Below are 144,179 nucleotides of genomic sequence, written 5' to 3'. Positions count from 1 at the left end.
AAAAAGATATTTAAGCAAAGCAAACTAAATGAATACAAATATTCATAGCAGTACTATTCACAATAGTCAAAAGAAACAATAAGTAGATCAACAAATAAATAGATACAAATGTGATATATAAATAAATGAAATATTGTTTATCCATAAAAAGAAATAAAGTAGTGACATATGCTGCAACATATAGGAACTTCAAAAATATTATGTTAAGTAAAAAAAATCCAGACACAAAGGTCACATATTGTATGATTATATTTCTGTAAAAATATCTAGAATGACTAAATTCAAAGACAAAAAGCACATTGATGATTGTCCAGGCTTTGGGGAGAAGGGTGTTTAGTGGGGTTGTCCTTTGAGATGATGAAAATGTTTGCCAACTTGGTCTTGGTTGGTGTGGCTTAGTGGATTGAGTGCTGGTCTGTGAACCAAAATGGTGCTGGTTTGATTTCTGGTCAAGGCACGTGGGTTGCAGGCCACGTCCCCTGCTGAGGTCATGAGAGAGGCAGCAGTAAAACTCACACATTGATGTTTCTCTCCCTCTTTTTCTCCCTTTCTTCCCCTCTCTTTAAAAATAAATAAATAGATACTAAAAAAAGTTTCACAACTTGATATAAGTGATGGTTTCACAATATTGTGAGTGCACTGTAAATGCCACAGAACTGTGCATTTTAAATGGTTAATTTTATGTGAATTTCACCTCTATTTTTATAAAATTAAAAAATAAATGAGAACTAATTTAAGACTATCCCACAATTGTTATTTGTCACAATCACTTGAATTTTGGTAAAAGTTTTTGACCTGAGAGAGAATTGATAGCTAGATGTTTTGGGTTGCTTAAGGGAAAGTGTCACCCAGGAGTCTGTCATTTGTTTTATATGTTAAGAAGGACAAAATCCATTCATGACTGAAAACCTTAAAACAGTCTTCTATTTTCAATATCCTAGATACTGACAAAACATGATGATGGTCTTTTCCCTGTGATAAGGATTAATGATCATTAATATAAGATTTGCTTACATAATTAGGAAGTTCCTCAATCCAAAAAGCTGTAATAAAATTGCAATATTATTAAAATCCCCATGTGATTATATAAAAATACCAATCTATCATTATATAGTCTGAAAAAATAATTTAATACTCAATCTTTAAAGTTTTGTCTCTTAAATGCTGTATTTTCTCTCAACAATATTTAACATCCTTACACATAAAATGGACATAAATTAGTCATTCTAGGAAACTAAATTAGATATGAATAAAGATTATTTCCCTCTTTCTTTAAAAATATATATTTAAATATACATTATTGATTATGCTATTACAGTTGTCCCGTTTCCCCCCTTTTATTCTCCTCTGCCTTGTACACCCCCTCCTACCCACATTCCCCCTTTTTAGTCAATGTCCATGGGTTGTACATATAAGCTTTTTGGCTTCTACATTTTCTATACTATTCTTAACATCCCCTTGTCTATTTTCCACCTACCATTTATACTATTTATTCTCTGTACCTTTTCTTCCCTGCCCCCAGGATAACCCTCCATGTGATCTCCACTCCCCCACTGATCACCTTCTATGTGATCTTCATTTCTGTGATTCTATCTATTCCTGTTCTAGTTTGCTTAGGTTGTTTTTTTTTAGGTTCAGTTGTTAATAGCTGTGAGTTTGTTGTTATTTTACTGTTTATAGTTGTGATTTTTTCTTAGATAAGTCTCTTTAACATTTTATATAATAATGGCTGGGTGATGATGAACTCCTTTAACTTTACCTTATCTGGGAAGCACTTTTTCTGCCCTTCCATTCTAAATGATAGCTTTGCTGGATAGAGTAATCTTGGATGTAGGTCCTTGCCTTTCATGACTTCAAATACTTCTTTCCAGGCCATTTTTGCTTGCAAATTTTCTTTTGGGAAATCAGCTGGTAGTCGTATGAGAACTCCTTTGTAGGGAACCATCTCATTTTCTCTTGCTGCTTTTAAGATTCTCTCCTTATCTTTAATCTTGGCTAATGTAATTGTGAAGTGCTTTGGTGTGTTCCTCTTTGGGTCCAACTTCTTTGGGATTCTCTGAGCTTCCTGGACTTCCTGGAAGTCTATTTCCTTTGCCAGATTGGGGAAGTTCTCCTTCCTTATTTGTCCAAATAAGTTTTCAATTTCTTGCTTTTCCTCTTCTCCTTCTGGAACCCCTATAATTTAGATGCTGGAACGTTTAAAGGTATCCTGGAGGTTTCTAAGCAGCTGCTCATTTTTTGAATTCTTGTTTCTTCAGTGTGTTTTGGTTGAATTTCTTTCTTCCTTCTCCTCCAACCCATTGATTTGAGCACTGCTTTCCTTCCCATCACTCTTGGCTCCCTATAGATTTTTCTTTATTTCACATAATGCAACCTTCATTGCTGCCTGGGTCTTTTTTATGCTTTTGAGGTACCCAGTGAGTTCCTGGAGCATGTTGATAACCAGTCGTTTGAACTTTGCATCTGATAGGTTAGCTATCTCTTCATTACTTAATTGTATTTTTTTCTGGAGATTTTAACTATTCTTTCATTGGGGCCTTTCTTTTCTTTTCTTCTTCTTCTTTTTTTTTTTTTTTTGGTCTTGGCATGCCTGCTAAGTAGTAAGGAAAAGAGTCTTAGGTGTTCACCAGGGTGGGGCAACCCAGGTGGCTGCACTGTGACTCTGTATGTGGGGGAGCAGTCTAAGAGGGAACAGTGCCACTTACTCCACTCTCTGCTTTTCAGTCACTTCTCTAGCTACCCACAATCAAATTGGGTTCTCCTGGTGCTGATTCCTCAGTGGGTGGGTTTGTGTACATTCTAGTACCCTGTAAATTTCTCCAACAAACTCTCCTGTGAGGCAGGGAGTTTTTCCTGCTGCTGCTTCAACCCCCATCAGAAGTTTTCAGTTAGAGGTTTTGAGGCTTTATTTCCCAGATACTGGAACCCTGGGTTGCATGGTCTATCTCACACCCCAGTTGTTCCTCCTGGTTCATATGAACACCAATGCAGGGCTGCCCAGTTCACAAGCTGCCACCTTACCTGGCCCACAAGTTGCTGCCTTGCCTTGAGTCCTCTCCACCCGTTGTCCATTTCTGCCCTTCCTACCAGTCTGGATGAATATTTGTTCTTTAACTCCTTGGTTGTCAGACTTCCATACAATTTTATTTTCTGTCCGTTCTGGTTGTTTTTTGTTTTTAAATTTGTTGTTGTCCTTCTTTTGTTTGTGTGCAGAGGCACAGTGTGTCTACCTGCACCTCCATCTTGGCCAGAAGTCCTGTTGAAATATATTTTAAATGGCATATCTAGTATATGGCCATGAAAGGATGATGAAAACAGAGAGCACCTGAATACATTTGGTTGCACTCTGTGTGCGGCTGTTGGGTGTCTGTAAGTGAACTGCAAGATTGCTGCCTTATTTTGCATGAGCACTGCAAATATCTAAAGTGCAATCTTCCTGGATGATGGCACTTTAGGGGAAATTATAATGCATATGAAGAAGTCAAGGACTTCCGCCAAGATGGAGGCATAGGTGAAGACACTGTACTTTTTCACACAACCAAGTTTAGAGATAACAAAATGTTAGCAACAGAAAACACAGCCAGAACACAGAAAATTGAACTTTTAGGAAGTCTGATAACAACAAATGCTTCAGCCTGACTGATAAGAGGGGTGAAACCAGCAGCTGGTGGAGCAGGGTTGCACAGGAAAACTCAGTCGGACAGACTCAGGTGCTCAGATCCCAGGTGTGGGGTTGCAAAGGGTGGACCCAGTGAGCGACCCAGTGAGCGACCCGCGAATCCGACAAGGGCATAGGGCGTCGGGTTGACTGTGGTGGCGCATTCCTGCACAGATAGACCAGCGAGGGAGTGGGCAGTGAGACCGGACCCAGCAGGCCCCAGTTGCAGTAGCCAGCAGAGGGAGGCTGCTATTTCCCCGCTCTGACCCCGCCCCAACCCCGCCCCCACATACAGCATCACAGCCCAACCTCGCCCTGGAGGCCCCGCCCTGCCCCTAAGGCTGCACTCCTCATGCTTAAGGGGCTCAAACAGATCAAAAATGGCTCAAGAAGATCTGAAAGCCCCAGAGCTCATAACTCTAAGTGACCAAAAAATAGCCAAACTTTCAGATGCACAGTTCAAAACACTGGTGATCAGGATGCTCACAGAACTGGTTGATTTTGGTCACAAATTAGAGGAACATATGAAGGCTAAACTAATTGAAATGAAGGGAAATGCACAGGAAAACAATAGTGATGAAAAGGAAACTGGGACTCAAATCAAGAGAGTGAACCAGAAGGAAGAAAAAAATGACCAAACAGGAAAATATGAAGAAACAAGAATTCAAAAAAATGAGGAGAGATTTAGGAACCTCCAGGACATCTTTAAATGCTCCAACATCCAAATTATAGGGACACCAGAAGGGAAAGAGGAACAGCCACGAGTGGAAAACTTATTTGAACAAATAATAAAGGAGAATTTTCCCAATCTGGCAAAGGAAATAGACTTCTAGGAAATCCAGGAAGCTCAGAGAGTCCCAAAGAAGTTGTACCCAAGAAGAAACACACCAAGGCACATCATAATTCCATTAGCCAAGATTAAAATGAAGGAGAGAATCCTAGAAGCAGCAAGAGGTAAGGGGACAGTCACCTACAAAAGAGTTCCCATCAGACTGTCAGCGGATTTCTCAAAAGACACCTTACAGTCAAGAAGGGGCTGGGAAGAGGTATTCCAACTCATGAAATCCAAAGACCTACAACCGAGATTACTCTATCCAGAAAAACTTTAATTTAGAATGGAAGGGCAGATAGAGTGCTTCTCAGATAAGATCAAATTCATCATCACCAAGCTCTTATTATATGAAATGTTAAAGAGACTTATCTAAGAAAAAGAAGATAAAAAAGATGAACAGTGAAAGGACAGCAAACTCACAGTTATTAACAACCACATCTAAAACAAAAGCAAACTAAAAGGACAGCTATATCAGGAGTGGAAACAGAAATGAAGATCTCAAGGAGGGTTAGCAACAGGGAAGTGGGAGGAGAATGGGGGAGAAGGTACAGAAAATAGCATAGACGGTATGTAGAAAATAGATAGGGGGAGGGCAAGAATAGTAGGGGAAATATAGAATCTAAAGAGCTTGAGGCACATGGTCATAAACTAAAGGGGGGAATGGTAGGGGTGGGGAGTTGCAGGGTGGAGGGGAATGAAGGGGGGAATAGAACAACTGTAATGGCATAATCAATAAAATAAAAAATTTAAAAAAGAATTCATAGACACCTGCCATCTACAATTTAACCAAACAATTTGTCAGTCTTGACTTTTAAAGTGGCAATTTTAACACCTTTATAAATCAACAACATAAGACAGTGCAGTCTAACGTCTATTCAAAAAAAGACAGCCAGTTCTTCTAATAGAAGCACAGAAAGAAGCATTGATTTTGTGAGTTAATATGATGAAGAGCTACACAAGAATCCCCAAACATTATGACAATTACTATATTTTGCCATGTATAAAGCACTTCTGTGTATAATGTTCACCCACGTTTTGGTGCACATTATACATGGGATTATTAAACTCATTAATATACCAATGGTAATTATTATACTGATGAATAATGTTCATCCTTGTCTTTCCCTTAAAAATTTCGACAAAGAACCCACTGGATTCCTTAGTCAAGAAAGAAATAAAAATTATTCAGTTTATATAGGTTTGCTTACTTGCAGTATCATAGGAAGACATTCTTTTTTCTCCCTCTATTTTTCTTCCAAATTTGAAAGTCCCATACTGAGTTATGATTTCAAAATAACAGAGGACACAGGTCAAGCCTTTAATGCCAATTCAGAGGAAAAAAGTATAGACGAGAGAAAGGTCTTTACTAACAAAGTTACATAGTCTCCTACAAGCTGTTTCACATAGATTCAAATTTCCACATACTACTGGCTTTAGGTCTCAGATGAAGTTAACAAAATAAATGTAAGAGGATGGTTTGATTAAATAAAACATTTATTTCTAGAATAGAATAAAAAACTATTTTGTATGAAAAATAATATATTTAAAAGAGAATTTACAGGTAAGAGTAATATGTTCTCAGAAGTTGAGGTAAGCAGAAGTACTTATTGTTGCCTAAAATGAAAGTCAGCTAACATAATTTTTATCCCTTTGATATGAGAATATTTTTGAAAACCGCATTTCTTTTATTAATATTATTAAATTTTTCAATTACAGTTGCCATACAATATTATATTGCCATGTTTTTCTAAGTATAATGTGCATCCATATTTTTGTCCCAAACTTTCAGGAAAAAATCTTTCATTTTAATTTTTTAATTTGATTATTTATTTATATTTAGAAACAAAATGCATTATCATAGTCCAAGATATTACTTTGCATACAGATATCATTATTGCTTTCTAGAGTTACATTTTAATGCATAAGCATAAATAAAAGAATTAAAATCATTTATATAGATATGGAATTAGTACTACCCATGTATAGTGTGCACCCTTATTTTTGCCTCGAAAATTTGGGAAGAATGTGTGCATTTTACATGGCAAATGGTACTTTTAGATGTATAACATAGTGATTAGACATTTATATAATTTAGGAAGTGATCACTCTGATAATTCTATTATCTATCTGACACCATACATAGTTATTAAAATATTATTGACCATTTTGCCTATGTTGTTCTTTACATAGCTATGAATATTTTGTAATTACCAATTGGTACCAAACTGCTTCACCTTTTTCATCATTATTCACAATAGCCAAGACATGAAAACAACCTACATCACCATTAATAGATGAATAGATAAAGAATAAGTGGTGCTTATATACAAAGGAATATGACTCAGCCATAAAATATAAAAATTCTTACCATTTTCAACAATGTGGTTGAACCTAGATAGTATTTTGCTAAGTGAAATATATTAGACAAAGACAAATACCATATTATTCCACTAATATGTGGAATTAAAGAAACCAAAATAAATGAACAAACAAAACAAAAATCCTCATAGAGACAGAGAATGTTTTGATGCTTGCCAGATGAGAGGGGAGTTGAAGGATGAGAGAAATCAAATTTCTATATATTAATGAATAAAATCTGAGGTAGCTGGAACCCCGCTGAGAAGTTATCCCCACACAGTTGGAACCCTGTAGAGACCCAGAAGGAAAAACAATACCAGAAGTTTATCATGCTTTCTGTGGACTCATCTAAAATGAAAATTTCCAGGTGGATTTAAGGACCATCTAGATGTCCCCTGTTTGTTAGCTGTGTTGAAGTAAGTGTGTAGACTCAGAGGGAGAGAGATAGGAGAGGCAGTTCTCAATTCTGAGTGGGTACCATGGTCCCCACCACTCTATCATATCTCCAAAATGTTTAAAATAGGGTCAGTTACAGGAGTGATGTTTTCCCCTCAGTACAGTGTAGATTTTAATAGTTCTCTCTGTTAATTTAGAGAAGTCCATAAAATTCCAGACTGCCTAGGAAAGTATCAGGAGAGTGACAGCACTGTTTGTCTTCAGAAGACTTTCACTGGGGGGACACTCCAGACAGTTTTAGGGCAGTGTCCAAAGCCACTACCTGAAATGCCAAAAGAGGGTTGGAGAAATCTCTTCTGAATTCAAGGGTCTGTTATAGTTTCTTCTCTAATGCATTTCTCTGCTACTAGGCCTATAACTCCAAAGGTGTATAAACTCAATGTTGAAGCCTAATAGAATATCACCTGCCAGTGAGTAGGGACAGAAAAGTGAATTTGGACTGGGTAAAAATTATACAAGGTGAATTGGGCAGGGGTCATTCAGCAATATAGAAGTCTAGATAGGAAAAATTTAACTCCATGATTAGGTGGCATGGGTGGTATAAGAGATGAGAAAATGAAAAGGGGTTGTAGCACCACAGTGCAACCAGTAAGTAGAGGCCCAGGCAGGGCATGGTGGCAGGTCCAGAGCTTAGTGGGGACCAGGGAGGCCATGGTCTCTGAGACAGCTCTGGTGCATCCACGAGGCTGAGTTCAGTCCCTTCCTATACATGCAAGGCAACTCTGTGTTCTGTGGGGAGGATGGGATCCGGCTCACAAATTCTAAGACGATTATCACCATGAACATGCAGAAGTGGCCAAGATGAGGCAGGTGCATAAGAACCTAATTTTCCAGGACTTCCTGAATCTGGATCCACGTATCCATGTGGGTTTCCCTGTGATCCTCTATGAGGTGTAAGCTTGGGAGTGGTTAGCATAAAAACCCCCTGCCTCAGCATAAAAACCCCAGGCTCAAGTTGTGGTTTCCACTGAGAAACCTAAGCTGAAGCCACAACCTGTGTAAAGTCCCCTGGTCCAGAACCTCCAGCTGGGATCAGGGAAGCCCTGCAAGTTTGGTATGGTGCTGATTTGTCTGTAGACAAGATTGCTGGTGGATGGTGAGGGCTAATAGCAGAGTTAGCAGCTCACCTTATCAAATCCCTATAAGGAGCATGGCAAGGCATATGCTGATGGGGAATACATGGTTCCTTTGCCCTTGCCTGGCCTGTCTTCCAAGATTGCCTATGCCCAGCCCTGATAGTGGCAAAGCTGCTTTACAAATAACGTGGGTTTCCTCCAGCTCCTGGGCTGTGCGAGCTATACATAAGTGGGAACTTCCTTTCTCTCACTTCCTTTACCCCTTCTTGGAGCATTTCAGCCACTACCTTGAATACTCATCTGTTGGACAGAAGCTGGGGGGCAATGCAAACATGATTCTTCATACCTACTTATCCATGTGTTCTTACCCCTAGATGGATGGACAGTTTGCTGACTGTTAATAAGAGTATTGACTCTTGTGGGAGGATTGTCCCTCTACCCAGGACTGGGCTGATTCCTCCTTACTGCAACTAGTTGTTGCCCCTTGTTGTCATCCTGCCCCCCCCACTCCCCAGTTGAGAGGGCGTAGGAGGATATCAGGATGGGCTATGGCTGCTTGTTCCCATAGGGATCTACCCCAACCTACCTACTCTACCCAATCTCCCTTGCCTTTGCACCAACACCCCTTCCCCACCTACTGGGAGGAAACCATCTGCCACCCTGTGGTGAGGGAAAGCACCCTAGGGTTGGTACCAGTAGCTCTGAGCTCACCACCCCTTCACCTACAGTATGCCCATCCTTTAGGATAAGTCAGGGGAAAGGACTAGAGCCCCTAGTTGAGGACATCAAAGAAATACTTAAATGAAAGTATTTCTTTTAATAGTCTAGCCCATGATGTTGTTTGGGCAGAGTCTGATTTCTATGTACAAATGATTTTTTTTGTAATTCCTTACTATGCAAAGTCTATGCTTTAAGATCCTGGGAAATAATGTGGGGAAGGGGCTGCTATGTTATTTATTCAGCTTCAATAAAATTATTTATAGACTCTGCAAAAAAGGGGGGGGAGTTGTAAGCAAACAGGAGGTTTGTTCCTCCTAGGGCCAAAGGAAAAGAGAGAGGCAGTGATACTAGTGGATCCAGGACCATGGACCAGCCACCAGAAGCATGAACTAGAGCAGGCCATCCTGGTGGGAAGTGAGTCTACAGAGAGGGAGCTGCTTCAGGGGAGCACAGATTTACCAAGTGGACTTGGTCACTGCAGAGGGGTAAAAGTTCCCTGGCCTCTTCTGCTTGTCCTCCAATCTTGGGCACATACTTTTTATTGGCTAAATGTACCAGCAATCCAAATGGCGAGGGGACCTGGGAAATACACTCTCTGGGATATATGCTGGAAGGTCCTCAGTGCATTCACCTAAAGGATCATGATAATTTAGTGAATTAGATGTTTTTAGCAGTGCCAGCAAATTCTGGTGTGTCTGTGCACAGGGTTCAGGCTTTTGCTTCTCTGACTCTAGTCAAAAAGCTTTGTATCAGACTCAGTCATCCACATCCCTCTTGACAGCCACCTGTGTCCCTAACTCTTAGAGTTACCATTACTTCTGGTAATAACTCACCCCCTTTTTCTCACTCTCAAGTCCAATATTGACCTGTTTCTTTTTAGTTAAATGCTTTTGGGTTTTTTTTAAAGCATAGCCCTTTGCTGTCTGGGTTCTAGGTTATATCTTCTTGGCATTCAGATAAAGGATTCCCCTTATAACCACCTAGCTCTTGAATGAGAAGAATTGACTATTAAGAACCTGCAGATAAGCACCCTCACTATCACTGTCAATGTTCTGAGCATAAAACATGCCACTTGGGCCCCCTTCACTTGGGTCACCAATCATTGTGGGGGCAACTTTTCCTGCAAGTCCCCCTGTCTGCCATGGACAAAAGTAACACAACCAAGACATGATCTGCTTGGGGAGGAGAGGTGGCCAGTCTCTCAGATGAGAAGGGCCAAAAGCCCCTTCCTCAATGGCTTTTATTGGGTTGTAATAAACAGGAATATAGGTGGCAAGAATCAAACAGTAGATAATATTTCAAAGAAACCTGAGGGCTTAGTCTGAGTCAGTGTCTGTCAGAAAAGGGGGTTGCAAAAACTTTGGGAGACATAGTAATTTCCTGCTCAGACCATTATCATATGAATGAAAGCACTCTCTTAGCAAAGCAGGCTTCACAGGACTTTTAGAAACTCTTTCTTATGCCTGATCACCCTGGATCCCACTCTAGCTGGCTGCACTCCCTCCTTATCATAGGTTTTCAGGCTTAAGCACTTTCAGGCTTAAGCATTAGAGCCAGGAAGTGCTTCTCCCAGATGGAAATGGGGACTCAGGCTATGTCAGAATAGCCAGGGGTCCAGGGGCAATCACTCCCTCTTTGTTGCAGCTCCCCGAATCCTTCCATGATGGCTTCCCAAGTGATTGTGTCTGGCTTAGGTTGCCCCCCCCTGAGGGATCTTACCAATCATGGACTAACCAACCAAGTGTTGCGGGCAGGGGATGAAGCTGAAGCAGCAGCATCATTGTTGCCAGAGATAAGCTTTGTCTCCTTAGTGGCTCGTATTGTGGAGGTCACTCACTCAGCCTTAGCCATGGGCGGGGGGGGGGGGGGGGGGGCGGACATTATAACTCCTGAAACCAGGCAGAGTGGTTACCAGGAAATCATAATCAGCCTTTTCTAATTTCTCACTTAGGACTTTCTTCTCCTCCTCTCCCTTCCCTTCTCCTTCCTTTTTTCTCCATTTCCCTTTCCTTTCGTTTTCTGAAACCACAGTTCTAAAAGAGGTAACTTCTCAACTCTTAGATACAAACCCACAAATGGAATATCCAATCCAGGATGACCAGCAATCAACAAGTCCTATTCTTCCCTGCCCCTCAACATTTTCCTTCCTGCCCACTCCAGGCACACATGGCCTTGGAGAAACATCAGCAGATAAGCCTGCAACAGATGCCCATGTGCTTCTCCCTTATATCTTTTATCTAGTTTAAATTCTACATTTGCATTTTCTCCCATAAGCCTCAGCAACTGAGGGTTCTTTTAATCAACACCGACTTTGAGGTCTATTTTTATGTTTGAGTCTTTGTCACAGTGAGTCCCTAGAATTCTTATCTGAGCACTGATTTATTTGGGAAGCCTGCAACTCAACTGATTGTAAAATATCACAGAGCAATACTGAATTTTCCACTTGATATTCCTTTGAATAATCAACAGAAATCTCTGAATATTTTTCTACATTTACTTTTTTTCACTTTACTTTTATTGTTTACAGTATTATAGATGTCCACATTTTCCCCTCCTTTGCTCACCTTGCCCTCACCTCCACCCTCACACTCCCTTCCCTCTGGCCATCACCACACTGTTGCCTGTGTCTATGGGCCATGAATATATGTTCTTTAGCTAATCACTTTCACCTTATTTTATATAGTGTCCCTCCCCTCTCTCCTCTGACAACTGTCAGTCTGTTCTATGTATCTATGCCTCTGTTTCTCTTTTGTTCATCAGTTTATTTTGTTTGTTAGATTCCACCTAAAAGTTAGATCATATGGTATTTGTCTTTCACTAACTGGCTTATTTCACTTAGCATAATCATCTCCAAGTCCATTCCTGTTGTCTCAAAAGATAAGGGTTCCCTCTTTTTTTCTTTTTACAGCCGTATAGTAGATTTATTTTTAACTGGTAGTTTAAACTCACCATCTTCATAATTTCTGAAAGCAGTGAGTTGGTCTGATTAGGGTACTTTCTCAAATGTAATCTTGAGATAACTAATGCCCCTCAGAATCCTTGCATATGTGCAAATGCTCTCCTCATTCATGGCATCATGAGTTGACAGTCAAGAAGTGTGAACCCACTGTGTTTTGACTTGCTGTCAGGCACATGGGAAGCTTGATGTCACCGAAGGTCATTTTCCTTATAAATAACTTTTTTCGGGGCCAGGTCTTGGTTTTGTAAAATTTACTTTTTTATTCTTTGAATTCAGGATTTCCTAAAGAAATTCTTTCTGCCTGGGACTTGATAAGCCCTTTTCCAATGCAAACCTTAACTTTCCCTTTCTCTCTGAAACACTCAAGCTTCTCAGTCCAGATCTTCTGGGCAGGTCCTTCAAGTAACTTATCCCTTTGATTATAATTTCAATGTCTTCATATTTTCTTATCTATGTGTTGATGTTTTTCTTTTGTTTGATTATTTAGACAATTCATTTGGTTTTCAAGAATTACAATTCTTTCTGGGATTTTGTCAAGTAAGTTACTTAAGTTACAAATTAACTGTCAGTTCTAGAAAATACTCTTTGGACCTAAGTGAATCTCCTGAATTTCTCTTACTTCTTTTTTGTTATTATTAAAGTGCTGATTCTTTTAACTCAAATTTGAGTGGAAGCCCTTACTCTAAGTGTTTGGTTCTGTCTTCACCCCTCTGATAGTCAAGACTGCATAAGTGAGGCTATTTTTGGTTTTATGTTTTGTTTTCCTTTTGCCTTCATTTGGCTCAGAGAGTTCTGTGTATCAGGGACCAATTTCACCTTCCTTGTGCCCTCTTCTACTTCTTTCTAATTCTCACTTTGCTGGGGGCACTATTTATTTCCTGAAAACACAAAATTTACCATCCTGTTTTCAAGTAGGAGTGACACAGTCCTGGCTAATGAGATTTAAATGGAAGCCACTGAATGGGCAGAATCAGCTGGCATGTGCTTTCTGTCCTGCTCTTTCTTCCAGCCTGGAATGGGCACTTGATACTGGAGGTTCAAAAGCCATCCTGTAACCAAAAAGGGACAAAATGTGCCATCTAGGTACAGCAGAAGGACAAAAAGAGCCTGAGTGTCTGATGACATCATGAATTTGCTATACCAACATTGGAATGTTCCCTGGACTTCTCATTACAGGTGAAAAATATAACGATGACCCCTAATTTGTTTAAGGAATCCTAGATCAGCTTTTTGTTATTCACAGATGGATACAATCCCCAATTAATAGAGTCTCAAATGTTACTGTCTCCTGAAAAACTGGCCATTGTTGAGTGTAATTTTCACTCCTCAGAGCCAGCAGTTGACAAACCAGCCACAGGCAAGCTGTTGTCCAAGGTTATGGGCCTGAAGGGAACTAAGTTGGTGCCCAGTTCTCTTGAGATGGAAGTCCCAAAGGACTAATAGGGTATTAGTCATCTTGGGCTTCCATACAAAATACCATGGGCTAGATGGCTTAAACAAATAAAATCATGTTAGAGGGGTTAGGGCTTTAACATATTAAATTGGGGACTGAACTCAATCTGATCCATAGAGGACGGTAACTTGATCTTTTAAAGCTGCTTACCTCAAGGGCTCTGGCCCCCAAATCAGGCAAATGTTGCCAGGGCTACACACAGGCAGTCCAAACACCTTCACCATTCTTCCAGGCTCCTTGTAGAGAAGCACTGTCATGGGATTGAGGTTCCTCAGCTGTCACTCCAAACCTCTCATCCTGTTGCACAAGAGATAGAAGAGATCTCACCTTTGTGCCCTTGTCCTGGGGCCCCCAGCTGAGGTACTAGTCCTGTGGATCTGACATGCTCCCTCAGGTGACCACAGTCTTGGTCTAAAGGTATAGTTGAGGAGGTGTGAAGATGGAATGGACATCAGGAATAAACACTCAGGCCTCCATGTACACCTAGAACAATGATTCTCTGATCTAGTGACCTTAATTGTTTTCCAGTTTTGCTGTTTAGGGTCATAACACAGCTGCTAACTGAATCTTATTCTGAAAAATTCTGTTTACTTTAAAGTCTGAACTATGTAAAACATTTCTGCCTTGCATTACAGTTAAACTGGTTCTTTTAGAGAAGCAATGAAACAAGCTACTCTTGGTCTTTCTAATGTTCTATCAAGCTTAAATTATTCTCTCATCCCATCTCTAACATTTGAGTCAAAAATACTTGGGAAAGATAAAATACAAACAGACAAATCCTCATATCCCAAAGCATCCACCAAAATACTTGGACAAAGGTTATGGAAAAAGGATTCATTTGTAGGAGCCCTGGTTTGAAGAATTCATGCAATTTTTTTTTCCTTTTCACTTCTGTTTTCTGAAGGATTATTACAGTACAGTGGAAAGTCCTGAAATTTAGTATGTTTCTCTGGTTTACATTCTCTCTACCTGCCTGTACTTCTAGGGGAGTACAGAAGTGAAGACTGTACTTGTCAGGGAGGGACATAGTGAAGGCTGACTTTCTCCTGAAGCCTTCCTTCCTGCCTCTCCACCATGTATGTAGCTGAGTGCAGGTGCAGGTGCAGGTGCTCAGCAGAGTTCTTATGACTTATCCTCCACTAGTTACTGTGTTGCAATGCCACTCTCCCACTACATTCATCTTTAAAACACTGTCTAAACCTGAGTGTCCCTTCCTCTACAAAGCCTTTTCAGTCCCATTTCAAGCAGCCTTTATCCTCAGGATGCTTGGTACACTGGTAGAAAACTATTTCAGAGAGCAGGGCTGTGCTCATTCCTCTAGTGTTTGTCTTCCTATGCCATCTGTGGGAAACTTGAGAGTACAGATCACATGGCAGGTCCAGTGCTAGGCAGAGGGAACAATTGAGGGGGGACTCCACCCACAGGGACCCCCGGCCACCACAGATGAGAATAAGGCTACCAAGACATGATCTGCTCATGGAGGAAAGGTGGCCAATCTCTCAAAGGAGAAGGGCTCAGACTCTTTTCCTCAGTAGGCTTTCATTGGCTTCATTTTGCACAGGAATACAGGTAAAGCTCATTAATCATTGTCAGGCAGTAAGGATCAAACAGTGGATAACATACAAAGAACTATGAGGGCTTGTTCTGAGTCAGGATCTGTTAGCTAAGAGGCTACAAAACTTTGAGAAACAAACTCATTTTCTGCTCTGACCATTATTATTTAATTGAGAGCATTCTTAGCAAAGCATGTTTCACAAGAGTTTATGTATTCTTTCTTAGGCCTGATCACTCAGAGAACCCATTCTTTCCAGCACAGGGCTGCACTGCCCTCTGTCATTGTTTCAGGCTTAAGTCAGGCAGGGGAAGTAAGGCAGCCAAGAGATTTGGAGACTTCTTGCAGACAGAATGAGGACTCAGGCTTTGTCAAAGCTGAGGGGTAAGGGCCAACCATCCCCTTTTGCTATAGCCCTCCAAGTTCTTACCTTGGGGTCCCCCATGATTGTGCCTGTCTTAAGTCATCCCTCTCTTGAGGAATCTTATCTGTCATTGGCTAACCAATCAAGCACTGGGGGCCAAGCAGGGTAAAGTAAGAGGGGCAGAGGCAGCTCCCCTACCAGGGAGATAAGCTTTGTCTCCTTAGTGGCTTATGGTCCCAAAGTTGCTCATTCAGCCTTAGCCATGAGGAGTTACAACTTCTGAAACCAGGCAGGGCAGTTTCCAACAAACAATTCTGAATTAATGGTTTCAGTTCATTATGATTATGTGAAATAAGCACACAACCCTCTTCAATCCTCTATGCTTTGGTTTTTGTTGCTTCATATTCACACAATGCCTTTCCTTTGTTTACCTCTTCAGTTGTTCAGACACTAACCATTTACTAAAAGCAAGGTGAGTTTTCACCTCCTCTGTGAACCCTATGTTGATTCTTTTCTCCTTTAAAATCCTAGAGCAGTCTTTATGCCAACCACAGTTTGAGTCTTAGGAGAAAATTCTTTGCTTTGCCTACTTGTGTGTTTGTTATTTCTCTCCCACTGTATTATAAAGTCCTTTAACAGAAATAAATATTCCTGAGTGACTGAATATGCTTTTGATGAGTAAGAGGTTTATTATTTCCCATTGATTATTTCAATATCACTAGGGCTAACACTGCTCAAACCCTAGCACCCAACCTACTGTCCCTGCTGCCCTACTTGGTTCCCAACCATATAGCTAGTATACACCAAGACTTAACCCCAGTCCTTCTAGCTTCTCCTGTCTTCCTGGCTGAGAATGTCTATATTCTCTAGTTAGGGGTGCAAACAACAGTTAGTGGAGAAAATTTATCTCACATTTATAGTTCTAGTACTAGGTATCACACTTTCCAGGGCAAGATTGACAAAGTCAGTGAATGACACTAAAATTAGGAAGTCAAGTAGCAAGAAAGGACATGCATGTAATTAGAACAAACCACTATTATTTTGTAGATGACAGAATTGAGATCCTTTCAAAGGAATTAGATCTGAGAAAACTTTCTTAACCTGAGGTCTATGAATGCACAAGGATAGGGGGCAGAATTCAAAGATATATGAACTTGGATGGTGTCTTAATTTTTTATTGCTGTTGTTTCAAAATACTACAAACTTTTTAGCTTAAAACAACATAAATTTATGATCTTACAGCTCGGGCAGTCAGAATTCCAAAGTCAAGGTGTTGGTAGGGCTGTGTTTCTCCTGGAGAAGTCACTTTCTTGCCTTTTTCCAGCTTTTGGATACAGCTCATGGCTGTATTAATCCAACCACTGCTTCTGTCTTCACATCCCCTTCTCTGATTCTGACATTCTTGTGCCCCTCTTACATAAACCCTTTTATTACATTGGCTGCAGAATAATTTCCCCATCTCAAAACCTTCAACTTAGTCAAATTGACCAAACTTTCTTTTGCTATTTAAGATAACATATACACAGGTTTTTGGAATTAGGATGTGGACATCTTTGGGAGAGTGCTGTTAGTCTGCCTACCTCAGGTGGAAAAAATTACATTTTAAGTTTCACAAGTGATAACTGAAGTTTCATATTCCCTTTGATTATAACTCTAGGCAATAAGGCTCCATGCTATCAGCAACAACATTGCACAGTTGTTGCAAATCTTTTAAAATATCATTTGTGAGGATAGTATCCAGCCATGTACTATGAAAAATACAGCCATTTATTGAAGAAGATAAAAGATAAAAAAACATTGTACGCAGGACAAAGATGCCTTAGTCCCCTTCAAAGTAGGCACCTTGGGACCTCACACAGTTCTCCCAATAACCATCAGCCACCCAGTCATATTTTCCTGAATCTTGCTGATGGTCTGAAAATGCTTCCCTTTCAAAGGTGATTTTAGTTTTGGGAAAAGCCAGAAGTCACAGGGCATAAAATCTGTGCTGTCAGGGGGATGAGTCACTTGGGTGATTAAATGTTTCACCAAAAATTCTGCATGAGACATGATGAATGAGCAAGTACCTTGTTGTGATGAATCTGCTAATTACCAGTCATCCATAGCTGCAGCCTTCTGAATCTTCTGAATAGTTTCTGTGGATGAATGTTTAAGCTTAATGCAAAATTTGATGCAGATTCATTGCTCTACTCACTCAATCATTTTTAATGTGAGGGCCACACAGGACACATGCTCACTCAATGGTGTCTACCACTTCCAGTGACTTGTACATTGACATCATTATTGTTCGAGCATGTGCATTCCAGTCCACTCTCCTTGGCTGCCAGGTTACATGGATGTCACCCAAACTGTTATCATTATGTTAATAAATGGCTGGAGAGACTTCCGCCAAGATTGAGGTATAGGTGGATGTGCCGTGCCTTCTCACACAACCAAGTATAGGGACAATTAAATATGAGCATCAGAAAACACAACCAGAACACGGAAAATTGAACTTTTCGGAAGTCCATTAACAACAAATTCTTCAGCCCGACCGGTAAGGGGGGAAACCGGTGTCTCGTGAGGGGTTGCACAGGAGGACTGAGTCGGACCCGGGCACAGAATCCAGACGCGCGAATCCAGACGCACGGCTTCCAAACGCAGGATTGGACCTAGTGAGCGACCGAGCAACCCACCGGGTGAGCGACTGCAGAGGAGACAGTGGGGAGGCGGTGCTGCGTGTTGACTGCGGTTGCCTATTTGCAGGCAATCGGACAGGCGAGGGAGTGGGCGGTTGGACCAGGGCCCAGCGTCCCCATGGCAAGCGGCAGTAGAGGGCGCCGCCATTTCCCCGCTCTGACCACGCCCCCACATACAGCGTCACAACCCAGCGACCTGGGAGTCCAAGGTGCAGCTTCTCACATTTAAAGGGCCAGAACAGACCAAAAATGTCGCAGGAAGACCTTAAAGCCCCAGAGATAAATCTAAGTGATGAAGAAATAGCAAAACTCTCAGACGCACAGTTTAAAACACTGGTCATCAGGATCCTCACAGATCTGGTTGATTATAGCCACAAATTAGAGAAACATATGAAGGCTAAACTAATGGAAATGAATGGAATTCCACAGGAAACCCATAGCGTTGAAAAGGAAACTGGGACTCAAATCAATGGAGTGGACCAGAAGAAAGCAAATAATGGCCAAACAGAAAAGAGTCAAGGAGCAAGAATTCAAAGAAATGAGGAGAGACTTAGGAACCTCCAGGACATCTTTAAACGCTCCAATATCCGAATTATAGGGGTACCAGAAGGGGGAAAGACACAACCACCAGTGGAAATCTTATTTGAACAAATAATAAAAGAAAATTTCCCCAATCTGGCAAAGGAAATAGACTTCCAAGAAATCCAAGAAGCTCAGAGAGTACCAAAAAAGTTGGACTCAAGAAGAAACACACCAAGGCATATCATAATTACATTAGCCAAAATTAAAATGAAGGAGAGAATCCTAGAAGCAGCAAGAGCTAAGGGGACAATCACCTACAAAGGAGTCCCCATCAGACTGTCAGCAGATTTCTCAAAAGAGACCTTACAGGCAAGAAGGGGCTGGAAAGAAATATTCCAAGTCATGAAATCTAAAGACCTACAACCAAGATTGCTCTATCCAGCAAAACTTTCATTCAGAATGGAAGGACAGATAAGGTGCTTCTCAGATAAGGTCAAATTCAAGGAGTTCATCATCACCAAGCCCTTATTATATGAAATGTTAAAGGGACTTATCTAAGAAAAAGAAGTTAAAGAAACATGAACAGTGAAAGAACAACAAGCTCACAGTTATTAACAACCACACCTAAAATGAAAGCAAACTAAAAGAACAGCTAGATCAGGAGTGGAAACATAGAAATGAAGATCTCAAGGAGGGTTAGCAACAGGGGAGTGGGAGGAGGAGATGGGGGGGAGAAGGTACAGAAAATAAGTAGCATAGACAGTAGATAGAAAATAGATGGGGGGGCAAGAATAGCATGGGAAATATAGAACCTAAGGACTTGAGACACATGGACATAAACTAAAGGGGGGTAATGGTGGGGATGGGGGGGCAGGGTGGAGGGGAATGAAGGGGGGAATAGAACAACTGTAACAGCATAATCAATTTAAAAAAATAAAAAATAATAAAAAAATAAAAAGGCAAAAAAATAAATGGCTGAAGTTTTTTCAGACAGACCTTATATTTGAGCGTTTAGTTAGAGTTTATTTTATTTATTTAGTTTTAGAGAGTGGAAGGGAAGAGGAAAGAGAGGGAGAGAAACATCAGTGTGGGAAAGAAACATTAATAAGTTGCCTTCTTGCACATGCCCCAACCAAGAACTGAACCTACTGAGCCACACTGGTCAGGACAGTTAGTGGTTTTAATGTAGGGAAATAATGGCTTACATAAACTTTTGGAAAAACGACATGAGGAAAGTTTAGGTAAGCTCCCACCAGTGACCCCTGCCTGACACACCCAAGTGTGGTTCTTTCTTTTTTAATCCTCACCCAAGGACATTTTTCCATTGACTTTTTTTTTAAGAGAAGGAGATATATCAATGTGAAAGAGAAACATCAAATGCCAACTTGGACATGTGCCCTGCCTGACTTGGAATCTAACACACATCCTTTGGTCCATGGGATGGCACTCTAACCAATTGAGCCACAAAACCAGGGTAGAGTGTGGTTCTTAATAGCTCTCCAAGAAGCCACTTTCATTCTCAGGAACTTCTGGGAAGCTTCTTCCATCCATCACCACTGAGGCAGTGAAGAAGATAGATCTTAAGAGCTTACTGGGAAGCCCCTATGAAGCACACATTGCTTACAGCTTTGCCCATGATTACCTTCAGAAGCCAAGGACCCACCACTCTCTTTCACTTTTGATATCTCCTCTTGGTTCCCCTGATTGACAGAGTATATTCAGAACCACACAGGGAAAGGATTTAGAAAAATGGAGTGCAACTTCTCTTCCATGTTGTAGAGAAGCCTTGGAATATGATGTTGGTGATAGTATATCCATGCAAATACTCCTGTGAAAGAATTCCTCCTTGCTTTTCTCATGAAAGCATAACCTTAAATTCAAATTTGGACAAATTTGTGGGAAAATAAAAACATAGTGATTTGGACAAGGAGCTGTAGAAGAACAATTGAAGACTCATAATTAAGGGTAGTAAGTTATTTTATAGCCACAAGTTTTTCTTATTCCAAATGCATATTCCTTTGCAAATGTCACTTTGCCACTCTTCCAATCAAGAGATAGAGCCAATATTTCCACCTTCCCATTCGTTTATTCATTCATTTATTTTAAGACTAAATGCATCTTTCTTTCTTTCATTTACAGTTGACATTCAATATTACTTTATATTAGTATAGGAAGTCATCATATCGGTTATAAATTTATATAATTTACAAAGTGATTGTCTAATAAGTCTAGTATCTACCCAGCACCATACATAGGTATTACAGTATTATAGACTATAATTCCTATGCTGAACTTTACATTCCTGAGACTAGAATCAAACCTTGGGTCTCTGAACATTTCCCATCTCAAACAATTCTGTTCTTAAACAGCCTTCTGGAACTGAATGTCCACTGTATTTTGTAACCATCAATTTGTACTTAATCCCTTCACCTTTTTCACACAGCTCCCAACTGTCTTCCCATCTGGCAACCATCATTTTGTTCTTCATGCCTGTGAGTCTGTTTCCATTTTGTTTGTTCATTTATTTTTGTTTTAGATTCCTCATAAAAGTAAAATTATATTTATTTTTCTTCATCAGATTTATTTTACTTAGCAGAATACCATATATGTTAGTCTATACTAACCCAAATGATAAGATTTCAGTATTTTTTATGGATGAGTAACATTTTATTTTATATTTGTACCACATATTCTTTTTTTTAAAGAAATTATTGTTGTTCGAGTACAGTTGTCTCTTTTCCCACCACAACTTTTTCCTGCCCCACCCATCTCCACCTTCCACCCTCCATCCTTCCCCCCTTTAGCTTTGTCCATGGGTCCTTTATATATGTTCCTTGACAACCCTTTTCCTTCTTTTTTCTGTTATGCCCTTTCCCCTTCCTTTTTGGTTACTGTCAGTTTATTCTTTATTTCAACAGATCTGGTCTTATATTTTGCTTGCTTTTTTGTTTTGTTAATTAGGTTCCACTTATAGGTGAGACGATAATAGAATTCCATCGTGTAAATGTACCCTAATTTTTTGATCCACTCATTTACTGATGGTCACTTAAGTTGCTGCCAGCATTTGGCTGTTGTAAATTGTGTACCACATCTTCTTTATTTAGTTGTCTATAGATGGGTACTTAGGCTGCTTCCATACCTTGGCTGTTATAAATAATACTGCAGTGAATAAATGGGTGCACATATTGTTTTAAATTAGTGTTTTGGGTTTCTTCAGATAAATACCCAGAGGTGGAATTGCCAAGTCATAAGTTAGTTCTATTTTTAATTTTTTTAAGAATCTCCCTACTGTTTTCCATGGTGGTTGCATTAATTTGCAATCCCACCAACAATGCATGAGGGTTCCCTTTTCTCCACATCAGTGCCAATACTTGTTTGTTGATTTACTGATGATACCAATTTTGACACATATGAGGTAATATCTCATTGTGGTTTTAATTTGCTGTGAGCATATGAATGATTCATGGTAGCTTCCAAGGAAGCTCCTGAGATCTACCTGATTCACTACTTCAATGGAGAAGTCTCTGATAATTAGTGATGTTGAACATCTTTCCATAACTCTATTGGTCATCAGTATGTCTTTGGAGAAATTTCTGTTCAGGTCCTTGGTCCCCTTTTATATCAATATTTCAATTTTTTATTTTTAGAGAGAAGGGAAGAGAGGGAGAGAAACATCAATGTGTGGTTGCCTCTTGCACACCCCCTACTGGGGGCCTGGCCCATAAGTCAGGCATGTACCCTGACTGGAAATGGAACTGGTGACCCCTTGGTTCATATGCAATCCACTGAGCCACACCAGCCAGGGATCAGCCAATTTTTAATTGTATTTTTTTGGTGAGTGTTAAGTTGTATGAGTTTTTTATTCTGATTATTAAATACTTATTAAATATATTATTGGCAAATATAGTCTCCTGATGGTAAATTGTCTTTGTGTTTTGTTGATAGTTTTCTTTGACATGCAAAATCCTTTTAGTTTGATTTGTTTATTTTTTCTTTGCCTAAGGAGATACATCAGGGAAAAAAAAATATGTTACTAAGAGCTTTGCCAGCCAGTTTGTTTTCTTCTAGAAGTTTCTCAGTTTCAGGTCTTGTACTTAAGCCTTTAATCCACTTTGAGATTGTTGTTTTATGTACATGGTATAAGAAAGTGGTCTTGTTTCATTTTTGCATGTATCTGTCCAATTTTTCAAATGCCATTTATTGAATAAACTGTCTTTACCCTATTCCATGTTATTACTTCCATTGTCAAATAATAATTGACATAAAGTGTAAGTTTATATCTGGGATCTCTAATCTGTCCCATTGGCTTATGTGTCTCTTTTTTTTATGCCAGTATAATGCTATTTTGATTACTACATCCCTGTAGTATAGTTTGATATTTGGTAGCATGCTAACTCCAAATTTGTCGGATTAATTCCTTTAACATTATGTAACGTCCTTCTTTGTCTCTTATAAAGTCTATTTTGTCATATAAGTATTACTACTCCATCTTTAAAAAATTATTTTCCATAAAACATCTTTATTCATATTTTTACATCATATCTGTGTGTCTTTCCATTTTTATTGGGTTTCTTGTACAAGCATATAGATGGATCTTATTTTCTTATTGGTTGTCTCTCTGTGTTTGCATATGTGTTATCACATTTTTTATTATTGCTCAATTACAGTTGTCTGCATTCCACCCCTTACTCTCCAACACCTCAGCCACATCCACCTTCCTCCCTTGTTCCCATCCTCCCCCTTGTTTTTGTTCATGTGTCCTTTATAGTAATTTCTGAAAACCATTTTCCCCATCATCTCCTCCCACTCCCCCTCTGGTTACTGTCAGATACTTCTTAATTTCAATGTCTCTGGTTATATTTTGGTTCCCTTTTCTTTTGTCAATTATCTTCCAGTTAAAGGTGACATCATATGGTATTTGTCCCTCATGGCCTGGTTTATTTCACTTAATGCTCTCCAGTTCCATCCATGCTGTTGAAAGGATAGGAGCTCCTTTCTGTTGCTTAGAATTTCATTGTGTAAATGTGCCATCAGTTTCTCATACACTCATTTACTGATGGGCACTTAGGTTCTTCCAACATTTGGCTATTATAAATTGTGTTGCTATGAATATTGGGGTGCATAGGTTCTTTTGGATTTGTGTTTCAGGGTTCTTGGGATACGTTCCCAGCAATGAAAGTGCTAGGTCAAAAGGCAGTTCCAGTTTTGGTTATCTGAGGAAATTTCATACAGTTATCCACTGTGGCTACACCAGTCTGGATTCCCACCAACAGTACACTAGGGTTCCCTTTTCTCCATTCTCTCCAACATTTGTTTGTTGATTTGTTTATGATGGCCATTCTCACTGGGGTGAAGTGGCATTTCATTGTGGTTTTACTTTGCATATGTTTAATGGCTAGTGATGCTGAGCATCTTTTTGTATATCCCTGGGCCCTCTGTATGTCCTTCTTGGAGAAGTGTCTATTCAAGTAATTTGTCCATTTTTTAATTCTTTTTATCTTTTTTATCTATCTTTTTATCATGTGAGTTTTTCTATATTTGGGGGATCAAACCCTTGTCTCAGGTATCACTGGCAAATATGTTTTCCCATATAGTGAGGTCTCTTCATTTTAATGCTGTTTTCTTTAGCCATGCAGTAAGTTTGTTTTTTTTTTAAATTTGAAGAGGTCCCATTTGTTTATTCTTTCTTTTATGCCCCTTGTTTTAGGGGACATATCGGTGAATATGTTCCTGTGTGAAATATCTAAGTTTTCCTGCTGAGGACTTTTATGGTGTCATGACTTATATGTAAGTGTTTTATCCACCTTGAACTTATTTTTGTGTATGGTGTAAATTAGTGATGGAGTTTCATTTTTTGCATGTAGCTGTCCAGATCTCCCAACACCATTTTTTGAAGAGGCTGTTTTTACTCCATTTTATGCTTCTTCCCCCTTTGTCAAATATTAATTGACCATAGAGACTTTGGTTTATTTCTGTTCTGTTCCATTGATCTATGTGTGTGTTCTTATGCCAGTACCAGAGTATTTTGATTCCAGTGGCCTTATAATACAGTTTGATATCAGGTATTGTGGTCCCTCCTACTTTGTTCTTCTTTCTCAAAATTGCTGCAGGTATTTAGGATTGTTCATAGTTCTATATAAATTTCTAAAATGTTTGTCCTATATCTGTGAAATATGTCATCATTACTTTAATAGGGATTGCATTGAATCTATAAATTGCTTTGGGTAGTATGGATATTCTGATGATGTTAACTTTTCTAATCCATGAGTATAGTACATACTTCAATTTGTTTGGGTCTTCTTTAATTTCTTTCTTCATTGTTGTGTAGTTTTCTGCATACAGGTCTTTCACATCCTTGGTTAGGTTTATTCCTAAATACTTTATTTTCTTGTTGCTATATCAAATGATATTTTTTCAGATTTCTGTTTCTGTTATTTCATTGTTGGTGTACAAAAAGGCCTTTGACTTCTGAATATTAACTTTGTATCCCAACTGGGAAATTAAGTTATTAGATTGAGTACTTTCTTTTGGTGGAGTCTATAGGATTCTATATACATTATTACATCATCTGCAAACAACTGCAGTTTTGCCTCTTTCCAATTTAGATACCTTTTATTTATTTTTCTTGTCTGATTTTTGTGGCTAGGACATCCTGTACTATGTTGAATAGAAGAGGTTAAAGTGGGCATCCTTGTCTAGTTCCTAATCTTAGTGAGAAAGCTCTAAGTTTTTGCCCATTGAGTATGATATTGGCTGTATATCTCTCGTATATGGCCTTTATTATTTTAAGAAACACTCCCTCTATTCCCATGTCGCTAAGAGTTTTTATCATAAATAAGTGCTATACCTTATTAAATATTTACCTCATCTGTTGATATGATCATGTGATTATATTTTTCTAGAAATTTGTCCATTTCACCTAGGTTTTCAAATTTCTCAGCATATAGTTGTTCATAGTAATTTCTTACAGTTCTTTGTATTTCTGTAGTTTCAGTTGTAATCTCAGCTCTTTCAATTTTGATAGTGTTTATTTGGACCCTGTCTTTTTTTCTTGAGAGTCTGCTTAAATGCTCATCAACATTGTTTGTTTTCAAAGAAGCAGCTCCTGGATTTATCAATCCTTATAATTGTGCTTTTAGTCTCTATGTTGTTTAATTCTGCTCTGATCTTGGTTATTTCCTTCTTTCTACCAGACCTGGGCTCTCAATGCTGTTCCTCCATTTCTTGTAGGCATAAAGTTAGGTTGTTTATTTGAAATATTTCTATCTTTTTTAGGTAGGCCTGTATCGCTATGAACTTCACTCTCAGGACTGCCTTTGCTGTGTCCCATAAGTTTTGGCATGCTGTGAGTTCATTTTCATTAGTTTCTAAAAATTCTTTGATTTCTTCCTTAGTCTCATTCTTGACTCTTTCATTGTTTAATAGTATGCTGTTCAATCTCCACAAGTTTGAGTGTTTTGGGTTTTCTTTTTTCCTCTTGGGGTTGGTTTCTAGTTTCAGTCCCTTGTGATAGGAGAAAAATGCTAGATATATTAATTTTCTTGAATTCGTTGAGGCTTGTTTTGTGTCCTATCATGTAGTCTATCTTTGAAAATATTCCATGTGAATTTGAATAGAATGTGTATTTTGCCTTTTGGGGATGAAAGGCTCTATATATATCAGTTAAGTTTATTTCTTCTAGGGCATTTTTCAATGGTGCAATATCTTTGCTGATATTTTGTTTGGAAGATCTGCCATTTTTGACAGTGGGGTGTTAAAATTCCTTACTGTAATTGTGCTGTTGTCAACATCTTTCTTGAAGTCCTCCAAGATTTTCTTTATGCATTTGGGTTGCTCTTATATTGGATGCATATATATTTACAGTGTTTATGTCTTCGTGATGGATTCTTCCCTTGAGTATTATGAAGTTACCTTCTGGGTTTCTTTTATAGCTTTTTCTTTTTGAAGTCAATTCTGTCTGATATCAGTACTGCTATTATGGCCTTTTTTCCTGTCTATTTGCTTGGTATATTTGTTTCTAGCCCTTCACTTTCAGTGTGTGTAAGTCTTTTGTTCTGAGTTGGATCTCTTGTAAGCAACATATGTGTGGGTCATGATTTTTTATCCATTTAGCTATTCTATGTCTTTTGATTGGGGCACTTAATACATTTACATTTAAGGTTGTTACTGATAGGAGCTTATTCATTGCCATTTTTCATACCTGTGTTCCTCTCTCTTTCTCACTTTTTCTTTTTGTTCTTAAAGCAAACCCTTTATCATCATTTAGAGCTGGTTTGGAGAAGGTATATTCTTTGAGGCTTCTTTTGTCTGGCTTCTTTTCCATTTAATTGAGAGCCATGCTGGATAGAGTAGTCTCAGTTGCAGTCCCTTTATTTTCATTACATGGAAAATTTCTTGCCTTTCCCTTCTGACTTGGAGTGTTTCCATTAAGAAGTCAGCTGCTCATCTTATTGGGGCTTCCTTGTACATTACTTTCTGTTTTTCCTTTGCTGCTTTTAAGATTCTCTCTTTGTCTTGAAAATTTTCCACTTTAATTATGGTGTGTCTTGAAGTGTTATTCTTTGAGTTCCTCTTGATTTGGACTGTCTGTGTTTCCTGGATTTGCATGATTTTTTTTCTTACCAAATTAAGAAATTTTTCCATAATTACTTTTTTAAACAGTGTTTTCATTTCTTTCTCCTCCTCTTCTCCTCCTCCTCCTTCTTCTTTCTTCTTGTACATCTATTATACGGATATTACTATGTTTCATGTTGTTCTGCATTTTCCTTAACCCCTCTTCATTCTTTCTAAGCCTCTTTTCTTTTTCTTGCTCTTTCTGGGTGTTTTTTTTTCTACCTAGTCCTCCAGCTCACTGATTTGATCCTCTGCTTTATATAGCCTGCTTTTGATTCCTTCTACTGTGTTTTTTAGTTCAGATATTGCATTCTTTATTTCCTCTTGGCCCTTGTTGATAGTTTTCACTTCCTTTTTCATGTTGATATAGTTTTCAGTGAGTTCATTGTTATTTTCCTGTACTTTTTGGTAGTTCTCTGTGAGCTTGTTGAGCTTCCTGATAACCATTGCTTTGAACTCAGTATCCGATAGTTGACTTGCCTCTATTTCATTTAGCATTTTTTTCTGAGGATTCCTTTTTTTCTTTCATTTTTGGTGTGTTTGTTTGTCTTCTCACTGTTTGTGAGACTCTTCTTCTTAGCCTGTACTTCTTAAATTGATCTGTAATGACTCCCTAGGTTTATGGTGTGAACTTCTATGGTAGAAGACCTTTGAGATTCAGTGGTGCAGTGTCTTATGTCTCCTTACGTCACCACCACTTATGAGCTCTCTGGTGTTGATCTGTCATTTATGTTGGCTCTCTGTATGTCTTTGAGTTTTGATTGTTGGGTCTTTTTTTGGTGGGTCCTTCTCTCCAGATGTTTAATTGAGGGTCACTCTATTCACCACATTTTGTATTTTGTTGTGGAGGTGTAGACAGGTTGTGGGAAGGTGATTCTTCTGTCTGTATGAGGTTTCGAGGCTTCTCTCTCACTCTTGTTCAGCTTGTTCTGTGTAATTTCTCCACTATTTGGTTGTATTTTCAGATCAGTCTTGGTTTAAGGTTAGTGTGGCTTCTACTCCCTCCTTCACCTTCTTCTGTTGTTATCTGTTGGTTGTTCTTTGTTGGTGGGTTTCCTCTTCCAGCAGGTATACTGGTGTTCACAGCTTCCACTTACTCTTTTTTTCTGATCAGTTGGAGGGGGAAGGCAAAACAATTTAAGACAGTGGGAGTGTATTCTATGGTAATTAAAGTACTAACCTGTAGAGAAAAGATAGGAGGTTTTTTTGATATGCATAGTGTTAACTGTGATATTTCACCCAACTAGCCACTTTTTAGGAAGGGTGGAAAAAAGGTAACACTCTTGTTAGGGACAGGGAAGAATTGTGAGTTGGATCTAGAAAGCAGTGAGCTTGTGCAAGTTCAGATTATGAGGTAAAATGAGAGTAACAGATAGAAAATAGGTATAGTATATGATAGAATAGATCTAACCACAACAGTAATAATGTTCAGTAAATAGTGAAGTGAGATAAGATCCAGGAGGCGTCCTGTGTAGTATCTACAAGTTTATGGAACAGCAGTTATTTACAATTGTAATGGAGCAACAATCATATAACAGAATATATGTGGTCTACATAACAAGAATCAGAAGTACAGGAGCTAGAGTAGTGTACTATTGGAACACAAGTGAAGTGAAAGTTGGAAAATTAAAAATACACTCTGAAAGAGAAAACAAGGAAAACGAGCCAAATAATGCAATTTAAGAAACCAAGTGAAGAGTAATAAAGAAGAGAAATTAAAAAATAGTAATAAAATAAAAAATATAAGAATAATGAGAAATAATTATAATGCAAATATACAATAACTTTCAAGTACTCTGGAGTGGCAAAGTAAAATTTTTCTCAGTGTTTCCTTTTTTTGTGTCTAACTCTGTTTTTTTCACAGCTCCTTGTTTTATTGTCTAATTTGTGGGAATTAAAAAAAAAAAGGAAGGGAAGATAGCGGTGGAGTAGGACAAAGAGGATTCCGCTTCCCCTCAAGCATGGGAGAAAAACCTGACCAATCTGTGGAGGAACACAGGAAACAGCCAACAGTGCCCCAGCATATTGGAAAATAGGAGTCCAGAAATTGTAGCGGATGCTGAAAGACCAGACAGTGAGGAGATGGCTGCAAGTCAATAAGTTCTGAGGGACCAGCACAGAGACTGCAGGCCATGGCCGCCACCTCTGCTAGGCTGGGCGCCATGGGCCCAAGCCAGGTCTGCCATGAAGTCTTTGGGAACAGAGGGCTGGCAGCAAGGTCTTTGGGAGAGAGCTGGGTCATCAGCGTCCTCCCTACCTGGCCGGGAACAGTTTGGAAAATACCGGGACAGACCTGTTTGCTTGAAGTGTCAGAGAGAAGAATGGGCACAAGGAAGCAAACAAGGGGGGCTTGATCACTCCTGGAATCTGTGGTTTCCAGCTTGGGAGAATTGAGAGTCACCCTTGTGTTCTCCCACTGAACTGGGAAAGGTTCACGACCAAGCCTGAGGGCCAGGGAAGCCTGGCCTGGTGTGCGAGCCAGCAACCCAGCCCCTGGCAGTGACTCCCAGGAAAAAAGTGATCTAAAAAAGGACCTGTATTCCCTAGGTGGGGCGCTGGGGAGAAGCACTGGTCTGGATCTTGGGAGAGTGCTCCTGAGACAGGCTGAGTACACTGAGAAAGAAGAAAAACCAAACCAATCACCCCTCAGCCTGCTGCAGCCAGTGAGACCAGAAAAACTGGTTTAATAAATAATCTTTTCTTTTTTAACTTTATTATTGTTTTATCTTTCAATACTTTTTCTGTCTCTTCATTCTTTCTTTCTTTCCAGACATATTGCTTTTTCGTCCCATCTGCTACCTTTTTTGTTTTTTTTTGTTCCCCCCACAAGTGAGACAAAAAACTTGGAACTGCAAAAAGACCAGAGTTAGACCCAAAGAGGGGGCATCCCAACAATAGAGACAGAGAGACAAATTTTACTTTGCTATAGCAGAGAAACTACAAGTCACTGCATATTGTATTATTTGTTTTCATTATTCTTCCATCTTCTATTTTAATAGTATCTTTGTATTCCTCCTCTTTCTGTATAGTCTTCTTTGCCTTGGCTGGGTATATTATACCATTTGACAGGTTTCCCCTGTCCCCTCATTTATAGTCTATTGTTAATTTACCATCCTTAACTTCACCTGTGCTCCATCAATACACTATTGAAGATCCAATATTCCCTATTCTTGGTATCTCATAATTCTGTCATATGATTCTTGCTCGAATGTTATTGTAAATAATAGCTATTTCATACTATTGTAAATAATATAAAACATCCCTCCAGGATCTTAGCCCACTTCATTGTTTCCTGAGCTATAATACTGTAGTGGTTAACTCTATTCTCTCCCACACTACATCTATTTACCATCTTTTATTCTCACCTTACCTCAGAATCTGACCTCCCACAACCTCACTGCTTTCTCGATCCAACTCAAAAACCTCTTCTCCCCAACAAGAGCTTCATCTTCCTTTCATCCTTTCTAAAAAGTGGCTAGTTGGGTTGAAGATTATGGATCACTATACATACACAAATGATCTCCTATCTCTTCTTTACTGGATGCTACTGTAAATATCATAGAATACTCTCATGCTGTCATAAACCATTTTGCCTTTCCCTCCAACTGATCACAAAATAAAGGGTAGGTGGAAGCTGTGAACACCAGGATACCCACTAGAAGAGGGAAACCAACAACAAAGGAACCACCAACAGATAACAAGAGAAGAGGTGAAGGAGGGAGTGGAAACCACACAAACCTCAATCCAGGACATATCTGGAAATACAACTAAATAGTGAAGAAAAATACCCAGTACAAACAACCGAAAAAGAGCAAAAGAGAATCCTCCAAACCCTGTAAACACAGAAGAACTAGCTTCAACACAACCTGCCCTCACCAGAACAACAAATTAAAATGGGTGGTGGACAATGGGACCATTAGTTCACCAGCTGGTGGGAAGGACACACAAAAGAAAGACCCCCAAAACAACCAAAACCCAAAGACAAACTCAGAGCCAACATAAAGGACAGCCCAAGACCATTGAGCTGGGGAGATCAAGGAGACTACACCACTGAATTTCACAGGTATTATACCACAGAAGTTCACACCATTAACCCAGAAAGCCAGAACAGATCAATTTAAGAAGATGAAGCTAACAAGAAGAGTCCCACAAACAATGGGAAGACAAGAAAACTATCCCCAAATGAAAGGAAAGGAAGAAACCTCAGAAAGAATGCTAGATGAAACAGAGGCAAGTCAGCTATCAGATATTGAATTTAAAGCACTGGTTATCAGGAAGTTTAAAGAACTCACTATGAGCTACCAGAAACTACAGGGAAATTACAATGAACTCATGGCAAACTATAGCAACACACACACACACACACACACACACGAAATAGAAACTATCATCAAGAGTCAAGAAGAAATGAAAAATACAATTTCTGAACTGAAGAACACAGTGGAAAGAATCAAAATCAGGATTGATGAAGCAGAAGATCAGATCAGTGACTTGGAGGACAAAGTAGAAAAGAACTCACTGAAAGAGCAAGAAAAGGAAAAGAGTCTCAGAAAGAATGAAGAGGGACTAAGAGAAATGCAAGATAATATGAAACGTAATAATATCTGAATTATAGGAATACCAGAAGGAGAAGAATAGCAAGGCATACAAAACCTGTTTGAAAAAGTAATGATGGCAAACTTTCCTAATTTGATGAGAGAAAAAGTCACACAAATCCAGAAAACACAGACAGTCCAGATCAAGAGGAACCCAAAGAGGCCCATTCAAGAGACATCATAATTGAAATGGCAAAATTCCAAGACAAAGAGAGAATTTTAAAGGCATCAAGGGAGAAAAAAGAAATACCATACAAGGGATCCCCAATAAGGTTAGCTGCTGACTTCTCTATGGAAACACTCCAAGCAAGAAGAAAATGGCAAGAAATATTCCAAGTAATGAGAACCAGGGGCCTGAAACCAAGGCTACTTTACCCAGCAAGGCTCTCAATCCAGATAGAAGGCCAAATAAAGAGCTTCCAAGACAAAAGAAGTCTAAAAGAATACACCTCCACCAAACCAGATCTGCAAGAAATACTAAAAGTACTGCTTTAAGGTAATGAAGGAACAGAGAGAAACAAAGAGAAACACAGGTATAAAAATGACAATGAAGAAGTACCTATCAATAATAACCTTAAATATAAATGGCTTAAATGCTCCAATCAAAAGATATAGAATAGCTGAATGGATAAGAAAGCATGACCCACACATATGCTGCCTACAAGAGACCCACCTTAGGACAAAAGACCTATACAGACTAAAAGTGAAGGGCTGGAAACAAATTTTCTAAGCAAATGAATTAGGAAAAAGAAGCTGAGGTAGCAATACTCATATCAGAAAAAATAGTCTTCAAAAATGGCCATAAAAGGAGACCCAGATGGTCACATCATAATACTCAAGGGAAGAATCCAGCAAGAAGACATAAACATTGTAAATATATATGCACCCAATGTAGGAGCACCAAAATATATCAAGAAAATCCTGGAGGACTTCAAGAAAGATTTTGACAGCAACACAATAATGGTAGGGGTTTTAATATACAACTGTCAAAAAATAGATCTTCCAAACAAAATATCAACAAAGATATTGTGGCATTGAACAATGCCCTAAATGGAATGGACTTAACTGATGTATATAGAGCTCTTCATCCCAAAGAAGCTAAATACATATTCTTTTCAAGTGTACATGGAATATTTTCAAAGATAGACCACATGATAGGACACAAAACAAGCCTCAACAACTTAAAAAAATTAAAATCATCCCAAGCATTTTCTCCAACCACAAGGGAATGAAACTTGAAATCAGCCCCAAGGGAACACACCCAAAACACTCAAAATCATGGAGATTGAATAGCATGGAGCATGCTATTTAACAATGAATGGGTCAAGAATAAAATTAGGAAAGAAATAAAAAAGTTTATAGAAACAAATGAAAATGAACTCACAACAACCCAAAACTTATGGGGCACAGTGAAGGCAGTCCTGAGAGGGAAGTTCATAGCAATACAGGCCTACCTAAAAGAGATAGAAACATTTCAAATAAACAACCTAACCCTACACCTACAAGAACTCGAGGAACAACAGCAAAGACAGCCCAGAGCAAGTAGAAGGAAGGAAATAACCAAGATCAGAGCAGAATTAAATGACATAGAGACTAAGAACACAATTCTAAGGATCAATGAATCCAAGAGTTGTTTTTTTGAAAAGATAAACAAAATAGACAAGTCATGAAGTAGGCTCATCAAGAAAAGAAGAGACAGTACCCAAATAAACACATTCAGAAATGAAAGAGGAGAGATTACAAATGACACCACAGAAATATAAAATATGCTAAGGAATTACTATGAAGAATTGTATGCCAAGAAATTTGAAAACCTAGGTGAAATGAACAAATGTACTGAAACATGTAATCTTCTAAAACTGAATGAAGAAGAAACAAAAAGGCTGAGCAGACCAATAACAGCAGATGAAATTGAAGCAGTAATAAAAAAAACTCCTGATACACAAAAGCCCTGGACCAGATAGTTTCACAGGAGAATTCTACAAAACATTTAAGGAAGAGCTAACCCCTATTCTTCAGAGACTATTCCAAAAAATCTAAAATTATGGAAGACTCCCAAACTCTTTTTATGAAGCCAGAATCATCCTAATCCCAAAACCAGATAAAGATACAACAAAAAAAGAAAACTTTAGGCCAATATCATTGATGAACATAGATGCTAAAATCCTTAACAAAATATTGACAAACCACATCCAACAATACATTAACCAGATCATACATTAAAAAAACCATGGTCAAGTGGGATTCATTCCAGGGATGCAAGGATGGTTTAATATTCTCAAATCAGTAGATGTAATATATCACATAAACAAAAGCAAAGACAAAAATCACATGGTCATATCAATAGAGGCGGGAAAAAGTTTTGATAATGTATAACACCCATTCATGATAAATAACACTGAGCAAAGTGGGAATATAGGGAGCATTCCTCAATATAATAAAGGCCATATATGAGAGACATAAGCCAAAATCATACTCAATAGGCAAAAACTAAAAGATTTTCCACTAAGATCAGGAACTAGACAAGGTTGTCCACTTTCACCACTTCCATTCAATATAGTATTGGAAGTTTTAGCCACAGTAATTAGACAAGAAAAGGAAATAGAAGGCATTCAAATCTGAAAGGAGGAAACAAAATTGTCACTATTTGCAGATGATATTACAGTGTACATAGAAAATCTTATAGACTCTACCCCAAAACTGCTTGACCTAATAAATGAATTTGGCAAAACAGTGGGAGACAAAGTCAATATCCAGAAATCAAAGGCATTTTTGTATACCAACAGTGAATCAGCAGAAGCAGGAATCAAGGAAAAAATCCCATTCGTTATAGCAAAAACAAAAATAAAATATCTGGGAATAAACCTAACCAAGGAGGTAAAAAACCTGTATGCAGAAAACTACACAGCCCTGAAGAAAGAAATCGAGGAAGACACAAACAAATGGAAACATATACCTTGTTCATGGATTGGAAGAATTAACATCATCAAAATGTCCATACTACCCAAAGCAATATACAGATTCAATGCAATACCTATTTAAGTACCAATGGCATATTTCACAGACATAGAACAAACACTTCAAAAATTTATATGGAACCATAAACGACCCCAAATAGCAGCTGCAATTTTGAGAAAGAAGAACAAAGTAGGAGGGATCACAATACCTGATACCAAACTGTATTACAAGGCCACTGTAATCAAATCAGCCTGGTACTGGCAGAAAAACAGGCACATAGACCAATGGAACAGAACAGAGAGTCCAGAAATAAACCCGAATCTCTGCAGTCAATTAATATTCAACAAAGGAGGCAGCAACATAAAATGGATTAAAAATAGCCTCTTCAACAAATGGTGTTGGGAGAACTGGACAACTACATACAGAAAAATGAAACTCAAGCACCAAATTATACCATACACCAAAATAAATTCAAGGTGGATAAGAGACTTAAATATAAGATGTGACACCATTAAAGTCTTAGAGGAGAACTTTGGCAAGAAAATATCAGATATTTCATGCAGCAGCATTTTTACTGATACATCCCCCAGAGCAAGGGACATAAAGGAAACAATTAAAAAATGGGATCTCATCAAAATAAAAAGCTTCTGCATGGCTAAAGAAAACAGTATTAAAATTAAAAGAGAACCGAGTATATGGGAAAAATATTTTCCAATGATACCTCAGAGAAGGGTTTAATCTCCACAATACACAAAGAACTTATACCACTCCACTCTAAAAAGACAGCAACCTAATAAAAAAAGTGGGGAAAGAACTGGAACAGACACTTCTCCAAGGAAGACATACAGAAGATCCAGAGACACATGAAGAGGTGCTCAGTATCAATAGCTATCAGAGAGATACAAATTAAAACCACAATAAGATACCACTTTACACTGGTCAGAATGGCCATCATAAACAAAGCAACAAATAACAAGTGTTGGAGAGGTTTTGGAGAAAATGGGACCCTAATCCATTGTTGGTGGAATTGCAGACTGGTACAACCACTATGGAAAACAGTACGGGATTTTCTAAGAAAACTAAAAATAGCCTGCCTTTTGACCCAGCAATTCCACTGCTAGGATTATATCCTAAGAACACTGAAACACCAATGCAAAAGAACCTGTGCACCACAATGTTCATAGCAGCACAATTTATAATAGCCAAGTGCTGGAAGAAACCTAGGTGCCCATCAGTAAATGAATGGATCAAAAAACTATGGAATTCTATGCAGCAGAGAGAAAGAAGGAGCTCCTACCCTTTGCAACAGCATGGATGGAACTGGAAAGCATTTTGCAGAGTGAAATAAGCCAGGCATTGAAAGACAAATACCTTATGATCTCACCTTTAACAGGAACCTAAACAACAAAACAAACAAGCAAGCAAAATATAACCAAAGACGCTGAAATAGAGAATAGGCTGACAGTGACCAGAGGATATGGGGGAGGGAATTTCAGGGAACAAAGGGAAGGATTTATAGGAACTAGTATAAAGGACACATGGACAACATCTAAGGGGGGTGGAAATGGGAGGGAGGTGGGGAGTCCTGAGGAGCGTGGGCTGGGATGGGAGTAAAAGTCAGAAAATGGTACTTGAACAACAGTTACATGAAAATAAATAGATAGATGATAGATAGATAGATAGATAGATAGATAGATAGATAGATATAGACAGATAGATAGATGATAGATAAAAAGGAAGGAGGAAAGGAGGAGTAAAAAAAAGAAATAAAGAAGGAAAAAATAAAATAAAAAAGAAGAAAACAAAGGAAGAATAATTTTTTTAAGCCTCCTGCTGGCTTTAAACCAATCAAGCCAGTTTTGCTCGTCTTCCTGGCTGCAGCAAGCTGAGGAAAGGTTGGTTTCTCTTCTCTCTCTCTCTCTGTGTTTTGGCCAGGATGGGGCCAGGTCTGAGTTGCACTCTTTGCAGATGCCCAGCCTCCCACCCAGTTCCTCATTTTGCTGCCTGGCCCCTTGTGTCCTTCTGCACCCAGCCTAATCCTTCAGTCCACTAGTTGTGCGATCGTTGAGGTGCACCAATTAGGGCAACTCACACACCACTTTCTCCCTCTTTGTTATCCTAGGTGCTGGGGACTCTCAGAGTCTCTTCAGGATAGTTCTTCCCCTCACTGAGTTAAGTTTTTCTGGGGATTGCTGTCTCCCTGAGCTCAGCTGCTCTCCTCTGCAGGAGCATCTCCATGTTTCTCTTAGAGAGTCAGTCAACCCTGCAGGGCGGGGGCTCTACCATGGCTGTGGATCTGCATCCACCTGCCTGCTGTTTTGCAAGGCTTCTGTAAGAGCCTTTGGTGGGGCCTCAGGGAGTTACCAGTATGAGGTGAATTGTGTTCACCAAGTTAATGCAGATTCAGATTTGGCCATACATGGGAGGGCTCAACACAGGAACAATGTTGTCTATCCCTCCAGCACTTGCCCTGAATCCACACAGGTAAGTTTCTCTCTGAGTGTCTCTGTTTTCCTTTGAGCCTCTACTCTTCCTCTAGAGCCTAAGGTGAGTGACTGAGAGCAATTGCATCTGTGCCTATGTTCTTTTAAGAAGATAACTGGGTTTACAGTAGCCTCCCATCTCACCTAGATGGACCGACTCCCTGCTGAATTCCAGAGTCAGCAATTGTGGGGGGCTGTTCTTCCTAGCATTGGTTCTCTAAACTGGGGAGACTTGTGTCCTCACAAGTTGGGGTTGGGACCTCTTGCTCCTCACAGTGGGAGCTTCTGTGGCTGAGATATTTTTTCTGAAATCTCAACTGCCACCCATAGGTGTGTGTCCAGCCTGTTTCACCTCTCTGCCCTTCCTAGCAATATCAATGTGGCTTCTTCTATATATCTTCAGTTATAGGACTTCTGTTCAGCAATCTTCAGATGGTCCTTCAGGTTGTTTATTTTATAATTTAGTTGTAATTTTTATGCGGTTGTGGGAACAGAATAGCATAGCATTTATCTAGTCTGCCATCTTGACTAGAACACCACCCTCATATTTTTTTATTTTTATTTTTTAGAGCAGTTTTAGGTTTACAGAAAAATTGAGAGGAAGGTAGAAAGATTTCTCACTACCCCCAACCCCCACATATGTACAGCCTCCTCTATTATTAACATCCCACACAAGAGTGGTATGTTTCAGTCAGTGAACGTACATTGACACATTATTATCAACAAAAGCCATAGTTTACACTGTGAATCATGGTGTTTTACATGCTATGGGTTTGAATGAATGTAAAATGTCATGTATCTTTCATTATGGTATCAAACCAAGTAGTTTCATGGTCCTAATAATTCTCTGTGTTTTACCTATCAAACCCTCTTCCTATTCCCAATCCCTGGCAATCACTTAACACTTTGCTGTCTCCATAGTTTTCCACCATGTCAAGTAGTTGAAATAAAACAGTATGCTACTTTTTTAGATTGAATTCTTTCACTTAGTGATATTCATTTAAGGTATCTTCATGTCTTTATTTATTCTTTTTCTTTTATTTTTTAACTATATTGTATTGATTGTGCTATTATAGTTGTCCCATCTTTTTTCTTCCATTTATTCCTCTCTGCCCTGAACCCACCTCACCCTCCTACATTCCCTCCCACCTTTGTTCATGTCCACGGGTTGTACATATAAGGTCTTTGGCTCTTCCTCTATTATTATTACCCCCCTGTCTATTTTGTGCCTACCAATTATGCTTCTTATTCTCTGTATCTTTTCCCCTCATTCTCCCTTTTCACTTCCCCACGGATAACCCTCTATATGATCTCCATTTCTGTGATTTTGTTCTGGTTCTAGTTGTTTGCTAAGTTTTTCCTTCTTTTTTTTTGTAGTTCATTGGTGATAATTATGAGTTTGTTGTCATTTTACTCTTCATAGCTTTTGATCTTCTATTTCTTAGGTAAGTCCCTTTAACATTTCTTATAATAAGGGTTTGGTGATGATGAACTCCTTATCTTGGAAGCACTTTATTCCATTCTAAATGATAGCTTTGTTGGAGAGAGTAATCTCAGATGTAGGTCCTTGCCTTCCATGACTTTGAATACTTCTTTCCAGACCCTTCTTGCCTGTAAGATTTCTTTTGAGAAATTAGCTGATAGTCTTATGGGAACTCCTTTGTCTGTAACTGTCTCTTTTTCTCTTGCTGCTTAAAAATATATATATATTTTTAAGTATATATATATATATATATATATATATATATACTTTATTGATTATGCTATTACAGTTTCCCCAATTTTTCTCCCTTTATCTTCCCTCCACCCTGCATCCCACAACCATCTAGCTTCCCCATTTAGTACATGTCCTTGTGTTGTACATATAAGTTCTTTGAGTTCTCTGTTTCCTATACAGTTTATGACCTCTCCCCATCTATTTAATGCCTACCAATTTTGATTCTTTTTCCCTGTACCTGTTCCTCCCTATTCCTCCCTCCCTCTCCCCACTGAAAACCCTCCATGTGATATCGATTTCCCTGATTCTGTTCCTGTTCTAGCTGTTTTCTTAGTTTTTGTTTTTGTTGTTTTTCTTTCTTTATTTTTTAGGTTCATTTTTTGATAGTTGTAAGTTTGTTGTCATTTTACTGTCCATAGTTTTGATCTTCCTTTTCTTAAATAAGCCCCATTAACATTTCATATAATAATCGCTTGGCGATAATGAAGTCCTTTAATTTTACCTCATCTGGGAGGCAGTTTATCTGCCTTTTCATTCTAAATGATAGCTTTTCTGGATAGAGTATTCTTGGATGTAGATCCTTGCCTTTCATGACTTTACATACTTTTTTCCAGCCCGTTATTGTCCTTAAGTTTTCTTTTGAGAAATCATCTGACAACTTTATGGGCACTTCTTAGTAGATAACCCTCCTTTTTTCTTGCTTCTTTTAGGATTCTCTCTTTGTCATTAATCTTGGGTAACTTAATAATGATGTGTCTTGGTGTATTCCTCTGTGGGTCCAACTTCTTTGAGACTCTGGGCTTCCTGAATTTCCTGAAAGTCTATCTCCTTTGCCAGGTTAGGGATGTTTTCTTTCATTATTTGTTCAAATAAGTTTTCAGTTTCTTGCTGTTTTTCTTCTCCTTCTGGCACCCCTATAATTCTGATATTGGAATGTTTCAGGTTGTCCCAGAGGCTTGTAAGACTCTCTTCAATCTTTTGAATTCTTGTTTCTTCATTCTATTCCAGTTGGATGTTTATTTCTTCCTTTTGTTCCAAATCATTGACTCAAGTCCTGGTTTCTTTCCTATCACTGTTGGTTCCCTGAATATTTTGCTGTGTTTCATTTTTGGTATCTTTCATTTGTTCTTTCACTTTTTGACCAAGCTCAAACAGTTCTGTGAACATTTTCATTATTGGAGCTTTAAATTCTTTATCAGATAGGTTGGCTATATCCTTATCTCTTAGGTCTCTGCCTGAGGTTTTGCTCTGTTCTTTCATTTTGGCCCTATTTCTCTGTTTGTGGCCCCTGTTAATTTGTAAGTGGGTAGGGCCTTAGATGTTCACCCAGGCAGGGCAAACCTCCTTGCCGGGCTGCCTTCAGGGTGAGACCAGAGAGGGAACAATGCAGCTCACCTGCTCATCTCTAGCACACTTTTCAATGAACTCTTGGGTGAGACTTAGAGTTTCTTCCACTGTGGAAACCTCTGTAGTCCAAAGCTACCTCTGAGCCTTAGTTTCCCCTTAATTCAGCCACTCCCATGCAGTCTGCCCCTTCACTGCAGCCAGCCCTGCCCCCATGATCCACCTCCTCACAATGGTTTCTCTCCATCCACTGCCCTACCAATATGGTTGTTCTGTTTGACTGTTTCTTTAATTCTATAGTTGTTGGAGTTCCATGCAGTTTGATTTTCTGGCACCTCTGATTTTTTACTGATTTTAGGTTTGTTGTTATCCTCCTTTTGGTTGTGCAAGGAAGTGAAATGTTTCTACCTACACTTCCATCTTGGCCAGAACTCTCTTCTGCTGCTTTTAGGATTCTCTCCTTATCTTTAATATTGGGTAACTTAATTATGATGTGTGTTGGTGTGTTTCTTCTTGGATCCAATTTTCTCAGGACTCTCTGAGCTTCCTAAACTTTCTCAAAGTCTATTTCCTTTGCCAGATTGGGGGAGTTCTCCTTCACTATTTGTTCAAATACATTTTCAATTTCTTGCTCTTCCTCTTCTCCTTCTGGCATCCTTGTGGTTTGGTTGTTGTAAGGTTTAAAGTTTTCCCAGAGGTTCCCAAGCCTCTCCTCATTTTTTTTTGAATTCTTGTTACTTCATTTTGCTCTGGATGAAAGTTTATTTCTTCCTTCTGCTCCAAATCATTGGTTTGAGTCCTGGTTTCCTTCCTTTCACTATTGGTTCCCTATATATTTTTCTTTATTTCACTTTGCATAGACTTCACTTTTTCCTCTATTTTGCACCCATACTGAACCATTTCTGTGAGCATCCTGATTTCTAGTGTTTTGTACTCTGCATCTGATAGGTTGGCTATCACTTCATCACTTGGTTCTATTTTTGGAGTTTTGATTTGTTCTTTCATTTGTGCCATATTTCTTTGTCTTGGTATGCCTGTTACATTGTAAGGGGTGGAGCCTTAGGTATTTGCCAGGGTGGGGCAACCCACTTGGCTGTGTTGTGGTGCTGTGTGTGTGGGAGAGATCTGAGAGGGAACAATACCACTCACTCAATCCACCAGTTTTCAGTCACTTCCCCTACAATCCACAAGAAAATTGGGCTCTTCTACCTCTGATTCCCAGGAGTGTTTGTGTACATTCTCAGACCCTGTGATGCTGGGAGTTTATCCTGATGCTGCAACCTCCACAGGTTTTTTACAGCCAAAGGTTTTGAGGGTTTATTTCTGTCAAGGAGGAACACACTAAGACACATCATAATTACATTATCCAATATTAAAAATAAGGAGAGAATCTTAAAAGCAGCAAGAGTAAAGAATAGCGTTACCTACAAAGAGTATACATAAGAGTATCAGCTGTTTCCTCAAAAGAAACCTTACAGGCAAGAAGGGGATGGAAAGAAGTATTCAATGTCATGTAAGGCAAGAATCTGTATCTAAGATTACTTTATTCAGCAAAGCTATCATTTGAAATGGTAGGGCAAATATAGTGCTTCCTAGATAAGGTAAAGTGAAAGGAGTTTATAATTACCAAGACCTTATTATGTGAAATGTTAAAGGGACTTACCTAAAAAATAGAAGATCCAAACCTGTGAATAGTAAAATGACAACAAACTCACAACTATCCACAACTGAACCTAAAAAACAAAAAGGAAAACTAAGCAAACAACTAGAACAGGAACAGAATCACAGAAATGGAGATCACACAGAGGGTTATCAGTGGGGAGGGGGAGGGGGAGAATGGAGGTAAAAGGTACAAGAAATAAGAAGCATAATTGTTACACATGAAATAGATAGAGGTAGGTTAAGAATAGTATTGGAAACAGAGAAGCCAAAGAACTTACATGTACAAACCAGGGATATGAACTAAGGAGGGGTATGCTGGTGGTTGTGCATGGTACAGGGGGAAGGGGGGAGGAAGGGGAGAAAAATTGGGACTATTATAAGAGTGTAAACAATAACATTTACTTTTAAAAAGAGCAAAAGAATGGTAGATAGAAAAATAGAGAGGGGGAGGTTAAGAATAGAATGCAACATGGGAAGCCAAAGAACTTACATATATGTCCCTGTGGACATAAGGTGGGGGCATGCTGGTGGGAGGAAGGGTACAAGGTAGAGGGAAGAAAAAAATGGGACTACTGTAATAGCATGATCAACAAAATACATTTACAAAACAAAAAACAAAAAAAGTACAGATTGGCAGTTACAAAAATAATCATGGGGATGTAAAGTACAGCTTAGAATATAGTCAATAATATTGTAATAACTATGTATGGTGCCAGATGGATACTAATTTTATCTGGTGATCACTTTATAAGTTAAATAAATGTGTAATCACATACCTGAAACTAATATAATAATGTATATCAACTTTAATTGGAAAATTTCTAAAGTATTAAAAAATAAAAATAATTTAAATGAATCTGCCTCATAGCAGTAGTGCTTTATTTATGTGATTCAGCTTCAACAAAACAATATTTGTTACATTAATGTTGTTAATATAAATTTAATTCATTTGATGCTTATTTCTTTTGAATTAAAAAATGTTTTTGTTGTATAGTTGTATGAAAGCTCTAAGCATCTTGAGCTTTTACATGGTATTATCTTGGGACACATCACATAATTATTATACTAAGGAGATTTTGAGTTGGCTGTGGGTGTTTAGGAGATTTTTTTTGAAAAGTGTTCTGTGTCACCTTGGTTGGTGTGACTTGGTTGGAGAGTCATCTTGTTATCAAAAGTTTTGGGGTTTGACTCTTGTTAGAGAACAAACCTGGGCTGTACATACAATCACTGGTCCGGTTGCATATGGGAGGCCACCAATAATATTTCTCTCTCACCTTTCCTCTATCCCTTCCTCTCTCTCTAAAAGCAATGAAAAAAATGCCCTTAGGTGAGGATGAAAGTGCTCTGTGCCTTTCTCCACGTGAAAAATTTAAGATGTACTGCCCTTTAAGATCTCATGTCCATAGAGTTGGTCATGGTGGCAATCATTCACTGAGCTCTGTTTGGTTAGTGCACATTTGCTGAGTTTTCAATGTCAGTGTACAGTATCTCTAACTAATGTATTTCCCTGCATCCTTCTTTTGATTCAGAGCTTCCTTTTTCTTGGCCATTTTACTTGGCTTCTTAGGTTCAGTGAGTCATCATAATTTCTTTTCTGTCTGGTCTGCTTAGAGTATTAGGTGTATTCAGTGTTTTTAAATGGCAGTACCTAAAATGCTGATGTTCAAATAGCTGGTCATTAAATTTCAATTAATGGATATTGAAGTGTAGACATTGAAATGCTTCTCTTTTCTTGAAGGCCCACAACTAGGCTGTTTCCCAGGCCTCTGTGATTTGTCTGGGCTTGTGACTGATTGCAGGTCAGGGGACTATGGGCAGAAGTATAATAGATACCATCTCAAGACCTGGCCCCTAAAATGCCACATGAGGTACAGCCAGCTCTCTCCTGTCATCCTGTGAGCACATGCAGAGGTGTGTGGGAGGGTCTGAAACCCATAGGGTATGAAGGGCCTCAAGTTGGAGAAGACTGTGACCCTTTTCACCACATGGAAGGATGTTGGCCAAACACCCTATGGAGCTAATCTGATAATTGGGAGTTGCCTCAGCTACAACTTGCTTTACGAATATCACAGTCATTCCCTAATTTTCAGGGGAAAACTGTATTTATTTATAGACTCGCCTCAATGTAAAATATGTCATTTCCACAGAAATTTTCTCTTGAACCTTTGGCACCAAGTATTGCTTGTCTGCTAATGATGCCAGCAACTGAAAAAAAAAAAAACCCCAAATAAATAAGTAGCACAGGAGGATGAAATGCAAACTTAAGGGATACATTCTCATTCTTAGCTCAGCAATTTGTTTCACTGCTCTTCAGGTATACCCACAGTTATAATTTTATATTGGACATATATGGGTGACATTATCTGAAGAAAGGAAATTCTTGTAGAGTATGAGATGATTTTAGCATGCCATTATTTTAAAATCTCACAAAACCTTTAGGTGTTGCACAATTATTAAGTTAAAGCATGATATGGGTGAAGAGCAAATCTCCAAACCATGAGTTTCTGATTTGCATTATGTCCAGGAATTGGCCAACCTGCAAATTTGGTGTGTGATGAGGATGACAGAAACTAGTAATGTACAATTATCCTCCAACTATACAATATAAAGATAGATGTTTATTACCCATAGTTCAGTTTTAAGACAAAAAGCTGGGGAGAATGTTACTATCATTTTTATCTGTGTCCAGAGTAACTAAAGAGTCTTGAAACTGGGTTAAAAGAAAAGCTGTAGAAGAATCAAGAGAGTTAGACACTGGTGGTCCCTCCCAACTCCAGGCTAAGTTCAAGGTTAGGGGAATAGAGAACTACAAGATGGGTTTGAAGATTCCCCAGAGAGAACACAGGACTAACTTGTCCTGGGGAACTGCAGGAGGCAGAAGGATGTCAGCACTGCCCCACAACCGGTGCCCTGGAACAGCAAATGTGACTCTGTGAGCAATGAGCCAGGAGACTCCCTGTGTGTCCTTGCTCCAATGAGACACAGCTGGGAATGGTGAGTTCCAAAGAGGAAACAAAATAGTTTTTGAGGGAACCAGACTTCAGAGGCCTCAAGACTGTAGGGAGCAAGGAGCAGCAAATCTGCTTGAACTGGCCTATAGCTGGACTCTAAATAGCAATGTGGACATTTTGGCATGGATGGGTGATGGCTGAGGACAAGAGAATTCCTCCTTGTGCCTCATACACCATATGCAGCTGCTCCTCACATAGTTGAATATTTTATTTGAATAAAACTTTGTTTTTATTTTTGAGTATCATTACACTTGAATATAATTCTTTGAAACTGAATATATTTATTTATACTTTGTTGAGCTATAATTCAAATACTACAAAATGCACTCTTTAAGGTGTATGATTCAGTGGTTTTGAATACATTTACAGGCTTGTGTAACCATTACCATTATCTAATTCCAGAATGTTTCCAACAACCACAAAAGAAATCCCATACCCATTGTGGTCAGCTCTATTTTTCCCTCCTCCTCATTTCTAGGAACCACTAATCTACTTTCTGTCTCTATGAATTTGCCTAATTCTGGATATTTCATATAAATGGAAACATACAATATTTATTCTTCTGTGACTGACTTCTTTTATAATACATTGTTTTTAAGGTTTATCTATGTTGTAGCATCTATTACTACATCCCTTATTGTGGCAAAAAATCTATTGAATGGATCTATCACATTTTCTTTATCCATTTATGAATATTGACCATTGGATTATTTCTACTTTTTGACTATCGTGAATAATGTTGTGAATGCCATGGACATTCATGTACAAATTTTTGTGTGGATAAATGTTTATAATTATTTGGAGCATCACATTAGTTTTCTATGGCTGCTACAACAAATTACTAGAAATAGTGACTGAGAGCAAAAATGTATTATCTTACAGTTGCGTAGTTTAGAAGTCTGAAATGGGTCTCATTGGTTTAAAATCCAGGTGTCAGGAGAGCTTCACTCCTTCCTGGAAGTTCTCTGCTTCTGTCCCTTCCCAGTTCTAAGGATGCCTGCATACTTTGGCTTATCACTCTCTTCTTTCACCATCAAGACAGAAACTGAACAGAGCTTTGCACATAGCCACCTCACTAGTTTCTCTTTTTCATGTCTTCCTCTGACTCTTTTAATATCCCTATGGTTACATTATGCCCACCCTAATCACCCAGGATAACCTTCTTATTTTAAAGTCAGCTGAGTAGCAACCTTAATTTAATTTGCAATCTTAATACCCTATGCAATTTAACATAATATAGTCACAAGTTCCAGAGATTAAGAAGACATAGAGATCTTTAGGGGGCAATTATTCAGCCTACCACAGAATGTTATATACATAGGATGGAATTACTGAGGTCTTTGGGTCACTAATTTTTGAGGAATTACCAAACTGGTTTACTAATCAGATATACCATATAAGAGTCCCACTAGCAATATATGAGGGTTCCAATTTTCCTACATTTTCATTAACACTTATTGTCTGTTTTCTTTCTTTTTTATTATGGCCATTCTGGTGGGTGTGAGGTGGTATCACATAGTTTTGATTTGCATTTCCCTAATGACTAATGATTTTGAGCATTTTTTATGGGCATAATTCTATTTGTTAATCTTTGTAGAAATATCTGTTCAAATCCTTTTTGTGGTGTATTTTTTCACTTTCTTCTTGTCCTTTGAAGCACAAAAGCTTTTAATTTGATGAAATACAGTTTATATTTTTTCAAATATACAGTTTATATATTATTACTTCTTCTGCTTGTAAAAATCTGCTCTTGAGTTCTTTTAGCAAATTTTTTATTTTAGATATTATACTCCATAATTGTATTTGGTTTTTAAATAATACCTATATTTGTATTGCTTTATCTATTTTGTGAACAACTGCTTTCACATTTTCATTATTTAGACATGGTTATCTTTAGTTTTTTAAACATATTTACAATACCTGACTTACAGGATTTACTAAGTCTAAAATCTGTCTTCCTTGTGGACTTTTTTGTCCTGTATTTGGGCTACAATTTCCTCTTCACTTTATGTCTCATTATTTTTTGTCAAAAACTGGACAGTTTAAATAACATGGTAATTCTGGAAGTCAGATTCTCTCCCCTTTACCATGCTACTTACTTTTGTTATTTGTGTGTTTAGTGACTTTTCTGGACTAATTAGCTAAATGCTATATTACTCATTGCATGCAACCTTTGAATACTCTGCTCAATTAGCTCAGTGTTTAGCTAATGATTGGACAGTGATTTCCTTAAATGCCTTGAACTAACAAGTCACTTAGCTTTTGTTGAAAGGTCTATGTGTGTGTTGAAGCATGTATTTAATACCTGACCTGAGGGTTGGCCACATGTGGGAGGTTTGGGCCTTCTCAGGTATTTTCTGTGTGTGCACACTTCCCTGCATGGCCTTCCAGATTCACAGGAATATAGCAGACCTTTTCAAAGCCTACTACAGACATTTCCTCCTCAGTTTTTGTTTACAAGATTTTTGGTGAGCCTCTTCTTAGCCCCAACTGATAAGCTTTCTCAAGCAGATCCAATGTTAATCAATTGTTGATTGTTTTCAACAAATACTCTAAGAGTAGGGCTGATTCAAAATGTCTCTGAATCAGGTAAAATAACTATAATCTCTGAGAATGTAGCTTTTCAGGAAGCTGTAAGAAAGGTCAAATAGGAATGCTTCTCTTAGATTTTGAACAAGCTCAAAAGCTGTTTGCATCCTGCAGTGGCTGCTAGCATTCTGGTTTTCAAGCTAAAATACTTGTGAGACAGTCGTTGAAGCCTCACATGGAGCCGAGGAAAAAGAGACAAGGCAAATTAAAAGGCTACAAAGCTTGTGGTTCTTTCTGACATTTAACCATTTGTTAAAAAATAAACATTTTGGGGGTTGTTATAAGTCCATAGTTAATTTCCTAATGTCCAAAAAAATTAATTTTAACAGTTCATGCCAGCATCCTTGTTGTTTTTATGGAGAAGGTAGCATTACTCTGGAAGACCTTACTCTGTCATTTCAGAAGTATTTTTCTGTAGTTCAGAATTTAAACACAACTCTGGAGGAAAAAATGGGGTCAAACCCAGGTTCGATTAGAAATATGGCTTTTCATTAATACAAAGATCTATTTTTTCTTTACATTTTATTTCTCTGAAGTTGAAGTGCTTGTTGCATTCATTATTTGCCTGTTAGCAGTCCTGAAAATTTTGTTATTGTATAATTGTGGACATTAAAATTGTTCAATGCATCAGTACCTTAGAAGAAATCCTGGAGACAACAGTGAAGCACTATTTGAAAAATGGTGTATCACTGTTGTTTCTGATAGCGCAGAGGCAAATTTTGGGTGGAAAAAAACATAGAAATTAATGACTCAATAAAAAAGTGATTAAGAAGAGGCTAAAGCCTCTGAATACAAATGTTTTTAAGAATATTCTAAATTATTTGTTTCACTTATATTTTCCTGTTCTCTATATACAAAGGTGGTATGTAATAAAAATTTGTGTCTAAATTATCTTTTTCAACAAATCTAACATTTGTAAGTTACTATTGTTTACTGGAAAAATGAGCATAGATAACATTTTAAATCTTTAGTAAGCATGTTAAAAATGTGAAAAGGAGGTGAAATTAATTTTAACAATATATTTTTATTTAAACCAATATACCCTAAAATATGATTTCAACTTATGAATATAAAAATTATGGAGATATTTTACATTCATCTTTTTATACTAGTCCCTAGAAACCCAGGGAGTATATATACACTGAACGTCTGAATCTGAGGAGCCATGTTTCAAGTGTTCAATATCCACATTTGGCTTGTGGCTAGAATGTTCAATAATGTACACCTAAGTGTGATGGAAGACTCACATTATAGTTTAATTAGAGCATTTTTTGTAATGGTACACAAATAGAAAGGTGTATCTTATTCTTAATGATGTCTTAGATTTGATGATCTATAATAGCTTTTACCTTGTGCTTGAAAGGAAACTCAAGATAAAAATTAAGTTTAGTTATTGATAAAATTGTCACATTTCTTACCCATCCCTGTGATGTATGTAGTTTAGATGAGAATCCTCCAGAACACCACTGCTGGCTCAGTCATCCCAGATAAGCTCTGTGAGTCACTCTCTGACTCCTACATGGGGGCAGCAGAAGCACTATTGCTACTGGCTCTTCTACCGGGGCTCAGTGACTGCCAGGGCCTCTGCATATCTTCCTCTAAGTTTCCCAGTGTTCTTCTGGGCTCTCTCAAACAACTTTCATAAACGAGGATATAAGCGGTTCAAAGAACCCTCCCCAATCTCTTATGTCAGAATGGTTTTCAAAATAGCCAAGGGGCATGCTGCTATTTCTAAGTCCACTCTGTGAATATTTGGAAGTCAGCAAAGACAAGGAGAAGATGTATTTTGCAAAGTTATTGATTTTTCTTTTACTTTGAGTTTTGTGGTAAGTTTCTCAGCTGGTGTCTCATTTTTCAACTTCAGTAGTTTTTTTTTTTTTTTCTGCAGCAGGATACAATTTAGTGAGGACAGCAGCTAGGGAGAATGCTTATGAACAGTCAACATCCTTCACGTCTGCTTTCTCCACACTATGTCAGCAGTACTTTTCACATCGGATTGTGACAGGGAAACTGGCTTCTAATAACAAAATAAAATTGTATTTGATTGACACACGTAGTTCAGACACATTTTAATGTTCTGGGAATTTAAAAAACCTGAATAGCCTGGGTCCTCTTTTAATATCAATAGAATTAAAATGCTATTTTAAAAAATATAAAATTGCAATTATCCTCCAAAACTGAGCCCTTAGAGAATGGGATTTTTGAGATTAGAGCAGTGTCTCAGGGAGGGGCTGCTTTAAAAAGCCTAACTTAGTGGTTCCAAAAATGAGCTTTGAAGTCAGACAGAGACTGCAAACTTGGCTCTGTTATTTCCCAGCTGTGTGATTGCAGGCTAATGAATTAACCAACCTTTCTGACCTCGTTTTTCATGTAGCTAATATAATTGTCTACCCTTAAAATGGTTTTGTGAGGACAGTACGCACATTACGAGAAGACATGACAAAGTAATTCTTGGTAAATTATACTTGAAGTTCGGTGTACCCTCTTTGAAAAAGGCTAGATAATAAATATTTTAAGCTTGGCAGGCTCTAGCAGGGGTGTTCAACCTTTTGGTGTCTCTGGGGCACACTGAAAAAAGAAGAGTTGTCTTGGGCCACACATTAAATACACAAACACTAACAATAACTGATGAGCAAAAAAGGGTTCTAAGTAAATTTATGATTTTCTGTTGGGCTGCATTCATAGCCTTTCTGGGTCTCGGGTTGGACACCCCTATGAGTCCAAGGTCTCTGTCACAACTAGTGGACTGCCTTTATGTAGTAGTCATAGACAACATGTAAACAAATGAGTGTAGTTGTTTGCCAATAAGGTTTTATTTACAAAAATAGGCTATGGGCTATGAATTGCCAACCCCTGCCACAGGCAGTGGGGAGCCAGTGGAGGTTTAATGTAGGATAACCTCCCCACCCACCTAGATCTGTATATCATGCTTTCCTGGGCAGCAAACTTCAGTGTATAGACTGGGTCAACAAATGAGCCTTTAGTTTTGAAGCAGTTTTGTAATTGAATTGATGATTTTGATATGCAAATGGCACTAATTTTTATTCTATCTCACTTCAGCCTTCCTTTTGCCTACTGGAAGGCACCCCCTCGCCCTTGCACCTTCCCCTTGCCCCTACTTCATGTCTTATGAGCGCTACCTGAAGGGCTTCCATTTCATTCCAGTGGCTTCCCAGGCTGCGTGTACTCCATGTCCAGGCAGGCTCCTCCCAGGCTGTTCTCTGAGTTCCACCTCTGGTCCTTCCCAAATGAGGCCACACAGAGCCTGTGTTTTAATTAGCTAGAGGCAAGCAGTCATCTTCCAGGGAAATAAAAATAACTCCAAGGTGGGGGCAGTTCTTTCTGCTTCAGTACAACTGTCAAAGGTGATTTACATCTCCCCAGGTCCTCAGCTGCTCTGATCAGTCCTCACATCAAATACCTTAATGCTTCATTCTAACCAACATCCCTGCACATTCTTACCAAGAAGTACAAAACACCTGGAGTTTCTTCTTTTGGATACTAATTATCTGATTTCCCCTCACACAGCAAGCATGAAAATAGCAAGGCTAATTTGACATGGCAGTGATTTGAAGTAATGTCACTGTCTCTAGGCTATCCTCTAGTAACTTATATTTTTTGACTTAAAACCCTGTTGAACTGAGAAAGTCTCCCAATGCAATAAATTAATCATAATGCTGGGCTAAGTCAAAATGGATATGTTAGCCTATCTATACCTTTTCTGCTGGTTTTGTCACTGCCATTTTCCTGTGAGTGGCAATTAATCCATGGATGAAACCCAGTATGAGCCCATACTCATAACTGGAAGGCATGTTGTTGCTATTTATTCTACCGACTTCTAATTAGATTCCAGCTTTGTGCCTTTTTTTCTAGGGGTGCTCCTTATTTTGCTGCTCAGTTATCTATATGTGCAACTCCTGCAAATTAAAACAGAGAAACTTTTAGACAAATGAAAACATGTTTTATTTATAAGAAAAAGTCTGTACACTATATGTACATAAAATATACAAAACCAAAATAGAAAATATCAAAATGTTAAAATGTGACTCCTGGAAAATCTTAAGCCTTAATTAGTTTGAATAGTACACATTTAATTTTAAAAATTATCATACAAAAAAATTCCCAAAGCTGTTTAAAAAGTTCACTGATTTCCACCGGAAAAAATTCGTAAGTATTGTTATCTAGGATAAAATGGGATATGTGATATTATAAATGTTAGGTCTTAATGCTACCAATGCAGTTAGTTTACTTGACACTTACCTTGTAAGAAACTCTTTTCCATAGAACCAATGAATATTTCTTCCCTTAATCTTGTAAAAGCCATAAGCTATAGATTTCTCATCAAAATTTAGAGTGCAATTAGGCTATCTTTAAGTAGTTGGTCCACCTTCATAGTGACTTTTAAATATGTCTAATATACTTGTTAATGCAACCAGGATGTGTAAAAGATTAGTGTGTACAAGAGTATATTTTTAACGGAAAGACATATAATATTTACCATGTATAATATGTACTTTTTAGCCATGTATAATAGCCATGTATAATATGTACTTTTCTTTTTTGCCCAAATTTTTGAGGAAAAAATAAGGATGCTCATTATCCATGGGTAGTACTAATTTTGTATGTATATAAATGTTTTTAATTCTTTTCTTCATGCTTATGTGTTAAAGTATAACCCTAGACAGCAATAACAATATCCATATGTTCAAAAAATGCCAAAATACTTTATAATACAAAATCAAGTATCTAAAATAAATAAATAAAGATGGAATTAAAAAATTAAAACAAAAGATTTTTTTTCCTAAAAGTCTGGGGAAAAAACGTTGGGTGTGCATTACACATGGCAAAACAAGGTACTTTTATCTTTTAAAAATTGATGTTTATATAATTAAAATAAAGTGTATCATAAAGGTTTCAGAAATAAAGGTTGACAAAAAAGACAATAAAAATCAACTATATGTATAGATATGTGTATATATAACTATATGCACTCTTTCTATGACAAGAGTGAGAACTATATGAATCCTTAAATTCTACTAGCCCAAACTTGTAGAGATATATGCTGGATTATGGTTTTTTTTGTTTTTGTTTTTGTTTTTTTTTTTTACTAAAAGGCTTCATTCCTTTAATAAAACAAGAATCAGCAGTTATATTTTTTGAGTGGACAGAGAAATACTTTTCATTTACCAATTGTGAAGATTATGCCCCAGTGACAGAAACACACAGAATATTTTCACAATGGAAACACCCAGAGTATAAAACAAAAATTTTAACTCAGACACATTTTATGTAAGCAATTCATTTGCAAATGTAGATACCTTCTTCAGCTATGTAACCACTTGGTAGAGTTCTAAACTATCAGAAAGTGAGAAGTCAAAACAAATAGTATGATAGAATATATTCTTAGACTATTTGGCCTATATGTTCATTTTTTTATTTCTCCATAATTCTCCCACCTCCTTTCTCTATTTCTTTCCACAGCTAAACAGTAATGAGACCAGGTCACTTTGGCCACCAGCCAAACATGCACTGTACCATGACCTCTAAGAAAGGTTGGAAAGAGAATTTGAATCACTTGTGATTTGAATCTTGTCACTTGTGCACACTAAATTCTTTCATCTCATGACACATGTGAGATTGATACCACCTAATGTGGCCCAACTGGGCCTAATTAGTTCAGTGGATGGAAGTGGTATTAATCTATTCCACAAGAATGACCTGGCTCATAAACATGTAACAAAGGGACCCCATGGTAGCTTCAGCTACTTTTATTTCCCAGTTCTGAAAATGCTAATGATTATTTCAGCATTGTTTTGTCCAGATGCTATGGCTACAAGGACAACATGATTACCAGAGAGTCCAGTATCAACTGTCTGCTTGAGACACACAGGAAGTGCTGGTGCTGATGCTGGGTTCCTTGAGCTCTGTGTCCAGGCAGACAAGAAAGGGACCCAGTAATTGAAAGATGTGGAAAAGTTCTTCATATGGCCCATTTTAATGCACACCCTGGTGTTGCCTAATGCTTACATACAACTTTTGATTGATCATATCTTGGCCCTATGCATAGTTCTTGCGAAAAGCAGGCCTATAAGGATTTATGGGGAGGGTCAGATACATAGGCCAGCACTGTATTCCATGAGACAGTGAGAATGCTGCATATATCTAGTACACCTTACCCTCATACCTGGTGGAGGGACTGGTGAAGGGAGTTTGAAAGAATCTAGATGATGATGAGTTGTCATTCTTGGCCAATATATTTTTTTGTGATTACAATAATAAAAACAAAAAATTATCAAGGGAAATGTATCTTGAAATATACAACAAAGTGACCCTTGTCAGTCCTGAGAGTGAAGAAAAGAGACACCTAATGGCTTTAGGTTGCTCTGAAAGGACTTTATCAGTGTCCCTTCACAGAAGAGGATGAAGGGAGTCCCTTCTAATGCAATGGGGAAGAAATGCAGTGGGGTACTATTTATTATTAACTATGCCACAAAAGGCCTGTGTGTTTACTGCAGTTCAGCATATGTAGTATGTAAGAATTTAATTGATGTCTGGCCAAATAATACCAAATTTGGCTAATCCTGAAAGCAGTCATCATGGTAACACTAACTGCCTAATATTTGGACAGGCAAAACAATTTAAACTTTTAAACAGAAGAATGCCCAGCCTGTGCTTTGTTAATATGTATGTGCCATATTTCTGGAATATTTAACAAATCCTGACTCCAAAGGGTCTTTAAGACCATAAAAAATTCAAACATTTTAATTAAATTTTCTCTATGCCCTTCAGTCTTATAATTTCAGTGAGACCGAAAGTAATTTAAAAAGTATATGTATTATAACACTATGCAATTAAAAAATCTTTGAAGTGTTTCTGGGGCTTTTGAACTTGAATGTTTACACTGGCTCCAATAAATTTTTCTTGAACCAATTTCTAATGTCATCAAAGGGGGTTGTCCTGGGTGATAAGGACATGGTAAAGGAATCCACTAGGATGACTACCAAAGAGATTTCAATGCTGTGGGCATTTGAAGGCAGAGCCTGGAAGGTCCAGGGAGAAATAGGACTGCAAGAGGAGTGCTCCCTCTGCATCACAGCTACCTCACCAGCATTCAGAATTACTGAATTTACTACCCACTAAACACGCTGACAAGACTAAAGCTCTTTTAGGAGATAAGAAAGAAAAGTGGTTTGACCATGTCTGCTCAGACATAAGCTAATGTATAGGACAAAATTATTCATTCCTTCTCATAGATCTAGAAACAAAGCTCTCAAAATGGGTTTTCAGTGAACACTGTCATGTTAAAAACTTTTTCAATTACTCCTATTTCACTATTATAATAAGCCATAGGAGCTGTCTGTTATCCAACTGGATTTCTGCTGTGTAGACTGATCAAATAGCTATAAGTTTGTGTAAATCACTCTTGCTCAAGAAAGCAGTCCTTAGAGAACTCACACACACAAAAAATCCTAGACCAAGAAAACATTTCATAAACTCTTCTGACATTCACATGCTTCTGAGGGAGAGCATTTAACTAAGCTGCTATGGTCTTTGTGAATAAGTGTTGACCAGACCACCAAAATGTATCTTGACTATATATTGGAATAATAACATATTTAATTAAGGTATTTCAAATATTTCTGTTTCACTATGTTCATATCAAAATTTTTTTCAATGTAACAGTGACAAAAATTAAGATAAAAAACCCCAAACTATATATAGCTAAGCATTGGGATGACAGTTTCCCCTCTATCTGCCTTTCCTTCTGAAGCAGATATGTGTTGTCCTTGTTGTTAAAGAGCCATGCTTTCACACAATTTTATTTAATTATATGGCTCTCTTATATTACTGACAAAATCATATCTGTGAAAACAAATTCCTAAATGTCCAACTGTAGGAAGAATTAGTGTCAGGTTTTCAATAGCTGATACTGACCTGCAAGAAATCCTTATAAAACACATAAGTGTGCATCCCCAGAAGCACAGGGTTACTGCTCTTTTCTTCTGGATTGGAAGGAACCCTCTCCTACAGGTGTGTTGTCCTTGTCAGTATGTATAACTATGAAGGCTGTGGGGAGGACTGGCAGAGCAGAAGGTACGAGGTGGGAATGCTGGAGTTGGAACCATCTTGTCCACGGCCACCCTGCAGCGTCATGATTGTGTTACTTGCCAGTGATGTTGCTTTCCATCTGGGTGATACTCCTAGTTGAGTAAGGAAATTCTGCAGGAAAACCAAGTGTCTCCTCAGAGGTGCTAATCTAGGGTTGGCTTGTTCTTGGATTATTCAACATGGGTGATCTATGATTTTAGAAATGTGTCCTGATACAAAGAGCAAATCACTCAGTGCATACTAGGAAGCACAGGTGGTAAATGCAATGGTTTGGAAACACAAGCACCTCATAAGATATTGTAAAGATTTTTGCTGTTAAAATGAATACATCTGAGTTCTAATTTAGACAGTCATCATAAACTCTAGGCTCCTTAATGATGAATGCCCATACAAGTGACACACTAGATGTTATACTGTACCTCAGTGTTACCATTTTGCAGTATAAGCCATTTCTCCATATCACTGAAATAGACCCAGATAAGCAGTGTCCATGGCATAAGAAAAGCTTAACATTTTTCTTACTTATTTTCTTTTTTTCAGCATCTTCTTATTTTCTTTTTTGCATCTTTCTTGATATATTTTTTCTTTTTAATTCCATTATTATATTCAAAGCAGTAATAAATACCAGTGGCTTAGATAAAGAATTTTTGTGGCCAAAAATTGCAGTTTAAAAGACTCAAGACTACATTGCCTAAAATATATCTTCAAGTATTTTTTGTGACTTAGAGAACAACGGTAGTACCTTATTGCACATTGGTTCCCAAGAGTCTCTTTTCACGAGCTGGGGGTGGCGCAGTGCACAGCCCGCAGCCCTGGCAGGACCACCTTCCCCTTATGGTGCAGGTCAGCCCTGGCACCCATGTTCAGGCGCTGCACCAGCAGCTTCTCGTAGAGCAGTGGGTGGTATGCTCCCAGTGTGCAGGCTTCATCATAGTAGGGCTCGTGGTAGTGGCAGAGCTCTGTCTGCCTGATGGATGGGATGTACTCATACACATGCACCTCACTGCACAAGGACATCATGACGAGGATTCCTGACATGAAGAGAAAAGTGGAACTTGATGAACTCCAAATGGTAGGGGAATATTGGGATAGTGGTAGTGGGCAATGACAGTGGCAAAAAAACCCCTTGCTCTGTACTCTTATCTTTACAACTGCAGGGTTCCAACTTCCAGTAAGTGGGTGTACTGGTTCATGGGGTGGGGGCACATTAAGATGTAATGCTAGCATATGTACTTGTTCAGCTGATTACTATGGGACAGAAAAATAAAAGACACAGTTACTTAACCTAAAAACCTACAATCTAGTGAGTGACAGATTTGCATCCCTCAAGTTAGAAAATCATGTATCACATTCTACACTCAGGTCCCATCTGATTTGTAATGGTAGAACTGCTATTTTTCAAAGATACACATTAAAATTGATTATAAAATAATTGCTTGACTATAAATTAAATATAACATAGTTGAATTAAAAGAAATGGAGTTGTAAACACAGAGTTTAAGATTCATATTAACACAATTACTTTTCTCACTGGAGCTGTATTAAAGTTGCTTTAATTGCTTTATTTTAATGTTTCAAATAGATAGCTATAACACATAATCATCACTGAGAAAATCTAGTTTGTGATCTAGGCTAATGGGCTTTCTTTTCCTAGCACCACCTTGTTAACACCCTTTAAACATGAAAAAAATATGCACATCCATTTAAGGGATACCCCTTTAAAAGTTATCCCTCGTTATGGAAAAACAAAGTCATGCAGTTAGTTCCTATTATAGTCAATATTTGTCTGCAGAGGATGATCATGTTTCTAATTTATCAACCCTGTTTGCATCATGAAAATCCCACAGCCAGAGAAAATCCTGCATGAGGGATACCAAGGGGGATACCATTCAACCCATGGACATGAACTAAGGGGGTGGGAGAATGCTGGAGGGGAGGTGGGTACAGGGCAAAGTGGGGATAAAAGGAAGAAAAAATGGGAAAACTATAATAGCATAATCAATAAAATATACTTTTAAAAAGAGTGAGGGACTTCTTTTTAGTTTGTGCTGCATATTTAGGTACCCACTCCCTGTGTGACTTCAAAAGGGGGTGTCCTTGGTGGTTCTCTCTGAGCTCCACCTGAATCACTGTCACATTTGGCCAGCTCAAGGAAGGGGCCATAGCTGGGCAATAGGTCAGCCATGGAAGAAGAGGAAGAAGCCAGTAGAATGGAGAGGAACTGACCAATAACTGGGAGTTTTTACATTAGCTTTTGGGAACAACTTTACTTCATAGATTTGAACAGAGTAATCTTTTCTTTGTTAGAAATATGTTTTACTCTCAGCCACAGTACCTATATTGTGGCTGTCAATCACATTTTATAGTCTTCTAACCAAGATACCATTGTCATCTCTGGAGCAGCTCCCTTTTTCCTTCTTCCTTTTTACCCCTTGCCTGGAGGTTGCCATTTTAGGGTCAAGCCTCCCAATCCCTGGGCAAGCTTTCTGGATCTTTTGTGCAAAATCAGGCTCCTCTCACTTAGGCACCTTTCTTTTGCCATTGCAACCCCCTCAGTAGTTTATAGGTTGAGGTTTTTAGTTTCGTTTACCCAGCTCTGCCTTGCCTGCTTGGTCCACTGCCTGGCTGGGCTTCCTCTCTGCTTGGCTGACTGTCTCTGATTTCTGCCCCTCATATAAATCTGGATGAATGTTTCTTTAACTCCTTGGATGTGGAGTTTCATGCAGTTTGATTTTTGGCACTTCTGGTTGTTTATTATTTTTAAATTGGTCCTTATCCTTCTTTTGGTCGTGTGAGGAGGCAAAGCATTTCTACCTATGCTTTGGTCTAGGCTGCAGTTCCCAACAGAGCCCATGAGTGTCCCAAAGAGCTATAGCCCAGCCTCTAGCCCACAAGAGCTGGCACTTTGTTAAAGTTCTTCAAACTTCTTGTATTGATTGTACAAACTTCTTGTACAAATCTTTTGTATTGATTTCAAACTAGTAGAATGTGGGGGCGACTTTCCTTGCAAGTCCCACCGTGTGCCACGGATAATGTGATCTGCTTGGGGAGGAGAAGTGAGCAGTGGCCAGTTTCACAGGGGAAAAAGGCCTCGAGCCCCCTCCTCCAGGGCCTTTTGAGTTGTGATACACAGGAATACAAGGTGGCAAGGATCAAACAGTAGATTTCTTTTCATTTCAAAGAAATCTGAGGGCTTACTCTCAGTCAGAATCTGTCAGGAATAGAGTTTTAGGATTTCTTGCTGGAACGCTTAACATATGAATAAAAGCATTCTTAGAAGAGCAAATTTCACAGGTTTATCAGGAAGTTTTTGTGACCCCAGATTCCGCCCCCCAGGACATTCTCTAGCAAGTCAAGGAGCTGCCCCTCTCCCCATTAGGTGTTCAGGCTTAAAGGGATTAGAGCCAGGAAGCACTTCTCCCAGAGGACATGGCGACTCTGGTTATGTCAAAGCCAGGGGGCAAGAGTCCATTGCTCTTTGTTGCAGCACACCCCAAGCCCCAATCCTTCCATAAAGGCCTCCTAAGTGATAGAGTCTGGCTTAGGTTGCCCCCCATTGTGAGGGGTCTTACCTGTCATTGACTTCTGACCAAGCTTTGAGAGCAGGGAGAGGAAACTGAGGCAGTGATTGCTACCAGAGACAAGCTTTGTCTCCTGTGGCTGGCACTTCAGAGGTCGTCCCTCACCCTTAGCTACAAGGGGTTGAGTTACAATTCCTAAAACCAGGCAGATAGATCTACAACACCAGCAAGGCTCTCATTTAAAACGGAAGGTGAAATAAGTAGTTTCTCTAACTAAAGAAGGCTAAAAAAATACATATCCACCAAACCAACATTGCAAGGCATGCTAAAGGGACTGTTTTAAGAAGACGAAAAAAGAGAGTGAGAGAGGAACATAGGTATAAACGAGAAAAATGGCAATGAATAAGTACTTATCAATAATAACCTTAAATGTTACTGGATTAAATGCCCCAATCAAAAGACATAGGTTAGTTTAATGGATAAGAAAAACATGCTCTACATATATGTTGCCTATAAGAGACCCATCTCAGAACAAAGTACCTACACAGATTGAAAGTGAATGGTTGGAAGAAAATTTCCCAAGAAAAAGAACAGGAAATAAAAGCTGGGGTTACAATACTTATATGAGACAAAGTAGATTTCAAAACAAAGGCCATAAAAAAGACATAGAAGGACCCTTAATAATACTCAAGGGTAGACTCCATCAAGAATATATAAATGTTATAAACATATATGCACTCAATATAGGAGCACCCAAATATATAAGAAAATCTTGAAGGACTTAAAGAAAGATAATGACAGCAACACTTGTAGTAGGGAATTTTAACAGCCGACTGTCAACAATGGACAGATCTTCTAAAGAAGCAACAGTGATACTGTGGCACTGACAGGTGCACTATTTCAAATGGATTTAATTGATGCACAGACCCTTTTACCTCAAATAAGCAAAATACACATTTTTTCAAATGTATGTGGAACATTTTCAAGGATAGACCACATGAGAGGACACAAAACAAGCCTCAACAAACTCAAGATAATTGAAATCATATCAAGCATTTTCTCAGACCACAATGGCTTGAAATTAGAAGCCAAACTAAAGGAAATAATTAAAAAAACAGTCAAGTTCATGGACACTGAATAACATATTATTAAACAATGAGTGGTTTAACAGTGAGATCAAAGTAAAAAACATAAAGCTTGTTGAAACAAATGAAAATTAAGACACAACAACCCTAAACTTATGAGACACAGTGAAGGCAGTCCTGAGAGGGAAGCTCATAGCAATACAGGCCTACCAAAAAAGATAGAAAACTTTCAAATAAACAACTTAATCCTACATCTACAAGAAATGGAGGAACAATAACAAAGCCCAGAGCAAGTAGAAGAAAGGAAATAATCAAAATCAGAGTAGAAATAAACTACATAGAGACTAAAAGAACAATTCAAAGGATCAATAAATCCAGGAGCTGGCACTTTGAAAAGATAAATGAAATCAACAAGACTTTAACCAGACTCATCAAGAAAAAAGAGGGAAAACCCAAATAATAAAATCAGAAGGGAAGAGAAGAAATTACAATTGATACCACAGAAACACAAAAGATTATAAGAAATTACTATGAACAAATATATGCCAAGAAATTTGAAAACTAGGGTGAAATGGACAAATTTCTAGAAACATATAGTCTTCCAAACCTAAATGAGGAAGAAGCAGAAAGTCTGAACAGACCAATAACAGCCAGTGATATTGAAGCAGTAATCAGAAAACTCCCAGCATACAAAAGCCATGGACTGGACTATTTCACAGGAGAATTTTACAAAACATTTAAAGAAGAGCTAACTCCTATTCTTCTCAAACTATTCTAAAAAAACCCAAAAGAGGAAAGACTACCAAACTCTTTTTATGACACCAGCATCTTCCTAATCCCAAAATGAGATAAAGACATAACAAAGAAAGAAAACTACAGGCTAATAACATTGGTGAACATAGATGCTAAAATCCTGAAAAAAATATTGGCAAACTGCATCCAGCAATACATTAAAAAGTTCATACACCATGATCAAGTGGGATTCATTCCAGGGATACAAGGATGGCACAATATTTCTAAATCAATAAACATAATAAATACATCACATAAACAAAATGAAAGACAGAAATCATATGATCATATCAGTAGATGCTGAAAAAACATTTGATAAGGTACAGCACCCATTTATGATAAAAACACTCAGCAAAGTGGGAATAGAGGGAGCACACCTCAATATAAAAAAGGTCATATATGAGAAACCTCCAACCAACATCATACTCTGTGGGCAAAATCTAGAAGCTTTCACCCTAAGATGAGGCACAAGACAAGAGTGACCACTTTCACCACTTCTCTTCAACACAGTATTCGAAGTTCTATCCCCAGTGATCAGACAAGAAAAAGAAATGAAAAGCATCCAAATTGCAAAAAAGAAAGTAAAACCATCATTGTTTGCAGCCGACAGATGGTGTACACAGAAAAACCTATAGACTCCATTGAAAAACTACTCCACCTAGTAAGTGAATTTGGCAAAATGGCAGGATACAAAGTCAATATTCAGAAATCAAAGGCATTTTGATACCAATAATGAAATATCAGAAACAGAAATTAGGAAAAACATCTTGTTTATTATAGAAAGAAGAAAAATAAAGTACCTGGGAATAAACCTAACCAAGGAGGTAAAAAACCTGTACTCAGAAAACTACAGAACACTGAAGTAAGAAATTAAGAAAGACACAAATAAATGGAAGCATATACTGTGTTAACAAACTGGAAGAATTAACATCACTAAAATTCCCATACTACCCAAACCAATTTATATATTCCATGTAATCACTATTAAAATGCTAATGACATACTTCACAAATATCGATCAAATATTTCAAAAATATATATGGAACCATAAGTGACTGTGGATAGCCTCAGCAATTTTGAGAAAGAAGAAAAAACAAACAAATGGGACTGCATCAAATTAAAAAGCTCTGCATAGCTAAAGAAAACATCAGCAAAATGAAAAGGGAACAAATGGTATGGGAAAGCATATTTGCCAACAATACCTCAGACAAGGGTTTGACCTCAAAAATATAGAAAAAACTCATATGATTCCACACCAGGAAGACAAAAAATACAGTTAAAAAGTGGGCAAAGTACCTAAAGAGATACTTCTGCAAGGAGGACATACATATGAAAGGATACTCAGCATCACTATCAATCAGAGAGATGCAAATTAAAACCACAATGAAGAGGGACTTCTGCCAAGACAGAGGTGTAGGTGGAAACACCTTGCATCCTTGCACAACCAAATCTAAAAACAACAAAGTTTTAACAACAATAAACATAATCTAACCACACAGAAAATCGACAATATGGAGTCTGAAAACAACAAAATGCTCAGCTAAACCGGTAAGAGGGGAGAAGCCAGCAGTGGAGTGGGTTGGCCAAAAAGATCCCTTAGAGGGGTGGTGTGCAGGAAGCCGAAGGCGCAGATCCCAGGTGTGGGCTAGCTACTGGCAGACACAGGGAAGAGGCACGGCTGGCTGTCTGTGATCTGTCAAGCATCTGCATGCAGATAAACCAGTGAAGAGGCAAACATTCAGACCGCATGGCGCAGGGCAGTGGGCTCTCACATTTCCTCTCAGATAAACAGGTGAGGGTGAGCGGTGGGACTGACTGAGCATGCAGAGAGGACCGCCATTGCTCCGTCTCTGACCCCACCCCCACATACAGCATCACAAACCAGCGACCTGGGTGGCCCGACCCTGGTGATCAACTAAGGCTCTGCTCCTCATATGTACAGGCACAAACAGATAAAAACATGGCTCAAGAACAACTCAGAGCCCCAGAGCCAATAAATCTAAGCGATGAAGAAATAGCCAAACTTTCAGATGCACAGTTCAAAACACTGGTGATCAGGATGCTCACACAACTGGTTGATTTTAGTCACAAATTAGAGGAACATATGAAGGCTAAACTAATTGAAATGAATGGTAATGCACAGGAAACCAATAGTAATGGAAAGGAAACTGGGACTCATATCAAGGGAGTAGACCAGAAGGAAGAAAAAAAATGACCAAACAGAAAAGAATGAAGAAACAAGAATTCAAAAAAATGAGGAGAGGCTTAGGAACCTCAAGGACATCTTTAAATGTTCCAACATTTGAATTATAGGGGTACCAGAAGGGGAAGAGGAACAGTCACAAGTGGAAACCTTATTTGAACAAATAATAAAAGAGAACTTCCCCATTCTGGCAAAGGAAATAGACTTCCAGGAAATCCAGGAAGCTCAGAGAGTCCCAAAGAAGATGGGCCCAAGAAGGAACACACCAAGGCACATCATAATTCCATTAGCCAAGATTAAAATGAAGGAGAGAATCCTAGAAGCAGCAAGAGATAAGAGGACAGTCACCTACAAAGGAGTTCTCATCAGACTGTCAGTGAATTTCTCAAAAGAGACCTTACAGGCAAAAAGGGGCTGGAAAGAGGTATTCCAAGTCATGAAAACCAAAGACCTACAACCAAGATTGCTCTATCCAGCAAAGTTATCATTTACAATGGAAGGACAGATAAAATGCTTCTCAGATAAGATCAAATTCAAGGAGTTCATCATCACCAAGCCCTTATTATATGAAATGTTAAAGGGACTTACCTAAGAAAAAGAAGATAAAAAATATGAACAGTGAAAGGACAGCAAACTCACAGTTATCAACAAACACATGTAAAACAAAAGTAAATTAAGAGGACAGCTAGATCAGGAGTGAACCATAGAAATGAAGATCACGTGGAGGATTAGCAATAGGGGATTGGGAGAATGAGAAGGCGGGAGAAGGTACAGAAAATAAGTAGCATAGACAGTAGATAGAAAATAGATGGGGGGGGTAAGAATAGTAGGGGAAATACAGAGTCCAAAGAACTTGAGAGACACGTCATGAACTAAAGGGGGTGAATGGTGGGGGAGGGGTGTGCAGGGTGGAGGGGAACGGAGGGGGGGAAATAGAACAAATGTAATGGCATAATCAATAAAAAATTTAAAAAATTAAAAAAACACAATGAAATACCACTTCACACCAGTGAGAATGGCCATCATAAACAAATCAACAAAACACAAGAGGTGGTGAGGCTGTAGAGAAAAGGGAACCCCAGTACACTGTTGATAGTAATGCAGACTGGTGTAGCCACTGTAGGAAACAGTGTGGAATTTCCTCCAAAACTAAAAATATGACTACCTTTTGACCTGGTGATTCCACTGTTGGGATTATACCCCCCAAATTCTGAGACACCAATTCAAAAGAACCTATGCACTTCAATGTTCATAACAGCATTATTTACAATATAGTCTTCCAGTGTTGGAAACACTGGAAATGTTTGGAAACAGCCTAAATGTCCATCAGTAAATGAGTAGATCAAAAAAAAAACCCTTTAGTACATTTACAAAGTGGAATAGTATGCAGCAGAAAGAAAGAAGGAACTCCTACCTTTTATGACAGCATAGATGGAACTGGAGAATATTATGCTATGTGAAATAAGCCAGGTGGTGAAAGACACATACCATATGATCTCACTCACCTATAAGTGGAACCTTATCAACAAAACATATGAGGGAGCAAAATAGAACGAGACTTGGAAATAAAGAACAAACTTGACAGTGACCAGAAGGGAGAGGTATGGGGCTACTGGGGGAAAAATGGGGAAGGGTCAAGTCAGGGAACATGTAAAAAGGACCCGTGGACAAGGACGATGGGGGGAAGTATTGAATGTGGGAGAGGGATGTGAGCAGGGCAGAGGAGAGCAATGGGGGAAAAATGAGGACAACTGTAAACAGCAAAAAACATTTTTTTAAAAAAAGAACAATGTTGGAGAGAAAATGGGGGCTGCAATAATACATTATTTCTGTAAAGACTGCTTTACATTTAGGAAATTAAACATCTTCCAATGTTTAAATTAAAAAGAAACAATTAGCAAATTATACTAAAGAATTAACCTTTAAATTTAAAAATAGAGTTTAAGCCTATAACCTAAATTTCTTAGGGCTACTTGAAGACAGTGTGTTAAATATTGTACTGAGAAAAATGTTTGGATATAACCATGCTTTCTGCTGAAGTGCTATGGTGCCAAGCCCTGTCACCCACAAATGACACAGCTACCAACAACACATGGTTTTCAAATGGTTTCTGAATTACCACCAATAGGGTTCCATGTTGGGAGTCCCCAACCAACCCCTAGGTTTTATGATTGGTTGTGCTGACTATATAAGCACATGCTCATGCTCAGCTATGATTTATTATGGCAAAAGTATACAAGACAATATCAGCAAAGGAAAAGTCACATGGGGAGAAAAGTTCATGGGAACCATGAACTTTTGGCGCAAGCTTCCAAAATCCTCTCCTGGTAGTCACAAAGGTTTACATAATTACTCTAGGAACATGTGTAAAATGCTGCCAACCAAAAAAGCTTCTTAGAGACTCAGTACTCAAGATTTTCACTGGGAGCTGGTCATGTAGGCAGTCTTTGTCTGGCATAAACCAAAATCCAGACTCCCAGAAGGAAAGCAGGTGCTCAGTATAAGCCATATTGCTTAAATAAATAGTCTAGCACATTGAACCACTCTTATCTGATCAGTTATGGGGGTGGGAACCCTTCCCAACTCTAAGTTCACAGATGCCAATCTTGGAAGCAGGCCTTCCTAAGCATCAGCAGGCAGGCCTACTATGTTAGAATTTTTCTGTACAGATACCATATATGTGTTGGGAAGTGCTCTGCCAGGTTTTAGGAATTGTAACTGCCCACCCACCCCATGACTAAGGCTGAGTGAACGACCTTTGGACTGTGAGCCACTGAGACAAACCTTATCTCCCTGGCAGGAGCGCTGCTTCTGCTTCATCCATCTCTGGTAGGTTAGTCCATGATGGGTAAGACCCCTCAGAGTGGGGTCAACCTAAACCACACATGATCACTTAGGAGGCCCTCAAGGAAGGACTCGGGCGGCTGCAGCAAAGAGGGGGTGATGGACCCTGGCTCCCTGGCTATTCTGACATAGTCTAGGTCCCCATTTCTGTCTGGGAGAAGCACTTTCTGGCTCTAATTCACTTAAGCCTAAAAATCTCTGACGGGGAACGAGGTGCAGTTCGTTGCTGGCTAGAACAGATTTTGGGGTGATTGAGCATAAGAAAGAATTTGTAAAGTCCTGTGAAGCCTGCTTTGCTAAGAGTGTTTTCATTCATATGATAAGGGTCCAAGCAGGAAATGAATATGTCTCCCAAAGTTTTTGCAACCCCCTTACCTGACAGACACTGACTCAGACTAAGCCCTCAGATTTCTTTGAAATACTATCTATTGTTTGATCCTCACCTGACATTGATTGACGAGCTTTACCTGTATTCCTGTGTGGTATGAACCTAATAAAAGCCATTGAGGAAGGGGCTCTTGGTCCTTCTCTTTTGAGAGACTGACCACCTCTCCTCCCCAAGCAGATCATGTCTCGGTTGTGTTACTTTCATTCGTGGAGGATGGGGGGACTTGGGGGTAAAGTTTCCCCCACATACATGTATAAATTCAAAGTATCATGTTACTTTGTAATAATTTCCCCATGCCAGATCAACATGGGGAATTCACATCTGGTTATGCTAATAATGTTATTACTATTTTTCATTTCCTCTCTTATAAGCTCAGGATTACCCCAAAAGTAAGAAGAATACAAATCACCTAATGCTGTGCTATTCAGTAAAGAATTTTTAAAAAACTACTTAAAGACATTTAATGTGAAATAATATTGTTTATTAGCTGCCAAAAAGAAACTGCTTTCATCACTAATAAAATTTTACCACTTTTATGTGGAGCTTCAGTTTTTAGCAGGCAAATTAATGCTTAGATACCTCTTCATGTATTTTTACAAGCCAATCAAATGTGCAGGTGGACAGGACAGCTTTTTATAATAATTAAACATAATTCAATTAATGTTACATTTCTTTGGCCAGATTTTACAGATGAGTCCATACAAGAGATTCACTTAAGGAAAAAAATGAGTGTAAATTTTTCCAGGCAATTATGACTCAAGAGGCATTCATTCATGTGCCCAAGTACATGTTTTAAAATATTGTATAGTGCAATATAATTATCAAACCATTTAAAAAGAAATTTCAACTGGTCTCAATAAAATGTCACATTATATAACTCAATATAACAAGCAGTATATGTACTTATTTATTTGCTCCAAAATGTGGATAAAAAGCAAACTTCATCCCATGTTCTGATTATCACAAATTCAGAATGAATGAGGTTCTTTCTATAAAACTCTACTTTGCATATACCATTGTATTTGATGTGTTTTCAGAGTCTAGTATAATTTAATATACTAGACTCTAACTTTACTGTAATTACACTAAAATTATCTTGCTTTTAGCCAACAATATTTAAAGTAATATCCAAAACTGTTAAAAGTAATAGAATTTCCCCTTGACAAATACCATATGATCTCACTTATATGTGGAATCCAGTGAACAAAACAAACTGACAAACAAAATAGAACTAGAGACATGGATACATGGAACAGATTGACATCTGTCAGGGGTTGGGAACTGGATAAAAGAAGGTGAAAGGAGGAGCCAAAGGACTCATGAATTCATTTTTAAAATGAAAACTTATGAGAACTATACTTAAGACTATTTAAGGAACAAAAGTGTTTTAAGTGAGATTGCTTCAAAACATCAGTAATTAAAAGGTCGTTTGGAAATTTGAACTTCATGTAATAAAATAATAATTTAAGAAGTATCTACTATATTAAATAAAATTATTTAATGGGAAAAATAATACTTGAAGGACAATTTTTAGCTCACTTGTTTCATGGTAACACATTCATAATTCATTATTTACAGGGAAATGCAAGAACTTTTCTAACCAATATAACTGTGATGCATTTTATGTAGTCATAAATATGGATGTTCTGTGGCTTATTATTTTGTGTTAGTCATGAGTTTCAATGATATCTTGAAAACTCAGAACCCCAAAACCAGCATAAAACAGAAAAAATAAAGGAAGCTATGATCTGTTAAGCATATTGTTCTTGTATGTATATTAAATAGGCTGAAATTATAGTATTCACATGTATGAATTTTATTTTTTTAAGATTTTATTTATTTATTTTTAGAGAGAGGGGTAGGGAGGCAGAGGGAGAAGGAGAGAAATATGGATGTGCAACAGAAACATCAATCAGTTGCCTCTTGCATGCCCCCAACTGGGGATCTAGCTCACAACCCAGGCATGTGTCCTGACCAGGAATTGAGCCTGTGACCTTTTGGTTTGCAGGATGACAATGAACCCACTGTGCCACACCAGGCAGGGCTCTGTGAATTTTAGAAATAGTACTTATAATCAATAGGGGCTGCCTTTTAAAAGGGTGGAGGGAGGTGATGGTGATTTCTACAAGAAAAATACTGTCAATGGTAGATTTTATGTGAGCCCATCTCAGCGCTGCTAGTTGAGTCCTGAGCTCCAGGCCTGTCTGCCTGATGGTGCCTTATGGTGCTCACTCAGCCTATGAGCCTGGGAAGTAAAGCTGGTGCCTCCTGGTTTGGCTGAATGCCCTACTTCATACAGGTGGCAACCCAACCCAGCCATGGTTTGTGACTCCAGGTAACCTCACCAACCTTCTATAAAAATATCTGTAGCTACTGTACTAGGCACATGATACTTCAAAGATTATTAGTATCTTCATTTTCTAGTTGAAAAACTGAGGCTTGGATACAGTCAGTAACTTGCTTATGATCACATATTTAGTTGGCTACTTGATTCTGGTCTCTATAAAACTTGAGGTTTTAATCACATATAAAATGGCACAGAAGGAGGTGGGTATCCTTCTACATGTGAGACCAGATGAAGTGCAGTTGAGAGTCTGTAAGGTGACATAAGTTACAGCTTCCCATTCTTTTGTTCCTCTCTGCATCTATAAAGCTAATTAATACCTATGGTGCATCTGTTGTGCCATGAACCAAAGGAGCCTCATTTATTACAACAATGTTTATAATAACTAAATCTAGATGAGGTCAAAATTTGGAAGAGCATAGACTAAAATAAAATCAGGATGGCATACTAAGAGTGGGGGAGTTTTTTAAGATTTTAAAAAATGTTTAAATATTTGCTTATAATGGATATCTCCCCTTCTTATAGGTCCTACAAAGGAGAATCTTCAAAAAAGTTGCAAAGAAACATCTTAATAAAGCAACACAGGGTCACTCTCTTCTTTAAGGTTTACAGAAAGATTCTCACCAATATCTATGTCAGGAGAAATAATCTATCTAGATCTCATTTGATGTACATAGGTAAATAAAGTGAGATTTCTTAAAAAGTCAAGTTTTCACTAATTCCCAATGACCTTGTAACCCAAAGTCCAAATGTACTTGCACAGTTATATTAAACTGCTTTGATAATAATTCAGTAATCAAAGTGCAACTGAGTTTGGTTTCTTATTCAATTGCAGTAAATATTTATTTCTTTAAAAATAATTCTTCAAAATATTTTGTTTGGTAAAACTGTTTGTGATAATATGATGTTAAAAAGGTAGAAAACATAGTTTAAAAATATTCATTTAGAAATCTGAGATGACTAATTTTAGTATACATCATAAATATAAAACTAATAAGATTGTATTAACATTAAATAGGCTTAATAATATAAAAGTATAGTTTAATTCATTTAATATTAAAATATATTTATATTGCATCAATATAAATATATGTATGCATTTTTAATTAATTAACTTCCCTTGTAAAAGAGCATAATAAATTATGAAGAGGTTCTTACTTAGTGCTAGGTCAATGTGTTCATCAAATCCTACAACTTGCCGCCCTTCCACTATGAAAGAGTAGTCTTTACATTTGTAGATAAAACAAGAACAATTTATTTAGATGCAAATATTTGTGTCCAAATCTGATTGTACTAGGACATCTTGCTCAAAAGACATCTTCTCCCTTGGAACTCAAAATACATAGATCCCACAGAACCCAGGAGAAGCAAAGTCCTATGACTTAGGCACTGAGACCATTGCTGCTCCAGAAGCATTTCCAGGCCCACTGTCACTAAAACCACACTCAGAAAGGTGCACTGAACAGAAACTGCATGTAGACTCATCTTCCTTTCAGTATTAATTGCTTCCCTTTCCCAGTATACCACCCCCCACCCCCATCCCAGTTTCTACCCAATGAGGCAAGCTCGCAAGATTCGTGTGCCATCGTGGAGTGTGCTGGTGCCTGGTTGCAGGTTGCTAATGAGGGCGCAAAAAGGATGTTATCTTCCTGAACAAAAGGTGCTTGCTGAACCATCTGCTCAAATATTAGTGAGAGGTTGATTTCCTAAAATCCATGAAGAGTTGAGATCTTGCTTTCTGTTTCCCAAACTTATACCTCATTAATCAGTATACCCAAGAACTTGGTTCCCAAGATAGAAGTAACCGACCACCCGAACTAACAAAAATCCACGGTAAAAAAATATTTTCATTGATTCTAAAGAGAGAGGGCAGTGGTGGGGGAGAGAGAGAGTGGGGAGAGATAGAAGGAGAGAGAGAGAGAAGAGACATTGATGTGAGAGGGAAAGATCAATAGGCTGCCATCTACATGCGGCCCGAATAGGGATTGAACCTGCAACCCAGACATGTGCCCCAACCTGGAACTGAACTCCCAAACCCCCAGTGCACAGTGCAACACTCCAACCAACTGAGCCACACCAGCCAGTGCAAAAAATCCACTTTTAAGAAGGTATTTACAGTCAGCCATTACAGATGCCATTTATATTGTTTTTAACATAAAATGCCATTTAAAACATAAAATGATTCCATTATGGGAGTAAATTTTATGACTATCTTTTTAAATAAACAAAAAAGATAATGTATTGGTAGAATTCTGGGTTTTCCCACTGAGCCAAATGCCTATCACCTGGATAATACGCCTATCAGTACAGACCCTGTGGATGAGATTTCTAAAATTACCTCCAACTTTAAGATTCTAAAAAGTCAGAAGAGTGGTTCTCAAAGTGGAGTCCCATCAGTTAGCATGACTTAAAAAGCTGTTAGAAATACAAGTTCTTGCCACCTCCAGCTACTCAGAAATTTTCGGAGTAGGCGCAGGTGATCCCTTCCCACTTTTTTTTGAGAGAGAGAGAGAGAGAGAGAGAGAGAGAGAGAGAGAGATCAGTTTGTTGTTCCACTTATTTATGCATTCATTGGTTACTTCTTGTATATGCCCTGACTGGGGATGAAACCTGTGACCTTCTCATACGAAGATGACACTTTAAACAACAGAGCTACTTGGCCAGACTCAGGCAACCCTCCTAAAATGCTGTGGTAGCTAGCTACAAGCATGGCCCCCAATGATCAGTACCTGGTATTCACATCTTTGCATAGTTCCATGTCACAGTAATGAGGCTGACTTGTACAGCAAATAGAAAGTAGCCAATGTGATAGTTTATGACACCATGAAAAGTACTGTGGCCTCCTCCATCCTTGTTCTCTCTCTCTTGGATCCCTTGCTCTGGGCAGCCAACAGCCATGTTGTGAGGAGACTTAAGCACTCAAACAGCCCTATGGACAGGTCCAGGTGGCCTCTGGTCAACAGCTATTGTATAAGCAAGCTACCTTGAAAGCAGACTGGCTGGCCCAAGTCTAAATAAATAGTTTGACTGCAATGCCCTGAGATACTAAACAAAGTTATTCAGCCAATCTGTTCTCAAATTACAAACCCACAAAAACTGTGTGAGATAATAAATGCTTATTGTTCTTTTCAGTACCTGAGTTGTGGGGCAATTTGCTTCACAGCATTAGGTAACTAATATATAAACCCTCTGGCTGATTGTGGTGTATGCTAAACTTTGAGAACCAATGAGCTAGAACATTCAATTCAATCTCCAAATAGTAATTTTTTGCATTTACCATGTGTGCCAGACAATGAGCAGGAACCTAGGTCCCCATATCTTCTGCTCTTTTCCTTTACCACACTTATCATAGTTTGTGTATTTTATGTGCAATGTACCTATATAATGTCTGTCACCCACTGCACTGTCAGTTCTTGGAGACAGGACCTTTGCCTGGCTGGCTTCCTCATGACCATAGCTCTAGGACCCAGCTTGTGCTTGGCACATAGGAGGTGCTCAACTAATACACACTTGTGGATGATGTTTCTGCTCCATCTTCACTGCCTTCCACCTACACAATGAATTCAGTCCCCAGGATCAGACCTCTAAATAGTACCTAACATTTCATTTAAGTTTCCTGGTATGTTCCCCTGGGAATCTAACAGCCACTGGCTAAATTTCCATAAAAAGAAATGTTTTTGTGTTCAAAACAGTCCCTCTAGTCCCTTTTAGAATCCCTCTTCTCTGCACAAGCAGGTTTATAAACATGTACAGGGAAGATATGTGCAGTGGGTTTAGAAACATAAGACATTAAATGGGAGCTGGATGAACAGCACATCAATGAAGAAAGGGGGTCATCTGCTTTGCCTCCAGGTGGAGCCCTGTGCTAATCAATCAGCAAAACAGAAAGTCAAGGGGTTGCCACAGGGCTTTTCTCTGATGACTAGTGTCTGCTGACCTGACTGTGCACCTGGCCAAACCCACAACTGTGCATGTGAAAACAGCCTAATATCACCGATGGGCTAAATGATGGCTTATTTTGTTCAATAACTGACATCACAGGTTAGACTGTTTGGAAATGATGAGGTGGTGAGACAAGTCAATAGCTTTTCAACATGACCTTAAAACACGAAGGGACATTGGGAGAACACTTTTTGGTGAAAGAAAAAACACTCATTGATCTTTAAATATTCTTCTGGCAGATATATTAAGATGTGGGTGACATCATTTTACTAATATATAAGAATGTCCATATTTCTGAACAAGATCAATGGTGGGGTAGAAAGGTTGTAACATCAGCAGAAGAGTCAGAGGATAATGGGGCTCTACTGGACACAGCTTGCCCAGGTTGTATCTCCTGCCCATCTTCAGTGAGGGCCTCACACAGAGATATGGCTGGGACAAGAGTGGCATGTGAAGTCAGTGATGTCAGCCCATGCCTTTTACACACCTGCATCCCCACAAACCCCAGCCTGCCCAGTTGGACTTAATGATGCCTTATTGACTCTTTCTTTTTCATTCCTTTGTGACTAGCAAAAGTTAACAGTGCTGCCTGCAGAACTTTCTGTGATGATGGAGATGTTCTATATCTGCACTCCCAATACAGCAGCCACTGGGAGCACATGGCCCTAAAACCTGAAATGGGGCTAATGACTCTGAGGAATTGAAGCTTTCCTCTTATTTAGTCCTAATTGATTTGAAATGCATATAGGCATTTATGGCTAACAGTTGTCGTGCCGGATAGAGTATTGCTATAAAATAACAACAACTGCAGATTGGCCCACTAGCAAATGCTATTTGCATTTCTCACATGAGCATATAGAAGCTCACAAGATTAAGCAACTTGCTCATAATAAGAAAACTAGTAAATGGTAGAGAAGAATTCACACTCAATATGTCCAACCCAATGACATTCTTATAAAGACATCAAACAACAATCCCCCTTTTCCATGTAATAGAAGTCTTAAAGGCAAGTATCAGCTCTGAAAATTCCAAATTCTCAGTAAATAGCTATGGAAGGAAGCTAGCTTTATATACATGGCCTGATTAGTTTCAACAAAAACAAATGGGTCTCCAGCTATGACTAACTAACCTGAATATCTCAAACCATATCATAATAAGTATATCTGACAAGCCCTCACTGTGCCCTAAAACATTTGCTCTAACAAATATCATCCAAATGACTTCACGAGAAGGCAACAATAAGAAAAAGGCTTTATTAAACTTGTTATATCCTATTATGCTATCTAAGCATTATATTATTCTGTTCTGTTTACCCTTTGTTGATAAACTAGATTATCCTGCCTCCCGCCCCTGCAAATCAACAGGATGCAATGGAACTGCACAAAAGACAAAGGGCTTAGGATTTTAAAATAGTGATTTAGAAATAAAGTGTCAAAGACATGACTTAGAAAATTAAGAGAGGGGTGCCATGCTTAAGGAAAATAATATGCAGAGTCATAGTGTAAATTTTGTTTTGAATTCTGCAGAAAATAGTCACATTATTACAACACCAAAAAACTCTGCAATCCCTAATTCAGATATTGTGTGTGTACCCTGTATCCCACAGGTGGCAAACAAAAGGCCCATGGACCAAATCTGGCCCTTTACCTTATCCAGCCTGGCACCTTATTTCTATCCAGCAGCAGCACCAAGCTCCTTGCCCCTAGTTAAGGAGTAGTTACATTTATACAGTCCTAAAATTATATTTGGCCCTTTGAAGGCAACCATGAGACCCCAGTGAAAATGAGTTTGACACCTCTGCTATATCCATAATAAAACCAGCATTATCTTCTTAAATCTCTCCTTTATTCATAGGGATCCACTATGCAGCCAAAGTTAAGGTGCAGGGTTATACATTCAAAACTAGGGTGAAGAACAAAATAGTTTCTTATGCAAAAAACTAATACCCTTTTGTCCTATTATAGCTTTCATATTGCCAAGGAGATCTAAGAAATTCTTTAGTGTTACTCAGTAAAATCAAAGAAATAATGGGGCAATAAGCTGAAGCATAGGTAAAGAAATGGAGTAAGACCAAAAACTTTGAGGATTAAAACCTGGATAAAAAATAATATTAAGCCAAGTATTATAATCTTGTTATGTAAAATCTATTTTCAGAATAGAGATTCTAGTGGTGAAAGCATATAAGGTGCTAGCATTAGTCTCATCAAAGCCTGGACCAACAAACCTGGTACTATCCTGTGGTCACATATTCAGCTGCCCATCCTGGCTTCACATGGGCAATGTGCACAGAGATGGCTGGGGTGGGGTCTATGTGTCCATGCCTTGAATCTAGTAGGACCTTAAATGCTCTGATCCATAGAGCACAGCACAGAGATGCTATGCACGTCTCCCGGCCTCACTTTAAGAAATTGGCAGTTTCTATTCCCTGTCTTTGGAACACTTGACAGGAGACCATATAAGAAGTCCAGTTACCCTGAGACCACCATATAAGAGACCACATGCATCCACAGGTGCAGAGTCCCAGCTGCAATGAGCCTCCTAGCTGTCCCTGCCAAAGGGCCAAATGTGGGAGTGAAGCTGTCCAATGACACAGACGAATATAACCAAGTGACCCTCATCAGTGCCTGTGGAACAATAGAATTGCCCAGACAAGCCCCTCCTGACCCACAAAATCATGAGAGAAAATAAAGTAGTTCTTATTTAGACCTTGGAATTTTTGGGTAGTAGGTTGCACAGCAATAGAAACTGGAACAGAATGTTTCTTCTTCAGTTAGTATATTTTCCCTCTAAAACCACCTATTAATTGCTCTTATTACATAATAGAAATGTGTATTTATTAAGTATCAGGCCTAACCTTCCCTGTGCACCCAATCTTCCCAGTTTTCATATATACCTACCAATGAAGCCAGAAGATGGTGGGTTGGGCTGAATCTTCTCCTTAGTGTTCTCCTGGATAATGTCCCAAAGCTGCCATATAAATTTAGGATGAAGAATGTAAAATGGCTGATTTGGGTTTCTCTGACGATGCTGAACATATGGAGTAAATAGGTTGTAATCTGGCTTCTTGTACCACTAAGAGAAAAAAAAATCAACACAATCAAGTACTGAGGACTACACTGTGAAAAGGGCACAGGGCAGCACCAGGAGGGAGGCATTCAGAAGTAGAGGAGGGACTGAGTACAAAGAGAGCAGCATGGTTCTAGCCCCAAGGGACTGACACTATTCTTTAGTAAAGTGAGGGAGCATTCAGCAGATTTTCTGAATAGGACCAGATAATAAATATGTTTGGCTTTTTGGGTTATACGATCTCTGCAGCAAGACTCAACTCTGTCTTTGTACTGGGAAAGCAACCACACAAGATACAAAATGAATGGCATGGCTTCATTTTAATAAAAATTCAACTTATGCAAGAAAAAAATTCAAGATGGAAAGACTTAAATATTAGACCCCAAACCATAAAAATCCCAGAAGAAAACATAGTAAAATCTAGGACATTGCTCGTAGCAATATTTTATCTGATATATCTCCCAGGCAAGGGAAACAAAAGAAAAAATAAACTAATGGGACTACATCAAACTGTAAGTTTTTGCACAGCAAAGAAGATGATCAATAAAATAAAAAGACAACCCATGGAATGGGAGAACATATTTGCCAATACATCTGATAAGGGATCAATATTCAAAATTTATAAAGAACACCAAACAAACAATTCAATTAAAAAAAAGGGCAAAGGGCCTAAGTAGACACTTCTTCAAAGTGGACATACAGATGGCCAATAGACATATGAAAAGATGCTCAATATCACTAATAAGAAAAATGCAAATTAAAACTGCAATGAGATATCACCTCACACCTGTCAGAATAGCTATCACCAATTAATCAACAAACAATAAGTGCTGGTGAGGATGTGGAGAAAAGGCAACCCTTTTGCACTGTTGGTGGGAATGCAGAATGGTGCAGCCACTGTAGGAAGCAGTATGGAGATATCTCAAAAAATTAAAATTGGAACTTCCTTTTGATCCAGTGATCCCAGTTTTGGGAATACATCAAAAGAAATCCAAAACACTAATTTGAAGGAGCATAAGCACCCCTATGTTCATTGTAGCATTATGTACAGTCACAAAAATATTGAAGCAGCCCAAGGGTCCATCAGTAGATCAGTGGATAAAACAACTATGGGATATTTACACAATGGAACTCTACTTAGCCACAAAAAAAGAAGAAAATTTTACCTTTTGCAATGGTATAGATGGACCTGGAGAACATTATGCTAAGTGAAATATGTCAGTCAGAGAAAGACAAATACCATAAGATTTTACTTATATGTAGAATCTAATGAGCAAATTAAACTAACAAGCAAATTACAGATGAACTCATAGATGGAGAGCAGGGTGACAGCTCTGGTTGGGGAAGGTTAGTGGGTGGAGGGATTGAGCAAAAAGGAAAAAGGAGTCATGGACATGGACAACAATGTAGTGATCAGGGGGAAGGGAATAAATGGGTTAAATGGATATAGAAAAAAATACAATATGTTTTTTTGAAGTTTTATTAAAAAAACAGTGTCATATTTGGCTTATGGCTGTAGTTTGCTGACCCCCGGGCTAAAGAAGTAATGTTTTCCAAATCTAATCTATAGTGACAAAGCAAATCAGTTAAAGCCTAGGCCTTGGGTTGGGATTGGGAAGACTGATGGGTGGGGCACAAGGGAACTCTCTGGAGTGATTAAAAAATTCTATTTTTTAATTGTAGTCATAGATACATGACTATATGTATTTGCTAATATTCATCAAAATGTATACTTACATTAACTGTACATGAATTATGGTATAAGAAATAAACTATAGGTTTGTTTTAAAAAGTGTTTGCAGAAGTGTCTCAGGTAACAGTATGAAATGGAATTTGGAGAAGGTGTGAAGAGACAGGATCAACTAGAAGGGCTCAGGCCCCTCGCTCACTTCAAACAGATTCTCTCCTCTACTGTAATGTCCCAAAGAATATACTGGTGTTGAATGTGTTCTGTTTTAAAAATGCTGAGAATAACTGGGCCAGATCATCTTTTTTTAAAATTTATTTTTAGAGAGAGGAGAAGAGAAGGAGAAAGAGTGGGAGAGAAATATCAATGTATGGTTGCCTCTCGCGAGTCCCCTACTGGGGACCTGGCCTGCAACCCAGGCATGTGCCCTGACTGGGATTTGAACCAGCGACCCTTTGCTTCACAGGCCTGTGCTCAATCCACTGAGCTACACCAGCCTGGGCTGAGCCAGATCATCTTAAGTGAACTATGGCCCCAAGCCCTGAGGCAGTGGGAAAGGAGCCAGAGGAATGTAAACTTGCTTCTCCATTCCTCCCAGTCCTGACACAGAGGTACTGAAGGACAGGTCCTGCAGGCAGCAGCCTTGTCACTTAAATGCAGCACCTCTACCCATGGGGTTGGACAGCTCAGGGCCTTAGGCTTGGATGCTTCGAACAGCTAGAAGTTTTTAGTCTGTCCTCAAACAGCAAGAAAGCTATCAGAACTTAAAGCCAGAGAACCTCAGGCTGGGAAGGAAGCTGAAAGGTTCAAATACTCATTGATGCTTGATTCTCAATAGAGGGTACATATGAGAATCAACCAGGCTTTCTCAAAAAACATACATCAATGCTGAATGCTACATTTCTAGAAATGGGACTTTGACAGATATATTTGAAAAATACTCTGCAGGTGGTTTTGATTTGCAGTCCTGGTGAAAAGCTGGTTAGTAATCAGCTAGGTAAAGGTCCAACCTCAGTGTCAAAGTGAGCATAGACAGAACACTCTTTTCACCCTTGGACAGCTCTCTTAGAAAGTTGCCTTTTGCTGGAGCAAAGAAAGATTCTATCTGACAAGACCACATTCTCTCCATTCATAGCAGAACAGGTCGGAAAATTCTCACTGGTGCAGCTGACAGCATCTTTCACAAGTCTAAATAATCATCCATCTTCCCAGCCCTCTTTAAAAAACATCGACACTGGCTTTTCACCCAAGGTTTCACCAAAAGTAATTAGCTGCTTGTTTAGATAGACAATGATTTACCAGAAAGTCATGCATATAACTTGCTTACATTTTGTAGGCTAGGAATAATTTTGTTTATGCTCTATCATAAGATTAAGTAGGTATAGAAGCTGGAGCCAAAGAGGGATACACTCAAGGAAAGCCTGTGACAGGTTCATTTAAATTAATAATAAGATGTTGATGCACAGGTTTATATTTTTCTTGCCATGCACTTCCAATGTATTTCAAAAGGTGTTATAACTTCTTGGAAGGTGATGAAACCCTATCATAACAGGAACATTTTCAGTTTAATCAGCCTAAACTTCAGTGTAACCAGGAATTTCTGGGCATTATAACATTTTACAGTAAAAAAAAAATCCTGCAGAGCAAAAGCCCTTTTTAGACAGACAATGTTCACCAAATATGCTATTGGGAGTAGGTACCAAGATGGTATAAATACACAGGTATTTAAATGGTAATCACAATCAATTTCATTATTTCTATCAAAGCTCAATCTTTGACTTGCCTCCATAAGAAATCAATCAAAGGCACCTTCTGACTATTAGGGTTAGGATACAAGCAAAAAAGGAAAAACTTACCAGGTTAAGATTTGCAGAATAAGGAGCAGGGTCCCAAGCCACCAAAATGACATCTTTATACAATGAACTTTCAATGAAGTGATGGTTGGGGTTGGTCAGAATCTGCAAATACACAGAAAAACCATTTCAAAGCAAGTGTTTGTTTCTCCAAAATCAGACTTTAAAGAGAAATGATTTTTTTCCGTGTTCTGACTCATTCTTAAAACATTCCTCAGACTTTGTTTTCTTCTGTGGGAGGGAAAGAGAGGCTGGCATATGCACTAAAGCACTTAAAAGAAATGTCTGGGGAAATGAAATTTTAAAAAAATCTTCCAGTTCTTAAGATTTTTTAAGCACTGCACTCATATCTAGTGGTTTTGAAACAGTTCCTGAGAGATATAACCCTCCTGCTAATTCAGGCTCCCACAACCTTCCTTCTACAACTGCCCTCATAAGTAACTTGGAGAGAGAGTGGCAGGTGGGGACAAACTGAGTTACAAAGGTGCCTCTAGTGCACCAGCCTTGGGACAAAGGGGACACAGCAAGCCAGTCAACCTGTGTCAGCCCTGATATGACTGTTCTCCCTCTGTGATCCTATCTAGTTTTAGGCGAGTTCTTCAATCTCACTTGCCAATAATCTTTTTTTAAAGTACAGTTTTGGGAAAAATAATGTATTGTTTTCCTCAGTTTTAAGGCACAGTTTCTTACAGTTTTTTCCTTGTATTTTAATGTCTCTGAAGTTAAAGTGTATCTTACAGGTGACATTTATTTAATTTGATGGAATTTATCATCTCCTCTCTGAAAAGCTCTTATTAAATGAATGGTGAATCTTATAATCAATGGCATCTATAAAATAAGTAAATACAGCAACTGTTTTTTATCTTGCTGTATGCCATCTGGATCAGGGTAATAAGCAGAAATCTAACCTTTTGTTCTGCAAGCAATTCATCATAAGTCATTTATCACCTCATATTTTTCTTTATAGTTTGAAACTCTAGAAATTGTTGTAGTTTGTTCTAATTTTGCCACAAGTTTGGAAAACATTAAGAACACAAAGAGTACAGATATTTTCAATTCAACAATCCATTTTAATTTAAAAAATTTTTAAATAACAGACTAAAGTTTTCAAGCTACCAGATTACCTTAAATTTTGTATCTTTGCTTTTCTCTCCTTCATCCCCTGCTTCTCATGGCCACAACAACTTCTAAGTTTAACAGCTTTTTAAGTCCACAGAATGCAACATGGTAAGTCTATGAATATACATATATACACACATATATATATATATATATATGAATATATGTATACAGATTTTTCCCTTTGATCTTACTCATTTTTTCTGTTCATGTCACACATGAATTCCCATTTCTCTACCTTTTTTCTTCATTAATTCTTTATAATCACAAGACCCATAGAAATAAAGATCATGATCATGGGAAACTAGGTAACTTCTTTTCACTCATCTAATGAAAATATTTACCTATAGAATGCACATCCATGAAGCATTCCATCAATCTTACCTGGGAATTAATGATGCGCACAGTGGTTTTATTTCCAACATCTTTCTCATAGCCACGTGTAGGAGCAGCATTAAATCTCAAAACTGCATCATGAGAATCTAAGGGCACATAAGTGACAAACTCACTTTTTTCTCTGTAGAATAAACATAATCCAGCATAAATCTTAAAGCAAACATTTCAATATCCGAAGCTAATTAGACACCAACAATTAAGAGATCCATACACATTTTTCAGTACACTGTTTAGAATGAAATCCTGCCTAGGGGCAAATCAACATGGAAATACAAATAGACTCACTTACAATCCTACATCATTTAAGTTATACATCATTTTGATCCTACATTATTTAAATTATATAGAGATACCTAGGGGTTCACAATTTTTAAAAGGAGTGTGCTCTTTACAACCATTCTCCTGAAGATTCCAAAACATTTTGAAGATAGAATATATGGGAACAGGCAAGGATGCCATAACCAGCCTGCTCGCTGGTAGATTTTCACTGCTTGTAGATGGAGGCTGCTCTCAGTGCTTCTAATGCTCCTCCCTGAACCAAGATCCAGTGTGTCTCTCACACAGTGAGAGCCCTGGCCTTCAATGCAACTTTACCACTTCCGTGCATCTCTACATACTGCTGACAATGCCAAACAGACTCATATGAGAGCAATCTTAGGGTATTTTTTGTTTCTAGCAATGGCCTGACTTACTGCCTCAACAGAAGAAGGGAGAGATCACCAAAGGTTCAGCTACCATGGACCATAAATGGTCCATAAGTGCAACCTTGGTTCACAGACCCTCAACCACAACCTAAGTCTATGTCTATCTTCATCTGACTTGACAAACTTTCTCAACTTCTCCAAGGTACCAAAAACCAGGCTTCATATTGTAGATGGTGACAAGGGAGACAAGAGCTAGTGGAAGAGGGAAGCAGGTTCACCTGACTAAGGGATGAACAAGGAAGATATGTTCTCTTGTTACAAAGAAGTCTACATATTGGGTTGGCCAAAAAGTCTGTTTAGTTTTTTTCCATAAAATAAAATATATATTTTTTATTTTCACCAATAACTTTACTGACTTTGATATTTTATTTCAGCTACTCCCACATGGTATAATGTTGACTGCTCTCAATTTATGTCTGAATTTGATTACTATCAACTCAACTGGACCACGCATCCATGGAGCATCGTTCAGGGAGAAATCTCTAGCACAAAAGTTTGCAAACCACTCTTGAAACATTCAATCAGTAACAGCACTTTCTCTGTACACTGCAAAAATCTTTGTATGTGTTTCAGTTGTATTTTTACTTTTCTTTAAATAATGAAGCATAATATGCTGAAAATGTTGCATATTTTCTTTCATCTTCAACATTCAAATGGCCACACAAAAATTCACCAGTTATTTTTAAATGTATGCTGATATGACACTTATCACGATACATTCAAATGAAATTGTTTCAAGTGAAGTTAAAGACAACTAAGTGCTACTAGAGCCATCTTATGGAATAAAACAAACAAACTTTTTGGCCAACCCAATAAATACATATGTCTTGAAATTTCCTGTGCCAGCTCATGGTTTCTCAGAAACCAGCCTGAAACCAGAGTTAATCAGCAATAAGGAATTTCCATGGAAATCTTTAGCTTCAAAAATTCTATGTACATTTCAAGTTCAACTTGAAGAAATGAAAATACCTATTTATGAAAATAAGAAGTGGAATTATTCATTTCTGATTTGCCAAAGAACCCTATGGATACATGCCACACTTACAGTGACCACACTCCACTCAAGTCACTAAAGCAGTTAGCTTTTTGCACTTGAATCCTGCTATCCCTTCCTGGGGAGCATCCTTGTGAGAGATCTTGCTACTCCCTAAGTACTAGAAGCTTGGCATGCATGTCACCATTAAAACCATACTACAAAAGTGCCTCTTTTTACAAGCACTGAACTCAGAAGAATTCAGATTCCAGATTTGAGAACAAAATCGACACACTTCTGGAACACATAATAATGCATTCAGGATACCTGGCTATGTCTTCAAAGAGTCCTATCAATGTTCTTTTAGGGGAAATATTGCAATAGTCAGCAAGCTATTACCTGCCACCAGTGTTAGTAAATAAAGCTGTACCATAACACAGATATACTCATTTATTTATCTATTGTCTCTAACAACAGAGTTAAGTTATGAGACCCTATGGCTCACAGAGCCTAAAACATTCACCACCTGGCTCTTAAAAACAAGCAGTTTGCCACTCTCCAGATTCTTAGTTTTTGTTTTCAGGACTTTTTTACATTCTTGAAAATATATGACAACTGAAAGACATTACATTTATTTGGATAAGATCTGTCAATACATACTATATTAGAGTGTAAAACAGAAGCAATTTAAATGTTTATTAATTTAAAATAACATTTGTTATATACCCAGAGCAAGCATCTTTTCTAAACATGGAAAATCATCATAATTCTTTCCAAGTATGGATAAGTTTCCTTTTTATGCTTCGTGGTTATGAAGTGTCTCTGAGAGTGCCTTTAGTGGGGACTTTTTGTCATGTATCACTTCCCTGCGACACGCATCTTTATTTATTTATTTTTTTGGTCACAACTTCTTCCCTATTTGTGTTAAGTTTGCCTTCACTAAATTTCTCTGGGTGCAAAAAAATAAAATAAAATAAAATAACATTTGTTATTAAAATACATTAATGAGTGACTTTTTGGAAGACAGTTGGTTTCTCTCAGTTGCTTCTGCATCCAATCTGCTGCAATGCATTGCTTTAGTTGAAGTAAATGAAGACTCAGATGTATCACTGAAAATGAAGGAATATTTGAAATCTTTCCAGATTAGTAGGAAGTCTTCTTTGATTCTTTATAAAAACTTGATAAGTGTTAGTTTTGTAAAAGGTAGTTGCAATGAGGAATGTTACACAGTTCTTCATACTGTTACATCAAAGCCCATTAGTTTATCTTGCTCTTGAAATAGGTAATTCACCGATGTATAACTCTGTAACACTGTACAATGATTATCTGGAACTATCAGTTCAATAAGTGAACCAGATCTCCCAAGTATTGATGTTTCTTGTTATAAAATAAACCAAAGTCCTGTTTGAAAGCCTGAATTTTATTATTGGCAACAAATGATGTTAGTTATTTTCCTAAAAGTGACAGATTCACTTAATTCCTTTAATATCTGCCAATGTCCAAGACTGAATAAAGTCTGTCAGTCACTTGTTTCAAGTAAAACTTATGTTTCATGATAAAAATTGCTAGTTCTGCTCACAACTCACACAAATGCTTTTCTACTGTGTGTTGGTGTGCAGAATGCTTTTCAAGTTATTTTGCCCTTTGTCTTAAAATCTCAGGTACTCACAGACTGAGATTTAATTATACCAACAACTTTTAGTGCTTCATCAAGGGCATCTGTAAGTGAACTGGCACTTTTTTCTCTTACTGATGTGCTTGGCAGTGAAAAATACAACGCCTAGTAGAGTTGGGTCCTGCTGCCTTGATTTATGCTAAGCAGCAATTTTATCCACAAATGCTTTTGTAACATTAGTGCAAATGTCAACAATTAAAAAAAACCTTTGAGTATTATAAAAATAGTTTTCAGTTTGTGAATCCATGAAAGGGTCTTGAACTCTCCAAGTGTAAGGAAACCATCCTGTGTAAACTCCTCAGACAACCCTGTCTAACAGGACAGAGCATGAGAAGAGGCTGATGGGAAGTCATCCTCTGGACTGCTCTTCAACCTGGGCAGGCAGGATGCGGACTGGAACTATCTGGACCTGAGAAGGCACTGATCGGTAAGTGCTCTGCAGACCAGAGCCCGAGATCAGGCCCACCCCTTGCGGTGGAAGGAGAGACTGATCATCTCTCAGGCAGGCAATTAGCTGTAAGTCCTCTGGAGGCCAATTGGCCATCAGGAAGGGGAAACGTATCCCCACCTGGGCAGTCCTACTCCGGTGGGACTGTATAAACTCTTGAATGTTTGTCTGTGTGTTTGTGGGAGTGACTGTGTCTGTGGCTCCATGGGTAAAAAATCTACGAAGCAAGAGTGACTCCCTCCCCGCCCTGGAGGGATTGGAGGTGGCCGAGGCCTACATGGCCCCTTGCACCTGGTTCTGCTAAATGGGTCGCCAAGAAGACAGGGCTACCCCAGCTGAGCCCCCTTGATTGAGCCAGGAGTGAGCTGTGAAGACCTACTGGGCCTGCACTGGTGGCCCCGGCAGTGAGTCCTTTGGGAAACCAGATACCTCCTGGGAGCAGGGAGCCACCAGATTGCCTAAGCAAAGGAACCAAGAGTAAAAAGAATGATAGATAAATATAGATAAGTAGAAATGTGTATAAAGGATGTGAAAGTTTTAAACCTGAAGTAAAGGAAACCTCAACTACTTGCTTTCTGGTTTTGTGGGAAAAGAGCAAATTTCTCACATGTAGTTCTCTTTCTGATCAGAAACCTGTAATGTAAGACCTAGGAAAGGTCACCTGTAGCCAGTTGGGGAGTATGCCTTTGCCACCAGGGACCCAGGAAGGGGCTTCAGCCTGAAGCAAAGCAGCATGTCTCTGCCATGAGACCAGGCCTGAAGGAGTATGTCTCTGGGAGACAACAGTGGATGCATTGGTGCAAGAGAATGCCTCTACCTGTGTATTGTTTCAGAACTCTGTGTTTCGAATTTTGCTCTGTATCTGCTCTGAAAAGGAAAAAGAAAAAGCCCACTGGCAGGAAACAAAGATCAGGGTTACAGGCACCTACAATCCTCAGCCTAGCTAGCTTAGACCCAGACGAGACTGCCACAGGGCTTCAGAAACTCTCCCACTCCCCTCAGAGAGGCCCTGGCCAGAGATCTAAAATCATTCACTGAGAAGGAGACTGACCCAGTGTTACTGTGGTGTGTAGATGACCTCCTTTCAGCCACACCAACCTGAGATGGGTGCTGGGAGGGCCCTTGCCAGCTGTTCAAACTGCTAACCAAGACAGGGTACTGGGTGTCCTTAAAAAAGGGGCAAAAATTGAAATAGAGTGGGCACATTGCATACTTACCCCAGAGCTCAGGAAAAGTAGAGCACATGAACTGGACTCTCAAGGAAACTCTAGCTAAGTTCCACCAGGAGACTGGACTACCTTGGACTGATTTGCTGCCTCTGGCACTACTGAGGGTTAGAAATGCCCCTAACCCTTCAGGCTATACCCAGTATGAGTTAGTCTTCGGAAGACTTCCTCTCATTCTCATCCTCAGAATAGATAAAGGGGGACCCCAGACAGCATGAACTCCTGTGGTGACATTGCCTTCTGGGGAGGTGAGGCCCACTATGGCTTCTCCCACCCTGCAAGTGGGAGAAGTCTCCACCATGGATTCGCAGCCTCTGCAAGTGGGCTCTGCTCACCTGCTGCACCAGGGGCCTTGGAGGCCTCTGGGGCCTCCCTTGCTCTGGAGACTGGAGCCAGAGCCTTGGGGCTGCCAACGCAGGTGGGCAGAACCAAAGTCGGGGTGCCACTATTTTGGGTAAAATGGATGAGCCACGTGAATGCCTCACCATGGAGGAAAGAGCATTCATGGGCGTCACCATCTTAGAACTGGCTAAGGCTTCTTTTCAGATTATGAGCTGTATGTTGCTGCTGTGTGGACACTGCAGCAGTCAGGTTCTCTGTGTAACTGGTTCTAATAGGAATAGCTCTAGTTTTGAAGGTCATGAACTGAGGTCCAAGGCTGACCATCTGATTTATAGGGTGTTTGCAAGGTCTAAGCTTCAGAAAGGTAGAAAATATCCAGCATATCTAGGTACTTTAAGTAGAAGATGCTTATAGAAGATGCCTATAGTGCTAGGGACTTTTAGCTGCCAGATACTGAGTTTAAATAGAGTCCTTCCCAGTGTGGGAAAGGAACAGGGATTAAAAGTGAATTATGGATAGGTAAAATCTGGATAGGTAAAAAGGCTACAGAAAGTTTGTGAATATTGCAGAAAGTCTGCAGGAAGTTATAAAAATAAATGGAGACTTCCGCCAAGATGGAGGCATAGGTGGATGTGCCGTGCCTTCTCACACAACCAAGTTTAGAGACAATTAAATATTAGCAACAGAAAACATAGCCAGAACATGGAAAATTGAACTTTCGGAAGTCCGTTAACAACAAATTCTTCAGCCTGACCAGTAAGGGGCGAAACCAGCGGCTGGTGAAACGGGGTTGCACAGGAAAACTCGGTCGGACGGACTCAGGCGTGGAATCCATACACGCGGAATCCAGGCTCAGGGGTGGACCTAGTCAGCGACCAGGCGAGCGACTGCCGGGGAGACAGTGGGGAGCGGTGCTGTGTGTTGACTGTGGTCGCGCATTTTGTGCGCGGGCGGACAGGCGAGGGAGTGGGCGGTTGGACCGAGGACGGGTGGGTCCCCGTGGCAAGCGGCAGTGGAGGGCGCCGCCATTTCCCTGCTCTGACCCCACCTCCACATACAGCGTCATAACCCAGCGACTCTGAGTGGCCCGGCCCAGGTGAACCACCTAATGCACTGATCCTCACCCAGCTGTGAGAAACAGCAGAGGGGGTCGCCATTTCCCCGCTCTGACCATGCCCCCACATACAGCATCACAACCCAGCGACCTGGGAGTCCAAGGGGCCGCTTCTCACACTTAAAGGGCCTGAACAGACCAGAAATGTCGCAAAAATATCTCAAAGCCCCAGAGCCCATAGATCTAAGTGATGAAGAAATAGCAAAACTCTCAGACGCACAGTTTAAAACACTGGTCATCAGGATCCTCACAGAACTGGTTGATTATACTGACAAATTAGACAAATATATGAAGGTGAAACTAATTGAAATGAATGGAATTGCACAGGACACCAATAGCAATGAAAAGGAAACTGGGACTCAAATCAATGGAGTGGACCAGAAGAAAGCAAATAATGGCCAAACAGAAAAGAGTCAAGAAGCAAGAATTCAAAGAAATGAGGAGAGTCTTAGGAACCTCCAGGACATCTTTAAACGCTCCAATATCCGAATTATAGGGGTACCAGAAGGGGGAAAGGCACAGCCACCAGTGGAAAACTTATTTGAACAAATAATAAAGGAGAATTTCCCCAATCTGGCAAAGGACATAGACTTCCAGGAAATCCAGGAAGCTCAGAGAGTCCCAAAGAAGATGGGCCCAAGAAGGGACACACCAAGGCACATCATCATTACATTAGCCAAGATTAAAATGAAGGAGAGAATCCTAGAAGCAGCAAGAGCTAAGGGGACAGTCACCTACAAAGGAGTCCCCATCAGACTGTCAGCAGATTTCTCAAAAGACACCTTACAGGCAAGAAGGGGCTGGAAAGAGGTATTCCAAGTCATGAAATCCAAAGACCTACAACCAAGATTGCTCTATCCAGAAAAACTTTCATTTAGAATGGAAGGACAGATAAAGTGCTTCTCAGATAAGATCAAATGCAAGGAGTTCATCATCACCAAGCCCTTATTATATGAAATGTTAAAGGGACTTATCTAAGAAAAAGAAGTTAAAGAAACATGAACAGTGAAAGGACAGCAAACTCACAGTTATTAACAACCACACCTAAAACAAAAACAAACTAAAAGGACAGCTAGATCAGGAGTCGAAACATAGAAAGGAAGATCTCAAGGAGGGTTAGCAATAGGGGAGTGGGAGAAGGAGAAGGGGGGAGAAGGTACAAAAAATAAGTAGCATAGACAGTAGATAGAAAATAGATGGGGGGGGGGCAAGAATAGCATGGGAAATATAGAATCTAAAGGACTTGAGACACATGATCATAAACTAAAGGGGGGGTAATGGTGGGGATGGGGGCGTAGTGTGGAGGGGAATGAAAGGGGAATAGAACAACTGTAACAGCATAATCAATAAAAAAAATTTAAAAAAAGAGAAAAAAATAAATGGAAATGTGAAAGTTTTGAAAAGAAATTATGGAAAGTTTTGGAAAGAAATTATGTGGTGTTAGTAATAGAAGGTATAAGGCATGGAGATGCATCTTGATGGGTATTAGAAGGAGAAAGATTTTCCTTCAAGGTTTGTGTTTTCTCCCTACCTGATCCCTCCACAATTTGGCATTCTGAAGAGATGAATGATGATGTAAGGTTTCTTTGCATAAAACCAATAAGATCAGTCATTAATAGTGGTTTCGTTAACCGGACTTTGACTGGAATGTCACGCCTGAAGAAGACATGTATGGGTTCTGGTCATTACCAGAAAGCCCTGAGGAACTGGGATTGACCTGGGAAGTTAGTGAAAGCCCACGAGAAAAGCCTAGTACTTTGGTTGGTTGTGTGGTTCCAGCCAGCCTTTCCAGGGAAGGAATGAAGGTTGCTTTCCTGAAAGATAGCTAAAAAGGAACCTGTAGGCACAATGGAGGCTCAAGGATTTGAGTGAAACAACTGGTACAGGTGAAGCCAGATGTCAGATATGTGGCTCTGCTTCTGTGTCCTGAGGGGTGGACTGAGAAGTCAATCTGAAGATTCCCTCTGTGAGTTCCAGCAAAGCGGACTTAAGGATCATAAGTGATCCAGGCTGCTCTTGGTGTGTTTATGCAAATGAACAGCCAAAATCAAAAGTTGGACCCAAATAGTCCCTGTAATAACAGTAAGGGTGATCTTAAGGAGAAAAATTATAGTTCAAGGAAAATCACTATGCTCAATATTAGACATCAGAATGGCGCAGCTAACTGTCTTGAAAGTTTATTTTCATTAAAGAGTTGAAACCAGGTTTGTGATGTCACCGAAAATGTACAATTTACAGTTGTAAAGGACCTGTCAAATTGCCACTGTTAAATGTCATTGCAGGAAGGACTTTGCAATGGAATGTCATCCCAAAAGACAGTCTCACAGGCACAGTGACTGGTTTGAGGATTATTGTGTGAATTAACCTGTGTGTTCTTCTGTTTTCATAGGGCGTATGCCTATGACCTGCCTATACCTATGGATGATTAGTTACAATATAGGCCTCACTTAAGGAGCCCATCTTTATCGTCAACCTCCTGAGACTCAACGGTTTGATTGAACTAAGTAGTTAGGTTGATAAAGGGTTGGGGTGGTGTGTGGGCTTCACTTTACAACTGATTTTCCCTTTTCTGTCTGGAGAGCTTGGACAGAAAGGGTTCAGAAATCTGAAAGGAGGAAAATCCTAATGTATTCCCCTCAGCCCGAGTGAAGTATAGTGGGCCATAAGAGTCTTGGATAGGTGTAGCATGCCTTGTACAACTTCCTCCAGATAAGCCATTTTTTTTACTGAAGTCCCTGCCTTTGTCATTTAATAGTTATGATTTAATTGTGCTTCCAATTTCTTGCCTAATCTGTCACCTCCAGCACATGACCTGACCAGAAGGCCAATGGTCCAGTAATGTCAGCCTTTGGACACCAAGCCTGTGACTTCCTGGAGACAGCCAACTGACCAGGACCCTGTAAGGTCCTTCCACTTGCAGGAAGGACTCCCTCCATGCTGCACCCCCCCTTTCAGGGTACCCCTGACCCAAGGGTAGGTAGGATGATGTCCATGTCCAGCCGGAAGTAATTATATGAAGATGAGACCTTCGTCCATTGTCCTGTATATGATTCCAGAAGGAGAAAGGAATCTCAGAACCCCTCCCTAATAGTAAGTCACAGGAGGGGGAAAATGATGAGGAAAGAAACCTCATTAATGCTCTGAATCCAGGAAAAGGGGGTGGAGACCTGTACGTTCCTAGGAGAGAAATGTTGCTATTATGTAAATCAGTCAGAGATCCTAGCAAAGAAAGTTAAAGAAATAAGAAAGAATATAAAACTGCTGCCACACCAAAGAAACAGAAAGTTACAATTAGAGAACTGGGGAATAAACCCTCAAGCCTGGCTTCAGTGGCTGCTCCCCTTCCTGGGACCCCTAATCATCATTTTCTTAGGCCTGAGTTTTGGCCTCTGTATACTATGGACCACAGTCCAGAGTCTCGAGGCCACAGTGACTTGCAGAACAACCACCAAGATCCTGTCCCTCCAGAGACATCATTATCAGAAGATACCCCAAGATTTATAGGTCAGCCTTATAGTGATGCTAGACCAGCTAACAGTGCTGTCAAGCATCAAAGGGGGGAAATGTTGGGGGAAATTGATAGCTATTTTAAGACACAGCACAGTGACTAGAGAGTGATTTGTTTTTCTTTTGGCCTCTGTGGACTATTTATCATCTACATGCCAGAGATAACGCTCTGCTCCTTCTGCTTCTGTAAGCTGCCTCCTGCTTTCACGCCAGAAGTAATGGTCCAAAGGACAGGTTCTCCCTTGCTCTATAAAAATAACTGCTCCCCCACTGCTCAGGGCCCAGAATTTGGAGACCGACTACTCTGGGTCCACGCATTTAAAATAAAGTTCCACTCCATACACCCAAAAGCGGCTGATTTTTCTGTAACAGTAGAAGCCTGAAGAATTAAAAGGTTAATTTTGTGGTGGAAGCAGAGAGGTAGAGCTGAGGCTGAGTAGATGTGGACTGAAGCTCTTAAAGCTGTCTGTGAGCAGAATCTGGCAAGGTGGGAGGGCGGTATGGGGAGGATTAGCTGAGAGTGTACCCATCAGACAGACATTTTTTGTAAACATATATCTGTTTGTGTGTGAACCACCATGATAATAAACCTTAAAAATGAAGCTGTCCATTCACATTTAGAAAAGAAGAAACAGGACAGCAAGCATAAAGGGAATAAAGTAAGGCACTATTTCCAGAAAAGGCATTTATTTTTAGGTTGGAGCCAGTTTATGTTGACTTGAGAACAAAGCCAGTCTAAATGCACACACTGAAGGAAGATTAAAGCCCTTCAGAGAGCAGCCAGCCAGAAGGCCCACAAGCAGTCACTGCCCTGCTGTGGGCACTGTGTCCATTCCCTTCCCCTCCTCTCCTAAACTCATCCAGAAAACAAAATTTGCAAGAATAAGAAAGTAAAAGCCTGCCTTTTAAAGGGAATTCATCTGTCTTCTGACTCCACCACCCTGGTCTGACTCACCTTTCTCGGGACTTCTGCAGTATGACTTACTTTCTTCATGCCATCAAACCTAGGCTCTGGAGTCATCTCTCTAAAATAAGAAGTTGACCCATCACTCCTCTGCTTCAAAGATTGCAGTGCCTCTCATCATGAGCCCCGGAGTCAAAGCTGGAGTTTCTGGAGACCCAGATTGGGGTTGGATGAAATCCAGGCTCCACCCACTGGGCCTTCTAGGTGCCTACATTTCCTTATCCATAAGACAGGAATAATCAATCTATTACTTAGGTTTGCAAGAAAGACTACAGCAGTTACCACATAAAAGCATTTGGTACTGTAACACCCTACCTATGATTACAATCATTGAGTGAAGTCTAACTTCTGGAGAAGGGTGCCGAAGCACATCTTGGAGCTGACCTCCTGCCCACCTATCCAGCTTTCTTTCCTCTCACCTCCCAGCCCCATGCTACCCCTCCAACTCACTTCACCTGAATGCTGCATCTGTGACCTGGATTTCCCTCTTCTGGTCAGTGTTTGCTAACCTCTTCTCTCTCCCCAGGCACCAGCCCTTACCATGGTTAAGATTCTGCCCTCTTCCTTTTCTCTCAGTCTTTCTCCTAACCACGGTATTTCCATAGCCTGTTCTCAGTCTATTTTCCTCACTAGACTACGGAGGATTTGAGGTTTATGTCTGTTCCCTATTCATCTTTGGGTCACTAATCACTAGCATAGTTACCAGGCCTCAGAGAGATGGGGATCAATAAATATTCAATGCTTGGTGAATGACTATATGATCTTTCTTGCTTTTATTTATTTGTTGGTTGGTTTGTTTATTTTTTAACAGGAGATGGCAAATCCAGACTCTGCCTCCAGGGTAGTACTATATGCTCCACTCCCTATACACTCCCTCTCCCCTTTTCTCATACACTTTCCAAAACTTGAGTTTCAAGTATGCAGGTCCTGATCTCCCATATCAAGGCCACCACTGTTAGATCTGAGTAAACAGTTCACTGCAGTGTGTTTCCACAGGACTGCTGGCAGTTGAACTTACTACCACATTATTGTTTATATGTGTGGGTGAAAAAAGATCGCACTGATTCTAGAAAAAATGCCCCACAGTTGCCTAACAGTTCAGTTTCCTTTTCAATAACATATTCAAAGTGGAGGTGTTGACAACTGCTACAATGTTTTTAAAAACAATTACAGAGCATAACTCAGTCTAACAGAACTGGAAAACAGGACTGCACTGCCAATAGAACCAGCAGAGGGAGCTAGAGGGAAGCCAGCCAAAACAGAAACCTGAGGGCAACTGAGTCTTCCTCTATGGGTGAGGGATGGTGATTGCTAGATATTCAGGGCCAGTTCATTGGCAAGGGCCTTCTGGCTGCACTGACATTGAGCTAGCTAGCCCCAGGCACTTTCTTAGCTGTGCCCTCAGTTTTTCTTAATAAAACTATGTTTTTGATTTTTGGGGGGTCAAGATGAATTTAGCTAAATAGTACAGCATGCTTCAATATTCCAGGTTGCCTGGAGGAATCTACTGGTGACTTTGTGTTTATTAATAGAACCATTAATAACTATATGTTGATAAGCATGTATACATTTGGGTGAGTAGGAAGGAGAAACTCACCACCTCACATGGGCAAGAGCTGATGCTAAGAGATAGTATCTTATAAAAGTGAAGTAGTTTTCATTTTTACTATTGTATTATGCTTTGATAATATATTCTTAAAATGGTAGGTACAAAACTGGATTCAAAGGAACCTAAGCAAAATAACAGAAAACTGTAAATACTTGTGTTTTTCAGTTAAGATTCTACAATTCTAATCACAAAGCCTCATGAGAGTGCATACAATATAAATTAAATCTGGATACTAGAAATTAACAAAGATGTAAGTGATATTTCCCATTCCTCCAAAGCATGTAATGTCCAGTGTCTTTCATACTCTATTTCAAATTCTGAAAAGGTTTATGAGACTCTGGTCAGAGACATTTATGGAAGAATAAAGAGCAGGGCAATTCTCACTAACAGGCAAGAGCAATCCAGATTTGCAGCTATGATTCAGAAGTGTTTAAACACTGCAAAACAAAACCAGAAGCCAGTTACTGCCTGCTTTAAAGCATAACACTTAAATTCCTTCTTACATTATTAACAATGGTCCTGGAAACAAGGAAGAACTGTGACATTACTTCACTCTGGGTACCTCTAAACCACTGCTTTTCCTCGTTAATTGAAGGCTGTTCTGCTCCAGCCTTGGCTACACATTTATGTGACACATGGACAGTGTTATTTTAAGACCACTGTAATGTCAGCACAGGGATACTGGGACTCCAGACCTCAAATCTAGACTTGTATCACTTTTTTTAACTTTAAAAATATTTCACTTTTAGTCTCATTCCCAAGAGCATCTGAGATGAAGTCTGAGTTGTGAAGCCTGATTTTAAAAATGGCTGATATTCAGAATATCAACCACTCCTAAAGGACACAGAACAGCTAATGGGTCCAGGAAACAAAAGGTATTCCTTTCTAATGAGTAGGTGATACACCCTGATTGTCACTTCCAGATTAGTTACAAGTAACACTACCTATTGTGAGAATGTATTAGACTTGGTTGTTTTACATTGGCATTTCAGGCTGAGTCTGTCTGATTCACATTTATCCTTTGGCACTGAGCACAGAAACTGGCACATAGTAGGGGCTAAATGCCTGTTTGTTAAATGAGTTAATGGGCCTAAAGGGCCAAGCTGCTTGCTCACTGGTACAGCAACAGAATTAGCTTGGGAATGGAGGGAAGCCAAAGTCCTTAGAGCAAAGACTGAAGTTTCCTGAAGAAGGATTTCTACATCAAGACTGTAACCCTGAGTTTCCCACCCACCAGCCTGTCCTACAAATTACAGAATTATCAGTCCCAACAATCATAAGCGCAAGCCCTTAAAATAAATCTTTCTCTCTACATATATATTCCATCAGTCTGGTTCTCGGTCAGGCTTAATTACAGGAACTATGAAACAGACTGTCCTCAAGGCTCTTCACGTGGATTTGAAGATGGGGAGTCTGGGATGCGGTCCTGTTATTTACCATTTGAGAGAAGATCCCTGCTAGGTGCACCAGCTATGACCAAAGGTGAGATTGGTACCAATGGGTCGAAGGTCAGAACTCACTGTGGCAATAGGAAAGATGTTCTCTCAACATCTTTTGAGTAATTGGGCTGTACTCAAAGCCTACACATCGGTTTAACAACCAACTACAATCATCATGAATACTATTCTTTGGAGGTGGCATGACTAACTGCCTTATTCCTGTGGGAATTTGCTTTCCTTTCTCACCCTCTTATTTATGACCCATAACTCTGCCACACTACAGGTTCATCAGGCTTTTGAGGACCAGGCTGGGAGACTATCAACTCAGAACATGGCTTCTAAGGGAGCTGAATACAGAGACCAGGCAGTGAGGAAGGTCTCAGCTGCAAAAGATGGGGGAGCTGGCCTTTCATGCCTCCTGGCACCCAGCAATGGAGAGCACACCTCTGCTCTAAAACTGCCTGCCTCAAAGGATACCTTTCCTGGGATCCCAAACAGGGTCTTTCAGACCCAACTACAAAAAATAAATAAATAAAGAGAAATAAAGAAAGGAAGGAAGGAAGGAAAAACAAGAAAGGAAGGAAAAGAAAGGAAGAAAGAAAAAAGGAAGGAAAGAAAGGAAAGGAAAAGAAAAGAAAGGAAAGGAAAAGGAAAAGAAAAAAGCACTCTAGTCAATGTCCAGAACACCCAGCGCTAAGCCCCAAGTGTGCACTGCCAGTGGGAACCAGAGGAAGGTTGGAGACACAGCCAACTCTAATAAAGCACCAAGCCCAGCAGAATCCCCACGACCACACCCACCTATCTCCTCCCCCAAGGAGGAGTTGAGGATGGCACCAGCAGACATGACCACGGCGCAGGAGCGCAAGCCGTGTGGGTGCAGCTGGTTGAGTGGCACTGCAGGCACCAGACCCCGCCAGCCCAGCGCAGAGAAGGGGGGCTCTGTGCCATCCAGCGTGCGCACTCGCACCCGGCGCTGCAGCGAGCACAGCAAAGCCCCCCGGCTCCGCCCCGTCGCACGCCTCCTGCGGAAACGCACGCCGTGCTTATTAGTGGTCATGTAGTCCCTCATTGCCTTCTGCAGGCGCGGGTTGAGCATCTTGGAGGAAATGTTTCCCTTCCACAGCTGGTGCAGGAAGGTTCTAGACATTGAGGAATACAATCTGTCTCCATCATTCTCCTCCTCCAGCAAATGGCTGTTCCTCTGATGCAGGTGCCTTTTCTTCACCATCGATAACCCCTCCCACCTGCCAGGGTGTCTGAGGAAATGCGACTCCCATGCACCCTGAGTATGGCTGCGAGGCCCTGGCTGACCAGCAGCAAAAAAGTAGTTGTTGTCCTCTGGGTAGAAAGTACTTTGAGATTTTCTCCCAATCTGGGATGAAAAGAACTCGTCTTTATTTTTAACTCCACTTTGCACCTGGGTCCATTTCTGCTGATAGTGAGGCCCTGTGGCGTGTCCATCTGGCAGCCCCTTGTTTGCCTCCACACTTTCTGGTGAGGATGGCTCCTGCATGGCACCCATGATGGTCCTCTGCTTCCCCTGCATGGGCAGGAGCCTCCTGGTCTCCAAGAAGGCAAAGGAGCTGGGTGCAGGCTCAGCAGGGTTGCTGTCAGTGAAGTAAACGAAAATCGCCAGGAAGAGGATCCCCCAAGCAAACATCCCACAAAGAGTTCGTCGTCTCCACAGCTTCAAGTGAGGTTTCATGGCAGGGCTCTGGGGTCAGCAGCTGGCATCCTAAAGCAGCAAGGGGAGAATGAACCTGTAAAACAGTTAAGTTTACAGTTAGCCAATGTGGACATATGTGAGAGATCAGTGGGGACGGTCTATCTTTGCAGTGTTCCTGTTGAGGAGGGTCAGAATGGGCACCATAAACCAGGATCATTGGGAAGCTTTTCCTAAATTTGGCTGTCTTATTTCCCCCAACCTCCATCCTCTGCAAAGGTCCCACCATCTCAGCTGAGAGTCTTGGGAGAGAGGAGGTAGAGTGGATGTGTATTTGGAAACCCTGTCCGGGTCACTAGGTGATGGGTTTGTCTTCCTACTTTTACAGCTGCTTAAAATAGGGACCATGCCAACAACCTCTACCTGAAACTGGGTTTATTCAATTATGAATTGAATAATTTGATGAAACAAAGCAGGAGAGTTGAGCAGAGTTTGACAACTATTACCTGTTTATCAGATGGCCAAAAGCTCAAAGCTCATATATTGTACAGCAATATTGCTGTGTATTCCTAAAGGATGACAACCATATCTGATTTCCCATGGTCTCCCACAGGCCTGGGAGGCTGCCTGAAACACATCAGAAGTCCACCCATTGTTCTGAATTGGCAATGCTTCAGTGTGTGTTGCTGCAGGGGGATGTTATGTCCAGGTGTCTGTGGACTTCAATAGTGCCTCAAATAATGTGTACCTACTTCACCCTCACCTTGAGTTTCTTAGGGAATAAGAGTGAAGGTATTAAGATTTTACATAAGGGAGGAGATGAGGAGAGAGCTGGCTGATTCCAGATGAGCCTTCAACCAAGAAAGGGTAACAAAGTGGGCAGAAATGAGAAGTATAACATGGAATGTAAGGGAGAAGGAACCTGTCCTCCATACCATATTGCAACAATGTTATCGCTACACAGATACCTGGGTGGTACAGTGCTTGGTATTAAAGAAAAAATAAAAATATTAATAAGAAATGTACCCAAGCTTCAGGAATGTAAGCCAAGCACCAGAAAGGCAAAAACATGCAGATGTTTGTGGAATAATAGTTGAGCTTGCTGCACTTAAGCAGAGAGCACAGCACCTAGCACCAGCAGACAATTAATGCATGTGAGCTGAAAGAATGACATGAGGCTATGTATGTGCATGTCAGCATTTGTAAGCATGCATGGCTCTGTCTTTGGGGGACACTATTGAAAGTGGAGTAGAATCTGCTAAATGATCTTTCTAAACCTGCTCACCCAGGAGATAGTGCTTCAAACTGTAATGCCCAACATGAAGATAGATCTAAAACCGATGCCAGTATTTTAACATTAGTATTAGAAATCAGAAAAGTATCCTTAATAACAGTTATTCTGCTTCCACTCCCACTGAGCACATTGCAACACAATTCTAAGTCTAACCACTACAGTCAGCACAGTCCCACAAGACCACCTCCACTTTAGACACCAGCTTCAATTTATATCCCCAAAGCCATTTACACTTCTCACAATTTGGTGACCAGTCTGGGAGGTCCCCACAATACCCTCCAGATTGACTCATTTTCTAGAATGACTTATAGAACTCAGGAAAGCTATATTATACTAATGATTAAAGTTTTCTTTTTTGAAGGGATATATGTAGTTCAAGGTGTGTGTGTATGTGTGCATGTACCAAATGGAGAGAGATTCCATGCTTCCATGTCCACTCTCCATGGTCAGGCAGCATCATTCTCTTGGGGCAGCTATGAATTTACCAATCATGAAGATTCACTGAGCCTGGGCATTCAGAGTTTTTATTGGGTTTCCATTATATAGGCATGACTGATTGAATCATCAGCCATGTGATGGAACTGGAGAGCATTATGCTAAGTGAAATGAGCCAGGTAGTGGAAGACAAATACCATATGATCTCACCTATAAGTGGAACCTAATCAGCAAAGCAAACAAGTGAGCAAAATAGAACTAGACACATGGAAAAAAAGAACAAACTGAGTGACCAGAGGAGAAGAGTGGGGAAAAGATAGGTAGGGATCAAGTCAAGGTACATGTATAAAGGACCCATGGATAAGGACAATGGAGTGGAGGATTGAATGTGGGAGGTGGGGGGTGGGTAGGGAAGGGGAGAGTAATAGGGGGTGATGGGGACAACTGTAATTGAACAAGAATAATAAAATAAAAAGGAAAAATGTATAATAAAATTAGAAACAAATAAGAATCATTGGCTATGTGATTGAATTCAATTTCCAGTCTTCTCCTCTCCCCAAAGGTCAGGTTGGCCCAAAGTCCCCTACCCCCTAATCACAGGGTAAATCTTTCTGATGACCAGTCCCCATTCTGACACTATCTAGAGGCCCACTAAGATTTCCCATGTTAGCATAATAAAGACACTCCTATCACTGAGGAAAATGTAAGGGTTTTAGAAACTCCATTGCAGGGATCTAGGACAAAGATCAGACAAAATATTATACTACCATAAACTCCAGTAGTCAATTTAAAAGGCAGTCTGTCTGCTTCTGGTGGAAATCATCATCTCCAGGTTGCCCTGCAACAGCTCTGGGGACTTATTCCAGTGGATTACTAATAAACAGAAACTGGAGCTCTGGCCAGGTGACTCTTTTGGTTCGGACATCGTCCCATGCACTAAGGTGTTGTGGGTTTGATCCTCAGTCAGAGAACATACCTAGGTTGCATGTTTGATCCCAGGTCAGGGTGCATATGGGAGACAAGAGATTACTGTTTCTTCTTTACATTGATGTTTCTCTCTCTCTCTCAATAAAAACATATTCTCTAGTGAGGATTAAAAAATTAAAAATATAATGGGAAATGGAGGCTCCTTACTTAAGCATTTGCTTCAGAGACTATTTTTAAAATACAAAGTAAAAAAGTACGTGCATATAATTGCAGTAGATGAAATAGTGAACAGGAAACTGTTAGGATGGACAGGGTAGGACAAAATGGTGGCTGAATGACAACCTGGAAAAGATGGCTGATGTCAAACTGGAGAGCCAAAAGGGTGGGCTTTATCCACATAGCAACCTGAGCCCAAGGAGAACCACCAATGATATATTGCTGCTTTGTTCAAAGGGGACCAATCCCCAGCTCCCTTGAAGAGAGCCAACCAAAATAACACCCCCTGCCTCCTGGTGCCACATTCCCTGCTTAGGTGCCACTTCCCCAGTCCCACTCTGTGGGCTGGGGAACCTCACCCGGGCTCGCAAACCCCAATAAAGCTCTATACTGCCTAACTTTGTGGCTGATTGGCATTTCTTCCTCGGTGGAGCCTAAGAGAACCTTTCAGAAACCTTGGCAGGTTGGGGAGGAACTAGAAACCTATGGTCTTGGGGACTGGGGATGAGGACCTGTGTCCTGCATGCCAGATGGCCCTTAGCTGCCTTAGTTCAGCAGAATCAAGAAGTTGATACAGGGTGCAGCCAAGGGGGGGAGGGCAAAAAAAAAGATTTGGAATAGTGTCCAGAATTCAAAATGTATAAGAATATTGGAGAGACATATAAGATGTCCTCACCCCCCCCCAGCCCCAGGGGGAAGAGACAAATAGAGCCAGGGCCATTGAGAGCCATTTTGAATAGCAACAGTTTTGCAGCTAACCTCTGGAATGATTATTTAACATATCTATAACCTTTAACTGGTTTCATAGATATGTTAAATAGCTGTGGACATGCTTTGAGCCAGGGAGAAGGGAGTAACCAAGACGTGGCAGCCATTGAAGGGAGAGCCACATGATTTGGGGCAGAGTGAGGACCCCTGCAGTCATGTAGGGAGAAAGAGCCATGTGGTTTCAGCAGAGTTAAGACCCCCCTTTCACCGAGGTGAAGAGAAGGGAGAACCATGTGGTTTTGGTGAAAGGGCACACCCTTGCAGCCAGGTGAAAGGGAAAACCACGCAGCTTTGCCAGAATGGAGATCCCTGCAGCCAGGTGAAGAAGAAAGACACATGCTTTTGGTGGAGTGCGAACCCCTGCAACTTTGGTAGAAGAGGCCCATGAGGCTTTGGGGTGTCCCTTTGGCTGCATGGCCTGGCAAGCAGGAGAGATTTTGACTGGAACTGCGTACAAAGAACTCTTGCCAGTGAACCATGAGAGGGTACCACAGTACTTTGGATTAACTAGAGATCCTGCCTGACACAACTGATGATACCAGCGGCCTGAAACACAGACGTGTGCTCTTTTCCTGATGTATGGTACCCAGAGTTGGGACAGTGGGAGAAGGGAGCACTGTGTGGGTGTAGGTGTATACCCTAAAGGACTTTGACATTTTAGTGGAGGCAGTAAGCCTAAATAGCACTAAATAAACATTTTGTTTCCTTTTCACAAATCTCTGGCATTGAGAGATGTCTTTCCAATTGGCGGTGGACAAAAGAGCCCAGTAGATATTAGTATTCTGTCCTTGGGAGGGGCCCCTGTTCTGTAGCAGTTTTTGGCATCCCTAGGTGAGCCAAATATCACCCCCCTTGGACCTGTTGTTCTGTAACAAAGCCACAGAAGCAAGAGCTGAGAAGATGAACCTGCTAAATTTCACATCTAGAACAGAGCATCAGACATATATATATCCTTATACAGAAACATCTAGTTCCCAACCCAAGATATATAAAGTCTTTTTCTCCCCCTTATTGGGAGAATGCAGACATGAAAGGGAGGGAGAAGAGTGGGAGGAAATCTTTGGACACAAAGTTCAGAGAAAGCCTAGCTGGGTAGAGGGAGCTGCTGTGGGGCCAAGACCCTGGGAAAGAGTTTATCCTCTCCACCTTCTTTTCTGGGAAGTAGAAAGGGTGAGATTTTTGAAGATCTCCAAGTGTAGGAAGGTGCAGCCAGGAGGCCCCCAAAAGAAGGATTTGTAATGGGGTCCAGAGCTTGCAGTGTCCAGGAAATATTAAAAGTATGGGATGTCCTCACCCCCACAAGTCTGAGATGAGGGATGGGAAACATGGAGCAGGGCTATTGAGTTGTTTTGCATAGCAAGGGGTTGGCAGATAACCTCTAGAATGGTCATTTAACATATCTATAACCTTTAACTTGTTTCATAGATATGTTAAATAGCTGTGGCCACCTTTGAGCCAGGGAGAAGGAGTGACTTCCACCCAAGATGTAACTGGGAGGCAACTCCCCAGCCCCCACTATAGCACCTACATGAGAGCTTGGAGATGATTGGCTCCACACCATGGGGCCATACCTGCTCAGACTCACTACGGAAGTCCGGTAAAGCTGGAAGGATATGGGAGTCCTGGCAAGTATAGCTGATTGTGGGAGGAGTCAGAAATGGGGCTGCAAAGGAAGATTGGCATGGGGATTTAAATGCAGATGCGGCAGCCATTAAAGAGAGAACCACGCACTTTTGGCCAGAGCGGGGGACTGCCCCCACCTCCCTCCCTGCCTGGAGCCATGAGAAGAATCACCATTCAGCTTTAGCAGAGAATCACCACATGGCTTTAGTACAGAATCATCACGCAGCTTTAGCAAAGAACCACCAATTTGGCTTTCTATTTCTTTTCCTGAGATATGGTATCTTGGACTGGGCAAAGGGGGGAAAGAAGGACTGTGTGTTTGTGAGTGTTTTAAGGGACTTCGGGATTTTGATGAAGATATGTCATTACTCTTAAGTCTGTATAACTTGAATAAATAATTCTTTTTCTTTTCACCAATCTTTAACATGGAAGGCTATAATTCGATGGTGAAGGTGAACCTAGTACTAGGGGGACCCCCTTCTCTGGTGGCCAATCAGGGAAAATGATGGGAGACCACATGTGCAGTAGCTTTAAAGTAATACAACTACTTGTACATGCACAGTAAAAGCCCACCAAAACTAACCAGGAAAGATACTCCCTGTAAGAATAGAGTCCCTCCAGCCCATGAGTTCAATCTCTGCTTGGAGTTGGCCTACTCCCATGTTCTCTGCTATAAACTCTGGGTGTTCAGTTCAATTCTTTGTCCCAATCACCAAGAACCTGGTTGCCTATGCCCACCTATAACACAAGCATTATGAAAGGAGTTAACTATTACAATGCAAAGAGTGAGGATTTTCACTTGATAAGACTGATGTGGCTTCTCATCTACAGTCATGAGAGAAAATAGTGGGAGCCTGACTCAACACATGCTTAGGCTTTAACTTTTAGGATCCAAAAGCTCCCCTGTGACTTTTGGCACTGCTGACCTGCTGCTACCAATTATAGGAACATGCTAAAAAATTATTCAATCTCAAGGCAACAGTAAATCCTTTGCTAGCAAAATGCTACAAAAATCATTGCATGTATCCTGAGTCCTTGTCATCAGCATAGTTATAAAAATCCAGGTTAGAGAGGTAGAGGATATGCTGAACATCACAGTCTAAGATCATTCTCTTCTGTAGAATCACCCACACAACCTAATAGGAAGGAATGTTTATCTAAGCAGTGGGGGGGAAATACACATTTTTCTCTAATACAGTACTTCTGTTATTAAACAAAGTGGTTTTGAACTGCTTGCTGCTATGTCCCATTACTAGCTAGTGTGATATAAATTGCATCAAGGACATATAAGTGGCACATCAAGGAAATGATTTGTCCCCAGGCACCAATAAATAAGTGCTCCCTCATCATAGGTCTGCATGTGTTTTGTCGGGAATGGTCTCTAAGTGACTGCAGCTGCTGAGTTCTTGCCAGTTTTCACTTGGGAAGAGAACTGGCAAGATTATATGCATAGTTTGTGTGGTGTGGCTTTCTCTTTTTCCATGATGATTCCAAAATTATCACCTGGCTGTGCTAAGGTTTAAGTTGAAAGTGGATGTTCTCAACCTATTTGAACTGCACTTCTCCATCCCCACCCTTCTCCAACTTTTTGTTGCCTATATAGCCAATGATTACAGGCAAAATAAAACAAACAATGACCCACTACTAGAAATTATTCTGATTAACAATTGAAATACCTGCTCGGGAATTTTGGTGTCTTAGATATTAATATATCTGTATCTTAGATACTAATGCTTAAACAAAGAGATGTATTACATTTCCACATGGATACTCAAAATAGTACAAAAGAGCATCTAATTGCTTCTTCAAATTATTCAAAAAAATCACATCTTCCAAAAGGCACAATTTATTACAAGTTGTCAGATGAAATTATGAAGTGTAAGTATTGCGACACATGAACATTACAGCACAGCTTAGGGTAAACATAGCTGCCTTTCATTTTGTTCAAGGGTAAAGAGAAGTTGATTCTGGGTTTTTCCACTTTAATGACGTTGACAAGCTTTGATCACCAGTTTTCTTGAATGGAAAGTGTTTTTAACACACTTCAATTGATGTGTCTGCTACAACAGCTTTCTGGCCAGGTTTTCTGTGGCATGAGAAACATTTGTGTGTGTGTGTGTGTGTGTGTGTGTGTATAAGTTGCCTGAACTGAACTTAAATCTACATATTTATTTTAACTTTGAGATAATAAAGAAAATTTAGTATGAACATTGAGACACTCATGGATCTTAGTAGCCTTCAGGAGTCATTTTCTTTCAAAAATCATCTAAAATTAGTTGTCACATAGCCAAGAAAACAGTCAGTCTGCATAAAAAAGGTAGGTACACTCTCCACTGAAATTTTTCTGTCTTCACAACCACAGAGGCTCCTTTTACAAATGACCCCTTTCCTGTCTTCAGTTTTTAAAACAAAGAAAGCCTCCAGACTGCTAAATGCATGACACTATAGGTCCACTTCCTAATTCATTCCAATCTGATCCCATCCCATTCTTAAGCTAATGTCCAGAAAAGTAGAAAGAAAAAGGTCAGCTCCAGTCCAGTAGAGCTTGATAATGAGAGGGCACCACCGTTTCTCAGGCACGGGTGGAGAGGGGGGCAGAACTGAGAATTCTTGGTCCTGAAAGAGCAGCCCCACTGCCAGTGGTGTGAGCCCTGAGTGCCAGGCAGCTCTTCCAGGCTCAGGCCAAGTCTCTCTGTCACCAGGAGCCTTTTGACTCGTAATGGAGGTAGAACCTCATGTGTAAGGAAGGACTCTGCCAGGGCTGGTGGACTCAAATGAGCTTGCTTGGCAAAGATATGAGTTTAAAAATCATGTGCCAGGGCTTCCTGTTAATTTAAAAATTGAATGTTTGAGCCATTTCAGTGGGGAAGGGGGTAAGCTTCTTGAAGACGGAACTACATTATTCTGTATTCCTAATAAAAACAAAGTAGGTTGTTCCATGAAATGTTCCCAATTAATATTTCTGAAGTAAATGAAATGAATGGCTGGCCTGGACAGGTCTTTTAACTAGGTTAGGAGGGAGGGATGCAATGCTTGCTGTTTTCTCAGGCTACTGGGAGTATCCAGGCAGCTGCAAGCAAATGGAGCCAGTTGCCATATGATTAGGTGTGTCATATATGTTGGTCACAGCAGCAGCCAGGGCAGTGAAGGGAACTAACAAGCAGTCCATTCAGACCCTGCAAGTTACCAGATACCTGCTATGTGCCAGGCACTGTACCTTGCACCTTAAATTTACTCTCATTTTAATTTTCCATTCTGTTTAATATTTACAACAATCTTTCAAAAACATTATTCTCCTTCAATACATTAAAAAAACCTGAAGCTCTATGTGGCCCCCTTCTTGTAAAGGCTATTACTGATATGGGAAGTTTTGAAGAACCTTTGTTTAACCTTTATTTGCCCAGGCCCCAGGCGCCCTGGGGAGAATGATGGGGCTGTCTGGGATAAGTAAACAATGGTGCATTAGCTAGGACTGAGATTAATACCTCTGCTATTAAAAACTGACCTTCGAATTTAGCCTTTGTACTCTGCTTCTGCCCCGTACCTAGAACTAACTTCCACATTCCGCTTCTGTATCCCACTTTGCTACGTAGACAAGAAGACCCTGTAAACTATAAAAACCCCAAGAATCCTTTGTTCAGGGCTCAGAATTTGGAGATTGACTTCTTTGGGCCTGTGCACGTTAATAAAACCTTGTACTCCAGAAACCCTCGGTGTCTAGTTGCTTCATTTTCCTGCAACATTACAAAACCACAACTTCTTGTGTTATGCCACAAAACCAGGATAGGTTGTACCATGACTAAAAACTTAATGAAGTATTTTTCTCTTTGCCACAAAGTACAACACTGAATTTCAGGCTAGCTCTCTAAATTGACTAGATGAAGTGATACCCTAACATCCCATTTCCTCTAATACCTGTGTAATTGTTTGTTGGAGAAACTAATCTTCTGAGTTAGGCCTCAGAATCCAGAATCCACACCTCCCCATGGTTAGCATTCCCCCAAGAGAGTTTTCCCTTGCCACAACCACCAAGTGGCTTTGCCAGTCATAAAGCAGTTCCAATTCACTGACATTTCCAGAGAAGCTGTAGGGGTAAAGGGCCATGATCTCCAGGAGTTTTTTATCTAGGTAAAAAGGCAAAAACAATTCTGACTACTTGTTTCTCTCCCCCAGAATGGGTGAATGTACAAAGGAGTGATGTGCATTAAAGTAATCCTGAGGAGAGATACTAGAGTTGGACATTGAAGGACACATCAATATGGAAAGGAGATAGTCACTTCCAGCCAGTGGAACACCTGAGCTGGTGTGCCTGAGATGAGAATATGAAGAATATGGTACACAGACTGGTGACTAGGCGTGATGGGCTCAAGCTGGACAAGAGTAGGCTACTCTTACTAAGAAGATGGCATTCATTTCTGGGCAAATAATTTCAGCTGTATAAGATTTCTCCTAGAGTGGCAGGGCAGATGGAAAATAATTTCAAAAAGGCAGACTCCTATATGGGAGCCACTCTGGGTAGCTTTCAGCTTCCAGAACTTTCTGCAGTGAGGTGGCAGGTATTGCTGGGGCAGAAGAAGGTGAGAATGATTCCAGACATCTATTATTGGTTGCACAGAGACAACACAGCTGCCTTCTGGCCAGGGTGTGCTGGCTTCTGGAATCATTATCCATCTGCTTTGGACACAGTGGCCTGTTTGTCTTACAATAATTAACATTCAAATATTTACACTTTATACCAATAATATGCCAAGGCTCATGATTGAAACTGTAAACTAACTTTAGCATGAATGCTTAATAGTCAAAAAGATGGAAGATTACATACCTGCCATTGTGATTTGAAAGTTGTATTCTGATTTCTCAAATGGAAGTAGGTTTTATGGTAAAGGTGTAGGTGGCTGGCAGGTGGCTCTTACAAGGAGGCCTCTGTATCAGCAGAAGTGACCTTCTCTTAGGAAAAGCAAGCCTCTCCATCATAGCCCAAGAGGGTCACAGAGCATCAGTGTGGACTACATTGATGGGTATGTGATGGCACCTGATTGGCACCAGTCAGGTGGCAAGTCAGAGCCACCATCCCTGACTTATATGTGGGGGTTATTGATTGAGACAGAGGACTATTCATTAGGATGAGTAAAGGTGATAAATGGTCGACTAGAAAGCTCTGTGGTCAGACAGCCTGTTCAGATCCTTATTAGCTGCGTGATTTTGAAGAAATCCTTTAAGTTTCAGTTTTCTTCATCCAATGTGAATCATGACACTGCCTAAATCATCACAGCTTTATGAGATGAATAAATGAGGTTATTGTAAGTAATGTGACTGGCTTGGTGCCTGGGCCCAAACAGGGAGCTTGGTGGATAGGATTTTTCAGTCCAAAATTTGAAATTCTTTAAAACTTAAGAAGTGGTATGACAACCATGAATATCATTGCATCAGTAGTGGTCCCACGTGTATACACTTGACTGTTTCCCAATAGGCATCCCTCTCTCTCAATGACCCCAACTGACGAGCTCTGGTTTAGATAAACACTAATACCTGATTCAAGCTAATAAATACTAAATAAACCCTACCTGAATAAAGACTTCTCTCTGGTATTTCCATCAAAAGAAGTAAACCTGTCATAGGCTCAGTGCTTGATAAGTATCTTCTGATGGCCTCATTGTGTTAATCAACTTATAATTTATGCAACAATACTTGATAAGCCTAATGTAAAGCTGAATATATATTATTTGAAACTTTGCCCTTGATGAATGGAATTAAGTTCTTGGGAAAATTTAAGTTAAAATTTAGAGTAACAAAAAATTTACAATAAGTACTCCATAGATTCAAGTTCCAAAATCTTTCTTTAGTTGGGACAATGAGACCTCTGACAAAATCCCAGAGAAAAAAGGGTACTTAGGAGAACTGCTTTCCTGTTTCAGAAAACTTGATTCCCTGAGAGGCACTAGTTTCTCCACCAGAAAGAAAGTGTTTTGTCAACTGTAATTGAAAAGTAAAAAAAAAATATTAAAAAAGAAAGTGTTTCATGTAGCAAGAGACACACCTTAAAAATATAGCTAAATGCATTGGCTAGATCTTCATGTATCAGCAGAAGTAAATCTTAAGTGAATGCTAAGGGAAAGAGAACTGTAAAGGCAAACACATAGAGTTGTATCATTTATGTAAAATTTTAAAACACCAGTATACACTTTGGTTAGTAGCCACTTCTGAGGAAGGAGAAAAGAGATTAGACTGAGTGAAAAGAAAGGAGGATGTTTGTGTCATTGCTAAAATATTTACTTTCTTATAAAGAAAAGAACTGAATAAAGTGAGAAAATATTAATTTGCTTGAAATCTTGTATATAAGCCCATTTAATATACTATTTCCCCATTTGACACAAATATAAATCATCTATAATTTTAAACATAACAAAAGTAAAAATAATAAACATTGCAAAAATAATAATGAGAAATTATTGTGTTAATATGTACATCTCTATTTCCTTACCTCTTTGGGTAATAATTCTTAATACATTAGCAAATAATAAATCTAACATTTTACACTGAATTACAGCTTTGATGAAAACTTTCATGTGACCACATTATCAGTCTAGAAAAGAATAACTTAGAGCCACAGTGATTTATGAAAGCATAGAAGAGCCCTGAGCTATAGTAGAATAGGATTCTGTCTCTGACTCTTAACTATCCATATGAATTTGAGCAAGTTACTTTACCTGTTGGAGCCTCAGCTTCATCTTCTGTAAAATGCAGATAATCTTAGCTTTAAAGGGTTGTTATAGGGCAACATATTTTAAATGAGAAAATGCAAATAAAATACCTATTGTTAGTACCAAAAATATCATCTAGGCTGATAGTTGCAGGCTCTGAGTGCCATGCACTTGAGTGCCATCTTGTTTACCTCTAACTGAATGGGAAGTTTGAATCTTATCTAGTCTTGTGCTTTTGTATTAAAGGATATCTTTAGAGTAACACATCTGGCCTCTGTTTCCACTTCTTAATCCTCTGCACAAAAAAGGAGTCCTCAGTTTAATCATGGCATGAATTCCTGTTGACCTGAGCTAAGTTACCCCAAAATATAGATTTGGGTGTCTGGGGAAAAAGGGGGAAGACTGGCAATCCAGTTTGTTCTCACAGCCAACTGTGCATGTCTTTAGCAGTAATACAGACATTATTTTAGTTTCTATCTGTCTGACAGTGATAGTACCAAATGAAGTGCCAAGCAGTTATTTCAGTGTCCTTCAAGTCTATGATCTGGGAAAGATTTGGCTACCCAATTTATGGATGAGGAAGAAGGGTCACAGTGAGGCTACCTAAAAGTCCTACTGTTAATATGTGTTGAAGCTTGGATAGTACCTGGCATATTTGTAGTCAATCAAAATGAGGATGATGTGAATGTATGCTTTCCTTACCTCCCAGGGATGTTGAAAATAGTCAAGAAAAAATATATTAGTAAATTTACATGGCCTACAAATTAATTCAGTTTTCATGATATGAGTAATTATCGATATTTAGATTAAATTGTCATGTCAAATTAATCTTAGTTGATTGTTTGCTTTATGAAATAAGGGTAAGTAAAAAGTTGATCTTGGTATACATTAAAAAATAACCCTGGTAAATAGAAAGGTAGCAGGGAGAATTGTATGCAGATGATCATGATTCTTGGCAAATAAAGATGGTGGTAGTTTGTTTCACAAGGCTGTTTAGTGGCTTTAGTAATACAGCCTTAACACTTCTGAGGTTTGGTTTTTAGAGGCAATTTTAAAACCTTACTAAGATAAAATTTTAATTTGTTAAATGACCCAACATCATGTTCTTTACATTTGCCAGAAGAAGATAAATCAGCCGTGTCTTCTTGGAGTACTATTTTCAATAGAAGAATTGGGATGGGAAAAATATCACTAGTTTTTATATTGAAACATATAGACACATATTATGGAGTCAAATACAGAAACAATTTGAGGATTTAATATAAAACATAACATTTCAAAAATTTCTCACTGGGGAGCTTTCAACTCTTCCCTTTGACCTTTCAAACCTGAATGTTCTTCTCCATCTTCAGAACTCCCCCTATAAAAAAGTTTGAGCAGCTGGTATGAGACTTAAGAAAAGGTCCCCCTCCCGGTTCCCCAGTGGACTTTAGAGTAACCTAGAAATAGTTTAGATATTTTTTCTCCAGTCTGCTTCTCCAATTTTCATTTCTCAAAGCCAGTAAAAAGTTACCAGATTATGAAATAATTTCTAAAGTTTCTAACTCTGAGAGTCAGCTCATCCTTATAATACCATCAAATTGCCAACAAATCCTAGTTACGACCAGTCCCTGAGTCACAATTCCCATGTGAACAGCAGCAAAATATTTTTTGTGCCTGTTTGCATTTTTACATGTGAGCGCAGTGGTGATATTCAGTATACACTATACATTACTTTACTTATTCACAAATTCTATAGATATTTGAACACCTCCTACATATTCAATTTTAGGTATACAGTGCCGAGCAAATCAAATATAACTTCTCCCCTCTTTGAACTTACAGTGATGTGGGAAAAATAGAAATTAAGTATTCAAATATTGCAGCATATTGCACTGTCTTAATTAATTTTTTTTCACTGCAAACCTTTACCCCTTGGAAACACATAAAATTCCAAAACCGTGCTTATAACTCACTCTTGAGTTGGCGTGTGTCTACTCTGATGTGTACTTTTTGCTTCTTTTGTTACCGTGTCCATGGCCTGGCCTCTTTCTTTTTCTCTACTTGAATACAAATTGCTTTATTTTCATTCTTATTCATCTTTAAAATCTTTCCTGGATGAGTCAAAGACCGGGAGGTTGCCTGACACACAGTCATGGACCATGTGGAGGCAGGGCCAGGCCCCAGTGTGGAAGCTGTTTAATAAACAGTGTGACTTCTAAACTTTATTTCTAGACTAGGAAGATAAGAGAAAAGTGAAAATAATGATGTATACACAACCACCCAACCTTAAATGACTGCACATACTTTTTCAGGGCTTCTGCAGAACCAATTGTTTATAGTCAGCACACTAAGAAGGCACCTATGCCAAATGCCGGAAACTCAGACCTGCTCTTGAGAGTGGCTAGCCCAATTCTTGAAATGTCAGAGACAGTAATTAAAGGAGAGATAAAAAGATAAAACCATAGTCATGTCTACATCATCAGAAGTTGAACTTACAGCTAACCAGGATGACACAGGAAAACAGTACATCAAAGGAGATGAAAGATGTTTTCTGAAAATTGTATTTCTGAGATGATGTAATGAATCATAAATTGTTCTGTCGAATTCTGGTTCAATACCTATAACAAGAGGGTTTTTCAAGATGGAGGTGGAGTTGGTGGATCTTGCATTCACCTCTACCCAAAACCAAACTGGAAATTCAACTAAATTGGAGAAACATTATTATGAATGACCAACTGAAGTCTGGCAGAAGAGGAGATATAGAACCAAAGAGCAGTAAAAGAAGCCATATGGAGACTGGTAGGAAGAGCAGAGAAGTGAAATGGGCTGGCCCTGCTTTCATAGACTGTGGCTGAGGTGCTGGAGATCCGCTGTGTGGGGTTCCTTCTGAGAGGCACAGTGTCTAAACCCCAGCACAGGGTTCCCAGCCCAGCGCACCAGTGCTGGGAAGAGTGTCCACATAGCACTAGGAGGTAAAAAGTAAGGGGTTTCCACCCACCAGGAGAGGTGGGGTCCACTAGAAGCACAGGCACCCTTTTAAAGGGGCAATGCATAAAATTGCATTTACAGCCACTTACTCTGGGTGCTGGCAGAGGGTAGGCATTGCAGCCTGGCTTCTCCTGAGGACAGTCTGGGGGGTTTGGCTCTGGAACGAGACTTGGGAGAATAGTCACCAGGATCTTGGTACTGAATCATTCTTAAATGCGCAGTAGACAACTTTAGGAAAACTAGTGACTGGCTGTGTGGAGGGTTTATTTCTCATGAACCTGACTGGCACTCCTCTCCTCATGGGAGATACAATAGAAAATCCCTTGTGGTGTTTGTCAAACCCAACCTGTGGATTCAGGAGGCCCCACCCACCTGAATACTAGGGATTCGGCCCTACCAAAGTCATGGAAAAATTCAGGGCTCTAAAAATCAGTGGCTCTAGGGTGAGGTGCTATTCAATTTCCCTGAAGCCTGAACAGCACTTACCCCTCATGAGAGACCCATTAGCTTTATCCTCTCAGTTCTGCCAGAGGCTATCTCAGTGACTAAACCTAGCAGGCAGCTGGCAGGCCAGTGGAGGAAGATTGGGGCAGACCCCTGGGTACCTTGGGATGTTTGGCCAATCCCGAGGCTTCCTATTGGTAAAAGCCAGCCTTGGAGAGTAGCTTTGTCCTTCCCAGGCACAGCATGTCCAGAAGAGGCAGCCACAAACTGTGTAATGCTTGTAGCTTCAAGTTAAGTTGCTGAGGGCAAGGCATAAACTGTGTTTGGTGTTGGCCTGTGCCAGAGTCCAACCCTAGGGGCCCAGAACCAACACACAAAGAGGCCGGTGCCAGAAAGCAATGGAGTGAGATCCAACAAACTTTAGAAACAGTATATCCAAAGAGATATTGCAGAAGGCACCGAAGTCTGCAAAGTGGAATTGTTTTTCTCTTTTTCAAAATTTTTAATTTTTTGCTTCTCTCTTTTCAATATATTTTTATTTTCTTCTTTTCCGTTGTCTCTTTTCCTTTTTCTTTTCTTGTTTTTCCTTTCTGCTTTTTTTATCCTTTCAATTTTTAATTTTAATTTTTATGATTTCTTTTCTTTTATGATTTCTATTTATATTTTATTGTTGGGGACTGCTCCTGGTTTCAGGAGTTGTAACTGCCCCTCATGGCTAAGGATGAGTGAGCGACCTCCAGAATGTGAGCCACTAAGGATATAAAGCTTGTCTCTGGCAGCAGCACTGCTTCTGCTTTATTCCCTGCCCCCAATGCTTGGTTGGTTAGTCAGAATGGGTAAGACCCCTCAGAGGGGGGGCAACCTAAGTCAGACATGATCACTTGGAAGGACCTCAAAAAAGGACTCAGGGGGCAGCAGCAAAGAGGGAGTGATGGACTATTACTCCCCAGCTATTCTGACATAGCCCGAGTCCCCATTTCCATCTGGGAGAAGCACTGCCTGGCTCTAATCCACTTAAGCCTGAAAACCTATGATGGGAGAGGCGATGCAGCCCCTTGCCAGCTAGAGCAGGATCCAGGGTGATCAGGCATAAGAAAGACTTCCTAAAAGTCCCATGAAGCCTGCTTTGCTAAGAGTGTTTTCATTCATATGATGAGGGTTCGAGTAGGAAATGTATATGTCTCCCAAAGTTTTTGCAACCCCCTTACCTTACAGACACTGACTCAGACTAAGCCCTCAGATTTCTTTGAAATGTTATCTACCATTTGATTCTTGCTGCCTGTATTACTGTGTATTACAACCCAATAAGAGCTGTTGAGGAAGGGGCTCCTGGTCCTTCTCCAGAAAAATTTATCAGATATAGAGTTCAAAGTAATGGTTATATGGATGCACAAGGAAATTACTGAGAATTATAACAGCATGAAAAAGGACATAGAAACCACAAAAAAGGACCAGTTGGAAATGAAGAATAGCATATCTGACATCAAGGATATACTGGAAAAGAAAAAAATAGGGTGGATGATACAGAGGATTGTATCAGCACTTTGGAAGACAAGGTAGAGAAAAACACCCAATAAGAGTGTCACAAAGAAAAAAAAGACTTAAAAATAATGAGGATAGTTTACTTTAAGGGAACTTTGGGGATAGTTTACTTTAAGGGAACTTGGGGAAAACATGAAATCATCCCATTATAGGGGTACCAGAAAGAAACAAAAGTGAGCAAGGGATAGAAAAACTGTTTGAAGAAATACTGACAGAAAACTTCCTTAACTTGGTGAAGAAAATGCCACAGATATTGAGGAAGTATAGCGGGTCCTAAAATGATGAGCCCAAAGAGACCCACATTAATACTTTGACATAATTTAAATGTCAAAGTTTAAAGACAAACACATACTCTAAAGGCAGCAAGAGAGAGATGGTTGGTTACTTAACAAATGCGTTTCCATAAGACTGTCAGCTGATTTCTCAAAAAAGGGGGAAGAAAACATACTTCAGGCCAGAAGGGAGTGGCATGATGTATTCAAAGTAAAGAAAAGCTAGGACCTGAAATCAAGACTACTCTACCTAGTAAGGCTATCATTTAAATTGAAAAAGTAAAAAACTTCCCAGACAAATAGTGCCTAAAGCAGTTTATTACCACCAAACCAGTACTGCAAGAAATGTTAAATGGCCTGATTTTAGAAGAAATAGGAGAGAGTGGAACATAGGCATAGAGAAAAAATGGCAATAGATAAACTCCTATCAATATTAACCTTAAATGTAAGTGGATTAAATGTTTTAGTCAAAAGAAATAGGGTAACTGAATGAATAAGCAAACATGACCTATATGTATACTGGCTACAAGAAACTAACCTTGGAACAAAAGATATGCATAGGCTAAAGTGAAGGGATAGAAAAAAGTATTCCATGCAAATGGAAACAAAAAAGAGATGGGGAAGCAATACTTACAACAGAAAAAATAGACTACAAAAAAAGGCCCATAATAAGAGACAAAATAGGTAATTACATAACACTAATGAGATTGACCTAACAAGAGGATATAACCCTTGTAGATATATACGCACCCAATATAGGATCATCTACATTGGATACAATCAAATACAATACAGTAATACAATCATATTAGGGGATTTTAATACTCCCCTGTCATCAATGGATAGATCATCCAGACAAAAAAATCAACATGAAAACAGCAACCTTAAATGACAAACTAGATCAGATGGATTTAATTGATATTTACAGAACATTCCATTCCAAGGCAGCAAAATATTCATTCTTCTCAAGAACACATGGAACAGTTTCAAAGACAGACCACATGTTAGAACACAAAATAAGTCTTAACAAAAAGCATATCAAACATTTTCTCTGATCACAATGGCATGAAACTAGAAATCATCTTTATTAGAAACACTCAAAGCATTCAAATACATGGAGGCTAAATAGCATGTTATTAAATAATGAATGGGTTATCAATAAGATCAAGGAAGAAATAAAAAATTACCTGGAAACAAATGAAAATGAACACACAACAACCCCAAATCTATAAAACACAGTGAAAGCAGCCCTGAGAGGGAAGTTCATAGCATTACAGGACTACCTTAAGAAGCAAGAAAAATCTCAAATAAACAATCTAGCCCTACACCTAAAATAACTAGATACACAACAAATAAACAAAGCCCAGAGTAAATAGAAAAAAGGAAATAATAAAGATCAGAATGGAAATAAATGACATAGAGACTAAAGAACACAATACAATTTTTTAAAAAGATAAGTAAGAATTTTTGGTTAAACTAACCTTTAGCCAAAATCATCAAGAAAAAAAAGGGGGGACCCAAGTAAATAAAATCAGAAATGAAAGAAAAGTAACAACTGATAACACAGCAATATAATAGATTGTAAGAAAATACTATAAACAACTAAATGACAAGAAATTAGACAACTGGGAAAAATGGATAAATTTCTAGAAACATACAATCTTCCAAAACTAAATCAGCAAGAGTCACACAATCTGAATAGACTAAAAACAACTAGTGAAACTGAAATAGTAATCGAAATCTTGCAGCAAACAAATGTCCTAGACTGGTTGGCTTCACAGGCAAATTTTAGCATTCAAAGAAAAACTAACCCCTATCCTTCTCAAACTATTCCAGAAAAGTTCAAGAGGAAGAAAGACTTCTAAACTCTTTTTTATGAGGTCAACATTATCCTAATTCCATAACCAGATAAGGACACTATAAAGAAAAAATTATAGACCAATATCCCTGATGACAATAAATACTAAAATCCTCAACAAAATATTAGCAAATCAAATCAGCAATACATTAAAAAGATCACGTCTGATCATGAAAAGATCATACACCATGATCAAGTAGGATTTATTCAGAGGTTGCAAGATTGGTACACTATTCTGAAATCAGTAAATATGATACATCACAAAAAAGGAAATGAAAAATAAAACTCACATGATCATATCAACACATGAAGAAAAAGCATTTGATAAAATTCAGTACCTGTTTGTGAAAACAAAATCTCAGAAAAGTGGGAATAGAAGGATAATTCCTCAACATAATAAAGGCCATATATGAAAAACATTCAGTCAACATCATGCTTAATGGGAAAAAAACTAAAAAAAACATTTCCTTAAGATTAAGAATAAGACAGGGATGTCCACTTTCACCACTCTTATTCAGCACACTACTAGAAATTGTAGCCATAGCAGTCAGACAAGAAGAAGAAATAAAAAGCATCCAAATTGGAAAGGCAGAAGTAAAACTGTCATTATTTGCAAATGATATGATCGTGTACATAGAAAACCCTGAAGATGCCACCAAAAAACTATTAGATCTAATAAATAAATATTTATCTAAGAAGCAGGATACAAAATTAATATTCAGACATCAGTGGCATTTATACACTAATAATGAACTATCAGAAAGATAAACTAAAAACAATCACATTTGTAATTGCAAAAATAAAAATAATAATAAGTTACAAAGGAATAAATTTAACCAACAAGATAAAAGACCTGTACTTGGAAAATTATACACCATTAAAGATATTGAAAAAGGTATAAAGAAATGGAAGCATATATTGTGTTCATGAATTGGAAGAATTATGATCATTAAAATGTTCATATTACCCATAGCAATCTATAGATACAACATAATTCCAATTAAAATACATTTGATATATTTCATAGATCTAAAGCAAAGCAAAGAAAAAAACCACATGATCATAACAATACATGAGGAAAAAAGCATTTGATAAGGTACAGTACCCATTTATGATAAAAACACTCAGCAAAGTGGGAATAGAGGGAGCATTCCTCAATATAATAAAGGCCATATATGAGAGACCTACAGCCAACATCATACTCAATGGGCAACACCTAAAATCTTTTCCACTACAATCAGGAACAAGACAAGGATGTTCACTTTCACCACTTCCATTCAGTATAGTACTGGAAGTTTTAGCCCCAGGGATCAGGCAAGAAAAGGAAATAAAAGGCATCCAAATAGGAAAGGAGGAAGCAAAACTGTCACTGTTTGCAGATGACATGATAGTGTACATGGAAAATCCTACAGACTCTACCCAAAAACTGCTCAAACTAATTAATGAATTTGGCAAAACAGTGGGTTACAAAGTCAATATCCAGAAACCAAAGGCATTTTTGTATACCAACAATGAATCAGCAGAAGCAGAAATCAAGGGAAAAATCCCATTCGATATAGCAAAAACAAAAATAAAATATCTGGGAATAAACCTAACCAAGAAGGTAAAAGACCTGTATGCAGAAAACTACACAGCCCTGAAGAAAGAAATCAAGGAAGACACAAGCAAATGGAAACATATACCTTGTTCATGGATTGGAAGAATTAACATCATCAAAATGTCCATACTACCCAAAGCAATGTACACATTCAATGCAATACCTATTAAAGTACCAATGGCATATTTCACAAAGAACAAACACTTCAAAAATTTATATGGAACCATAAATGACCCCGAATAGCAGCTGCTCTTTTGAGAAAGAAGAACAAAGTAGGAGGGATCACAATACCTGATAACAAACTGTATTAAAAGGCCACTGTGATCAAAATAGCCTGGTACTGGCATAAAAACAGGCACATAGACCAATGGAGCAGAACAGAGAGCCCAGAAATCAAACCAACTCTCTACAGTCAATTAATATTTGACAAAGGGGTCATTAACATAAAATGGAGTAAAGATAGCCTCTTCAGCAAATGGTGTTGGGAGAACTGGACAGCTATGTGCAAAAAAAAAAAATGAAACTTGAGCACCAATTTACACCATACACCAAAATAAATCCAAGGTGGATAATAGACTTAAATATAAGCCGTGACACCATTAAAGTCCTAGAGGAGAACATTGGCAAGAAAATCTCAGATATTTCACGCAGCAACTTCTTTACTGATATGTCCCCTAGAGCAAGGAATATAAAGGAAAGAATAAACAAATGGGATCTCATCAAAATAAAAAGCTTCTGTGTGGCTAAAGAAAACAGTATTAAATTAAAAAGACAACCAACTGTATGAGAAAACATACTTGCCAATGATACCTCATACAAAGGTTTAATCTCCAAAATATACAAAGAAATTACACGACTCCACTCTAAGAAGACAACCAACCCAATTAAAAAATGGGCAAAGGAATTGAACAGACACTTCTCCAAGGAGGACACACAGAACATCCAGAGACACATGATGAGATGCTCAATATCGGTAGCTATCAGAGAGATGCAAATTAAAACCACAATGAGATACCACTTTACACCAGTCAGGATGGCTATCATAAACAAAGCAACAAACAACAAATGTTGGAGAGGTTGTGGGGAACCACAACCCTCTAAAGGGGTCCTTAGTTCACTGTTGGTGGGATTGCAGACTGGTACAACCATTATGGAAAACAGTTATAGAATTTTCTCAGAAAAATAAAAATCAACCTGCCTTTTGATCCAGCAATTCCACTGCTAGGATTATATCCTAAGAATCCTAAAACATCAATTTCAAAGAACCTATGCACCACAATGTTCATAGCAGCACAATTTACAATAGCCAAGAGTTGGAAGCAACCTAGGTGCCCATCAGTAAATGAATGGATCCAAAAATTGTGGTACATATACACAATGGAATTCTATGCAGCAGAGAGAAAGAAGGAGCTACTACCCTTTGCAACAACATGGATGGAACTGGAAAGCATTATGCTGAGTGAAATAGGCCAGGCATTGAAGGACAAATACCATATGATCTCACCTTTGACAGGAAGCTAAACAATAAAACAAACAGGCAAACAGAACAAAAACAAAGATACTGATATAGAGAACAAGGGGACAATGACCAGAGGGGAGAGGGAAGGGAATTTATGGGGAAAAAAGGGCAGGAATTTGGAGGAACAAATAGGAAGGACACAGGGACGAGAACTAAGGGGGGTGGAAATGGGAGGGATGTGGGGAGCACAGGCCAAGGGGGCTGGGATGGGAGAAATAGACAAAAAACTGTACTTGAAAAATAAGTAAATAAAATTTTAAAAAATAAAGCAAATGTTTCTAAATTGGGAATCAAGAAGACCCCAAACAGCTTCAGTAATCTTGAGAAAGAAGAACATAGCTATAGTTATCAAAACACCTGATATCAAAATTTACTACCAGGCCATTGTAATCAGAACAGGTTGTTGGTGGCATTAGACTAGACATATATAGGTCAATGGAGAGAATAAAGAGTCCAGAAATCAACCCACATCTTTATGATGAATTAATACGTGACAAGGAAGGTAAGAGCATACAATGGAGTAAAGACAGTCTCTTTAATAAATGGTGTTGGGAAAATTGGACACCTACATGTGAAAAAATAAAACTAGACCACCAATTTACAACATAAACAAAGATAAACTCAAAATTCATAAAAGACTTAAATGTAAGTTGCGAAACCATAAACATCCCAGAAGAAGTCAGAGGCTATAAAATCGCAGACATTTCTTGTAGCAATTTCTTTGCTGAGACATCTCCTTGGGCAAGGGAAATAAAGAAAAAAATAAACAAATGAGACTGTATCAAACTAAAAAACTTCACAAGGAAATAAACCATCAATAAAATAAAATGGAATCCACTCTATGGGAGGACATATTTGTCAATGATACATATGATAAGGGGTTAATTTCCAAACTATATAAAGAACTTATACAACTTAACACTAGGAAGACAATTCTGAGTAGACGCTTTTCTAAAGAGGATATTCAGATAGTCAATAGACATGAAAAAATGTTCAATGTTACAAATAATCAGAGAGATGAAAATTAAAACCAAATGAGATATTACCTCAGAACTGTTGGCATGGCTATCATCAATAAACCAACAAACAACAAGTGCTGGTGTGGAGGTGGAGAAAAGGGGACCCTTTTGCACTGCTGGTGGGAATGCAGACTAGTGTGGCCACTGCAGAAAACAGTGTGAAATTTCCTCAAAAAATTAAAAATGGAACTGCCTTTTGACCCAGTGATCTCACTTCTGGGAATATATTCTAATAATCCTGAAACACTAGTCAGAAAGAATATATACATACTATGTTCATTACAGTGTCATTTACAATATCCAAGATTTGGAAACAGCCCAAGTGCCCATCAGTAGATGAGTAGATAAAAAGGCTGTGGTACATTTACACAATGAAATTATACACATCTGTAAAAAGGAAGGAAAGAACTCTTACCTTTTGCAACAGCATGGATGTACCAGCAAAATACTATGCCAAGAGAAATAAGCCAGAGAAAGACAAATACCATATGATCTCATACATATGTAGAGTCTAATAAAAAAATAAACTGAAGAACAAAATGAAACCAGAGGAATGAAAACATGTAACATACTGACAGATCTCAGAGGAAAGTCATGTGTGAGAGACTGGGAGAGTTGAGCCAAAGAACATACATGCATACACACACACATACATATACATGGCCCATGGACACAAATAACAATGTGATGGGGGCCAGGGAGGAGGCAGCTTATTGGAGGAGGGAAAGGGGTGGGGGAAATCAGGACATCTGTAATAAACAATAAAAAATGTATATTATACAACTTCTCTGTGTACCTCCACAGCCCAGCTAACCCTAGCCCCTTTTCCTTACTGCTCTAATTTCTATCTGGCCTGCAAAAAAACTCTTCTGTCTAATTTGTAAATGAGTCAGGGCATATACGATGCTCACTTCCCCTTGAGGGTTATATATACACACACACAAATAAAACATATGTATCAAGCATTTGCTAAATGTCCAGGCACTGTGTTAGATGGAGTGATTTAAAAGAACAATACAACAGTTTTATCTCTCATGATTCTAATATTTAATAGTGGAAATACCTACTAAAGTTGTCTTCATGGTAACTGTGTTAGCCAGGAATACTCTATTATTAAATCAAATTGATATTCATTGTTCATATTTCTTACTCAGTAAATATACAAAAATATTATAATTAAAGTATCTGTACTCCATTTTCATGCTGAGTCAGTGAAAATTCTGTAACAGAAAAAATCACTGATGTCACATTTACTCACCCACCAAATATTTCTTATGAGGCACACACTCAGACCTAAATTTATTAGTGGTCGTACCATTTATTTGTTACATGTTGCTAATGAAAGGCTATCATAAAACAGTAATAAAAATAGCACCCATTTTTATGTTGCTTCTCACTTCAGTGTGCATTTGCTCACTTTATTTCTGCTCCTGGCAAATTTACATAAAGGCTTTTTTCCCTTTGCTCTACAAATGTTTGCAGAAGCTATATCATACTGACTTAACACAGCATTAACTATAGTACAAATACACACTCTCCAGCCTGCATTTTGAAAAAAGATAATGTTTATGATCTCTATCTCAGAAACACTAAATTCATCAGTCTACAATTATTTAAAATGTCAGATGAGTTTGATTAAAAAATATCTAGCTGGAATTTATTTTTAACAGTGCAGTTATTACTTTGAAGTCAAAAGAAAAGAATATACTGTACAATATGTTTTGCTTTGACATTAAGCCATGTACAGCTACTGTATTTACATTGCACTGTGGCCTAAAGAAGCATTTTTGACACTGTTGCCTTTCTCATTTTAGTAAAAATTTTAGTACCAATTCTACACTGAACCAAGATATCACTTCTAAAGGAAAACAACTGAGAAGCATGTGCCAAGATAAATGGAATTTTACTATGTGTTACTTTTTAAACCCAGCATTCAACAGAGGCAGGTTATATATGCAAAACACATTTCTAGATGCTCAGCACTTGGGAGAAGTGACTGAACACTAGAGAAAACACAAAGTTGAACTATTTTAAATCTAACTAATTTGTTGGGTAAAGTAGATTTCTATTTTTCCAAACCCTAAATAAAGGAATATAATACTTGAGTAATAAGTTCATTGCTCACAATGTAAACATGTTCTGTTTGTCTTCAAAAAGCCAAAGAACATGAAATCAATGGTGATATTTCCTCCCTCCATCCTGCAGACTTGGGAGCCCTAACCAGAGCTGGGACAGACCAATGAAGAACCTGGAGTCTGGGGAAAGAAAGTGTGCTACCTGTGGTTATGAAACTGGTTAGAGACAGACACAGAATGAGAACATAGGTTTCCTGGCAAAAGCTCCCTCTCTCATTCTGTTTTGTTCTCTTTCTTTAGTGATGGAAAGAGACTGAATATTTAAAACCTATAGAAATCTAGTTTACTAGCAATATTCTCCTTGTTATCTAATGATACTTACTAGGTAAGATCATAAATTTTACTTGTAGAGTATTTTACAGTTCTGTAGTTGAGCAAAATTCTGTAAAAATTAAAAATGGGAGGTCTTAAGAATACAATTATTATTTTACATTGTAAAGTGTGTAGAGTTATTTTAATAAAGTTAAAAATTGGGGAACATAGGTGGTTCTCTGTTTAAAAGACAATGTTTCTGAGGTTGTCCCCAGAGCAGATCATCATGATTGGCATCTCGGACATGTGGGCAGCACTCCCTGTGGGCACTGTGCATACAGAGAAAATACTGGCAAATACAGGAAATCTGGATCCTCCATTTGCTAGCACTGGGACCTGGTGCTACTTAATTAACCTCTGCCATCCTCAGTTTCCTCACCTATAAAATGAGAAAGTAATTAACTGCTCTGAACATCTCATGGAGTAACTGTGGGGAAGGAGAGACATATACCCTTACTGGGTATAAGGTACCCAGGGTACAGCTCGGAACAGCTATTGTGATTATGTATGTGTCCTTTCTTCCCACTGGTGAAGATAGTACAGAAATTAGAGAACAATAACATTTTGCAATGTTAACAATAACAGTATGTGGCACTTGGTGCTGCCTGTGAACCTTTATGGATGTATGAAAAAAATGAAACTTCCTGGGGTCTACCCCAGACTTGATGAACAAAGCCTGAAGGGCAGGACCCATAAGCAAACATCATAGAAGCTTCCCTCTGACTGTGGAGCCTTGAAAGGGCTGCTACTAAATGAGTGAAAGCCAGAGATTAGTGAGAATGGACACTGCCTTCAATATGTGCCTCAGGTAGCAATGTGGAAGAAACCCCTAGACTGCCCACAGATGCCATCTGACCATAATGCCCTCATTTCTGTCACCTCTGCCAAGCCAACCTCCGCCAGACATTATACTCTCGAGAGTACACGCAATGCTGGGCACATGTGGACAAGCCCTTCCAGGACTGTGTTCTCTATGCAAAAACTGGAGCTATCACTTATGCAGAAACAGCTTAGCCCTGGCTGGTGTGGCTCAGTAGGTTGGACACCATCCTGCAAACCAAAACATTGCTGGTTTGATTCCCGGTCAGGGAATATTCCTGGTTTGCAGGCCAGGTCCTTGGTTGGGGCCTTGGGAGAGGCAACTGATTGATGTTTCTTTCACACATCAATGTTTCTCTTCATCTCTTTCTCCTCTCTCTAAAATAAATAAATAAATAAATAAATAAATAAATAAATAAATAAATAAATAAATAAATAAATTCTTTTTAAAAAAAAATAACCAGTTTAGTATTCTTCTCTGACACTCCCTGGTCATTTCCTGGGCTGCCTCATCACTTCATACATATCTATTCCTCCCCCAGCTAAAACCTTTAAATTACCAATGGCTGGCACATATATGACTTTAAATATTTGATGTACAAAAAAATGAGTGAAAGAAAAATATGGTATCACATAAGTTTATGTCTAAGATACTTAAACATAAGTTTCTTTGTTTATTAGCTGTAGCCAAGTGCGCAAGTTGCAAGTTATTAAACCACAGATAAGTTTCAACTGCTAGAGTGAGGTAGTATCATGTTGCTTAGCAAGACTTTAAGAAAATTTTAATTAAGTTCTATATGAAAGTTGATTAATGTATTGCCAGCCACAGATATGAAGAATGTTCATTCTTTTCTGTCTTTCTTTTTTCATACATTCTAATGAGTTCTATAATGGTCTACAATAGCCACAACTTGTAACAAATCTTTCAAAAGGAACCTCCACATGAAATTTCATTCCTACTCAGTTTGTTGCTGATAAATGTTTTACAATTCACTATCAGGGAAGTGGGTAGGGGAAGGAAACCTGATTTTTCCCCTTTACTCATCTCAATGATGTAAATAGTTTTATCCAGGCCAATTCAAACTACCAACATGATGTCACTGAACACAGAATTGGGGAGAGATGAGCAGAAACCCATCACTACACAGTATTTGCACCACACAGCCACAGTATATGGGAACAATATCAAGACAACAGACAGAGTAAATGTAATAAAATAATTACAAAGTTATGTTTTTTGAGAATTTACTGCATTTATTCTTAATATAATTTAATAACTGGCCCACAAAATTCCTGAAAAGTTACAAGCCAGCTCAACACATCACTGTATCTCACCCCACTGAGAAGATGCTGACTACACAAGGGTATAATTTGAGGGCCTACAGTTTTCTGTCCTAATTAGAGAAATTATTCTGCAGAACCCTTTGAAAAGATGCAGAAAGTAGATGCTCAGACTTTCTACAAGGGTGAAATATAAACACAAAATAGCATATGTCTTTATGGCACATCACACATGTGTGCATAGTCTTGCTGGACAACAGCTTTGGCCATGGAGTAAAAGGTCTGTAGTGCTCAGTATGCTACCAACATCCAGCCAATGTGAGTGGTGACAATGAAATTGATTTATTGTAGCTCTTCTCTCCATGGTGCCCTTATTATATATATTTGTATGTCTTTGTTTTTTTTATCTCAGGTTCATTCTAGTTATTAGACATCAGGCTAAGATGTGGCAGATCTTAAGATACTCAGGCTAAGTTGAGTATCCATGTCAGACATTTGACACTCCCACTTTATACATGAAATTGAGATGCAGAGGAGGACAGTTAAGTTGGCTGTAAGCAAAGAGATGTGGACCTGGTGCTATGACTTATATCTTTAAGCCATAGCACTTTGCTCTTCAAAGCACTTAAAGTACTATACAGTATTTTATTAGCTGAGTCACTCGTACAGATACAGACTGATTTCCAACAGATAATAAGATATATTTGTGACTTACAAAATTTGGTTTGCATCCTGCTCAATTCAGGAAGTGAGATTCAATCACTCTGGCTTGCATCTGCATTAGGGTATCTTTCCAACAACAGAGGTGTCTTTTTTGAAGACTTGCTCAGTAGTGGAAGTGTAGGAAGGGCATTTTAGTAAAGACTGGGTGGTACTACATAAACCATAAACAGAGGTTCATTTAAACATAAGAACAACCTGTGAGTCTGGTAACAGTGTGGCCTGAATTTAACAATGAGAAACAGAGGCTCCTTGAGGTAAGAACCTATTAGACATTAATAGGGCTAGGATGTGCATGTGACTTATACAGTCCCACAGGACCCCACAGTCAGCAGGACCACGCTTGGTTTAATACTTTCCTGCCACTCTTTGAGTTTGTGTTGCAAGCGAAGTCCTACAAGATAATGAAGCCTGTGTGTAAGCACAGCAGATATGTGTGATATATGTGCAGTATGGTGTCCACGCTTTAATGCCCCAACCACATATAGCCACAGCATTTGGGATAGTCCATGAGAGTAGAATTCCAGTGAACCCATAGTGCATGGAAGTTTAGCAGGATTCAGTGTGAGGACACTGAAAATATTCCTTTGCAGCTGAGTGCAATATCTGATAGCCCCCAGGAGGCCATGCTTTCTGTTAGAACCAGACCTTACTTCCAAAGCCAGTAAACAAACAAACAAAAAAACCAAATAAATAAAACAAAAAAGAAAACGGCAATGGTGTTCTCAGAAATACACTTGACAAAGGATCCCAATGGTGTTCTTTTTTATTTCCTTGTTAGCCATCCACATGTGCTTGAAAATGGTGACATTAGAAGGAAAGTCCCTCCTTATCAAAAAATGAAGATTGAGGGTTTTTAGAATGTGCATATATCATAAAATATAATAAACAGAGCTGAGTTAGTTCTGAGCAGTGGTTCCACTCTTCTGGTGAGAACAAAATACATAGGCATGTGCCAGCTACGAAGTACATATTGTGTAATTTTGGTCATTCTTCATGGGAGTTAAACACTCTTATATCTGTTTTTATAACCAGCCTAGCCCAACATAAGGATGAACAGTAAAATGCATGCTAATAATTAATTGTTATTTTTTATTTTCTTAGGACAACATTGAAAACAACATAATCAAGAGAAAAAAGGAAAAAACATCTTGTTTAGTACCATTAAGAGTATTTTTATTCCTGCTTTTTTAGCACTAGGCTTATTTTAGTTTTGCCTAGGGTCCTTAAGCCAGTCTTGGATGTCACACAGCTTGTCAGTGGCAAAGTCAGCACCTGAGCCCAGGCTGACTGCAAAGTGCTTTTGTTTTGACACTATCTGATTCAGCCTCCCATTAAAAGCAACAGGGTTCATATAATTTCAGAACAATTTTGTTACTATTCTACTGTCAGTAATCTAGATACCTGACAATTAATTGTTTATTTCCTTTGACTTTTCTTGTTTTTTTCTTGCTTTTTCTCAATTATTTAAGCTGTATTTTCTCCATTCACTAAGTATTTACTTGGTGCCAAAAATATGTAACTTTGTTACCCAACAGTGTATTAGCAAAGCCTACAGTTTTAGAGACAGCGAATGGTTAAATTATTTCTAAAATTCTTTTTTTAAAGATTTTATTTATTATTTATCTTTAGAGGGGAAGGGAAGGAGAGGGAGAGAAATATCAATGTATGGTTGCTTCTCATGCATCCCCTACTGGGAACTGGCCTGCAACCCAGGCATGTGCCCTGACTGGCTATGGAACTGTGACACTTCTAAAATTCTTCATTAAAACAAATAAATGATGAATTTTAGATAAATTGAAAGTTTTCAGCTTCTTTCTGCAATACTTAATTACCTCAATATATAGTAGGTAAAAATCTTTGAAAGTGTGGTCTCTCTAGGAAGAAAAAAAAAGGATAAAATGAGCATGTGGCCAAGAAGCAGGCATTGTTCTGAAGAGGGCTTGTTCAGTTGAATGCCAAGCCATGGGCTAGAAGGAACAGATTAAAATTCTGTGTGCTTGAGTCCAGAAGGGGACTCAAATTTTCAGAAAATTTTCTTCCCAAAACCCTCCTGCATCCTCATGATTCATGAACCACTGTCTGGATTGTAAGGTATATGAACTTTACTTCAAAGAACATGGTATTATAGAAGAAGGTAAGCAGTAACAAACAAATGTTTACCAGGACCACTAAAATGAAGGGCCAAAATACATTGCTAGAAGTGTACCAAGTCCGTTTCCTTCGATGACTGTGTTGTGTTCTAATAATAATAGCTATTGAATGCAAATGCCACGCTTGAGCCAAGTACAGATCTGCTGATTAGCACATAAAAATAGTTTGTCAAAAAAAAAAAAACCAGAACCAAATCATTTACTCTCATTTTACAGAGGAAGAAACTGAAACCTAGAATATGGTTAGCTTTTTCCTATCTTGTTAAAACAAAAAGTAGGGAAAAAAATCATAGACCTAAATGTAAAATGCAAAAATATAAAACTTCTAGAGGATTGTTGTGGACTGCTGTGCCTGGTTCTAGGAATTGTATCTCTACCCCCTGTGACTAAGGATGAACAAGTGACCTCTGGAATGCAAGCGGCAGGAGACAAAGCTTGTCTCTGGTAGCAAATGCTGCCTCAGTTTCCTCTCTGCCCCCAAAGCATGGTTGGAAGTCCTTAACAGGTAAGACCCCTCACAGAGGGGGACAACCTAAGCCAGACTCAATCACATGGAAGGCCTTCCTGGAAGGACTCAGGGGGCTGCAACAAAGAGCAAGCAATATTCTCTCACCCCCCCAGCTTTGACAAAGCTTGAGTCCCCACGTTCTCTGAGAGAAGGGCTTCCTGGCTCTAATCCCCTTAAGCCTGAATACCTGATGGGGAGAGGTGAAGCTCCTTGCCTTGCTAGAGTGTGTCCAGGGGAAAGATCTGGTATCACAAAGACTCCCTGATAAACCTGTGAAATCTGCTAAGAGTGCTTTCATTCATATGTTAAGGGTTCAAGCAGGAGACCGTAAAACTCTGTTCCTGACAGACTAAGCCCTCAGAGTTCTTTGAAATGTTATCTACTGTTTGATCCTTGCAGCCCTGTATTCCTGTGTATTACAACTCAATAAAAACCCTTGGAGGAAGGGGCTCAACGCCTTTCTCCCCTGAGAAACTGGCCACCGCTCAAAGCCTTTTTCCTCTGGGAAACTGACCACCTCTCCTCCCCAAGCGGATCACATCATGTCTCAGTCATGTTTACTCTCAACCATGGCACACAGGGGGGACTTGCGAAGAAAGTCAACCCCACAGAAGAATTCAAGAAAAATATCTGGGATGTTTGACATTAAATGATGCCTGCTGGAGAATGAGAGAAAGAACAGTTAGCCTGTTACAGATTTGGACAAACTGGCAAGAGGTACTCACATTCCTGTATGGCTGTAGAACTTTGGATTTACTCCCAGGTTGCTACTTCCAAAATTATCTAAAAAGAATGACCAGATACCACTGTATCCCAGGTGCTTCTGCTTCTTGCTTACACTCAAACTGTCCAGACTATTGCCCACAACTAATCCAAAGGAGCAAGCACTCTTCCTTACAGAGTGCACCTATCCCAGAACTAGCTCTGCTGTACCTTCACCCACTCCTTTATCTATAGATAATGTAAATTCTTTCTAAATAACTTACATCTCTTTCCCTCTACTTGATATATGAGTTCCCTCCAACTCCAGGATAGCAGCATGCTTGTCTTTTCATGTAGCCATGTGCTGGTGGTTTAGACTTTATGCCCGAAGTCATTTTCTAGCTAGCAATGTCCTAATGAATCCTTTCTTTAAAAAATACTTTCAGCTGTGGAAGTTAAAACTTATGTTTAACAAAGATAACATAGTAGAAAACGTAGATGACCTTGGGTATGGTGAAGACTTTTTAGATAGAACACTAAAGGAATGATACATGAAAGAAATAACTGATAAATTGGACTTCATTAAAACTAAAAACTTCTGCCCTCTGAAAAACAATGTCAAGGGAATGAGAAGACAAGCCACACAGACTAGAAAAAAAGTTTGGAAAGACACACCTGGTAAAGGACTGTTATAAAAAATGTATAAAGAACTCTTAAAACTCAACAATCAGAAAACAACCTGATTGAAAAATGGCCAAGATCTTAACAGACACCTCATCAAAGAGTGGCAAATAAGCACATAGAAAAGGTGTTCCCTATTAGACTTCATTAGGGAAATGCAAATGAAAACAATGAGATATCACTACACAACTGTTAGAATGACTTAAATTCAGAACACTGACAACACCAAAGACAGCCAAATTGTGGTGCTAAAGGAACTCTCCTCTTTCAATGCTGGAGGGAAAGCAAAATGGGAAATCTACTTTGGAAGAGTTTGTCGGTTTCTTACAAAACGAAACATTCTCTTACCATACTCTAATCCAGCAGTCACACTCCTTGGTATCCAAAGGAGTTGAAAACTCATATCCACACAAAAGCCTGCACACAGATATTTATAGAAACTTTATTCATTACTTCCAAAACTTGGAAACAATCAAGATGTCTTCAGTAGGTGGATGCATAAATAAACTAGAGTGCATCAAGAGACCAAAATCAAAGAGAATGGAATATTATTCAGTGCTGAAAAGAAAAGAGCTAGCTATTAAGCCATGAAAAGACATGGATGAAACTTAAATGCATATCAGTAAGTGAAGGAAACCCATCTGAAAAGCTTATATATTGCATGATTCCAACTACATGACATTCTGGAAAAGGAAAACTTTTTCCAGGAGACAGTAGAAGATCATTGGTTATGGGAGCCATGGAGGGAAGGGATGAATAGTTGAGCAAAGATGAGTTTAGGCAAGTGGAAATAGTCTGTATGATATTATAATGATGGATACAAGTCATTAGACATTTGTCCAAACCCAGAGAATATGGAACAATAAGTGAACCCTAAGGCAAACCATGGACTATGCAACAAATGCACCACTTTCTGGTTAGGGGGAAAACTGTGCATGCGTGAGGGCAGAAGGTATTTGGGAAATCTTTACATGCTTTGCTCAATTTTGCTATGAACCTAAAATCTAAAAGTTTTAATTAAAAAAAGTAAAAGAAGAAAAAGAAAGAAAAAATAACTCAAGTAAATCTTCCCAAAGTGAAGGCCCTGAAATTTCAGTCTGTTCATTCCAGAGCCCATGTCTCTTCTCAGGCTGCCCTTTGCAGTTTACAAAGAGCTTTTACCTGTTTTGCAACTCACAGCCATATGGACTTCATATTAAATGTCCAATTCTGACCTTAGTTACACTGAAAATAAAACTTTCATAGGTCATAAATTTTTAGCATCTGAAATATTAAACTAAATATCTGTGTACAATTCCCATGGCAAAGAGAACTTTCTTGAAAACCTTGAGCAGTGCTTCACTAGTACTTGCTGTTAATGGTCATGGACAGAGAAAGGGATGGGAGACTGGATGCTGAAGGAAGCAAAGGTGAGGAGAGAATCTAATGTTTTAAAATGTCATCAATCTAGTGTAAATATAGAGTTTGAGAGTTTACATGACAATTATAATAAGTTGACTTGCTTCCATTTTTAAGAAGACAATTTCTAATCTCAGAACATTCCTTCTATAAATTTCTGCCTCCATGTATGTTAATTATGGCTTAAGAACATGAATAGGAAAGTGCAATTAAAAAGCCTTATTAAATACACTATTTGTTAAAGGAGTGCCATTACATTCTATAGTAAGTTAGTAGTAAGATAAAAAAGTAGATGGCTGGTAATCCATTGCTAGGTTTCTACAAACCTGTGACTACCATGTAGTAAGTTTCTTTCATTCAACAAATATCTAAGGAAGGAATTTCCTAGCCTCTAGGGACACAAAGGTAAATTAGATAAGCTCACAGATGTTAGAATTTTGGAAGAAGCATTGGACAGGATTTAGGGGTGATAACCAGAATACTCATAAATACAAGACAGGTATCCTAGGAGATAAAAACAGTACTGAGGAGGTCCCAGTGAGGGATCTCCAGACTCAACAGAATGAGCTCTCTGGAAGAGCATCTTTCACCAGGTACAGCCAGTGAGCAAGGGGGAAAGGCATCGGACCCTGGCTGGTTCCTGTGGTACAGAGCTTTACCTCTTTCACTCAGATGTTGCAGGAAAAACCAAACTTGGATGATTTTGTTAACTTCTTCCAGCAAGCAGGAAACATCAATTCATCTTTCCTCCAGAAGCTCCAAATAACAACTGCCATTTGAACTCAAGAGGAACTGTTCCTATCCTAGAAAGCCTGCTGAAATCAGGAGCAGATGGACCTCCATCCTGTTTTCTAGGTCAGGGAGGGATGAGTCTGACAAATACAAAGTGCATACTACCACCCTTCATGGTGATAGGCATAATGCCTTCAACTCTTTCCTCCAAGTGAAAGTTGGGAAGATCTCACTTCCCAGTGTCTTGGCTTTCTGGGCAAAAGTGGGGTCTTCAAAGCTGTCCATCAGGACTTTCCAGAATGATGAAGAACCCTGGAGAGGTAAGAAAAAAATTTGGTTTTAAATCCTCATTAACTTGAATGATAGATGACGTGCACACTGCACTCAGCAGTGGAGGAATCCCAGGCTGAGGTTGAGGGCCCAGCCAGGAGGCTCCTGACCTTTGAATTTGGGGTACAAATTTTCCTTTAGGTATTCATTTGTGAGATTATACTCAAGCAGACCTCTGCATTAAGCCAAGTCTCACTTTCACCAGGCTGACTGATACAGGGTCTAGGGTGACTGCTAGGAGGCCTGTCTGCAAAACAACCAGTGAAAGGACAGAGAAAGCCATCTCTGTACAGTCACATGGGGGAGCACTGTACTCAGCCACAATTTGTAGGAGGGGCTTTTTCCATCACCACATAGTGAGATCTTCCCTACTTTTCATTCGATGGGGACAGTGGAAGGCATTAGGCCTACCACCCTGAAGGATGGTAGTTTCTCTTCTTAGGGGGCCCAAGACAAGGAGGGCTTTATTTTTTTAAAATATTTTATTTATTTATTTTCAGAGAGTAGAAGGGAGGGAGAAAGAGAGGGAGGGAAACATCAATGTGTGGTTGCCTCTCATGTGTCCCCCACTGGGGACCTGGCCTGCAACCCAGGCATGTGACCTGACTGGGAATTGAACCATGATCCTTTGCTTCACAGGCCTGTGCTCAATCCACTGAGCTACACCAGCCAGGGAGAGGGCTTTCTTTCCAAAATAAGAATGAGGACAATTATTTGGGTGTAAAAACTGAATGTTTAGTAGTAATTCACCAACATGACCTGAAACGTTAACATTTCTAATTACTTCAGATATTCGTGACATGTAAAAAAAGTAAATGTAAGATTTCTTGTTAGATCTTTATTATTTACTACCAGTTTCTAGGAAATCATAGAATTGCCTGAGAATAAACCTTCAAAGAGTCTAAAGCAGTCAGAGAAAAAGAAAACCAAACAAATAAACAAGCAAAATACCAACCTCATTACTGCAGGCCCAGATCAAATTTACCTCCCTCCCAAAAGCTTGGGATCTATTTGAAACCAGTTCCTATACCCAAGAATTATGAGTTTCCTGAAAAGTACAGCATAAGTTGGTGGGTTGATTTTATCACAGAGTTAGGCATTCCTGGATGGCAAGAGAATTCTAAAACATAGTAATGGGATTTTGTAACCAAATTCAGTTGTCAGAAACCTTGTCCAGGACAATATAATTAAAAAGTACAGAGAAATCAACTGGCAATGCAAAACTTATTAAACTAACATAGCAGGACCCATAAAGAAAATTAAAAGAGCTTGAGGGCATGCAGAGATCTAAAGTCATTAATAAAAATGAAATAATTTTTACAGATTTTCAAAATTAATATAAGTACCAACAACACCCTGATGCCCTGGGACCCAAGACAGACTTGTCACAGTAGACTGAGTTTTCTGACTTAAAGAGGTTCCTTTGGCTGGTGTGTGACCCAGTGATCCAGGTGAGCCAGTGCTGATGTGGCGATGACCCACAACCCAGGAGGCAGTGGATCACCGGACAGAATTACCAGAGCACCACTGTCAGCAGCACAACTGCAAATAGCCAACACACACAAAGTCATTAAAATCCACTTAACTTGATTATGACAGTGACTTAAAATTATTTCCATGGGTGAGAAGAAATCTTCAGTTAGGTTTGCTCTTCACTCCCAAGCTGTTCTTGGTACCCTTTGCAACAGCATGGATGGAACTGGAAAGCATTAAGCTAAGTGAAATAAGCCAGGTATTGAAAGACAAATGCCATATGATCTCACATTTAACAGGAAGCTAAACAACAAAACAGACAAGCAAGAAAAATAAAAACAAATACACTGAAATAGAGAACAGGGGGACAGGGACCAGAGGGGATAGGGGAGGGAATTTCTGGGGAAAACGGGGAGGGATTCAGAGGAACTAGTATAAAGGACACATGAACAACAGCTAAGGGGGGTGGAAATGGGAGGGAGGTGGGGAGCACGGGGGGGTGGGCTGGGATGGGAGTAAAAGACAGAAAACTGTACTTGAAAAATAATTAAATAAAAAAATAAAAGAAAAATGGAGTGCCTTTCTAATTTTAGTGTCTATTCATGGGTGATTTGTGGGCAGGCAGAAAAGAAGGCAGCACAACAAAATGCTGCCTTGCCTATTCACTGTGGAAGGGTCTTAATTATCACACAAGGTACTGATAATATATTTAGCTCTCATTATTAGAATTTGATAAACATTTATGAGTCTGAGACAAAGTGTTTTTATAAACTCTCCCAGGACAGATCTGCCCTAATTTATTTACTAATTACTTATCAATTACATGTATACCTCACTTCTGAATGCTTTAAGACATGAACAAAGATGCCCAACCACATTTGTAATAATTATGAAAAAATGTGAATTTTAGGTTTGCTCACTGAGATTCACAAATGATAATGAACTGTTTAATTTGATATATTCTGCAACTTCAAGCACTTCAAACTGCAGAACCTATGGATGACACTGAGGGCTTACTATACTAGCAGTTAGGAAGTCAAAGTTAAACAGGCAGCCAATTTTAACACAGGTGAATTGTATGAAGAAGAGTTCAGTTCTTACAGCATCCCATCAGTGTTATAACAAAGCCATGTTGAATGAAATGAGGGTATTCGAGGACCTGCTATAAATGTCTTTCTCCAAAGTGATTATCTACAAGGTAATACAGCTACAGAATGGGTCATCTGGTCCATAGTTCCTGGTGTTTGGAATATCCTGTTTATAAATGGATCAGTAGAATTGGGGGAACTGTATAGATTTGAATTCAAGTCAACAGAAATACAGAAAAGACCTTCCCTCTCCCTTTATTTGGGGAGTGGAGTAGTCATATAAGTCTCATAATATTCTCAGCTTCATTGATTCAATACTCATCAAGCATCTAATATCTTGAGGTGTGTTAAGTAGCTAAGGCACAGAGTTTCAAGGATGAGAGAGAAGCAAACAGTCCATTATAATATACAGTAGTAAGTGCAACAATGGGGGGATGATGCTTTGGCACAGAAGACCATTAACTTTGTGTGTGTGTATGTGTGTGTGTGTGTGTGTGTGTGTGTGTGTGTGTGTGTGTGCATTTAAGTAGAGGAGTGTTGCTGACAGAGGAAAAAGGAACCAGGTTCATCCTTAGATTCAGTGCGATATGGTCAGAAAAGAGAGCCCGAATATGGGAAAGCAGAAACAATAAACTGGGGCCAAATGCAGAATTGCATGATGTTCTAAGGCCAGACTGTGTCCTATATGTAGTGGAGGGAAGCTGGAGAATCCAAGGAGAGAACGCAACAGATGAACAAGCTCAGGGTTTGGAATGATGACTATTGGGAACTAATCTGCCTGGTTTCAGGAATTTTAATGGCCTCCCGTGGCTAAGGATGAGTGAGTGACCTCCAGAATTTGTGCCACAAAGAGATAAAGCCTGTCTCTGGTAGCAAATGCTGCCTCTGCTTACTCCCCTGTCTCCAGTGCATGGTGGGATAGTCAAAGACCGGTACGACTTTTCAAAGGAGGGCAACCTAAGCCAGGTATGATCACTTGGGAGGCCATCATGGAAGGACTCAGGGGACTGCAACAAAGAGGGAGTGATGGACCCTTGACCTCATACCCCAAGTCCCCATGTCCTCTGGGAGAAGCGTTTCCTGGCTCTAATCCACTTAAGCCTGAAAACCTGTGATGGGGGAGGCGATGCAGCCTCTTGTCAGCTAGAGCGGGATCTGGGGTAATCAGGCATAAGAAAGAATTCCTAAAAATCCTGTGAAACCTGCTTTGATAAGAGTGCTTTCATTCATATGTTAAGGGTACAAGCAGGAAATGCCTATGTCTCCTAAAGTTTCTGCAGCCTCCTTTCCTGACAGACACTGACTCAGACTAAGCCCTCAGATTTCTTTGAAATGTTATCTACTGTTTGATCCTTACCACCTGCATTCTTGTGTATTACAACCTAATAAAAGCCACTGAGGAAGGGGCTCCAGGCCTTCTCCTCTGAGAAATTTGCCACCTCTCCTCCCCAAGCCGATCATGTCTTGGTAGTGTTACTTTCATCTGTGGTGGACAGGGGGATTTGCAGGCAAAGTCGCTCCCACAGATGACTGTCTGCCAATAGGGAGAATGGGTGGGGTTTCAGGAGATGAACAAAAGTAGATGTCTCCGTCTACAAGATAAATTTGTTGTATAAAATGTCCCTCTGGCTACTAATGGTGCAGGGGTTCCCTCCATTTTCTTCTGTTAAGAATATGATAAACACTAGTAGCTGAAGCCGAAGCAACAACTTGACTTCCAGGAACTGTAAATGTCCTTGTCTCCATCAGGAAAGAGACTCTAGATAGGCACATGAAGTATAAATGCATATTTTCAAGCCACTTCCATAGCAGCCAGCAAGGATATGTTGCAGAAAAACCACTTTGTTAGAGGTAGCTGAGAGATATAGTTTCCTTGTCAACACACAGAAACTGAGTCATGATACTCAATGCTACATGTGGATCATGTCTGTCAAGCCTGCAGCTCCATACCACTTGGTTCCATTTGTGGCTGGCTTTGGGTTTAAGCCAATTTCTTTGGCTTTATGAAATACTGAATGTATACAAATATCTGAGTACATTGGATATTTATTAAGTAATCTGGCTGTTATCCTTTTTATTTTTTAAATCACATTTCCATTTCTTATTTTCTTCCTATCTACTAAAGTTTAAATACATCCCAGCTTTTCATTATAATCCTTTGAACTTTAGTTTTTGGTACAGTGGAAATCTCCCTCAAAGCTGGTTAGTGTACTCCAAGTACCAGGCAACTGATAGCCTAGACTGACATTTTAGATTTTAGTTTTTAGATTTTTATTCATTACTTCTAAATTGCAATGCAGAATTTCTCTATGAAGATGAAAACTCTAAAGAATACACATGACTTTAACCTTCCATGTTCTGCTGAATTTTTCTACCAGCTAGTTCCTTAAAAACATCTCCTAAGAAAGCCCAACTATACAATATAAAATATCTCATAGAACTATTTATGTATTGATATCCACTTGCAATATTATTGTGTTCTAAATTCACAATCCAGAGGCTAGAAGTTACAAAATGAAACTAAGTTTCATTAGTAAAGAAAATTTAATTTTAAGTGTATATTTTTCATATAAATGTATGTTCGGTCTAACTTTTTAAATAAACTGGAATATATTAAAATGTGTCTTCAAGATTTACAGCATAATTTACTACCTTTTAGTACATTTTAAAATTTATTTTTGATCCTGTGGTTGTAGTGAACTGAAAGGAAGTGCTATAGCATCCAACAATTGACAAAACTAAGATCTTATGTTTAGTTTTCATATACTACATGCAGCACAAAAGTTCCAATGGTGAATAAATATCAAACTTTTCTATTTTAAGAGCACAATCTATATTTCATACCTGTCTAAGTCTGCCTTAACTCTTACGTTAGTTGAACTTGAATGGAAGCAAATGAAACAAAACTAATCTATTCTATTAGAAATCAGGTCAGCAGTTACTGTAGGAGGAACACCGACCAGAAGGGACTTCTGAGATGCTGGTAATGTTTGTTTTTTGACCCTAGCTTGTTACACAGGTATATTTGGTTTATAAAAATTCATCAAACTTTATCCATATGATCTGTGCAGAGTTGTCATTAGAGAAGGATCTAGTAATTAACTTATCCTCTGGTTTAGAAATATAGTTGAAGATAACAGGATACCTAAAGTAGTTGCCCAAACTTCATACGGCATCTTTGATTAGCAAGCTGGGGATAGCTAAGTTTGCTTCTCCACATCCTTTTAAGATTCCAGAAGATGGTTTGGGGATTTTGTTCCATTTCTATCTTTTGTATTTGAGGTTGATGAAATTTAGTATGTTGGCATATATGTAGCTGAAAAGAATTATGTTATATTAAGGTAAATAGTCTTGTGAATTAAAAAAAAAAAAACAGTTGAAAACAAAAGACATGCTCCAGACTTACTTTGTTCAGTGATGTCCCTCCTCCAAGCACCCGGAGTTCCACAAATGCTGTGGCAGGAGTTTCTTTTGGTAAATTTGAACATCTACCTCCCACCATTCTACCAGGAGAATGAGTGGAGTCCATGACTCATCCCTTCTTTCCTCTACCCCACAAACTGTCTACACCAAATATAGAGGTCATTCTGGTATATGCAGGTGAATCAACTCTCAAGGGATTTTTCAACTTATCTCCAAAAGAAGATGAGTTTATAAACTACACAGGATAAGCCACAGGACTGTTTAAATACAAAATTGCATGACCAATCCTTGTTTCTTATGCACAATACAAAAAATATATAAAGGAAACAAAAACAGGCATGACCTTCTTTTTATAATCCTGTCCTATGCCCACCTCTCTCCTGCCCCCACCCCATGACTTGAATTTTTTACTTCCAAGAAAAGAATAGGTGGGCAAATTAACCAATCTAAGTATGCATTTCAGTCCAGCCAAGAAGGAATTCTAAGGAACGGATGGCCCTCTTACCAAGCTGCTAGGGTCTGGGTGGAGCAGGCACCTGGCAGACAGCGCCTCCTGCTGTCTGCTACAAGGATCACATGGAGCATTTAGGGGACTGCTGTGCACTACCTGAACCAAAAGTGCTGGCCATTATGCAGGATCAGTTTACATATTTTTACACTTTAAACTCACCTTTCATCTTCAAATATGATGTGGTACGTTTAAGATAGATTTAATTTGGACATCTGGAAGGCAGTGGGTCCCAGGGAGGAGATCTCAGGTGAGTTTAGTTTTGCCAGTAAAACATGCACATCATGCTTTGATTATATGCACAAAACTTCATCCTGTAATTGGTTTATAGACAGACCTTGTAGGAACAACAAAGTTTCCTCGGTCTAGGATTCTTGTGATATGCCTTAAAAGGCACATTATTTAATACAATCTGAAGCTTTTCTTTTGACCACTTCTGGTTTTACATCTAATACTATGCTTAACAATCATGAAAATATGGAAAAAAACAAGCAAACCACAAACCAAAAAGATTCACTATGCTCTTTTCTCATATGTATCAAACAGTGATATGTAGGGTATTATTGGGGTATGACTATAATATAGTATGATATGTTTTAATTAATTGGTGGAAAGTGTAGAGTGAAGCAAGTATAAAAAATATTTGGGTTTAACTTATGGAAGCAATCACATTATTTTAAAGCCACACCTTACATACATTTTCCTATTCCTATCCAGGCAATTTCTGAAACTCTCCCACATGAATAATGATATAATCTATTTAATGGCATCTCTGAATGTTACTATAAACACCAAGTATTGAGCCAGGCCAATTAATTAATTAGTTCAATTCTCCTAGCTACTAATTTTGAACACAGGGCAGAGGAATGTAGTTTGTAACTACACTGTGACTCAAAGAGGGAAAACTTCCCTTTGTAAAGTGGAAATTATATATTGTACCTACACACATTACATCCATATTTTTTAATTTATTTTTTATTGATTATGCTGTTACAGTTGTTCTATTCCCCCCTTCATTCCCCTCCACCCTAACCCCCCTCCCCACCATTACCCGCCCTTTAGTTTATGACCATGTGTCTCAAGTTCTTTAGATTCTATATTTCCCATACTATTCTTGCCCCCCCCATCTATTTTCTATCTACTGTCTATGCTACTTATTTTCTGTACCTTTTCCCCCCTTCTCCTCCTCCCACTCCCCTGCTGCTAACCCTCCTTGAGATCTTCATTTCTGTGTTTCCACTCCTGATCTAGCTGTCCTTTTAGTTTGCTTTTGTTTTAGGTGTGGTTGTTAATAACTGTGAGTTTGTTGTCCTTTCACTGTCCATGTTTTTTTTTAACTTCTTTTTCTTAGGTAAGTCCCTTTAACATTTCATATAATAAGGGCTTGGTGATGATGAACTCCTTGAATTTGATCTTATCTGAGAAGCACTTTATCTGTCCTTCCATTCTAAATGAAAGTTTTACTGGATAGAGCAATCTTGGTTGTAGGTCTTTGGATTTCATGACTTGGAATACCTCTTTCCAGCCCTTCTTGCCTGTAAGGTCTCTTTTGAGAAATCCGCTGACAGTCTGATGGGGACTCCTTTGTAGGTGACTGTCCCCTTAGCTCTTGCTGCTTCTAGGATTCTCTCCTTCATTTGAATCTTGGCTAATGTAATGATGATGTGCCTTGGTGTGTTTCTTCTTGGGTCCAACTTCTTTGGGACTCTCTGAGCTTCCTGGATTTCCTGGAAGTCTATGTCCTTTGCCAGATTGGGGAAATTCTCCTTTATTATTTGTTCAAGTAAGTTTTCCACTGGTGGCTGTTTCTTTCCCCTTTCTGGTACCCCTATGATTCGGATGTTGGAGCGTTTAAAGATGTCCGGGGGTTTCTAAGCCTCTCCTCATTTTTTTGAATTCTTGCTTCTTGACTCTTTTCTGTTTGGCCATTATTTGCTTTCTTCTGGTCCACTCCATTGATTTGAGTCCCAGTTTCCTTTTCATTGCTATTGGTGTCCTGTGCAATTCCATTCATTTCAAGTAGTTTCGCCTTCATATGTTTGTCTAATTTGTGGCTATAATCAACCAGTTCTGTGAGGATCCTAATCACCAGTGTTTTAAACTGTGCGTCTGAGAGTTTTTCTATTTCTTCATCGCTTAGATTTATAGGCTCTGGGGCTCTGAGATGTTCTTGAGCCATTTTTGGTCTGTTTGCGCCCGTTAAGTATGAGGATGGAGCCTTGGACTCCCAGGTCGCTGGGTTGTGACTCTGTATGTAGAGGCGGGGTCAGAGTGGGGAAATGGCGGCCCCCTCTGCGGTTTCTCGCAGCTGGGTGAAGAGCAGACCCTTAGGTTGTTCACCAGGGCAGGGCCACTTAGGTCACTGGATTATGACGCTATATGTGGAGGCGGGGTTAGAGTGGGGAAATGGCGGTGCCCTCCACCGCAGCCTGCCTCGCTGGGGCTGCTGGCTCCCGTCCAATCGCCCACTCCCTCGCCTGTCTATCCACACATGAATGCGTGAACGCAGGACCACAGTTAACCCGCAGCCCTGCTTCCTTGCTGTTTCCCCGAGATTGCTTGCCGAGTTGTCCACCAGGTCCAAACCTGTGCCTGGATTCTGGGCGCCTGAGTCCTTCTGACCGAGTTTTCCTGTGCTACCCTGCTCTGCCAGCTGCTGGCTTCGCCCCTCTTACCGGTCAGGCTGAAGAATTTGTTTTTATCAGACTTCCAAAAAGTTCAGTTTTCTGTGTTCTCGCTGTGTTTTCTGTTGCTATTATTTAGTTGTCTCTAAACTTGGTTGTGTGAGGAAGCACGGTGTCTCCACCTATGCTTCCATCTTGGTGGAAGTCAAATACCTATATCCATATTTATATACATACAATATAAATAAAGTAAACCATGTTTTACTTGTCAGGTTCCCATTTAGTCATAAATGACTTTAAAATTTTTCTTGGGAATTAGAAGGTATAGTAAAATAAAACTCTGGAGCTTATTGTCTTGATTCTTTTACCTAAAGGATAAAGTGATTTGAGAGCAGTATAATTCAGGGCAACTTCAAATAGTAAACTGTTTTCTATCAGAGATACTGAGTAACCTACAGTATTTGGTCAAATTCAGGTTGACTCAAAACATCTAGGAAGATTCAACCTCTTTCAATCCCAATTAATAGCTAAGTAATATACTGGACTCAGTCATTCTGCAAACCACCAAAGGTATCCTGAAGATGCTGCTGTTATAAAGAATATTAATAAATACACACATACATATACACATTAATACAAGTGTTCTCTCTCTCCATATATATAGCACTTACTTATATTAAATTAAGATTAAAGTTTAAAACCAAAACATCTTTGATATCACCTCACAAACCACATATAATATAGAACATACAATTCTCTCAGAGGTCAATGTTCTGGTCTTGATTTTGTTACAAACAAATGGGAACCCCAACAATTAATGTTTTGATATCCTTATTCAAGCTCTTACTCCTAATCACAAATGTAAAAACACATTAGTGCATATTCCTCCAGTATTTGTAAGTGTGTGTGTGTATGTGTCTGAGAGAGAGAACACATGTTATTTTTAAAGACTTCTTTTTCATACTGGGATTTCTTATAAAATACAGTTTTTCTGATTTTAAAATATAATTTACATAGCAAGATCCTTATTTCTAATTATAGAACAAAATTCATCCATTTAATCATGCACCTATAGTTTCATATTGTAAATGGGTTGACTATCATTTAGAAAACAGCCCACGTTAACTGTATTTTTTTCTACCCCTTTTGTGGTCAGAGGTACAAATAGCCATTTGAGTTTTTTTTTAAATAATATATTTTATTGATTATGCCATTACAGTTGCTCCATTTTCCCCCTTCATTCCCCTCCACCCTGCACACCTCCTGTGACCCACATTCCCCCCTTTAGTTCACATCCATGGGTCATAAGTTCTTTAGTTTCTACATTTTCCACACTACTTTTGCCTTCCCCCATCTATTTTTTCCCCACCGTCTGTGCTACTTATTCCTGGTACCTTCTCCCTCCCTTCTCTTACCACTCCCCTGTTGCTAACCCTCCATGAGATCTTCATTTATCTAGCTCTGCTCCTGTTTTAGTTATCTGCTTAGTTCGCTTTTGTTTTAGGTGTGGTTATTAATAACTGCGAGTTTGCTGTCTTTTTACTGTTCATATTTTTTATCTTCTTTTTCTTAGATAAGTCCCTTTAACATTTCATATAATAAGGGCTTAGTGATGATGAACTCCTTGAATTTGACCTTTTCTGAGAAGCACTTTATCTGCCCTTCCATTCTAAATGAAAGCTTTGCTGGATAGAGTGATCTTGGATGTAGGTCCTTGCCTTTCATGACTTTGAATACTTCTTTCTAGCCCCTTCTTGCCTGCAAGGTCTCTTTTGAGAAATCCGCTGACAGTCTGATGGGAACTCCTTTGTAGGTGACTGTCCCCTTATCTCTTGCTGCTTCTAGGATTCTCTCCTTCATTTTAATCTTGGCTAATGTAATGATGATGTGCCTTGGTGTGTTTCTTCTTGGGTCCAACTTCTTTGGGACTCTCTGAGATTCCTGGATTTCCTGGAAGTCTATGTCCTTTGCCAGATTGGGGAAGTTCTCCTTTAGGATTTCCTGGAAGTCTATGTCCTTTGCCAGATTGAGGAAGTTCTCCTTTATTATTTGTTGAAATAAGTTTTCCACTGGTGGCTGTTCCTCTTCCCCTTGTGGTACCCCTATAATTCAGATGTTGGAGTGTTTAAAGATTTCCTGGAGGTTCCTAAGCCTCTCCTCATTTTTTTGAAATCTTATTTCTTCATTGTTTTTTGTTTGGTTGTTTCTTCCTTCCTTCTGGTCCACTCCATTGATTTGAGTCCCAGTTTACTTTCCATCACTATTGGTTCTTTGTGCATTTTCCTTCATTTCACTTAGTGTAGCCTTCATTTTTTCATCTAGTTTGTGACCAAAATCAACCAGTTCTGTGAGCATCCTGATCACCAGTGCTTTGAACTGTGCATATGATAGGTTGGCTATCTCATCATCTCTTAGATGTATTGGCTCTGGGGCTTTGATTTGCTTTTCCATTTGAGCTATAATTTTTTGGTCTTGTCGCATCTGTTATGAACGAGGGGCAAAGCCTTACGTGTTCACCAGAGCAGGGCAACCCAGTAGCTGGGTTGTGATGCTGTATGTGGGGGTGGGGTCAGAGAGGGAACAATGGTGCTTGCTCCGCTCATATTTCAGTCCTCTTCTGCCACCTCCCACAAGCAAATTGTACCCTTCTGGTGCTGGTTCCCATGTGGGTGGCCTTGTGTACATTCTAGGACCCTGTGGGTCTCTCCAACAAACTCTCCTGTGAGGCTGGGAGATGCCTCTCGGCATCTCAGTGCCCACAAGTTTTTTCAGTCGGTGCCTTTAGGCTTTATTCCCCACGACTGGGCGGTGGGTTGTGCCCTCTGTCTGCTGCCCATTTTTGCCTGGTTTATCTGTGTGGGAATGTGTGACCTTGGTCAGCTAGCGGCCTTGCGGGCCTCAATGAGTCTGCTCGTTTCCTCCATGAGCTGGGGTCTGCCAGCCACTGCATTTTCCTGCTGCAACCCCTCTCCCCTGGCTGCTGACTCTGCCCCTCTTATTGCACCCCTCTTACTGGTCTGGATGAATGGTCACCAGACTTCTGTACAGTTCAATTTTCTGTCTGTTCTGGTTGTGTTTTTGTTTCTAAATCTTTGTTGTCCTTAATTTTGGTTGTGCGAGGATGCACAGTATTTCCACCTGTGCCTCCATCTTGGCCAGAAGTCCCAAATAGATGTTTTTAACATATAATAATAGACTTATCTTTCAGAAAAAGCATCACTATACTTTCAAGGAAACTACTTTTGAAATATTACTGAATAGTGAAAGCTACTTGATTATCTAAGACATTTACTCTTTCCCAAGTTTAATTTAAAGCTAAGTAATTTTGGAAACCATGACAATTACCAACATGCAAGTACATCCACTTGAAAATTTTGTATAATTTGAACATAGAAAACCAATTGTTTTCATTTTTTCCCCTCAGGCTCAAACACTAGAAGCAGCCTAGAGCAGAATTTAATGTGTGAATTATAAATTTCTGAAAATAGAGACTT

General features: G+C 39.1%; 1 protein-coding gene across 1 annotated transcript; it reads right to left on the bottom strand.

The window, feature by feature from the left end:
• Positions 1 to 56,483: 56,483 nt before the first annotated feature.
• ST6GAL2 (ST6 beta-galactoside alpha-2,6-sialyltransferase 2) lies at positions 56,484 to 96,655 on the bottom strand. Its single transcript, XM_037145361.2, has 5 exons — positions 95,749 to 96,655; positions 80,938 to 81,035; positions 79,438 to 79,539; positions 75,726 to 75,900; positions 56,484 to 56,740 (listed from the first exon to the last, which is right to left on the bottom strand). The coding sequence occupies exons 1-5, from the start codon at positions 96,653 to 96,655 to the stop codon at positions 56,484 to 56,486; spliced, it is 1,539 nt and encodes a 512-aa protein (XP_037001256.2).
• Between the last annotated feature and the right edge of the window lie 47,524 nt (positions 96,656 to 144,179).

This window comes from Artibeus jamaicensis, unplaced genomic scaffold (assembly GCF_021234435.1).
Source record: "Artibeus jamaicensis isolate MK-2021 breed Jamaican fruit bat unplaced genomic scaffold, CSHL_Jam_final contig_399, whole genome shotgun sequence".
NCBI classification, from domain to species: Eukaryota; Metazoa; Chordata; class Mammalia; order Chiroptera; family Phyllostomidae; genus Artibeus; species Artibeus jamaicensis.
The sequence above is the reverse complement of the archived record's forward strand: the minus strand, read 5'-3'. Positions and strand labels throughout refer to the sequence as shown.

Excerpts from the sequence above, each read along its gene's own strand:
- ST6GAL2 (XM_037145361.2), bottom strand. The coding sequence starts at position 96,655 with ATGAAACCTCACTTGAAGCTGTGGAGACGACGAACTCTTTGTGGGATG. Across the intron at positions 81,036-95,748 it reads CTCCTTGGGGGAGGAGATAG|ATTCTCATGATGCAGTTTTG; the intron begins GTGGGTGTGGTC and ends ATGTGCCCTTAG. Across the intron at positions 56,741-75,725 it reads ACCATCTTCTGGCTTCATTG|GAATCCTCGTCATGATGTCC; the intron begins GTAGGTATATAT and ends TCTTCATGTCAG.